Source organism: Leuciscus leuciscus (genome assembly GCF_965113295.1).
Source record: "Leuciscus leuciscus genome assembly, chromosome: 20".
NCBI lineage: Eukaryota > Metazoa > Chordata > Actinopteri > Cypriniformes > Leuciscidae > Leuciscus > Leuciscus leuciscus.
In genome coordinates this window covers 10,690,195-10,834,373 of record NC_138744.1, presented here as the reverse complement: position 1 = coordinate 10,834,373, position 144,179 = coordinate 10,690,195, and the positions used below count along the sequence as shown (strand labels likewise).

Genomic DNA, 144,179 nt, shown 5'->3' with positions numbered 1-144,179 from the left:
CGATCTGTCCACTTACATGGCCGACACAAATGCACGTAGGCCTATCTGATTTATATCAGCTCTTTTTCTACATATGAATGAGGCTTTAAAACCAATTTGAGAATATCGGTATCCATATGCTTTTTTTTCCTGCTTATACATGTGTGGGTCATTTCCGGTCTGTTCCACATGGGAGGAAAAAAAAATCACAATTGGGTCACTTGAACCATGTAATGTAAATGCAGCTGTGACAGGCTGAAGAGAGAAAAAGACACGCAAGAAAGGAAACATCAACAATGGTAACAATGAACAATTTCCAGAAAACAGAACAATATGTGAAGTTTGGCGAATAAAGGGGTAAAAAAAAAATTATACTGTAAGTATTATAGAACTAGGGTACTTATTCTACTATTATGATAAAACAATCTAACATTTGGGAGCAATTTAGCGAGAACACACTGCGTTCCTTTTTGTAATAGCTGTGTACCAATACATACTGTATAGGCTTTTTAATGCATTTATACAATTTCTTTTTCTTTTCTTTTTTTTTCATAGCATAAGTGCTGATGTTTAAGTTTGGGCTTACATGTTTCAAGGCAAGTAAAGCTAAAACTATTGCAAATTTTTTTTTAATACTGGGAAATATTGTTCCATGTTGTTACAGGTGCTTGTTACCTTCTTGCTCCATGTAGTTACAGGGTAAGTGTGACATTGTGGGCCTTAAATTAAAGTGGTGCTTGTTACCCTCTTGTTCCATGTAGTTACAGGGTTAAGTACAATAAAAATACATACACAATCTTATATCACTGACTCGGAAACCTTTATTTGAAAAACAACTTATTACAGTTGGTCTGAAGCGATAGTCTACAGTTTAAAAAGTTTAAAACATTGTAACTTTTCTTACAAACACGGTGAAACACCTATCTAGTTTCACTTCAGAAGAAACTGATCCATCCATTGGGGTCGTATGGATTATACAGTTATTGCAGTATGTGCTGTTTGATGCTCCAACTTTTAGGAACACATGAGCTTGCATTATTTGTATTCCCAGAGATGTATTTTTTTTTTTTAATTCTAAAAACCTTAATTTGTGTTAATCTGAAGAAGGAAAGTCCTATACATCTTGGGTGGCATGAGGGTAAAAGATGAGTAAATGGTGAGGACGTATTTCTGGGTGTACTGTATTTTCTTTTCATATAATACAGGATAGCAAGAGACATGATTTGTTCTTCATATTCATCAGTGGAAAGAAAGAAAAAGAAGAAGAGGAACAAAAGGAAGAAGCCAAGCAAGAGAAAAAAGAGGGGACAAAACGTGCTACTTTCTGTCACTTGAAATGAATCGTTGATTAAAAAATGCAGTTTTAAACGTAAAGCACGTAAAATAAATTTTGTAAATCTGTTTTTAATTAAGTTGTTTTTCAAATAAAGGTTTCCGAGTCAGTGATATAAGATTGTGTATGTATTTTACTATACTTACCCTGTAACTACATGGAACAAGAGGGTAACATGCATCACGACATGAAACAAGAGTACATTTCCCCAATATTTAAGCTGCAAAAAAGTTGCAATAGTTTTAGTTTTTAGTGCACTTTTGTTAAAAAGATTATTGTATAAATGCATAGATGTACCCTGTAATTTTTAAAAAGCCTATACAGTATGTATTGGTACAACATTATTACAAAAAGGTACGCAGTCTATGTTCTCGCTATTTTGCTCCAAAATGTAAGATTGTTGTATCAAAATAGTATAATAATAAGTACCCCTTAGTTCTATAATACTTACAGTATATATATATATTTTTTTATTATCCTGGTTGTTACCCCTTTATTCCCCAAACTTTACATATTGTTCCCTTATACTTACATATAAGTACTTTATAGCTACACTATAATTACAGAAAGTTACACTGTAAAATCACTTTATTTACACAGTACTTTCCGGGCTGTAATCTAAAGTGTTACACAAAATTCAATAAAAAATGCTTTTGTAAAGAGATTTGATAAAAAAAATTAAAAAAAATATTTAAATGTTTTAAATGATTATTATTTAAAAAAAGTTATAAAATACTAAAAATAATTAAAATATTAATTTTAAATATTAAAATAATTTAATAAAAAATATTCTTAAAAATATGAATTATTATTATTTTTTAAATTAAAGAATGTAGTTTAAAAAACAAGATTATTCTTATAGAAAGCTTAAATTAAAAACAATTGAAATGATTTAAAAAAAATCAAATTATTTAAAAAATAATCAAATGCAGTGTTTTAATCATTATTCAAAAATAATTTAGTAAAAAATTACTTAAAATATTTCAATTAAAAGAATAAAGACATTCTAATAAAGAATAATCATTTAAAAATGCTTTAATTTTAAAATAAGTTATCAGATTTTAATCTAAATGTATCCTTGTAATATTTATAACTTCAGAAAAAAAATGAAATGTACAATGTTAAATTTAATGTGTACAGCTTAGATTCCTGGACAATTTACAAACAACAAGACAAGAGTTTTGTAAAGTAACTTTGAACAAAATTCCTAATGTGACTGAATGAAAGTAATAAATGAGGGTCAGATCAGCGAGAAAAAGCTAATGGCACATCACTTTTTGCAGTGTACAGGCCATTTTAATATGTACATAGTCCTGGGGAAGTGACTAAGAGACATTATTCAATTACTAAATAGTGGACAACAGAGGTAATCACAGACAGCAGAGGCACAGAGAACAAACAGAATGCAGACAGATGCTAATGTCCAATATTCATCACTGAAATGTGCCCACTCATCCACCTCTCTTACGCAGAGAGAGAACAGATCTGCTCATGAGAGACAAAAGAGAAAGTCCGACACAAAGTGGCAAATAATGAGTGCGGGCATATAAAAAAAGCACTCAGGCTCCATCTCTCTCTTTTTACTCCTTCTCCTCCTCACCAACCATGTTATTGATCACCTTTAACCTCTGCTTTCAGCACTGTCAAAACTACCATTTAGGGCCTCCCCAGGGCCGAGCAGCCATCAATGACACCCCTGCCCCATAAATCATTACCAAGCCTGTGAGGGTCTGCTGCCCAGGGGCCTGACATTCAGGGGCAAAACCCAGCCGATCTTCCCTCAACACGCCCCCAGGGGTCAGAGGTCATCCCGTCAACCCTGTGCCAGGCGCTCCCTCGGCATACTGCTGGCACTCGTTTGATTTTTAAATCAAAACAAAGGTCAGGAAGACTGTCCTCTTGCTCTTTGCACCATGCGTGTGACACTTTCACACCGTTAACACTCCTAATCGGGCTCACAGCCAACAGGAAGCGGTCGTTCGACAGGGGAGACAGGTGGTGTCAGAGGTGACGGCTTCAAATACTTCTGGAATAATCTATAAGTTTGGGTCAAAATAAGGTCTGAACCATGTCGGTTTCAGTGAAATAAAATGATTAGTTAAAAGATACCATAAAATTTAGGACATTAGGTTTTATGTGTTCAGCCTTTCTTTATCACTGAAGTAGAAGTCTGTGTGGGGTAAAAATATTGACTTTCTGATTAATTACAGTGATATCAATACTTTATACTGATATTTTCTATATGCCTACTTTAAGAGGTTTTCTTTTTAGTGAGTCAGAAACATATGGCACAAACAGTGTAGTCTGATTCCTGAAAAAGAACAACTCTTCTTTTAAGATAATGTTATTTTAATAGAAGTTTTAATTGTTCAAAAGATGAGTTAACGATTTGAATCAGTCTAAAACACTGCCCTGTATAATTTATAGCATTAGCATTATAATTTACTAAACATTATAACTGAAATATACCTAAAAGGATTAGAATCAAATAGTTTCGAAATCTAATTTAGATTTTGTGATTAGGAATTGAATCAAGAAATCTATATTGATAAATGAAAATAAAAAAATAAAAATAAAAAAACAGAAAAGTAAGACAACATTTCCTAAACAATGTATTTTTCAAAATAAGAACATTAAAACAATTATTTAAATTTATTTTAAATAAGTATTTTAAAAATATATATAAAAAAGTGATCAGATCTGAACATGAATGTATATTTGTCTACTTTGTGGTTAATTAACTGCTATTAATATTAGTTAATGTGACAAGTAAATTTGTTTACAAAAAAAAAAGAGAAATAATTAAGGGTAATTTCAGGTAGAAATAGCAAATTACATTTTGCAGTGTATGCCAATACAATTTGCATCTGATATGGGTACAGTGCACAGTTGAGTAGAGTTCAATTGTGCACCCACTATTCCAAGATACTTTTGCAAGAAAGGCAAGAAAGAAAATGGCTTATCATTTTCTTTCTCAGTCTGTCACAATCAGATTCAGTCAGATAGATTGAGAAAAATCTCTGTTACTCACAATCCTTCTCCAATCAAACGCTCTCATTTGCAAGTTGCAAGGTTTTGTTTCCCAAAACATGAATGATGAGCTGATATGGTGACAGCTGGATGTGAAGGAGCTCGGCATCCCCTCAGGAGGAAAGCCTCATCCCCCTTGTCTCTCCCCATACTGGAGGTGAAACAGAGAGGATTAATTGGTTTATCGCCTTTTTCGCTATGCTTGGTCCCAGCAATTAAATATTGGCCCTGGGCCCTCTGTGACCATTAGCGTACAATGCAGTGTTAACTGGGGCCGCTCCAGTTTCATGTTTGTGAGCACGCAAGGCCACGACCGCATTAGCGAAGCGTTAAAAAGTTATCCGGAAAAAAAATTAATCTCCACGTTCTGAGGGCCAGCGGTAATTGATTGTTGTGCACCAAGTTGGAGAGTAGTTTCTCAAAAGGACAGGAAAGAGAGTAAATAAGGGATTTCAAAAGCTTATCGGGTTTACTATTTACAGAAAAGAAGAAAGGGACGAAGCACAAGAAGTTGAATGCATGATAGAAGAAAAAGCAAATAAAAAAACAGCTCGCATTTTAAGTCTGTATACGCCAGGAGGAAAAGTTTAGTGGGGTGGGTTTAGCAGCTTTCATATCTTTCTTTCTCCCTCTCTGTCTATGTCGCTTCCACTCCCTCAAGCCGTCAATTAGTGGGCCCGAGCTTCTGAGGGCCAGGCTCTTCCTCACATGTGCCTTTGTTGCAGTGACATTGACTCTCTCTCCCAGCAAGGCGTTTGAAGGTTAGGATAAGACACTGTCCAGGTTATCCATGGGTGCTCTCTGGGGTGCTGGTCTATGCCTCCCAGGATGAATAGTGTGTTGAGGAAGCAGGCTAAAGGCCCTTTCAACTGCACCAGGCTGCTCGCACACAAGAGTGGCTTGGCTTGGGGCCAATATTTGTGCACTCACAGAGTGCTTCAAGTTGTCTTCAAAGAGCTATTGAATGCTGGAGTGTCCAGCTGTGGAAACTGGACTGAAGAGTCAGTGGGAACATGCTTGCCGTCTCCGTAATATTAATCTGAAAAATGGCTAGTTAAGCTCAAGAGTGCATCAACACAGCAATTCGGTCATTGCAGTTAAGGTGATTTGTTGTGGTGTTCAATGTCGGACTATCATCTAGACCTTTTCAAACATCTTTAAGGCCACAGACTGGACTTCATCCATCACGGTGTCTGCTTTACACACCCCCTACACCCTGTTGGGGGACCGGCGCCATAACTCAACCCTGACATGACCGTCGATGTACCCTCTCTAGGACCCACTGCACTCGTTCGGGCAGGTCCAGCTGGCTCCTGTCCTCCACTAGCCCCCCCACCACTTTTCCAGCTCCATCCATCAATCCTGCCACGCTCAACAGATGAGTGGCTTGTGTGCAAAATGCCAGGAAGCCCCAAAAGGGACCAATTGGTGGAGAGTGACAATTGTGATGGCCTTTTGAAAGAGCAGGTTGCCTATCGAGCAAGATGTCCTGTGTTCTTTTCGGTCAAGATTTAGTATTTATCCGACATTAATAATGTAAAAAAGGGAGAATTTGTTGTGAAGTCTCAGCACTGAGTGTATTTATAATCTAGTCTAGTGCTTCAGAATGTGAGAAGGCTCTGACAATGGCACAATTGTATTCATGCCCCGGCGTTATTAATTATGTATGTTTCGATTGCTGGACAACAACAAAACAAGTGCATGGCATTATCGCTAACAATAACATTGACTATCACTCCCACACAGTGTTGGTTTGCAAGTCTGTTTCTCTGGGTTTGGTCCAAACAGACCGGATGCAAAAAGAGCCCACTTTTTAACATAAACTATGAATACCCTGCTGAGAAAAGCGTAAAACAGTCTTAGCTGGTTTGCTGGTCCTAGACTGGTAGGCTATATATACAATCTTTGCCTGACCAAGTTAGTTTTCAGCTGGTCTGTCTGGGCTCCCAATCTGGCCATCTGATAAGGGCAAAAAAATCACCTTTAAACCCACCAATAGACCAGCATGACCAAGCTGGTGGAACAAAACCTTTTTACATATTGCTTGTTGTAAAATATGCTGGGCATTAAGCATTTTCATGACTATTAAAGCAAATGCAATGGTTTACGAGTTACCAAAACCCATTAATACATGTCATGCTATCTGGGTTCAGCAAAAAAATCTAAGCCGAATTGTTTACAACCCATTCAATGGACCTACATAAGCACTTCTCAGGGTTCAAAGGTGGCTGGCCCACCCACGTCACTACACAGTGAGGAGACACCCAGGAATGTTGAAGGTCAGTGCCACGCAAGACCATATCTCCAAACCCCACGGGACGCACGCCCCTGCCCTGTCACACCCCCATCAGTACCATAACCTCTCCTGCCCTGCAATACCCTCAGTCCTGAGCATACACATTCGAGAGCCTGCAAGACCCCCGCGCTTGTCACTAAACTTCTGCGTCATAGCCGGCACACAAAAGCAACCCAGTGTTTGCGTGAGCATGCGAACGCGCGCCTTGGCGCAGATGTCCCGCAGCGGTGCTGTGTCAATGCGTCTGTTGTGAACGCAGCAGGGAAACGCGTCGGAGGCCTGGCCTACACAGTGGCTGCCATCTGAATGGATGGAATTCAAGATGGCAACTCTGACGAGCTGAGCATGCAGACGCAAAACAATACCCCTCTCTTTCTTTCCCCTCGCGCGCTTTCTCGGTCTCTCTCACAGTGGCTTTTCATTATGCTTTCATCACATTCTCTCTGCTCGCCGGAGTCCCATGCGGCACTTTCGCTGTGATGGAGACCTATCCAGAGTTCTTTGGTGCACACGGATACCAGGCTTTACCCCGGCAGACTCGGGTTGATTACCACAGAGAGGCCTTCAGATGTGTGTTAAATCACAGGGCTGGCTTATAGATTTTTTATGATTAAGTGTGTAAGGCTCGGAAGTGAAGAATGGCTGAACATGGTAGTGTACCTCCTCTGATCTTCCTCTGTAGTGTTCCATGCTCTCGTTTTCGACACCCGCGCTCTTCGGCACACTGTCAAACACACTATTCATATCTTAAAGAGAAATGTGGCAGGATAGAAATAAATGTGTCATAACTACGCCCCGTTCAATAGAACGGTACGGAGGGTAGAGCGCTACCCTGAGGCGGCGGATGATTGATTGCAAACGATCATTCTATGATTGATCTATTGATTATGTGTCCGGCAGCCCTCACCCTGTTAACAGGAGACATATGGCATCACTCTAGGGACATTAGGAAGGCATGCGGCAGCCCATAATGCACCTCTTCCCTGTGCCCTATAGTCTCCCAGCAGGTGAAATGAAGTCTTGAGAAGAGAAAGTATAAGTATATTGCATGGAGTTTCACATTATGAAAACTCCCAGCATGATCAGAATGATTCATTTGAATAAATCTCACGTTGCCCTCAGAGCACATGTGTTTACATCAAACCCAACAAGGTTGCGGCTAAAGATTAATATATGATCCAAAGGGCTCGCTGTGGATCACTGACACTATAATGGGGTCTTTCAACACACGTGTCTTTTCCCACAATTAGCAAACAATGTAATTAGCGTAAAGCAAAGTAGTTTAAAACTAAGGGGTCTCTGGAGAACGTAGCCGTAGACTGAGGCTGAAAGCCATCTTGAAACTAATTATTCATATAGCTTCTTTGAAAAGATATTAGAGGAGATCTGTGCAATATAATTTCAATATCTAAAACAGGAACCGGTGGGTTCAGATAACAGAGATTAAGAGGAATGGAAAAAAAATGTATTCTTTTCAAATAGATAAAAATCACAGGGTTGCTGATAAAAGCTGCCGATCTCCAAGGGAGCTCATGACTGCCTAAAGTACATGAGTGCAGAGTTGGGCAAAATTCAGAATTGAAGAATTGGATCCCATTCAATTCATAAGTGTGAATATGTGAATCAATCAATAAATCAATAATTCAGTTGTTTAAGATTTTATCAATTTCCTTTTCCCAACTTTTCCACATCTAAAATTCACACTTTTAAAATTCCCTCGTATATCCAGGTTTTCCAAGACCGTGAGAACCCTGGTTCTTAAAGAAAATAAGACAAATATTAAAATAAATATGATATCAGCTTAATTCTTCATTTTTTGCTTTTTTTAAAGCTTGTTTTATCTTATTTTAAATCATCATAAGCCATATTGTAGCCCCCTCGGAACAGTGCTGAGACCCGGACCCCTGCTATAAACCTTCAAACTTTTTTAAACTCTCAAACAAGACTCTGTCAAGCCAACATTTTAAGTTTCTCTTGACAAACATTAATTTAATAATTAAAATGACAATTATGTGAATTTCATTTTCATAGTACTTCCATACATTCGAATTCGAATTGCAATTCTTCATATCCTGTTTGCTGCCTCAATTCAGTTTAAGTTATAATTGAGGAACGAAAATGGAATTTAAAAAGCATTCTCGTTTCATGTTGTAACTGTGTATTCTCTGTATAATTGTAAACAAATAATTTAGTAAGAATGCATGTGAAGAGAAGGAGGAAGAGAGATAGCAAAATAGTAAGAGCCAGAGAGTGAGAGAATAAAAGAGAGCAACCAGCTCTTTGCAAAGCAGTCTCTTTGTTCCCAGGGATCCCAGGGAGCGGTGGGCGGATAGCCCCAGATGAGAGAGAAACATTATCTCTCCGAATAGAGCCAGTGCACTGGTTCCAGAAGCCGCACTGGCGCGATTCGCCCTGTCCTCTAGGTAATTAATTCTCTGAGTGGCCCTTGTCTCATGGGAACAAAGTGGCTGCTTGTTAGAGCAAAGTGTTCGAAGATCAACCGACAGACATGCTGTAGGACTACCACTGTTCAAGAGTTGGCCACGTGTTGGCTATTCCACGCCCACAAAGGGCCTCTTCATCTCAAAATTTAGAGTCTCATAAAAACATTATTGTGCAGCTTCGGGGATCATTTGTCCACTCCACAAAAGAATCAAAAACCAAAACATTGACCCCTCTGGTCTTTCGGGGTGCATTTTTTAAATTCTGCCCCCCTCCCTGCCACTCTTATGCCCACACTGACGTCCCAGCAGTGCTCCTACGCAGCCAAAGTCACCATGGAGGTATTTCAAAGGTTGCGTGGTCAAAGCCGCCACCATAGAGGCCATTATGTTTTGGCCCTTGTCTTGACGCCAAACAGAGGAGCCTCTGTTGGACGATTGCGTCCATCTTCTGCGTTTTAAATGTTTTTTGCTCACTCCGATGGTTCCTAAATGCATGTTTTTGTCCCTTGTTGGTTCACCTCTTCTCCTTTCTAACATAGCTATGAATCAACGGGCCGACTCTCCATCAATAATATTCTAAATATGGCTGCTCCACATGGCTTCGCTCTTGCGCACCATGTACCTGCCAAGCGCTTGGGCAAGGTCATGTCAGCCTATTAAGCATATTAAAACATTGCAATTATGGTAATTGGCAACTACTAATGCAACTTTAGGTAGCTTAGCTCCAGGCAATTAATCATAATGGATAAGCCACTAACATGTAAGGGGAGGGAGTCGAGAGGTACAGGGTCACATGCTTTAGGCCCATCCGACTGGTCAGAGCTTGACCCTGACTTCACTGAGCTCATTCAACTTCATTGTGCTCATCTAATTTGCAAACATCATAGAGGAAAAAGGCTTCATGCAAAATCTGTCTTCTGGAAATTTTGGTCATTGCTTTAATATCACTAAGTGGCTAATCTATGTATATCTCAACACATGGATTCTGTAGAAATATCTGTCTTTATAGAGTGACCTATGGATTGTTGCAATGAGCATTCAAAATATTTACCTTTAACTTGAAACTAAATATTTACCTTTACTCCCTAAAATGTGCACAAACCCTACCATTGTCATTGTCATGGTTATGTTTAGTTTAATTGTGTTTTAGTTTGGTTTTCCCTGTTTCCTGATTTCCTGTGGTTTTATTTCTTGTTAATTTCCTTGTTTTTTGATTAATTATTTCTGTGTATCATTTAGCTCCTTTGTTTGCTTCTCCTGTATATACTCCCAGTTTTGTTCATTGTCTGGTATCGTCAATGTTAACATGGTTGTGTTTCAGTGATCCTCCTGTTATCTCCAGCGTGTGGTTTGATTTATAATGAAAGAATTTATTAGAATCCTGAACAAATTTATCACAGTTTGCACAAAATTAATAATCATTATGAATAACTGTTTTCAACATTAATAATAACAAGAAGAAATGTTATACTTTGGCATCAAATCAGCATATTACAATGAAAACGAGTTACTGTATATTGTATAGTTCTGATGTACAGCAAAAGATTGTTGAGCTTCACGAAATAGAAAGTGGCTGTAAGAAAATAGCTAAATTAATCAACTGATCAACATCTACATGAGGACGTGTGTCTATATTGTCTTAATGCACGGTGAGGAGGATAGATTGAGTGGCCAAAGACTCTCCATAGATCACAGTCTTAGGGTCAGAAAGCCTAAAAAAATATATATATATATCAAACAGCACCTACATCACAACAAGTTTCAAGAAAAAATCCTCTGCTCTCATCCAAAAACAAACCCCAGCATATTCAGTTGTTAGACACGGCTGGAACTTCAAACGGAACGGGTTCTATGGTCAGAAAAAAAAAAAGGAAAAAAAAGGCTTTTTGGCAGCAGACCCACAAATTTCAGTCCCCTGTCCCGAATCCTTTAAAAAACTGAAGAGGAGAGTGTATCAATATGGACTTGGGAATTTGAAGGATCTTAAGAGATTCCGTATGGAGGAATGGCCTCTGATCTCTTGTCAAGTGCATTCTAGGAGAAGACTCAGAGCTGTTATCTTGGCAAAATGAGGTTGTAAAAAGTATTGAATTAAAGAGTCCCATTAATTGTGGCCATTGTGTATTAGAGAAACACACACACACACACACACACACACACACACACACACACACACACACACACACACACACACACACACACACACACACATATGTATATATATGTAGATATGTATATATATATACAGTATATACTGACAACTGTGGTGAGGAAATGTAGATTATGTAACACATTGTTGAATGAATGAAAGTGTCTTGCTAAGCAGTTTGACCAACAAATTGCAGAGTTTGATTGGGAGGAAAGGAAGTGTCATCTCTTTTTCGGTACAACCTCTCCCTATCGTTAAACTGTGCATACCCCCTCCACCCCTCCTCTCCAAGCGGCCCTGACTGTGTCTCTCCGGGAGGAGAGCGCATTCTCCTTTCATCCCCTTTAGAGGACAAACATCAGCCCCATCTTGCCACCATCCATATTCATGAGCCTCTTATAAATATCTGATAGCGGCCGCTCTACAGCTGTTTAGCTCTGAAAGCAACGCTTAGCCCATACACGCACATACACACACACACACACACACACACACACACACAGGCTTTAACGTAGCACTTACTGGTCCGATCTCGGGCCCTCATCACCTAGTGTGCCCTGGCGGCCCCATGATAGCATCAGCTCATTGCCGGGGTATCACTCTCAACTTAATTAAAGACTAAATGTGACCGCTAAATGAGAAGAGAATCCAAAAGAGCTGTGCTTACCTTCCTCATGACAGCACAGTGCTTATCTAAAGAGAGAAAGAGAGAGGGAATAAGATGGTAAGGATATACAGCTTACTGTTAATTGTCACTTCCTCATCTGATCAAAGCCTAATACAAGGTTACCGACTGCGATACCCATCATGCTTATATATATATATATGTGTGTGTGTGTGTGTGTGTGTGTGTGTGTGTGTGTGTGTGTGTGTGTGTGTGTGTGTGTGTGTGTGTGTGTGTGTGTGTGTGTGTGTGTGTGTGTGTGTGTGTGTGTGTGTTTAATATATCGTTTAATTATACAAATTGAATTATTCCAATATGATTTAAATGAATAACTAGACTACATATATATATATATATATATATATATATATATATTGATTAGAGAAAATTCTTATATAGTGTTAATGTAGCCTCTCATATTTTGGATCCCTGGCTGCCTGTGAGTCTCAATGAGGGATGTCTTGGTCTGTAAAGGTTGAAAAGCCTCCTATTAGCTGAATTTCACTATAGAGTCACGCAAATCACATACACAGAGAATTCTGTCGTCACTTTATTTAACCAAAAGACACGGGATGCATTGGACTCAATAAATGCAAACTATGACTCGTTTATGGGGTGGGCACTGTGTGTTCTCAACACGAGGCAGAAAAGAACATTTGTGCCTTCCTGAGAAACTGTTCTTTTTTCCCTCAGATAACGCTTCCAGTCTTCCACCAACTCATTAGAAACGTTAGAATTGCTGATCCAGGCAAGAAAAAATGCGCTTTGCTTCGTTTTTCAGAATATCCTTGTTCTGTTTCCAAAACAAATAGCAAGAAATTTAAATATTGCTCTTGTGGTGTGTGTGTGTGTGTGTGTGTGTGTGTGTGTGTGTGTGTGTGTGTGAGGGGGAGGGTTAGAGAGTGAGAGAGAAAGAAAGACAGATTGTGAGGTTTAAGATAAGTATCACAGTACCCTGTGGACTGGATGGGTTTAAAGTATTAACATTAGAGAATACAGGACGAGCACAAGTAAAGGAGAAGCAGAACAAATCACGGGGAGGAAATGATAAGAAAGAATAGACACTAAGAGAAAATAAACCACAAAGACTGAGGAAAGTCAAGCAAAAACATATGGGAACATACACATATAATAAACGTAAATGAGGTGGGAGGTACATGTGAGTGAAAACAGCACATTGAAACAGGATTGATTTGAAGAGACAATAGGCAAAAAATGAAAGGGGCCTATGAGACATGAAAAAGACTTTTACGGAGTCTGAGGGGAGAGAAAAGGAGAGATGGGGGATTTCTTTACCGCTCATTAGCCATGCACAGTGATCTGGCTTTTCTCCCACACCTCGCGGCTTATTACAGCCCGAGCCCTGCCTGCCAGCGCAGCCCCCCTCGCCACCCTCCTCCCCCGGCCCACACAATCACGCCTGCAATCACAGCCTCTAATTAGGTTAATTAATTTGTATCAGCCCTTGTAGGGACTTGGCTGATGAGGCAGCCATAAGAGTATCACTGCTTGGACCTCATTAAAATACAAGAAAGACGACGAGATACAGAGAATGTTGTTGTTTGTGTACGACAGGGCAGGACAGGGTCGAAAAGCGTTTCAGATCGGACCCCTATCCCGCTGCACACCCCCACCTGCTCTCTCTTTCCCACCTTGCATTATAGGTGACGAGGCTGTCCTGTTCAGCCATAGACAGGGAGAATATACTGTTAGTGCTCAGGAAGGAGGGGCCCTTTTGAAACAGAAGCATCACATTACAATCAGCGAGGGCCGCTCATCAGGACACTGACGAACACACTCTGATTAACAGCGCAATCTGATTACAGCAATCACACAGCCCGTAGGACCAGTCCCACGAGAGAGAGAGAGAGAGAGAGAGAGAGAGAGAGAGAGAGAGCACGAGGTTTGCTGGGAATGTGTGATACGTATATTGGAATGCTCATTCACACTGTTCCTTCAGTAATAGAATAATGCAACATGGAGAGATAAGAAATGTCATGATATAAAAGTATTATTAGAATAGTGAAGCAAATGTTAAAGATTTTACCTTCACATTCTGCTGGGGGTTCTGAGAGACCCCAAGGGCCTCAAAAACATACTTAACATTGAAGTATCAGGTTGATAATTATTCATTTAAAATTTCAAAGTAACATTGATCACTTGCCCTCTGTGAAAAATGTACATATGTTTGGAGTCTCAAAACCCCCAGATTTAAAGCATGAATTAATGTAATGAATTTATATGCAAACATTCTCGAACTGGTATATGGCCCCGGCCCTTTTCAGAGCTGCGCTCTTTGTGTTCTGTCTTCCGGTTTATATTTTCACAGCATGAAGGTAAAATCTCAAAGATTTTTGAATGAACCGCTCGTTTGAAAATCTTCACGGTCTACTGACATTTGATTTGTTATGCATGACATCCGCTTCAAACATTACAATCCTCATGATTAGTTAACTCCACAATAAGTAAATCCACCTCACCAGCGAATTACTCTTTGACAGCGATGCCATAAAAATATACAGAGCTACTGCAAAAAGAAGAATTCTGAATTGAAAGAATGAATTCTTTTTTAGAAACATTTAAAACAAAAACACTTGAATAATAGCTGATAACCAATATGGTACAGATATTTTGTGCATCCCTACTAGTCACATTTCTGAAACAAGAATGCCTACTTTGTGGTGAAACAGAGTGTTTAAGTTTCATATAAACTTATTAAAAGATTTCGAAAGGGAAAACGACTCTCATTATTTGTACACATCAATGGGGTCAAACATGAAAGTCAACCTCAATAGATCAGGAGAGTTTAAGGGATAGTTCACTCAGAAAAAATGAATAAAAAATCATGTCATTCCAAACCTGTATGAATTTCTTTCTTCAGCAGAATGCAAACGAATATATTTTAAAGAACATTGGAGTTCAAACAACATTGGAAAATGTTGAACAAAAAAAAAAAAATAATAATAATAATTCAGACAGTCATACAGATTTAAAACTGTGTTATAGTGAGTAAATGGTGGTGATGACACTTCGTTTTTGGGTGAACTACACCATTATGGTCTCGAAGTATTGCAGGAGAGCAGTTCACAAAAACATACAGGGAGACAAACAAAGTAGCAAACAGACACAACAAAAATGTGCATCCGTTAACAGACCATAATAGACCATAAAGCCAGACTATTGTTCTATAAGGCTGAGTGAAGCAGAGTGTAGAGGGATACGTAGAGATAGACAGACAATGACACCCGGCTGCCTGCAGACAAGGACAGATCCAGTAGTTAAAGTGTAATGAACACATCCCCCAGGCACACGGCTGCCAGTGGGAGAGTGATGGACTAACGGTAATACCCAGGCAGATGGGTGCGCGCCACGCCTTGTCCTGTCCTCTCACCCGCAGCGGGTCCCCCCCAATGGGCCCGCCACGTCTGGGGAGCAGAGGGGGAAGCGAGCTTCACCGGGGAGGAGGCCTTAGTGTGATTTAGACTCCCATGCAAATTTAATCAATTCGAGTGCCTCTTCCAAACAGGCTCATGGCTAATTAGTGACAATTTAAAGGGGTCTCTGTGATCCCACCTCACACACGCACACACTCGCACGCAGTGAGGGTTATAAAGATTTTCCTTCAATCGCTTTCCCTCTGGCACATAGACAAACCCCCACCCCTCGAGCTCTCGCTACAATCCGCTACTTCAAAAGCCGTGTGACAAACTGCGGTGCAACTCAAAGGAGGCATAAGAACCTCAGCCATTTTTTCTCCACACGACCCACCGATTCTACTGTTCACCCACCCGGTTGCCCTGCACCATAATTGGCAAATTGATTAGTACTGTTCTTAACCTCACTCATGAAAGAAGTCTTTGAGGCACGGCAGAAGAGAGGCAGCCAAGGGCTTGACATCCAGCAGGCTCAGGTGTTTTAATAACAGCCAAGGCCATCGTTCTCCGGTCAAAACTCCTCCGAGTCACCAACGCTGTTATGTATGGAAAGTGATTAAGGAACGTCCTTACTTCCAGAGTGTTTCACGAAGCTCAATTCACTATACATATGTGAAAAGCTCTTGCAATAATGCTTTCAAATTATTCATCACATACTATTTGTGTCTGTAATTACAGATTAATACATGGAAATTTGTTACAATGTGATGTATTACATGAAAAAACTCTCTATATAGAGAGATACAAATCTGCAATAAGCAAATTGCTCTACTATGAAAAGGTTCTTCCCACTCACTTACATACTGAGGGGCCTCAACGTCATTTGCAGCTCATTTTATTAGCGCCATTCAGAATCACTTCATATTAATTACTCAGGGGTCAGGTTAAAGACATTATCCCAATTAATTACTCATCATAATGATTACACTACGGTATCAGTCTTTTTAGATATGGTTTTTCAAGATGTGAGAAACACTTGACAATTATAATTGAAAATGAAAAACTATATAACCACTATATCCAGGTTCTTGACATACGTGAACCCCAAATATGGATTAGTAGTGTTTATGGTTAAGGAGTTTAAAATGGTCTTATTTGAAACACTTCTTCAGTGTTGGTTATTTAAAAGAAAAGAAAAAATGTCTTTGTAATATTTAGAGTAGGCATGAAATTCCACCGTAAAGGCATCTTAATGATATTGTTGTGTACAATTTATTCATGCTATTTCATAAAAATAAAAAATAAAAAACAATAAAGATCAAAATCTTCTGGTGAAATGACAGACTTCTCTGATGTATGTCACCATTCATTTGGACTGCTTCAATCCTGCTTCTACCTTACAATCACCTGCAAGCTCACATTCAGCCAATCTGCCAATCAACAACAGATCGATAGAACCTAGTTCACACCTTGAATTCAATGATCATCCTCACTTGGATGTATGTCACAATATGGAAGAAAGGATTCATTGCTATTCCGTTAGATTGTGACTTTATTGGAAAAACTTGCTCTTCCTCCAAAACTTCTTGTTTGTTGTTTTAACTCACATCTGATTATTTGCTATAGTGTGCAATGCTCACATTTCACAATTCAATCAGCTCTAGCTAAATAAATGTAAGTGTCGCCCTGCATAATATCCTGTTTAAATATATCACATTACATAAGTAAAACATGTTGCTAACAGCAACTAACACAGAATTTAAAGGTCCCGTTCTTCGTGATCCCATGTTTCAAACTTTAGTTAGTGTGTAATGTTGTTGTTAGAGTATAGGCTAAATAATATCTGTAAAATTATAAAGCTCAAAGTTCAATGCCAAGCGAGATATTTTATTTAACAGAAGTCGCCTACATCGAACGGCCCGTTTGGACTACATCCCTCTACTTCCTTCTTTAATGACGTCACTAGAACCGTTTTTTGACTAACCTCCGCCCACAGAAATGCTCCCTCAACTCTACAGGCCCTGTCCCAAATGGCGCACTTCATGCGGACTTTCGGTCTCGTGGACTTGAATTGCGCGTGCTCGCTGAGTCTACGAGTCCGTAGGCCGTCCCATTCAGCATTTTACCGCTCTGAAGTGTGCTCAGCAGCGCCCCCTTTGTACCCTTGAAGCGGTCTTCCACGAAGCCCGCATAGATGCAGGCTCCACGCACTTTAACTACCCAGGAATCCTTGCGAAAGGCCAATCAGACAACAGATGGGAGGAGATTTCACTCACGGATAATTGTTGACATGGCTGTGAAGAAAATATGACTGTTTTTATGACCTAAATGTACATTTTACCAGTTGTTACCTACAGTTTATACAAACATTATGGTCATCGACCAGTGGTTGATGTCTCAAACATAATAATAGCGTGTTTAATAATACGATCGCATTATGATTCATTAAATAAATAGAACCGAATGGCAGGGCTTTACTGAGTCATATGTAAACATAGTATGAATATTGAAACCTGTAAATTGAAAAAAATATGTTTAAATTATGTTTTAAAATTGTAATCTTAGTTCAAATGGAACATTATGTATTATTATGTACAACTGTATACATCATTTAAATAAGCATGATTTATCTATTGTCTAATGCCCAGGTGATATGCATAATATCAAAATATAGAACTGTAAAATTAGGCTGTGTAGTGGACATGGAGATAAGACGTCGGAGCGCAAAAATGTGATTTCTCCTGTCCAACAACAACCAGACCGTTATTTCCGGCATGCCGATCGAGTCTGTCCCAAAAATACCTCTCAATGCGCCCTCGTGGACTCGCGCCAAGGGCCCTATAGGTCTGCACTACATGACGTCACCAAAGTGTGGACTCTGAGGAAGTCCACAAGTCCGGAGTGTGCCATTTGGGACAGGGCCACAGAGATTCGTTTATGTACTTGCGCACTTCTTATAACTTACTGTGTTTACTCAGCTCTTACGGTGATTTTCTGAAGTAAAACTGACGCTTCATCTTTTGTGTGATGTACAATAAACTTTATTAAACTCATCAGTATAATGATCATCATTCGGACCTGGTCCGAAACTGCAGACTTGTAGGCTATTAATAAATAATGGATACATACAAGCAGATGACAAATACGTTATAATAACTGTAATTAAACTACTAAACTATACCTGTTCCATCTCTATACAGCACTCTGACTCTGTAGGCATTATTGTCCGACTCGAAATGAACACCGTTACTGAGAGTTTCTGATATTATCATCATTCCGTGAGATGAAATTGTCCTGAGACTGAGCGCGAGCTCATGAAGCTCCGCCCCCTGTGTCGTCCAGCAGCAGCTTATTTGCATTTAAAGGGCACACACTAAAACAGCGCGTTTTTCTTAGCCCCAAAAAATGACAATTTAAACATGCTGTAAAAAATGATCTGTTGGGTATTTTGAGCTGAAACTTCACATACACACTCTGGGGACATCAGAGACTTATTTTACATCTTGTGAAAAGGGGCATAATACGGGACCTTTAAGGATTTTAAAAGTGCATTCAGTAACTGTTTATGTTTTGCTGGCTCAGCTGGTCATGTGATCTCAAAATGTCTGCCTCCATGAGGTGACCAGCTTCATGTAAAATAAAATTTGTTGGCAACTTCATGTTATGTGAGTGTACAAGAGTTTACAATTTCCAAAATAATTATTTATGCCTTTGTGTTTATGTGTATCTCATTTTAAAGGAAAAATAACTGAGTGCACCTTTAGCCGCTTTGAGGCATTGACAGGTATACGTAGCCTAGATGCCACATTCAACCGCTGCAGACACATCGGGATCGGCGAGCCCTCCATCTTGGAATGGTCAGCGTGTCGTCACTCACAGTAAGAATCAATGATGCCACAACATTGCGCAGCTTCTGGTTGTGATACCACAGAGATTTATATTCCTGAAGAAATGGGATAACCTTTCACAGGTGAGAAGGTATTGGTTTGTGTTTTTATATGAATAAACTCAATATTACAGGTTTTTACTGTGGTAACTTTTTAATGTCGTCTTAGCTGAAGCCTTCGTCTTGTATTGTGTTAGTCTAGCAAAATCCTCTGCTGAAGTCTAGTGCAGATATAGATATTCATACATGCATTAACTACGAATGCAGACGCTCAATCAACTTGCTCCCGAATGTTCAGACCGGCTTTAACCGTTCCAATATGGAGGACAGCTCACGTAGGGAGGCCCATAGAAACAGCCGGTAATTACGCATCTATGTACATGTATATGTGTGGTTTTGAGGTACAAAACAGTGGCAGAATGACTTTCAACTAACACTAGCCAATTCTTTCTTTATAGGTGTTATAAATCATTAAAAAAAAGATCTATACTTATCCAAAATAACATGATTACCTGCAGTCCCTCGATCATTACACTTAACACATCAGTACAGTTCCACTGAACAAACCAACAAAAGCACTGAGGGTCAGCATAGACTGAGGGTCAGCGTCCCATCAAATGAGCCTTTTCAAAGCTATTGTCAACTCCATGAGGGCAACAGGAGGCCTCTTTTACATCTTCTAATGTGAATAACATAATGGGACAATGTGGTGGATTTTGACCAATATCTTTCAAATCTAGGGGTCACTACCAACACTGCACTGGCAGACCTGCAGCCATGACCCCTGTGCAAAAGCTGATCTGAATGAAAGACAGGCTTCAGTAAGAACAGTGGCCTTCTGTGTAACGGCAGACGGAAGCAGAGCGGAACTGTGCACACGGCTGCGTGACCCTCCACTCCAAACCGAGGCGGTCGCAGTGACGAATACTCAACCACATGACGCACAAATGCACGCACACTCCGCCTGTCACTTCTTTTGGCTGAGAATTCTGCAAATACAGAAGGTCAATATTGATAGGTCACACAGAGCTGCTTTGTAAATATCACGAGGCTTAAACGTGCATGTTCATGTCATTGTGAACACGCACTTGTAATTCCTTAAAAAAAAAAAAAAAACATGTATAGAATTTAAAATGCTTAGTGCCAGCATTACAGTACAGCAGCAGTATCCACACCGCATTCATTACAAACAGCTTTTCCTGTGGTCAGTGTTGGCACAGATAGACTCCTGGCTCGCTCCTCCTGAACACAGTGACATTTCCCTGTTCCTGATTCACCCCTCCTCTCTTTCCCAGGAGAGAGTAATGGATGGGGCCTGTTTATGAAGCCGCTGCCACCTGCATGATCAATCAAGCCACGCAGAGACGACACAAAAAGCTCAGTCTGCGCATACAGCACACAACCTTTCACATGAACAATTATACAAGCAGGAACAAGATTGGTACAAGAGTGTTTAAAAGTGGGCCATTTAAAGTTCGGAGAAATGTAATTTCTGTTTAACTCTTTAAACATTATGTATCCAAGTGAAAATGCAAAGGATAAAAACAACACTATTGTATGTGTGTGTGTGTGTGTGTGTGTGTGTGTGTGTGTGTGTGTGTGTGTGTGTGTGTGTGTGTGTGTGTGTGTCAAGTCAAGTCAAGTCAAGTTTATTTGTATAGCGCTTTTCACAATACAGATTGTATCAAAGCAGCTTCACAGTATTAAATTTAAATAATACAACAAAGTTTATTTCAAGAGGAATTTATTGATTGATAAAATTAAATTAAATATCCCCAAAATATCCCCAACTGAGCAAGCCAAAGGCAACAGTGGCAAGGAACCGAAAAACTCCATCAAGTGACCTAATGGTGTCCTAAAACTCCATCAGGTGACCTAATGGAGAAAAAAAACCTTGGGAGAACCCAGGCTCAGTCGGGGGCCAGTTCTCCTCTGGCATTTATGAGCTAGAGGCCGGATTGTAGTTTGAACTGTGGGATTATATGAATGCCTGGCTGAAGAGATGCGACTTTAATCTAGTTTTAAACTGGGAGAGCGAGTCTGAGCAACGAACAGTATCAGGAAGACTATTCCAGAGTTTTGGAGCCAAATGTGAAAATGCTCTCCCCCCTTTGGTGGTTCTGAATATCCTAGGTATGACCAAAAGCCTTGAATTTAGTGATCTTAAAGAGCGCGATGGATTATAGGGCGATAGAAGATCCGTTAAATAGACTGGAGCTAAGCCGTTTAGGGCTTTATAAGTCAGTAGCAATACCTTGTAATTAATACGGAACTTTATAGGTAACCAATGCAGTGATGATAAAATCGGTGTTATATGATCATATTTTCTTGATCTCGTAAGAACTCTAGCGGCGGCATTTTGGACTAACTGTAGCTTGTTTGTGTGTGTGTATATATATACATTAGGGGCAGTCATGGCCTAGTGGTTAGGGAGTTGATCTGGTGACCCAAAGGTTGCTGGTTCGATTCCAGAACCGGTGGGAAATGACTGAGGTGCCCATGAGCAAGGCACCTAACCCCTAATCGCTCCCCGGGCGCCACACAAAGGCTGCCCGCTGCTCTGGGTGTGTGTATCCACGTTTGCAGTGTGTGTGTGTTAACTACTCACTACTCTGCTCCTAATGTGTGTGCATTAACTTGGATGGGTTAAATGCAGGGGTTAAATGCAGAGGTCAAATTCCAAGTATGGGTTACCATACTTGGCCGTCACGTGTCACTTTCACTTTCACTTTCACTTCACATACAGTCATGCTCAGAATTAATCATACCCCTGGTAAATATGATAAAAAATGGCTGTAAAAAATAAATCTGCATCGTTTATCCTTTTGATCTTTCATTCAAAAAATGAGTCAAAGAATTGAAAGTGGGGGGGAAATCACATTATGAAATAAATGTTTTTCTCCAAAACCCATTGGCCACAATTATTGATACTCCTAGAATTTTTTATGAATAAAATATCTCTGAAGTATATTCTCATTAATTTTTACCTTTTTTTTTAGCACACCAGGGTGACTAGGAACATGAAATTGTCTAGCTATGACTTTCTTGTTTAAATATGAGGAAACACGAAGGCTAAATTCCCTTAATCATCCATCACAATGAGTAAAACCAAAGAATATAGTTCTGATGCGCAGCAAAAGATTGTTGAGCATCACAAAATAGAAAGTGGCTGTAAGAAAATAGCTAAAGAATTGAAAATCCCCATTTTGACCATCAGGGCAATAATTAAGAAGTTATAATCAACTAAAGATGTTACGAATCTGCCAGGAAGAGGACGTGTGTCTATATTGTCTTAATGGACGGTGCGGATGAAAGTTTGAGTGGCCAAACACTCTTCAGTAATCACAGATGGAGAATTGCAGAGATTAGTTGAGTCTTGGGGTCAGAAAGCCTATAAAAAATAAAAAAAATAAAACAACCCCTACATCCCCACATGTTGTTTGGGAGGTTTTCAAGAAAAATGCTCCTCGCTCATCCAAAAACAAACTCCAGCATATTCAGTTGTCAGACACGACTGGAACTTCAAACGGCACAGAGTTCTGGTCAGATGAAACTAAAAAAATAGCTTTTTGGCAGCAAACACGCTAGATGGGTTTGGTGCACACAAGGATAAAAAGTACCCCATGTGTACAATTTAATATACCATTGGATCTTTAATGTTGTGGGCATATTTTTCTGCTGGAGGTCCTGAACTAGTTATTCAGATACATGGCATCGTGGATTCTATCAAATATCAACAGATAAAAAATCTAAACCTGACGCCTTCTGCTAGAAATCTTATAATGGGCCGTGGTTGGATCTTCCATCAGGACAACGATCCAAAACAAACATCAAAATCAACACAAAAATGTGTTAGGGAGCACAAAATGAAGCTTCTGCCATGACCGTCCCAGTTCCCTGACCTGATGAGTGGAGTGAACTGAAGAGAAGAAGCACCAACATGGATCTGGGAATCTGAGAATCTGAAGGATCTGGAGAGATTCTGTATGGAGGAATGGTCTCTGATCTCTCCTCAGGTGTTCTCCAAACTCATCAGGCATTATAGGAGAAGACTGTTAAAGCTGTTATCTTGGCAAAAGGAGATGGCAAAAAGGTATTTGATAAAAGGGTATCAATAATTGTGGCCATCGTGTTTTGGAGAAAAACATTTATTTCATAATGTGATTTCCCCCCCCACTTTCAATTCTTTTACTTAAATGAAAGGTTAGATTTTTGCCAATTTTTTTAATGAAAGATCAAAAGGATAAATTATGCAGATTTATTTTTTACAGCCATTTTTGATCATATTTACCAGGGGTATGATTAATACAGAGCACTACTGTATATATATACACACACACACACACACACCTACAATAGTGTTGTTTTATATATATATATATATATATAAACACACACACACAATGTTTTAAAAGAACAGTTCACTTCCAAATGAAAAGCTGTCATAATTTACTCACCCTCAAGTTGTTTCAAACCTGTATGAATTTCTTTCTTCTGCTGAACACAAGGGAAGATATTTTGAAGAATGTCGATGACCAGACAGTTGATGGACCCCATTGACTTCTATAGTAGGGAAAAAAAATACTATGAAAGTCAATGGGGTATATCAACTGTTTGGTTACCGACATTCTTCAAAATATCTTCTTTTGTGTTCAGCAGTAGAAAGAAATTCATACTGGTTTTTTCACATTCATACTTGAGGGTGAGTAAATGATGACAGAATTTTAATTTCATTTGAATTTTCATTTGCTAGAAATATTATAATGGGCTGTGGTTGAATCTTACATCAGGACAATGATCCAAAACAAACATCTAAAACACAAAAATGGGTCGCTCGTCTCAAAATGAAGGTTCTGCCATGAGTGGGGTGAACTCACGAACATGGACCTCAGAATTTAAGGGATCTGGAGAGATTCTGTATGGAGGAATGGTCTCTGATCTCTTGCCAGGTGTTCTCCAACCACATAAGGAATTATAGGAGAGGACTCAGGTGGCAAATGGAAGTTGCAAAAAGTATTGAATAAAAGAGGGCCAATGCTTGTGGCCAAAATGTATTGGAGAATAACGTCATAATGAGATTTCCCCCCCATTTTCAATTGTTTTACTTCAATGAAAGTTTAGGGTTTTTTGGTGCACTTTTAAAATAAATAATAGTAGTATACTTTCAAAAAGTAATGCCAACTCCAAGTGGCAGGAAAGTTGCTCATTTTGTATCAGGTTGTACATTTGATGAGATCAGATGAGATGTGCTAGTGCCATCTACTGAGAAAACGAAAGAACTACAAAACATTAAAGACAAAACTTTATTTCAAAGCAAAAAATGTATTGCCATAAATATGTACAATCTCCTTGCCTTATAGTGTGCAAGATGCATGTTTTCTCTTGGTACGTTACAGAGGGGAAAGACAAATCCACAGATTGAGTCCACTTCATAGATATTACAGCTGATTGACAACCACAAGACAGAGATTGTTTCCTCGGTGTGATGATCCAAGACATCATCTTTTCCTCTTGGTCTCAAATCTATAGATGGCAGGAGCAGTGCTGGTCTCCTTACGCACTTTCACTTTCTTAACCTTATCCTGTCAGAGACAAAAGCACAACCCAGATGTCACACAATAATGCAAACAAACAAACTCTTGAAGAATGTCCAACAACTATTAAGAAATATATCTCAAAAATACAAGATCATTGTTTAATCCATGCCTTAGTAAACATAAATGAGACAGGAATTTTCCTAATCAATACTGAAGTGCTCATGTTGAAAAGGTTAGGGTGTAGGTGAATTCACTCACTTGTAGATCTTTTCTCGTCTGGATTTTTTGACTAATGACAAACATCTCCTGTTCTCTGTCTATACGTTCTGAAAGCCTCAGATACTGCTGTTTCCTCTGTTTGGCAAGTTTCTGAGAAAAGGGGAATAAACATGTTAGAAAAAGACAAATATGAGAAAGAGGACACTAAATGCAGAGAGGAAAATTAGAAAAAATATTATTTCTTATCATTTATATTATTGATAAATGATCAATCATTGATATAATGTACTATTTACATAATTATTTATATTAATTGATATTTACAGTTATATATTATCATGGTGACACTTTACAATAAGGTCTCATTCATTAACATTAGTTAATGTATTAACTAAAATGAACAATACATTTGTTACAAAACGTATTAATCTTTGTTAATATTCGTTAATAAAAATAAAGCTGTTCATTGTTTAACAGTGCATTGTACACAGTAAAAATACTTATGTATACAGTATGCTATAGAGAGAGAATGTGTTACTTTTATTGACTTGGACTCCACTGCTCCCAGAATGCTCTTGTGTGTCAGGGTCTCTATTGTTGGTCTGTTATACACTCTGTCCACCAATGCAGGAACCGTGTTGAGGTGTGTGGCCAGGTCAAAATCCTCCACTGGCATGAAAAAAAAAACCCCAGATTTGGGAATTTAATACTAAAAGAAAATGTCTCTTTTTCAACATGGCGATCCACCGATTCTTCTTTGATGTCAAACTTTATCTTATGAAAATACGCATTCAACAAACACACAATAATACAATATTAACTTCAACTGAAGCTAAAGTTAAAGTTAAGTCAAATTAAAACGTACATTACATTAATAATTATTATCTTTTCTGGCTTTGCAATGTAATCATCATAATGCGTGTATATGGTACTATAAACTTGTTATTATATAGAGCACTGAGCACATTTAAAATACAACATTACATTTCATACACTATGTAACAGGTGGATCCCTGCTCCATCTCTGTTTCCTCAAAAGGTGCAGTTATACAAGATTACCTTCTTTTTTTGAGTTCACATAAAAGACATGTTTATTTTTCTTTTCCTCGTTGACATCAAGAAAATGGAGCTCTGACTTCATCCTTTCGATTTTCTGACAAATAAAAACACTTATTCCATTAATCTCAACTGTAAGGGGATGGCACCGCAAATACTCAAGATACATAAGAAGAATCAGCCATACCTTCATCTCCGACACCCGCTTCATTTCCACATATCTGATGTCCTGGGTCCTCATCATCTTCTTCTGCTCATCCGTCATCACTGATTCTTCTGGTTTGATCATGTGAACTCCATCCTAACCGGAATAAACAGAAGCACAATAAGCAGAGTTATATTACAGTAGTCAACATTTGAAGTGGATCCAAACCTTTCATCAAAGTTATACATGAATTTTGAACAATACCCGTTCTTGTCTTAGGATAACTTTTTTGATCCACTTCAAATGTTGACTACTGTAGTTGGAAACTGCAAAAAGAGTAGCCACTGAAGACTTGAGGCAACAAACCTTTAATTGGTTGTGTATCATCTTAAAGTTAAATTCATCAGGGTTCTTATCCATGGCCTTCTTGCGCAAGGCCAGGATGGTCTTCTGTTTCCGGTGGTAGTCACTGTATTACAAATAACAGGTTTGTAAACTGTACTGAAATGATAATGTGCAGCATTAACTATATTCTAATAACAAACAAACCTAAGGTAAAAGTATATCATAGGTAATTAGGTAATATAATATATGTAATGTGTTCTTATCACCATCTAAAGATGTCATATTATACAGAACTCAGTGCTATTATACTGTACCAAGTACCTTATATTTACTACTATGAACTATAACTATAATTCATTTTAAAGAATGACAAATTACTACTTGTGTAACATTGTGTCACAAAACATTTCAGAGTTCGAACATTTCTGTTTGCAGAGACTCAATCAACAAACATAAAACTCAATGTGTAAAACGTGCAACATCCAACAATAAAATGACAAATCTTGTTATTTCTTACTCTGCACGAAGTTTGTAGTCCTTTTTCTTCTCTAACAGACCCAAATGTTTCCTGAACCCGAGCTGTGATAGGAAAAATTCACGTTAATAAACAAATATAAGAGATGTGGAGGGCTAAATCTTCTCATTCGCTGCTAGGGAATGACAAAAACTAAAGCGGCCATCAGATTTCAGAAAACCCCTACTTTACCCACAACTATATCATTTCAAAAATTAATTCGTCAGATGAAATATAATACATTCATCATGATACAACAATTTGAGGCATTTTACAACACAACAATTAACGTTAGCAAGGCAGCACGCGAGTTACCAGTATGTTTAAACTTACCTGTGATCGCTCTTTATGGTCTCGTTGTTTAGTTTTCAAGGCTTTTCGAAAAGAAGACATGGCTGTAAAAATCTGAAAACAAATCCGGCTCTGTTTAATGGGAAAAAACGTAAACAGGAATTTGTATACACCGCACAATCTCGAATGGTTCTGCGCTGTGCGCTCACGTGGATACGATGGATCACAGCTAGCGTGGTGTTTATCGGAAGCAGATTCGCAGCAAAACAATTGTATCGTTCCTAATCAAGTATATGAATATTTTTTATATTTTGACATTTCTTAAAAAACTACAACAATTATATTAAATAAAAGTGGTAGAATATATAGAATATGAACGATGTATAAAATACGAAATCGTAAAATTGTTAATAATTCGTATTTTTGATTATATAAAAAAATCTAGTAGGCTATTCCTCGGTATTATTTAACCATGTAAAAGCTTCAACTGAACCAAAAATATAGATATTTAAGTGTATACCTTAATTTAAAAAGTAGTGTAATGGCGCGTTTCCACCGAGCGGTACAGTACGGTACGGTACGGGTCGGTACCCTTTTATTTGCGTTTCCACTGCCAAAAGTTGAGAATGGTACCAAAAAGCCGAACCGTACCGTACCACTTTTTGGGTACCCTTCCGTTGGGGTACCTAGCACAGTGGTACGGTACTAAAAGGTGGAGCTAGACTCACTGCAGGACGTTGATTGGTTGACAGAGAATCGTCACTTGCGCGTGCTACGAGGGGAATGACAACATAAGAAGCGCCATTTTTTAATATACAGTTTAATATAATACTACTGTTACTGTGTCACGAAATGTAATTTTAAGAGTTTTTCAGGCGAGAATGTAGTTGTTTAAAGCTCAAATCTGTGGTTTATTTATAAAGATTATTTGTTTTTCCCCGGTTGTGAGATCCATGCGATCAGCGGGCGCTCGGCGCTCATGTTTCCCGGCTGGATGAGCCTTTCCTCGGCTAAGTTCTTCTGACGTTCGCCGATGACTCCGACGGTAGTGGTTAAACATGAGATATAATAATTCGTCTTGTGCAGACCTAACGGGCGATCTTTGGTCTCGTGAATATATAATTCGTTCCCTGTCAATCGTTTTGGCCGAGGGCTAAGTTTAGTTTCATATTATAGGCTATTTGTATTTAACTTTACTGTTGTAATGTTAGATTAGAGCGCAGCATTTGGACATTTGACTGAATTGTTTGCTTTATTTCTTATTGTATAGCTTCTTGTACCTTTTACTTAAACTTTTATATTGGCTATTATTGATAAAACTGAAATTTTACAAAAAGAAATATGGTTTCTTGTCATTTTCTTATTACAAGATTATCACTGATGTTTATTGCAACATTTGTACAAATGCATATATTGCCTGTAATATGTGTAATTTTTTTTATTATTTAAACGAAAAGAGGTAACGTTAGGGTTGTGTTTTAAATTTCGTTTTGTTATAACGTTAAATAGAATAACGTATAACGTGCAGTGAATAATCAATATGCGTTGTGCATGAACCACATTTGTGTCCCTATAATGTTTAATTTATTTAAATGAAAACGAAAAGAGGCAGAGTAGTGTTTTATAACATAATATTTCGTTTTATTGTTGCTTAAAATGTACATACAGAGTAACAGAGATAACCGGAGTAGCAGAGCGAGCTGAGTGACCTTTTAAGAACGCGCTGTACCATTTGCATGTAGGAGTCGCACATGGCAAGTACAAACTTTGCGTACTTAATATTGAGAAAAGCCTAATGTCGGCGCTTGTCTTCTTGTGACAAACATGTCGAGGAGCAAGAACAAGATCTGCTGTATATGTCATCCATTGTAGTTTACTATGTTCTTCTTCGCGCGAAAATGACGTCGATCGAAACACCACGCCCATCAAGTAAGGGTACTGTTGGCAGTGGAAACGCTAGCCAGATCATGGTTAACAGACCCGAACCGTACCGTACTGTACCGTACCGTACTGTACTGCTCAGTGGAAACGCGCCATAAAAGAAATGTTGCTTAAAGTCGCTTTGGATAAAAGCGTCTGCCAAATGCATAAATGTAAATGTAAATGTAAATGTAAAGTGTCGACGGCAGATGGCAGTGTAATCCAGGCATTGCATACACGCCATGCTCAGATTCATCCAAAAACTACCTTTAAAAATGGGAAATTCCATAGTCAAAAGTGTTTTGACTCCAGTAAATGTTATGTTTTGAAATCAAATCACTCACTCTTTCTCCAAAAGCTGCACATAGAGTCACAAGCTGTATCTTTGACACTGAGCTTACACCACAACATTAGCTTTATATGGCCATCTAATCACTGATATCCATCACTGGAGTTGTATACTGTTCTGTATGAGGAAGATATCCAGGCTCACAGCATGGAAGAACTCAATAACAAACCTTGGGTGCTGAGACACTTAGTTTATATATCCTGGCCAGTGTGTTGACACTTTAAATCGCTTAGGTCATGATAATGACAGCCTCTATCTGCCAAAGAGATTGGTTAACACTAACAAATAATACTTGGTTACTGTTTTCAATCAGGGTTTTTAAAGAGTGCCCTAGTACAGGCACCTACAGTATAATTGAATCTCAGCCAGAAAGACAGCTTTCGGCTATTAGTGTGACAAATGTCAGAGCAGAAGTCTGATGACGACACCTGTGCGCCTCCTAAGGTCCAGTTTATCGTTGGCTCGTCTTCTGAGAATGAAGGGGAATGCAGAAAATTGCCATTTGGTGTGTCAAAATGCGGGGCATGGGACATAAGCAAGGGCCGAATTGAAATAACAACCAGCTTTTCCTCTGGCCCAAAAACACATGCACATTACTCAGAAATACAGAACATCATGGCCTGGTGCTGTGATTCCTTTCCCACTGGTTTATTTTTTTAATTTTTTTTAGTAGTAGTAGTAGTAGTAATAGCTTAACTCAAAAGGCACTGCACAGGTACAGAGGAACTTACAAAATGAAATGCACAAGTTTCATAATGAAGAACCTCATGGAACACTGAAGTCATCTAATTTTTACTGTGGAATAACTACAAACACATTCTATGTATTACCTCATATGACATTTTGTCCTTTATTTCCTCTTTCATGATTGAAAACAAATCGAATGTGTGAGATGCACATAACATGCAGATTTTTTCGTTGAGAATGAAACCCTTCATGGGGTCACTTTTTCCATATGATGTCATAGCCTTGATTGACCCATGGTTTGCGGGCTTTCAACTTCTTTATGCAAGACATATAAAACCAAGTGACCCAACAGACTTTTCCTACAGAAACTGAACCACAGTATAGCATGTAAAACTAAAACATGAGATTTAAAGCATTTCCCCATGCATTTTAATTGGATTATAGGCCTATATGTTTCTCAACAAAAACAACAATCTTTAGGGAACAACTAGTATTCAAACCTGTGTTTAAGAGAGGGCAGAATGTCAAATGGGCAGGACGAGGGGTTATAGGTTTATGATAGCTCTGAGTTTCTGGAATGTCCTTGCTTGACAGATATATTACTGTTTGGTTTTTAATATAGGCCTTTAAAAATCACACAAATGACATAAGGTTACTGGCCAGTAGCTGAGCTCAAGACCTTGGAATGTCTCTCCTAACCAATGTAAGGTTTCTATACACAGATGGTGATATTACGCTAATATAAATTAAGAGGAGCTCTCATGTGATATAACTCAGATTTCATCTGCATTTTCAGGTCATGTTCAATTAATAGAAGTTGTTTGCTTGATTCCATTTGTATATGGTGGGTAGTCTGGATTGTGGGAAATCTTATTTATGTTTTACTCCATGTTCTGTGACAGCGGGAAATGTTTTGGAGGAGTATTCCTTGAAACATAGGAAACCATTTAAGAGATTTAAAACTTATAATTTCAGGTTTTACCAAGGATGTTACAACTCGTCTGAATACTAGATCCTTCCAGGAAAAGGGTGCTCTTGAATGTTTGGTTCTCACTCTCAAAATTCGACCACAAAACCCTGTAAAGTGTGGATATGGGACAATTAACATCCCACTATTTACAATATCCAGTTTGAGCTGGCAGTACAAAATGTCAATATAAAAGATTTGAAGGTCTTAAACACATGAGAGAAATCTAAAGACAATGACACAATTGTCTCCTTTTTCCAGGGATAAGAGGACTTTTTATCATAAGTGGTTATAATGGAGGCATTTCACAATTTACACTTGATTTAATTTGACATAATTTGATCAACTTTTCTTTTAAACCATTAAAGAGTGGCAATAAAACCTTAATGGCATTATAGTTCTGAAGCAGAGGATCAGACATTGTAATGTGTTTAAGAGAAAAACTTTCTTGCCACTGGTGTAATTTAATCAATTTCAATTGCACATGAACTCTTTGGTAAGATTATACAAGAGGGTAACTAAACACCTTTCTGAGGCAATCGCTGAGTCTATTTATTGTTAGCAAATAAGTCAACTCAAGATAACTAATTTAGGGTTTCAGTAATATAATCTCTGATATGGCTAAACACAAATTTCATAATTTCATTTACAACAATTGCTCAGTGTTTTCTGCGGTTGCCTGAATTATTACAAGGACAAAGGCACTTTCTTTAAGAGGTTCTTTATTTTCTTCATCCAAGTATTACATTACAAATATGACTACATAGTGAAAACGGATATCAAAGCAACATTTACCTCTTTGTTATGCAATAACATTTAAGTGCCTGACCTTTTTCCATAGCAAACTTGTAAATATCATGTAGCAATAATTTGTTCATCCATTGCCGGGGAGTGTGACAAAAGTGTTTTCAATTATTTTGCACAAGAGGTAGCCCACTCCAGTTTTTTTTATGGTCATTATTTCTGAAAATCATTAACATTTCCTCCACTTTTCTTATTTCCATCACAACTGACTTTATTATTAAACACAGTAATGTTCTCAACAGCATTCTGTGAAAGTGATTTCTATAGCTAGTTTCATATTTTTTCCACCATTCTATAAATCATTTTCACATAATAAATATCTTATAGGTTATGATAAATAATTACTCTTTTAAATATGTCATAATTCTCTTTTTATCAAGGAATTTCATAATGGTGAAAACCCATTTGAAAAGTAGCAAATAAATGATGAACTTCCCAAAACAGTTGAGAAGTTTCCATTGATGAAAGTTTCCAAGACAGTTTCAATGTGACCATTATACAAAAATAAGTTAAAAATCAACTCATTGACGTAAAGTTAAACGTTGAAGAATTGCCCATATGTTTGAATCTATTATTTTACAGTCTATGGTTTGAATATGAAAACTATAGCACTGAATCTACCCAGGAAGAGATCCGTTGAACGAGACTTTTTTTTTTTTTTTTTTACCTATTGAAAAACATAGGCTACCTGTTCTCTATTCTAATGGTTAGTCTGGTTTTGACTAAACAAATAATTTCAGCTCTGTTTAATTAACCTGGTCTAAAATATGCTCTATCCCCCATACGGCTATGGAGAGAAAAAAGTTGTTCATTGTCATGACGATTCATCCTCCTCAGATGTGGGTGTTAGTAACAGGTAAGTATTGTGCTACTTCCATTATTACAGACAGACGCTCTCTTGCGTCCTAAGCTACCGGCAAACAACAAGCCAGACAGACAGATAACAATGCAAACTGCCTCAATTTAAAGAACATTTAATGGAACTTCCTTCAGGAAAGAAGGAAGACCGTTTTCATCCACTGGGGCGGGAGCTTGTGACTCACTCAACTTCCTCTATAGTAGCGCATGGAAGAGTTGAGCGCGAGCATTCTCTCATTCGGTGCTTTGAGAGAGAGCGGAACACTTCTTCACACCCGTGAGGAGCAACAGGACTACAGATCTATTAAACAGGCCAACCAAACTGACCCCAGCGCACTCAACACGGACAGACAGAGTACTGAAAGAGTTTTGACAGGGTAAGCTCACTTTTTCTTTTCTTTCTTTACTGTCATGTGAAATTAGAAACTCACGTGACACAGAGCTAATGATTATCAACCAGTTTTTCATTCAAACCCAGCGGGTAAAAATCGATGAATTGTTCGCCTATGAATGTTTTCATTCATTCAGGTTATGGTAGAGTATCCTGAAGAAGTGTTAGAAAGTGTATTGTTCTACCTCAGTAAATTAAAATCTTTTTTTTTACTAACTTTTAACACCTATAATCACCTGTTGAAACGTTACTTATTTTGAGATTTAGTGTAAAATACAATAACTGCTGAACCAGCAGTACCAAAAAGACCATTCATTCTTGAGTGCGTGAGAGAAAATAGACTAATTTATTAAATGCAAGCCCTTTCAATGTCATCTTTAACTCTCCCTAAAGTTAGAATTTAATGACATGCCTGTGGTGAACTTTTTGTACTCTAGTCTACACACTTGCAATTCTCAGAGGAATCTGGGACACGTGTCACAACATGACAGTTATTTGTTAAGTTTTCTGACAGCCAAACCTCATGTCTTCATTGGCATTAAATGTATGCATGTGGATAACCATTAGAAAAACAGGCATGCATGCCGTGGGGAGCTTGACATATTCCTGAGTTTTGTCAAAAGCAGATCCAGGTTGGAACTTGATCGCTCATCTTTGAACACACCTCATCCCAGAACATGTTGCATTCCAAGGCGTAGTGAACAGTCCGCTCATAAGGTCCCTGTTGCAAGTTACAGCTCACTTTTTTTGCCCTGTTCGGTGAGGTAATAATATATACACCCATTGAGATTGATAATATGTATACTATTTCATAATCTGTGCAGTGTTTATAGAAAGTACCCTTGAGTTAAACATAAAACAGGAAATGGGTTATACATATCAGTAAATGATGTGATTCATAAAGACACACCTTGAGTAATTGAAAAAAGGTGAGTGGAAATATTTTATTTATCAATGGGTGGGTCCTCTCTTGATATATCAGATCTGCTGATGACTAAACTCCTTTGGCAGAGATTTTTCGTTTAAGCAATGCTTTCTGACTCTGGAAAGGTCATGACAAGACAGACAACAGGGCAAAAACTGCACTGAATACGTCAGGAAAATTTGCAGGAAGAACAAATCTGGGTTCTTTATTCATTTCCTCTTTCTTTTCTATTTTCAAGCCCTGCTGCTGTGACTGGCATCCTGTTGTAGACCTTGCAGGTCATTGAGTTTTTAACTTTTAAAGTGTTTCTTAAAGAGCTGGACACACTTTAAGTGCGGCATGGCATGTGCTGACATGCACGTTTGTGTGTGCGTGAGAAAAAAGCAGAGTAGAGATCTTTGAGGTGCATCACTGTGCCTTTTGGTGCATTAAGAAGCCTTTGAAAATGCTTACCTCAGAGCCAGATTCCCATAGTGTCTGCCGCCAGCCCTCCGCCATTCCATTCCCATTCATTATTCCAAGAGGGGGAGCTCAGAGGCGCTTGTGGAGGAACAAAATCATCCCTTTGAAACTTAAGTTCCATCCCTTTCATTAACATGCCACAAGCTTATTATGTAATCAATTCAATTATAATTTTTTTAATATTTTAATATCTTTTAAAAGTTTCAGAAAGAGTACGATTTAATTTTAGAAATTTTTTTGTTAATGTTTTTATTTAATTAATACTTTTATTCAGCAAGGACTCATTAATTGATCAAAACTGACACTAAAGATGTTTGTGTTGTTACAAAAAAAGAATCAATTTGAAATAAATGCTGTTCTTTTGACCTTTTTATTCATCAAAGAATCCTGAAAAAAGTGTATCATGGTTTACACAAAAATACTAAACTTCACGACTGTTTTCAACATTCAAATCAGCATATTAGAGTGATATCTGAAGAATGGAGTAATGGGTGCTTAAAATTCAGCTGTACCATTACAGGAATAAATTACATAAAAAAAAAAAAATTAAAACTGTTGTTTTAAATTACAATAACAGATTGTATCGATTTTACCAACATTGGGGCCTGTTACTGTATTTTTAATCAAATTGGTGAGTGTTATGTCTTTATACACACACGTGTATGTGTGTGTGTGTGTGTGTGTGTGTGTGTGTGTGTGTGTGTGTGTGTGTGTGTTTGTGTATTCTTACATATTTTAAAGTTTATTTACTGCAACTTCTCCCTGTTCACCATATTCTATACATGGAAAAATTGCTTCATCAAAAGTGGCTTGTGAAGAACTCATCATGTCCATCAAAGAAATCAAAATTCTTAAATTGGGCCGTATTTCATTTGTGCTAACCACAACAGGGCTTCCTCTTATAAGAACCGTGGTTTCTGAAGTGTCCTGCTGTGCCAACAAACTTCAGTCTTGTTATTTTTATGATGAGTTTTTTTTTTTTTTTTTTTTTTTTTTTGTGGTTCCGAAATCCCTGCACCCTTTGGTAGTATGTAAGGTCCATAAAGTCCAAAAAGTCCATAAAATGGGATGTTCACTCTCAGAAGTGAATTTCTTGGTGTCTGGAATATTCAGACCGGTCAGAAACTGAAGGAGATTGAAAATGCATTTGTTGTTTTTTTCACTGATGTGACTGCAGTCTTGATCATGGCCACATTGTTTGGAGACACTGCCTTATGCATGGGCTGTTGTTCATCAGGGATAGGACTGAGTGCAATGCATTTTGGGATGCAGTATTCCATATAGTAAGCTCCATTGAAAACCGCTTACTTGGCAATTGTTGTATACAAGAAATGTCACACTGCTTACTATACATAGGCTACTATATACAGCAGCCTTAGAAAGAGTAGTGTGGTATACTATGCTATTTGCTTGGTCACTACAAACACTGAATGTAGTTGTCCATTCACAAGAGTTAACAGCATACAAAAGAGTGAACAAGTGTGTCCAAGCCATAAACATTTATCAGACCATCCACATGCAAATCCATTGGACTTGAACATCTGTTTGTCAATAGAGCAGCTCTGTAACCAAATGTACAAGATAACTCAAAGCAAGAGACAATGAACCCTTTAATTAATCTCTAATAAGAGTGCCAGAGGAAACAATGTGAATTTAAATGTCTTGAAAGAAGAACACATGCCAGTACACTGCATTTACTGTCTTCTTTACATCATCATGAGTTAGTGTGTTGACTCTGGGACCATCCCATATATATCACAAACTCGCTGTGTGAAAATCTCAATTATTATCTCAGGATTCAGACTTTTTGTGTTCTATTGCCACATGTGCCGCATTTCAGTTCAAACAGCTCATGGGGGACATATGACTGGTTGTTTGGGGGGCGGGGGGGGGGGGGTAACTTTGAATCAAAGGAAGTCACTGCTGGTTTCCTGCGGGGGACTCCAGGTGCATCTGTGATCCAGTGAGATGGTGGTTTCCTCCCAGACTGGGGAGAATGAATGGATGAAATCAGATCCTCACAGCCTGGGCCCCAAGAGATGCGACCCGCTGCTGTGTGCGGTGTGCTATCGGCTCGCTTGTACTGTTTATTTACCTTTCCCCTCTCTTCCTCTCGCAAGCCTTATTGTCCTTCATAGACGCTTAGTGTCTTGCTCTGAGCCACTTGTTTTAAACCCTTTTGTCTGTCTTTCTTCCGGTCATTTCTCTACAACACTAATAGTTTGCTCCAATATGCTGCTCAGTGTCACTATAAGCACCAAGAGGTCAAGATTTGACCAGTTGAACCCATTCCGATAATGGTTCTCGCTTATGCATTCTTCCGCCAATACGGATGGAACACTTTTCTTGCACTATTCAGTGGTGCAGCAATACCATTTATAAATCAATAGTGCAGAACATACAGTGCCCTCCACAATTATTGAACCCCCTGGTAAATATGATCAAAATTGGCTGTAAAAAATAAATCTGCATCGATTATCCTTGTGATCTTTCATTCAAAAAATGTGCAAAATTCTAACCTTTCATTGAAGTAAAAGAATTGAAAGTGGGGGGAAATCACATTATGAAATAAATGTTTTTCTCCAAAACATGTTGGCCACAATTATTGAAACCCCTAGAATTTTTTACGAGTAAAATATCTCTGAAGTATATTCCCATTAATATTTACCTTTTTTAGTACACCAGGGTGACTAGGAACATGAAACTGTCCAGCTATGACTTCGTGTTTCACAGAAGTTTAAATATGAGGAAACACAAAGGCCAAATCCCCTTAATCATCCATCACAATGAGTAAAACCACAGAATACAGTTCTGATGCGTAACAAAAGATTGTTGAGCATCACAAACTAGAAAGTGGCTGTAAGACAATAGCTAAAGAATTGAAAATCCCCATTTTGACCATCAGGGCAATAATTAAGAAGTTATAACCAACTAAAGATGTTATGAATCTGACAGGAAAAGGACGTGTGTCTATACTGTCTTAATGCACGGCGAGTATGAAAGTTTGACTGGCCAAAGACTCTCCAAGGATCACAGATGGAGAATTGCAGAGATTAGTTGAGTCTTAGGGTCAGAAAGCCTAAAAAAAAAAATTATCAAACAACCCCTACATCCCCACATGTTGTTTGGGAGGGTTTAAAAAAAACCCTCCTCGCTCATCCAAAAACAAATTCCAGCAAATTTAATTGTCAGACACGACTGGATCTTCAAACAACACAGGGTTCTGTGGTCAGATGAGACTAAAACAGAGCTTTTTGGCAGCAAACACACTAGATGGGTTTGGTGAACACAAGGATAAAAAGTACCCCATGTGTACAATTTAATATACCATTGGATCTTTAATGTTGTGGGCATATTTTTCTGCTGGAGGTCCTGGACTTCTTGTTCAGATACATGGCATTGTGGATTCTATCAAATATCAACAGATAAAAAATCTAAACCTGACGCCTTCTGCTAGAAATCTTATAATATGCCGTGGTTGGATCTTCCATCAGGACAACGATCCAAAACAAACATCAAAATCAAAACAAAAATTTGTTGTGGAGCACAAAATGAAGCTTCTGCCATGACCGTCTCAGTCCCCTGACCTGATGAGTGGGCTGAACTGAAGAGGAGAAGCACCAACATGGATCTGGGAATCTGAAGGATCTGGAGAGATTCTGTATGGAGGAATGGTCTCTGATCTCTTGTCAGTTATTCTCCAAACTCATCAGGCATTATAGAAGAAGACTCAGAGCTGTTATCTTGGCAAAAGGAGATTGCAAAAAGTATTTAATAAAAGGGTTTCAATAATTGTGGCCAACGTGTTTTGGAGAAAAACATTTATTTCATAATGTGATTTCCCCCCACTTTCAATTCTTTTACTTCAATGAAAGGTTAGAATTTTTCACATTTTTTGAATGAAAGATCACAAGGATAATCGATGCAGATTTATTTTTTACAGCCAATTTTGATCATATTTACCAGGGGGTTCAATAATTGTGGAGGGCACTGTATGTGTCATTTGTACGGAAATCAGACAACACTGATTGTGCTGAGCATCTTTGTTTTAGTGAATCAAAATCATATTTATGCAACTAGTCTAGTCCGATTCCCGAACGAATGGCAATTTTCCAAAAAAAAAATGTTTAGCAAATTAAATACAAACAGTTTACCTACTGTGTTTTGTTATACTTAAAGGAATAGTTTGGCAAAGAATGAAAATGTGTTTTTAATTTACTCGCATTTTCGTTTAGAAACGGAGAATTAAAACGAATACGATCTCCGTCCACACCAGCGTTTTAGCTGCGTATTCGAATTTATCTCCGTCCACATTAAAACGACTGAAAACGCGGATCACGTGACCATTCACCAACACTGGGCATGCGCGTGCCGGTGTAAACACAACTTCATTGATAAAATTATCCCACCATGCGCTGGTTCTTCCCGGGTTAACCCAAAACCGACGCTCCATGTACGGTCGATACCGCCGCTGCATACGGGAATTGTCACAGATCGCTCGAATAATAGCTTGCCTCCGGCGCATGTAGGCAGTTATAGCATTGTAAAATGCAGAATTTACTTGCACAACAGCTGCTAGCAAAGATATACGCCATGACTGATGACACCCAATCATAGAGCTGAGCGTGAGCCTCTACTACGTCATCGTTTCTAAAGTCCTCCGTTTTGACCCGTCCAGACTAAAACGCCCTCCGGAGATTCAAAACGAAAAACGGGTCGGCAGCGTTTCTAAACTTCTCCGTTTTGGGTCTCCGTTTTTGCCGTTTTAGTGTGGACGGGAGGTGCAAACGTAGCAAAAGGTCTCCGTTTTTAAACGAAAACGCAGTAGTGTGGACGGGGCCTCAGGCTAAAATGTAGGTGACTTTCTTTCTTCAGTAGAACACTGATGGACAGACATCATCATGCGATAGAAAGCTTGAGTTCCAGACTCTTGTTTGCCTGGTAATAAAAATGTAAATAATGTTCAGTATATCTTGCAAAGACTGATCGTTCCGCTTCATAGGACCTTGAATAGGTCAGGAGCCACGGGTACTCTTTTTGTGTTACCTGTTTTTTGACTCTCAAAGTGATGGCAACCATTGACTTGAATTTTTTGAATCACCGAGGACTATAGGTTCATCTAAAATCATATTTAGTGTTCTGTTGAAGAAAGAAAGTCACCTACATCTTGGATGGCCCGAGGAAGAGTAAAATAACAGCACTGTAAAAAAATTCTAACCCTCCCAAATCAAAAAATTTCAAGTGACCGATAACATCTAAATTTTGCAATTGGCCCAAGTGAAATTCTTGTTGCAATAGTCTGTTAACATTGGCTCAATGAGAAATAATACGTCAGACTAATTGAAAAATTTAGATGTTATCGGTCACTTGAAATTTTTGACTTGGGGATGTAATTTTTTTTTACAGTGAGCAAATTTTCTTTTTTGGGTGAACTATTCCTTTAAGGCTTGAGCGACTTAAATCAGTGCAGTAACCAACAATGTGAAGTGTTTCATAAAAGAAATGTAATGACTGAAGTATGTCGCCACATTTTTATCTTAGTATTGCTATTTAATATAGTTAATTCCAATTGTTCAATTCTATTATAATTCACTTCTACGCTTCTAAAAAAAGACTGCACAAAGTCTTTGTATACATCATTTTTACTAATTGTTTTACATTTATTACCTAAATTATTTCATCATTTGAAAATTATGTTTTTCCACCAAATATATCTTAGTCAAAGATGCTAAAAGAATCATTGATGCAACCAGTACTGGAATCTGGAAGTCCTTATAATTCTCACCCATACCGGTCATTCAAAACTTGCTGAATCAGATCTTAGGAGTGTGATTAGGCAATGCCACATGGCATGTGTCTGGATTCATGGCTTGCGTCAGTAAACATCTGTTGGTTACATGGATTAAGCAATTGCAGTTTTTCTAATGGTATAATGGTAACAAGTATTATGTCTGTTAAACCAACTGTATCACAACTAGCAGATGTTACTGTGCAATCTATCCATCCACACTCTTTTGTCACCCAGACACAGTCCCTGAGTCACCTTTGACGCACCTAATCTCCGTACAGATCCAGTCAACTTAGAGGTGTGGGCTGTGAGAGGCACTATACGCTATCCCGTCACAGGGTTGGGTTTTTACGCCTCTTCTCGTACACATATCACCAACTCCCAAGTGGAAATGTTCCCAAATCTGTCAGAGAGATGCATTCAACCTGACAATGAATACCCGCACTGGAATGTAAACACTGGTCTGTACTTGTAACAGTCACATAAAACGTGTCTGGTTGGCATTCTCCAAGCTATAACTGGCAAACCTACTGTGACATACTATCAGAATGATAGTGAAATATGTGTTACTGCAGAGATTTTCTTGTAAAATCAGTATCCAGTGCAAATAAAACCTGTAGTTGAGGGATGGTGGAAAACCAAAGCCATGGTGCACTGCTATAGAAATCACAATGTATTCATAAATCATTCATAAAGTTTTTATTTTTTATAAACACAAAAATAAAAAATAAATAATTAACCATAATTTCATCAAAAAATGTAAATAAAACACAGGATATCTTTAAAAATGTATAACATTGTTTACAGATTATGATATATTGCCGATGCAACACTAATAAAAAGCATATCTTGAGCAATAATGGCACATTATAAATAGTGAGATACATGGTTTGATACAATTCATCATCTTCATGGCTGGGAGTTTTTGCTACATTGGTTGGTGACTCACCACATGCTGGAAACTTACGGTTCAAACATCTGTCCTGCAGGCTGATTATTTTGACTTGATTCATTCTTTCTGGTAAATGAAACTTTTTTTTTTTTTTTATGTTCCGTTCGTTGTGCCACCTTTCCATCTTGATGAAATTAGTAAGGTCTTTGCACTCTGCACGGAGAACCATTATCAGTGACATCAGTTTGATATATATATATATAAAAACAATTCTAGAAGAAGAAAACAACAAGAAAATTCAGAGGTCACAGAGAGAGCTGCAGTAAAAAAGTGTACAACACAAACACTTTTTATTAAAAAGTTAAAGAAGTTATTTATTTAGTGTTATGTATTTAGATTTCGACTTCAAGCTTAAAAAGTATAAATTGCTTTTTCAATTTGACATGATGTATACTACTGTATGTTCCATTAAACAAGGAAAATAATTTCTCCAAATAGCACTGTAAAATGCTTTCACTGTCACAATGTCTCTCACACATGCTCAGTTACAAACAGCACTTGAGCTATAATTTGTCAAGTAGGGTCAATGTGATCCAGTAAAATATATGTTAGATCTTCAGTGCTAACAGCATGGAAGCATGAAGAGAATAGTATGCTAGTGTAGGAAAAAATTAAAACAAATATTTAGATTTGAAACCACTGGTTGCTAATCAGAGTCAGCAGCCCAGCTGTTTAGCTTTTCACTGGGCCTGGAATCATCAAGAGGAGCCTTTCATTATCCAAGAAGTCATTTAAAAGGATCAATATGCTAAATTAATCATTACATCTTACATGTGCAATATCCCACCGCAGTTCCTGTTTTTGTACAGGGCTAATCTTAATAAAGCTCGGAATCTCCCCATGCGAACACATGCTCAAATCCACATGTGTAAGCAGACACATTTAAGCACATTATAGGGTGCCAAGTCAGGATTGTAAGTGCTGATCACTTCCCAATGCTTAATTAGCCTCCACATCTGTAAGAGATGAGAGCAAATGGCTGTGACATCATTTCTGATGAGAGGAAATCTGACTCAAGTGTTTCCATTTGGTGTTTGTGCATCTGTTTTGTGTTTGTATGTGGGGATGAATGACTAATTTCGGTTGCTTTTGGGCTTCTAAACAAACCTTGACTTCGACAGCATACAAGTTGTCATAATCTTTTATGGAACACCATGAACCGGCTCACCCTTGCTGACCTACAGAGCACACTGCAGTGGAATGCATAAAAAAAAATTGCTCACTGGGATCGCTTCTGAAATTTTTAGTCTCCTTACACTCCGATTTATACAGATGTTTATGTGGTGCACAGCTGTGCAAGAGTGTTTCCGTCTAAAGTAAACAGCTGCAAGATACTTGCATCATGAAGAAATCTGGTAGTGCAATGCAGATGCATGTGTGAATGGTCAAATGCACTTCTAGGTATGAATGTAAACACATTCAGTTTGTCTTGAAGGTGAACAAAGTAACTTTTTTACCTTAACCGAAACAGCTTCGGAGTCATTGGAATAGTTATATGACTTTTTTCGGGTTGAATGGTGGTCGTCTCGCACCCCCCAAGCACCTGTGAGCCGAAAAACCACCCTTGCAACTTTGAGCCGGCGAGGCGCCGGCCGCAGCGTCAGGAAGTATCGCGTGATATCAGGTCTCGCGATGTAATGAATTGCTTTACGGCAAAAAAATCTGCTAAAATTCTGTCATTATTGCGCTCCCTCTCGCTGTTCGAACTCGAATGAAGAAGACGTTTTAAAGAATGTCCCATCTGCTTTGATGTCGTTGATCTACTAGCCTCTGGTATCTGAGAGTCGCCAACGAGTTTTTCGACAGTGTTGTCAAATATCTATTCCGAAGCTGTAGGGGGAGCTCTATAGAGAAACCTGCGAGCAAAAAGCGAGAATACAGCGAAGAAATTCCCGAAACTGCAAAGCCCTGCTTTAAGAGAACATGCTGGACAAAGACTACATTCACACTGTCAGTCCAAATCCAACTATTTGTGTATCCGATTGGAATCTAATCTAAATGATTGACTCATTACTGTTCAGATCTGATTTGTGTGTCCCAAGGCTTTCTTTCATTTTCCAAAATATCTACATTGGCAACGACGTTGCGTTGGTAGGACTACTCCAAAAAAATATTTGCACATATAAACGTTCGTCAACCAGTCAGAATCAAGTATTCAACAGCCTTGCACATGTATTTCTGCTGTAGTATCGAAATTGGTATAGAGAATTATGAAATTGGTATTGGTAGCCATCAGTTTTGGTAGCGTGACAACCCTTGAGGTTTTGAGGAGATTTATTTTTTTGCAATGTTCCATGGAGCAGTAGGGAGAGCGGAGGTAGCTGTCGCCTTCTTTGAGGGAACACCTCAAAAGTCTTTCGCTGACCATGGCTCAGCACTTCACAGAAGCCCTTAAATGGGAGAAAGTGTCCGTGTTGTGTCTATAAAAGGATGTCGGCTATAGTGGATAGAAAGATGAAGATGATTTAGTGCAGAGGGCCTGGATAAGAGCAGAGGAGTGGGAAAGCAAAGACACTTGTTGACAAGGCTGCCTTGAGCAAAACCTTGAGGACACAAACACAGAGTTGAATGCTTCGATGACTTGTTTTCTGTTGACGTTTAGCACATGAAGTCTACCAAACCATGAATTACATTTTAAACAAACTTCTTAACTATTGTCATATTTTGACAGAGGTTCCAATGGTGTCAAAATGTGATCGCTACCATTATAATCTAGCGCTGTCTACACTGCATGTGTGCAACGTTTTGACTCTTGTGGTGCTGACAGCTAGGTTGATTATAATGGGAACAATCTAGTTTTATTGCATTATGTCACATCCTGTCATACTGATTGCATTAAAGACGTTCCCTTATAGCTTCGGAAAAATGTTAAGAGAATGTAGGAACATATTTAAATAGTTCTGCATCTCTTGTCTAGAGACGATTGGCATTTTTCCAAAACATTCAAGTCATACAGTAAACCACATAAACTTTATGACATGACTAATAATTTCTCTCAAGAAAAGAAGTTAAAGCTGTCCTGTATTCTGAATTTTCCCACATAGTAGGTCTTAGGAGGAGTTAGAGAGGAATTAAATTGACTGAATTGGAATGAGGGGTTCTTCAATGGAAACAATAACATTGTGTTTCTCCCCATGGCATGAAGTTGCCGTTCTTTTATATACAAGAGACAGAAGGATAGCGAACCAGTGCAGGAAAATGGATGAAATGCATAATTACACAAAACAAGAGCCAGATTGCCTAAACTCAAGTGCAGGAGTGCTGACACTAAAAGCCATTGCCTCACACTGAAAATATCCAACTGCTGAATGTTAATCTTAAAAGCCTTTTTTCATAATCGTATACTGTTTATGATTATGAAAAGAAAAAAAGAAAAAAAAAACTGAGAAGATTGGGAATGTGCACTGATATTTAACAATGTACATTATGCTATATGTGAAGGAATAAATCAATCCTATTAAAACAAGATGCCTTGACTTTGAACTAGGCTGCTAGCTCAGCCCAAAAAACTGCAGTCTTTCCTATTAATATGCAGCTGTCATGACAAAATCTATATATTTGGATGATCTATGATGAGATTTTCAGAAAGCCATGTGCAGAACCTGGCGCCACTCGCCACCTAAGACCGATGTCTTTACGTCTGGCTTTGGGTCTGTTTGGCTGTCTGCATATTCATTTATCTGTGGTGAGTTGCTCCACTTTGCCTAAAAAATGCACAACTGCACAGTGGAACTCACTTTGTCAAGTAAATCAACCAGGTTTGTTTTAGTAAGTGGGACAGATGGAGATTATAAAGGGTTGTGGGGTTTAATGAGGTTGGAAACATCATGGCAGAAAGCGGCGTATAGTAAGAGAGGTTTTAGAGGGAGGTGCCCAAGTTTGATAGATACTTAGATGAGGCCTTCTGATTTGATATCTGCATAATTATACCGTCTTATCTGCATTCACCATACTATCCATGCATACGTTTTTTTTTTTCACTCAAGAAACAACACACATTTTATCACTTGCAGCGAACAAGGCACTGAAGACAAATGGTGTTTTTGCATGGATGCATGATAAAGACAGTCCCACGTGACACAGTGAGATAAGACCATGATGAATTGCCCTTCTTATCCTCTGCAAAGTCAAAGAAATTTATTTTTTTCAACTTGCCCCATCAGACTTAAAATCGCATAAGCAATCAAGGTAGAGTATTACAGTACTTACTTCATGGCCTAAAACATCCTTATGACATGACAACTCAGCGGAAAATGATGCCACACTATAGAATATTTGTGTGGTTATCGCTGAATTGGCATTTTAAAGTATGCTATGCTAATTATCGTGCTAATTTTAGCCCTAGTTAATCTAAAGTTAAGGAATAGTTAATGAAAATCAATACTATAGTGTGACTATTTAACGTTTGCCAAGTTAGCGTTGATCCAACTACTAACCAGAGGCACCATGGGCACTGCAGAAGAGAGCGACAGGAGGTTACCCACAAATGCCTTACCCACCTTGGGACTCGGCGACATTATTTTGTCCCTTGACCTGATTTCGGTACATCTGAGATTCAGACCAAGGATGCCTATGAACGAACACAGCCACATATATCACATTTTAGCATTAGTTTTTATTGTAACTGAATTGAGTAGTTTGATAATCGAGGAACCAACAAATTAAACGACGGTCACGGCCCTTACAGGCAGCCAATGAGTGCAGAAGCCTGAACCCAGAGTCTATGAGGTAATGCCTCTCTACCAGCCCCCTCGTTTTGAGAATGACAGAAGGGATTTTGGGGGATGGTGGAGCGGATGGCGGGGGCACAACTGTTTGATTTATAGTCACCTTTGAAGTGAGATCATTCCTGCAGCGTGGCCAGTGCTCTGCTTTCTGGTGCCTGGAGCCTAGTCCCCTGTGAATGGAAATGGGGAAAAAAAGACCCCTGGAGGTCGCCAACACCCACAGCCGTTTGCATGCAAAGTATATGCTTCCCCATTTTATGGCAATTTATAGGCATACGTCTAGCCATGTGCTAAAGTTTTTTTTCTGGGTTTGCTTTTCTGCATGTGACATTTATCTTGAAGGTTACAGAAAAACGTGGCAGGAAAGAAAGAGAGGATGGGGAAAAGAAGGGAGGTGGTCTAGATGAGTCCTTGGAGAGTCATAAAAGAGAACCAAGGGAGACATGTTTAAGCCCAATCCAGCCACCAGTGGCGGTTGTTTTTCTTAGATCCTTCCACAGGAAAAAAAAGTGTGTGTCTGCAGATGCACATGCAAGTCTATATTTAGGAGCATTCTTTTTCTGCAGTGAGTTAAAACAATCTGACTAATTCTTTGCTTGTATGTAAGCCAAATATATGTGTGATACTTTCATTTTTATGTGAGCACAGTTTAACATCATGCAGAATAAATAATTAGTGATTAGCATTTTAATATTTTGCAATATTGACTCACTGGCTACATGTTACCACTGAATATGGTAGGGATAAAGTCTGTAAAGTCTGGCTGATATATCATGTTATGACCAATAACCAAAAATGGCTTATATTAAAATTCTATAATATTTTGTCTAAAAACAGAAAAGCCTAAAAATGAATATCATTCATCTTAAATTCCACAAGTGAATTTAGGTGTCACACAATTATGTACAGTAAAGTATGAGATTGGCTATACATTTAACTGTTTAATTAGTGTTTTTAAAGACCCCTGTGTTGAAAATCAAGTTTCTAATATTGTTTCTATGTCTATGTATGTTTTTAATATGCTTTAAGACAAACCATGTGCAAATACTTCAATCAACACCATTGCTGAGTATTTTCTCCTTAAAAACTTCAGTGTACTAAAGACAGTCTCAAAAATGCGGTTTGAAACTGACCCCTCTTTCCTATCATCACAAACTTGGCTTTTCCTATCATTTCTAAGGATGCTGATGTCTGACTCTGAGATGGCGAATGGCAACATGGTTTGTGAAACATTAGCAACACATTATTAGCTGTTTGAAAACGTAGTCAAGCCAACCCTATTGAAAAAAAAGTATACTTTACTGTACTTTAAATATATTCGCTTTTTCAATAGTACATTGCAAATATACTAACAAAAAATGTACTATCTTTAAATTAAAAGTATATTAGCATCATGCTTTTACCTATTTTCACAATACAACTTTTAACACACTTTAAAATAATTGTACTTTAGTATATTTTCTAAAAATATATTTTAGAAAAATATACTTGAAGTGAAAATTCAGGTTATTTTTTAAAAGTGTATTTATTTGCACTTTATTAAAAAATATTTTAGGTAATGATTCTTGTAACAATGCATTGAAAGTATACTTTCAAAATACATTATAGTATACAATAGGATTTTGTACAAAGTATAGCTAAGTTTTATTTGTCAAATAATGTATATTTGTTATGGAAGACAAAGTATGCAATTTGTAGTATTTTGAATAAGCCAAAGGTATTAATGAGCCTATACTTTTTGCTCAAATATATCACACCACGATAGCCTCGTGGGCAAGTGCGCCGACATGTGCTTCGGGAGACCTGAGTTTGAGTCCCGGCTAGAGGACCTTTCCTGATCCCGGATGTATTATAGATAGCCTAGACAGTGTGCAAAGACAGCCACAAAGCTACAAAGAGTGATACAAGAATTAAGAAGTATGAAAAATATGAATAGTTATGATAAATAATAGTAAATCAGGGATAATGGTTAGTTTAGAAGTCATAAAATAAACTGCAGAATTCCACTACTGAGAATCAGAATCAAGTATTCCAGAGCGCAAATGAATAGTTTTTCTCTTATCCACCGTTGGGAATTAGACCTGACAGTCTTGTGTAGCTCATTTCCAAACTTTATAGCATTATATAATCTTATCTAGTCTGTTGGATTAGGAGCGGGCCAGTGTGGGGTTGTGGTTATACGCTGTGGAAAGCAACCACCAACTGAGTAAGAGAAAAGATGTGTGTATGCAGCTGCTCGTAGTGTCGGCCCCCCCTGAACAACTACCCCATTGTTTCTAGATATTCTGCTGCGTTTATTTTAGTTTTGGTGTGCGCACATCGCCATTATCATTCTCCCTTGTCTCTGTCTTGCCTTCTGTTTTTGTTACTGACAATTTGTGTTTGTTTGTCTAGCTGTCAGATGCTGTGGGCAGATCTCTGAATGAAGGGCTATAGGAAGACGCCCCCTGAGAAAACTGAGTCTTTCAGTTGATTTACAATGGAAAAAAGAGCTGCATTACAGTGTTACAAGCACAGTTTTACTGGGACTTATAGAAGTTCAGATGTCTTATAGATTGATTTTGGGATCAGCTGACATAAAGGAAGACCCCCACAATGCAGCTGAGAGTGCATAGGTCACTTAACAACAGGAAGCCACTCTAGTTTATGTTGTATTGCCAACTGCAGGACAAAAGACAATGGACATCAGGCCTTTATGGCAAAAAATAAATAAATATATATATATATATATATATATATATATAATTACAATATTTTCTTATTTGGAGGGGAAAAAAAGGTGTAACACTGTGTACTTAATGTCTTTGCTGAGGGAATGATCTACAGTCCCATGATGCATTGCGAGCGACAACCAAAAACAATGGAAAAATAACTGATTTAAAGTTTTTGATCATAAGTATAGAAACAATATTAGACATGCACCAATGTTTAAAAGTTTGGAGTCAGTAATAAAAAAAATAAAAATAAAAATAAACTTTTTCAGCAAGGATGAGTTAAATTGATAAAAAGTGACCAACCATATATAAAGACTTTTACATAGTTACAAAATATTTCTATTTCAAATAAATGCTGTTCTTTTGAACTTTCTATTCATTAAACAATCACAAAAATGTTAAGCAGCACAACCCTTTTTCACATAAATAATAATCAGCATATTAGACTGATTTGATTTCTGAAGGATAATGTGACACTGAAGTCTTAAGTAATGGCTGCTGAAAATTCAGCTTTGCGTCACAGGAATGAAATTAAATTTGCAGTCAGTCTTCTTTAAAAAAATATTTGTAAAATCTTACAGACCCCAAAACTTTTGAACAGTATGTGGATACAAATATAGAAGTAGTTTGATGCAAATGAAGCGAGACCACATAGAATCAAGTTATGGTTGGTACAGTAAATAAGGGCTGATGGCTTCAACAGAACCATATACCATTGATTAAACACCTCTGAGCTCAAGGTAGCTCTGTCTTTAAATGTTTATGAGTTACTGATAAAAAGCTATTTCCCTATGGATAAAATGAATGGTATTTTTACTTCTGGAACCAAACTGTTACAATACGTTTAACCAAACATCCTGTTTCAATAGTAAATATGCCAACACAGGAAAGAAAACCCATGTGCCCATACTATTCGCATGATGAAGCTAGATATCACTGAAAACTGATTTTATTGCTCTGTGTAGCCAGGGCACTGTTTACATGTTGCCAAGGAGAAAAACCATAAACAATATGGTAGAAAAATAAAAGGATAGTATCCTGGACTGACTTCTGATGCTAAATCATCCTGGACGCTTCCTTCTGTACTTAGCTGGATCCCTTCACATGTTATGGCATTATTAGTTGTTTTTTTTTCCTTTCTATCAGCTTACCTTCACCAGGGACAAAGATAATCTGTCTTTTTCCTTCTGCACTGCCAGTCTTTATTTTATACAAGGCTAAATAAAAATTTCAAAAGCATTGCCTTCCATAAACAAGAGTAGTAATTCTGTCATAATTTACTCACCCTCATGTTGTTCCAAACTGTATGGCTTACTTTCTTCTGTAGCACAAAAAGTAAAAAAAAATATTTATAGAAAAATAAATATTTAAGGAAAAATATTTCCTTTACAGAAAGGAATTAAAATAATCACAAAATAAAAGCAAGGAAAATTAAAATAGTTATAAAAGAAATTAAAAGAGATCTATGATACAGTTATAAAATGAATTAAGAGTAAAAAGATGATGCATAGATAAACTTCTCATCTGACAAAACACTGGTGTATCATATTTTTCACAACTCCCAGTTTTACTCTGAGATTTTCCCATGCTGATTACACTGTGTCTGTGGTGTTCTTTTGGCACGCCTAAGAAATCTATTGGACATCTCCGATGGACCCGATTTTCCCCTAAAATCGGACAGGAGGAGCTCTAGGACTGACTCACGGGGTAACCTCGGTTCACTGCCCCATCAATCCGCACCCCAAAAACCCATTTGTTCAGAAGCTCTAGGAATGGAATCAATCCAGTCCACACCCCACAGAACCTCGAGTTTAATTACACATCAAACTCACTACTCCAACACAGACCCAGGCCATCAGCATGGTTTCATCTCTCAAGTTCCCCAATTAAGTACAAGAACCACAAGAACCAATTCAGTGAGTGATGAATTATGAATTAACCCATTTGGGTCGGTTCTTTACATGCATCTTTTAATCCGGTTCACAAATTAATTGACAAATTGGACGGATCTTCTTGAGTTCAGCTCAACAATCTAAAAAAAAATATAAGTGAATTATGGCTTAAATTTTAGTCTGTTTCTCGCACAAATCTATTGTATGGCTTCAGAAGCTTTTATAGTGCATAAGTCATGTGTACTACTTGTATAGTGTGTTTTTTTTTTAGCTTTACAGACATCACTATGAACTGTTGTTGGATAAAAAAAGACATGAAGATTCTTTGAAATATCTAATATTTTGATCAAAAGTTTAGAACAACATTAGGGTGAATAAATATTGACAATTAAAACATTTTGGTGAAATACTCCTATAAAATACTAGTGAAGAGTGAAGACACTGCATTATTTTCATTGGACGGTCATAGCGGCACCAAATTAGTGTTTTTGAGGGTTAATTGCTTGCAGATGCCTGGACTGACCTGGAAACCACTGCTGCTCTCATTCTGGTAAGACTGACCTCGCTGAATTAGTAACTTTTCATTAAAGAACAAAGTGAGACAAAGACCACCTAGCTACCATTTTTGACCCAAATTACCCTTATGCTCATGCGGTGCCGTGGTTATGGCGTAAGCCAGGTTTAAACCCACCCTTTCATGTGTTACGTGAATGCATTCTTATAATCTGCTGTGATGTGCAAAACAAGCACTATAAGAAAGATGTTCCTTCCATATGTGCTTGCCACTAATGGAAACATTGTTAAGCAAATCTAGTATTAATAGTATGTACAGAAATCTAGAAATAAAGATCAGAGTGGAAAACCATTCAACAAAAGGAGAGCTTTAACGACTCCATGACCTAATTTAATTTCTGAGAACTTCACATTATGTCAAATGTCATTTTTTGGAGTCACAATAGGCATACTTCAGTGGCCAAATTAGGGCTGTGCAAAATTCCCATTTTGGACCAAAGATAAAAGGCACTTCCTACTAATATGGTACACTATGGTGATAAAAGATTTAACATAATTAACCTATAATGAAAAAAAAGTCCCGTTAAAATACTTTTTCTTTTCTTAATATTATGTTTACTGCATGTTTTACCCTTTCGCGTGGAAAGTATAAAAAACAAACTACAACACTTTCAGCTTGAGAAAGAATGTAGGAGATAGCACCAAAAACCTTGGAGACTAGACCTAACAGGCCACATTGTGATGCCAACGAATATCAGTTGTGACTAGCAGAAAGAAGTACAAACAAAGAAAGCAAATAGGAAAGGCCTTGAACCCCCTCACGACCTGCTATGTTATTGCACATGAAGGAAAATCACAACTTGACTCAACTTATCGCAACTATGTTCCCACTGTTCTCATTGTTTTCATAACATTAAACAGGTCAGAGCACATCAACTTGACTTGGGTTCTCAGATATTTCTGTCCAAAGTTTGGGGTGGAAAAGAGGCACAAAAGAGTGAAAACGACATAAAGATTTACTTTAAAGTTTTGGTAACTGAGCGGATGAGTTCAGGCTCTTCAGTTTTACTGTTGTCTCAATGAGCAACGTCTCAGTCAGTGCTGTCATTGGGCATTCCTATGAAGTGGGTTTGGAAAGGCAAATTTGAATGTTACGCTCAATCTACCTCACCAGCGATTATTCTAACCATTGTAAATAATTTGTCATGTTGAGGATGGAGCAGTGTGCTCAAGAGCAGTTTCCATCAACAACATCAAAAGACATCTGATCAAGACAAGTGTTCCAGAGGTCAAAAAGCTCTCTGCTACAGCCTGTTGAAAAACCACCAGTGAAATTCAGGAGCTCACCCTTATCCTAAGGAAATGCTTTACAAATGCCCCTTGTGTTTGCCAGACCACCTTTCTGTGTCTTTATTTTCTACCCGGCATGGGGAAGAACGAGTCCAGACATCTGACGTGTAGCATTGCCAAGCCGCTGCAGCACTCTGCTCTAATCGTAGGGTTGTTCTAGAATATACAGAGCGGGACGGGCAGTACTCAGGCATCCAGTGTCCACACTTCACATCTGATGAGTGATCAGCTCAGCGTTGGTCCTACTCAATTCAAGTGTATTAGAGCTTCAATGAGAAAGAGTTACTTATATTGCTATTTGAGTTTTGTCAGTCAATCCATTCATCACCAATTATCCTTTTACTTCCCCCTTTACTTATCTTTTCCTCTTTCCTTTCCCCTTTATTTTCCTCTTTCCTTCCAGTTTACTTTCCTGTTTTATTTTCCCTTTACTTTCCCTTTTCCATTTGCTTTGCAATTTGCTTTCCTTTTCCTTTCCTATTTCCTTTCCCCCCCTTTGCTTTCTTCTTTCCTTTCTGTTTTACATTTTCCTTTTTCTTTCCAATTTGCTTTACTTTTACTTTCCTGTTTGCTTTTCCCTTTACTTTCCACTTTCCTTTTTCATTTGCTTTGCAATTTGCTTCCCCTTTCCTTTTCCATTTGCTTTGGAATTTGCTTTGCTTTCCTTTTCCTTTCCTATTTCCTTTTCCCCTTTCCCATTTGCTTTCTTTTTTCCTTTGTTTTATATTCCCCTTTTCTTCTTTCTTTCCAATTTGCTTTACTTTCCTGTTTGCTTTTCCCTTTACTTTACACATTTTCCTTTTCTTTTCCCATTTCCTTTTCCCTTTGCGTTCTTGTTTCCTTGACTTTTCCATTTCCTTTCCTCTTATTTTCCCCTCTGCTTTCCTCTTTCCAATTACATTTACTTTTCTTTTTCCATTTCATTTTCCATTTGCATTCATTTTATTTTCCTTTCCATTCCCTTTTGTTTCCCTTTGCTTTTCATTTCCTCTTTTCTTTCCCTATTCTGCCTCTCCTCTCTTGCATCATCCCTTAAAAAGAGCATGTGTTGATATTCACCTGACAGTATGTCACTTTAGGTTACAGTTCTCAGACATAAAAGCAAAGAAGCATTCAGTTACAGACGTTTGATGACACATGGAGGACAGTGACGCCAATGACCATGTTTGGTCAAAAATTCTACTCCGCGAAGTCACTGGGAAACAGAAAAGCGAGCGGGCTCATGGGATTACAATTGTTTTTGTTTGTTCTTGGAGCAATAATATACTCACTGCCTCTTTCTTACTGTCTTACATTATCCTCTGAACACCCTCCCCCAACAATGACCCAACCTCAGTCGTCTTTACCCCGGTTAAAAGAATAATTCTTGTTCTGACTCTCCACCGCTCTCATTTTGCATTATCCTCACCTTTTTTTTAATGCAGCAAAGCTGTGAACATTTCATTCACCAAGTCTTTCTCTGGTTTGTCTTGATTTACATGACCTGATACAACTCAAACCATACAAAGCTCCTTTTTCTCTTCATCCCAGTCCACCCTTCATACTGTCAGTTTCTATCTTTGTATTCTTCTTGCCTCTGAAGCACTTACCGGCAAATACCACAAAAAGTGAAGAAAAGACAGCCCTTCCTGCATTCTTCGGGCAATGACTCTCCAAACCTACTTTGGCACTCTGGAGTCAACTGCATACTTCTGTCAATAGAAAGCAGATGTTAAACTATAATGTATGGCAGTTTTTTTTTTTTTTTCTCTGTCTCTCTCTACACAGGAAGAAATATGTAGGCGAGACCTTTTTTAACCATCTACATGGATATAAATAAAGATGATGAATAAATCCACCTCTATTTTCACCTTTTCTTGGCGCAGTAGCTTGAGGAGAAGCACACCTGAAATGCAGATGCAATATGAATGCAAACGCTATAAGAAAGAAGTGTCACCATGTTTTTTGTTTGTTTGTTGACCATAATTTCATAGCATTCTGTGAAGTAATATATTTCATGGTATATAAATATGATTCTGTCAATGTGCTATGCTACCACTTAACACTCATCGTTTATTTGATTAAATACGGTAAAAACAGAAAAATTCGGAAATATTATTACGATTTAAAATAACTGGTTTCTATTTTAATACATTTTTAAATGCTGATTTGGTGCCTAGGAAACATGTGCTGCTTAATTTTTTGTGGAAACCGTTATACTTTTATTAGGATTCTTTGATAAATAGAAAGAACAGCTTTTTTTAAATAGATTTTTTGTAACATTATAAGTGTCTTAACAGTCACTTTTGATCAAGTATTAATTTCTTACAAAAACAAATCTTACTGACTTTTGAACGGTAGTTTATGTATTTTGCACGACGGATGATAAACCAAGCAAAAAATAAATAAATCTCAAATTCGACCACTATAAGCAAATACAAACAATCAAACCACCTAGCAATGCGCAAAAAAATAAAAACACCCAGAAGACCTTAGCAACTGCATAGCAAAACCACGTAAACCACCACAGAAACCTAGCATTGTGGCAGTGACTTTTGTATGGGCATTGGTCAAGCACAAGTTAGCTTAGTAGCTATAGCTGCAGATTGAATGTAAAGTTAGCATCATCATATTTGTTTTATTGTGCCTCTTCTTTTTATTTGAATTTTTTTCCACTTTGGCTTATTTTCTCTTTCATACAGAGCTGCAATTTAGAGTAAAGTTTCTGTGAAATAGAAGATTTCTTCCTCCTCAGTGCCTTTGCTAAAGCACAGTGACTTTAGCTAGCACTGCTGACAATGGCTTTAGGGCTTGCTAATTGACTGTGTAGCTCTGCGTGTCCTCTTTAATGACTGCTGCGCTAGCCTTTAGCTAAACTGTCTTGGCACAGATCAAGTGTAAAAGGTCAAACAACTATAGTGAAAATGCCAAAAAGGTTCATTTAAGGTCACTACTGTTGTGAAGGGAGCTAGAGTTAGCCTTGGATGATGGCTTACAGACACATCCATATACCTCTGGAAGGGCTTGTGGTTTGTGAGGGTGATTTTCAGAGTATATATATTCACACCCCTCGTCTACTTAAAAGCTTGGAAAATGACATCCATGTTAATGTTAGCTCCCTAAGCAGGTGCTCATTAATGTTCATTGATGTTTACGAGGTGAACCTGACTGTGCCATCCTCGTGCGGAATAAGGCTGTGTTTAAAAGGCTCATTGGAAATGACATGTTATGCATGGTCTGTGTCTGTTCTTCTGGCTTGTTCCTGTCTCACATCTAACATGTACTAAAATAGAAGAGGCTTCAAAATGAGCAAACAGACCCAGTACTGATCAGTCAGCCAAGAGTATCTGACTCCTTGCGTCAATGATCCAAGTAGTGATTTAATCTTTTGCAGGGGTAAATAGTACATTTGGTCGATAAAAAGGGTTAGAAAGAAAGAGAACTTGTTTATGCTGGTCATTGTCTGGTTTACGTCAAACCTTGTTGTTTTGCAAAGCTGTCTCGGTTTGGATTATTTGCTGATGATGGTCATTCTGAAGGATAACTGTGGTCAGTGACGTCTGTTCCACATGGCTGGGCCTGTAACAGAAGATGGATTCACGGTGTAAGCGAGATCGAGTCCTTTGACAGCGAGATCGAGTCCTTTGCGGTTGCGATGTCGAGTGTCTGGCCAGTATGTATGCTAACTGTTATCACGGTCACACTAGAGAAAATGGGTAGGATTTAAACTCTGTGGCGGCAGTCGAACAGATCATTTACTAACACTGTCAAATCATCCGCACCAGAGTAAACAACAAAGGCCCAATTTCACAAGCACAGCCATTACCAAAAGGCATATTCTAGAGCAGGGAATCTCAAACATTGGTCTGCAGATTACAATACATAATTGTTATAATTTGTGTGTATATATATATATATATATATATATATATATATATATATATATGTATGTATGTATGTATGTATGTATGTATGTATATATATGTATATATGCTTTTCATAAATATTTATTTTTTCATAAATATTTTATATTTAATAAATAAATAATTTATTTCATAAATAAAATAAACTACTAGATATAAATATTCTTTACTCGCATCTATTTTTTTTATTGTTATTATTATATTAATTTATATAATTATTTTTGTAATATTCTTGAGCATTTTTTTTCCCCCCATTGGATAACAATAAACAGTTGAGTAGAGATAGAGACAACCTACACACTTTTTAACTAGTGAACATTTGGCTCATTTGGGTTCATTACCTAAAAGTAGCTAGTAAATCTAATTCATTTCAATTCATCAAAAACAAAACCACAGTCTGGCAAACCTTTAGGTCAGCAGTTTATGTATCTAGACATTTTGCATGTTGGATGGATGATAAGCAACCACAAACAATAAGCAGCTAGCAATGCGCAAAAAGGACTCCTTAGCAACTAACGCCTTAGCAACTGCATAGCAAAACCATTGACTTTTGATTGGGCAAGCACCAGTTAGCTATAGTTAGTATCTAGTCACTAAATGTATTATTTCAAGTTGGTATGTAATATAAGTTAGTGTAAATAGGTATGTAATGTAAGCTTAAAACGGTAAGTAATAATTTTATGGAATTGGGTAGTTTCCTTCAGAGTTTTGGGATGTTTGAAAACCACTGTTCTAGAACATCAGCACATGACAGCAGATGTGTGAAGACAGCTACTATATGTTTAAAAATACCTAATGTAAGTAGACAGAGAAATTCGTATATCTCATCTGTCTGTCGTGCACCAAGTACTTTAATGGAGATAATGTGTCAATGAGCGAGCATAAACATTTGGATTTGTTTTTGAATGTTATCTCATCTCCATCGCCAATTGCCTCCCTGCTTCCTCCGATAAGGCTCTCTCTCCCTCTCTTCCCTTACTCTCTCTGCTGTTTTTTGCCTTATCTGATGTGACTGGAGCCAATCCTAAAAGGCAATATAAGTGCACATTTACATCTTCACCGCAGCTTTTTCATGTTGATACTGTGGCTTTACAACAGAACCATAAATGTTTTGTTTGTCAGACAGCATCCCATCTTGTCCCTGGAACCTGTCAGCTATTCATTTCAGCATGGATGTCTGATCTCTGAAATCCAGTATGGAGTCAGTGTAAAAGTGTGCACTTGTCATTTTACTGTAGCATTATCCTACCTGTACTTAAAAACTAACGTCGTGTATTTGTAATGGTAAAAAATATTGTGAATATAAAAACACTTATTTTTTGGGACAAAATATGTTTGGTCTAAGAAACTTAAGAATACCTGCTAAGATGAGTATTTTGGTTTATGCAACACATTTCACCAATATAAAAAAATTACAGTAATTACTACTGTAATTATATTACAATATAAAATAAATTAAAATTACATAATATTTCATTGTCATATTAATTGACATTTAGTCTAGCATAATCTAGTCAATGAAATTAAGATTATAGTTGACGAATTGATGAAAACTACCAAAAGTGTGAAATTGTAACAAACTGAACCTTAACTAAATAATCTAGCATCCTGAATACTGTATAATATATAACAGGTGTGTATGTACAGTATATATAATACATGATATATATATATATATATATATATATATATATATATATATATATATATATATATATATATATATATAGGCCTCCTTTGCCTCAGATAATATACAGTATTATCTGCTGGTGTTGTGTTTTCTGCTGACTGTAAATCAAATCTAGAGCTATCACTGTTCCTGGAGCTGCTCCAACGGCAGCCTGATCTCAGTGTGCTGCTGTCTGTAAATCCATATGCTACATTTTCACTCGCCAGTTTAATTTATAAACCTTTGCAATCCTACTCACCCTTCCTTACTCTGTTTTTCCCTTAAAGGTGAAGTATGTAAGATGTTAATGTTATGTTAATATACATTCTCTTAACCCAGTTTATTGTTACTATTAGTATGCCATTCATGGGTTTATCTTGAACCCATTGAACTCCCCCAGGCACCATCTAAACATTGAGAGCGGTCCGCTCAGATCTGTCAGTCTCTTTTCAGCTCAACCTATAGCAAGAGTTTGGGGCGTGGCTACCGTAGCAGGCAGAGCCAAAGGGTGTTTAGGCGCTGTGGGACCATGACCCATTACATGGGAATAGAAATTCAGCTTTGGTTACAGAAGTGTAAGCAAAATTTCGCTGCATTTAGACCTTCAAAGATAAAAGAGGTCAAAGTGAACCATACTAGAGCCCTGCGTGGGACTGTTTTCTTAATCCTGCTCCCGCAGAATGTCTGAGCAGTTTCCGCAACGTGTGTGTTCCACTCCCGCCCATACCCGCAATGTTTGTGTCCACTCCCGCCGGCACCCGCAAACGTTCTACTTGTAGAAACCGACCATAAGATTAAGTAATGCTAGCAGCACACATGACAAACATTATTAGACTTATAAAATTCTATCAATTGTTAAAACAAAACATCTAGTGGAGCCTAAAAACATATTTAAACATATGCATAACTTAACACATACATGCCTAAAACATAACGTCCTGAGCAAATGGGTGTTTGGTGTTTTATGCCCCCAATGGTGCCTTCCAGGCTGCGAGGGGATGGGTAGGTTTAAGGTTGAGGGTAGGGTTAGCTGCCTCTAAGGAGCCATTGGGGGCTTAAAACACCATCGAGCAAAAAAATGTCCTGCTCACGCAGTTAATAGTAACCATCATCAAGCTTTTTTAAAAAGACACAAAGATCCCATGCAACGTGCTGTATATTTGAAGTGTTCTTGAGGTATACGATATCAAATTTAATGTATTATTACGAAAATCCTGACCTTGGCCAATGGACTGTGCTCGACTGCGCATTCATGAGACAGCACCACAGTTCACTAATACGACTCGCCCAGAAAACACAGACAATTTGCGAGAAATCAAGATGAATAAAACTCTACACAAAATACAATCCATTTATCTTCTCTGAGGTGAATATATCTGTTGTGTTTGTCCGTCGTAACAACAAGTTATCACGCTCACATCAGTCAACTGTCATTGTGACTGTCATCTGACAAACAGAGTTCCGGTCCAAAGATATTCAACTCAATGAAGAAAGTGTACTGATACTTTTTTGGGGGGGATTTCTAGGCATTGTATTTTATGATGCGTATTTACCTAAAGAATGAATGAAATAATTAATGACTTGGCCTAGCCTTCTACAGATTGCTATGGAGGAAAATAATGTTACTGATCGACTTGATTGACTTTGTGAACTTAATTAGTTGACTCCTTTCTTGTTACGCAGTAAATAGCAGGTCCGCGGGACTGGGGGACCCGGCTGTATGTTTATGACCACCCAATCCCACCTACATTACCATAAAGCATTATCATGCACCAGTTCAGAAAGACAAATGTTCCAGTTTATATTGTTTACTTTGATGTATCCAGTGTAGACTGTCTCAGTCGTGGTGTGTCATGTCAAGAAATGTGCCCTGTGCAAATACGTTGGATGGGTTTATTATAAGTGAGACGCTCATGCTAGCCTACTCAATTACTTTCTCATGATACATAACACAGCTAAAAGTATTCCTAATTGGTTGGTTTTTTTATTAAAAGAAGCCTACTCTTACCTTTTGAGATGTACTTTCAAAAGCATCCTTAAGATCTGTATTTGTGATGTTTGAGCTGGAGGAGGTGCGACGTGCAAAAGTAATTATTTTTGTAATCACTAGGTGCAACTAGTGTCGCAGAAACCACATACTTTACCTTTAAATATTAGAAAAGCTACATATTACATAAACAGTACATTTTTCTCTTTTCTCATATCAAACAGAATATTACATTCATTACAAGCCCAAGATGATGTGGTCAATCAAGGCAGCCTCTGTATTAAACTGACAGAATCCATTTGTGCAATGGAATGCATGATATGTTATCTATATCTGACGACGATATAAAAGTCAGCGAGTTATTGAATTTAGGGCGTTGTATAATAGTTACGGTGAGGTGGCAAGTAGCCATTGCCTCCTGTTGCCCAGGCAGACGTTTGACAGGCCGAGCTCTGGCTGGACCCCAGGAACAGGAAGGGCCCGGGTCAGTTTCCCAGCGGGAGGCACTGCCGGCCTGTTTAATGTGAAGTGGAGCGTGATGGGAGTTTGGTCAGAGGATTAGTGTTGTTGTCTCTGAAACTGCAGTGGGACAGGGGGTCTGCGTGAACACGCCACCCATGCCCCTGCAGCCTTGCTCCCTTTCAGTCTGGCCTCTCTGAAGTTAGACAAACATGCCTTTGTGGCCTTGTCATTCCCCAAGAATCTCACAGACTGTTCTGAGAAGGACCGCCGTATCCTTCAGATACAGATAGGACCAGAAGGCGAAAAGATAGCTGCTTTGAAATATTTAAGGGCTGGCCTATGGTCACTAAAACAGTTATTTCCCTCATAGTATTGCAGGCCTGACAGTATGTCTGTACTACTGGAAGTGACCGACAGTGCAAAACGCTACAACCGAGTGAGGTTATCAACGCTGCTGGAGACAAAGCTGCATGTCATCTCAGAGTATTCACTATCACTGTGCAATCAGCAACATGGAAAAGGGCTGTTAGTATGTTAGTATTGCTACAATAACATGGCTAGAAGCAAAGATTATTAATATTATAAGGCCAGAGACCAGAAACATCAGGAGTTGGCTCTGATCATGTAAGACAGATGTTATTTAAATAACTCTCTCTCTCTCTCTCTCTCTCTCTAAATATATATATATATATATATATATACATATATACATACAGTACTGTGCAAAAGTCTTAGGCATGTTAATATTCTGTTTAGTCTAAATATCTGTTTCTTCATGTAATCACAGACGGACTCGATGATGGTGAGATCAGATCATACTGGCTGTTGTCAGACATACACAAATCTGATATTAACATGCCTAAGACTTTTGCACAGTACTGTGTATATATATATATATAAGTACTGTGCAAAAGTACATAATATAATATATATGTACATACACAAAATGACAGAATATCTGTACTACTATCTTCAACTTCAAGGACTGTTTTGCTCACAGTTTTGGTATTTAACCACAGGCCACTTCATCAGTAACAAAACACTTTGCACAAATTAAATTCCTGCTTAGACTTTCAACTGCAACGTGTCAGAGGATTCCTTATGGTTCTGTACAAAATACCACATTAGATTTCAACCAAAGCCAGCTCTGACTTTGTAAGTAGAGGGAGAGGTCTTACTTCATTTTCCCAGCTTCTGGATTGAATCACTTCTGGACGTTTAGCCCTGGGGTCACTGATGACATCATGCCCTCCACCTTAGTCCAAACTGCCCATTTACTCTCGTGTTGCTTGTTGCTCCCATGATGTTTTAGAAACTGAGCACAGAAAGGAAGTAATAACAACCCCCGCCCTAGACAACATTAGTATTTATATATCATCTGAGTTGGAACAATATTTCCCTCTGTACAGTGAAGGACTCAGTCCTACCTCATCTTTAATGCTTACCAGAAGGCGAGTTATTCTAACTAAAGCTCACGTCTCCCCAGAGACAGTAAACACACTTGTAGTCAGGCTGCAGAACCGCTATTGTTGACGTTACTTGGGTGAACGATGAGGCCTTCGAAACACTGTTGGTGATCCTTCCTGGCGTGTGCAAACAGCCGTCCTGTATTTAGATGAAATTTAATGTGAAATTTAGCATATGCTTGCCAAATCAAAGAAAAAAGATGCATAGATCTGTCAACTTTCATTATAAGCAACATAGTTTCTCCACGTACATTTAAAAGATGTTTATCAGACATCCATAACTTCTTTTTATAACATGCTACATTTATTGTAGCATTAAGCCTGGTTTCATTTCTCCTCCTTTCAGTCTATCAAGTTGCCAGGAAGTGAGAGCCATTTGCTCTGGAGATCTGAGGCAAGATCAAGGAAGTAGATGGTGATTGTGGGATGGATTCCAGGTGTTCACACACCTGCACAAAAGCTGTCTTTACTCACTTTTACATGTTTTCCTGTGACTTGTCTGCAAAGTTTTTCCTGTTATGGCCAGTTCAGATTACACGTTTTTTTTATCTTATGCGATAGTCACTGTGTCAGATTACACGATTTTGACTCCTAAAATCGTGTCGTGTCGTGGACAAGAACCATGTCAGACTACACGTTTCTTCCAGACCAGTCATCGCGTGTCGTCTTTGAAGACGCGCGTGAAGGCGAAACTAGTAGCGCCTGACTTCCGGAAACGAACGTAAACAAACAATGGATGAAGCGGCGATTTTCCTATTGGCTGTCTTGTGTTCAGAAAAAGATAAAAAAAAGAAAGAAAACCCGACAATGGACACGTTCTTGGATTGCACGAAGAGGACAGTATGGACTGTCAATCCTTCAAAGAGAACTTGAGGTAAAATATGTTTTTTTATATAACGTTAGGCCTATATTTGTACTTTTAGCCAGTAGTAAAAGTAATATAAATGTTGCTAGCTTGCCACAACGATAAGATATTTCAAAAACAGACTGTTAAAACAATAATTTTTTCACCAATTTAATTAAATACTTCTAATGCTCATTCACACACACTCTCGCTCGCTCACTCATTCACACACACACTCACGCATTCTCACTCGTAACACACATACATAATCACACTCACACAAACAAGTTTCTCTATAGCGAAGTACAATTTAATGAATGATTAGTTAGCTTAATGCTAATTCCAGTCAGTTAACGCTACTCACCGGGTTGCTGAAGTACTTCTGCTATTTTTCGCCAGCATTTTTCTTTTTTAATTCTGTCATGGTACTCTCTCGATGAAACATCATACAGGCAGGAGTACTGTTGCCACAGCTCCACGAACCTTTCCTCCATTTCATAATTCCACTTAGCAACACCATCGTCTCTATTTCGTCTCGGCATTTTTGAAAGCTGTGTATGGAAATGCGTCTGTGCTGCTATTGGTCAATGTCACACGTGATAGAACCCGTCGTGGAGGACCGAAAAAAAAAATTAAACATGCTAGTCTTTTTGTCGTGGTGTCGTGAAGCATCGCAGACGCAACGTAGGCTGTCGCCCGCTATGACACACTATACGAGATGAAACGATCGAATCTTGCGTCCCGACGCCCGTTGTCGTATACGAATTCCCACGACACTCTAAGTCAAACGGATCGTGGCAAAATCGGGCTAAAAACGTGTAATCTGAACCGGCCATTACTGTCAAATGTCATTTTGTTATCATCGACTAAAACAACAAACATTTTTGTTAATTGAAATAAAGCTGAAATAAAAATGAAATATAAATATTAGATGAAAAACTTAAACTAAACATTTTGAAATTACCTTGGCTTGCAACTAACTGAAATAAGTTCAAGTTGAAATAAAAAACTAAAAATAATAAAAATATCAAAAGCACATAAAGTATAAAAATTTTTTGTAAAATTAAAATATAAAAATAAAAGCCATTATATAACTATAATAGTATATAAATAATGCCAAAATAGCACTGATGGGTGTTTAATGGTATAATGACAATAAAGAGTAAATAAAAGGAAAAATCTACTTAAAATGTGTGCCAATTTCTTATAAATGTTTGTTTAATTTAATCTTGAAAACATATTAAGACAATTTTCAATTTAACAACTCTAAAATTGTCATGTGGTGTAACCATCAAGTATATTTTTCTCTTCAGCATCAACCTCTTTTTAAAAAAATGTCAAGGTCAAAAGTAATTTTTATACACTTGAATTATTAATTCATAAATATCATTACATTTCTGGGGAGTCACACTGAACAAGTCTTTTCCCCACCTCTACAAAGCCAAATTATATGTTAAAAGAGAATATGCATTTTCAATGTACTTTTGAATAAATTAATGACTAGGGGAAAAAAAGGGTGTCATGTCATTGACCCATCTACGAGAAACACAGAACCATGATACCCTTGATGGGAACGGAGAAGGTTCATATTCCCTCAAACGCAGGTCTGTAATGATGTAAACCAGGGGCAGCCTCAGGCCACGGGAGCCTTAAACATGAACGTTCCCTAATTTACGAGCAGATTCAGGGCAAAGAAGCTTTTAAAGCAGCTCTCAGCTGAGGGTAAGTGGTATCATCGTAGTAAAAGAGTGTCAGCTGATTATTTATGAAGCTTCAGGAGGTGCGGCGCCCTTTTTTATCTTAGCTTTTCACACCCACGATCATTTGAGCCTTTTGTCATGCCAGGGGAAAGAGGAAAGATGAAACACGGTGGTTGATATCTTTCATCTCGCATCCCGTGATTACACCCTCCCTGTGGGCGTGTGTAAGACGGGCAGCGTAAATAGATTCATTATTTCAGTGGTGGCTGATTATTATTATTAGCTGGGTGGAAACTGATACACTGTGCTTGTCTCTGCCAGGGAGGCCTATCACTATCATAAGGCTTTCCTCCAATGTCTCAGTAATGTTTTGGCAACCTGATAGCGTTGCCGCAACGCTGTAACAATATTATTCCGTGACGGGCACTCGCAGGGCCGTACGCTCACGTTAAGGTCAACCTGGTGTTTTTATTACACTTTTGGTTTATGTGTGTACTGTAAATGGTTTTAACACCTCGCATTGTGAACATGGGGTATGTTATTGTACTGAATGTGAACAAATCTGATCCTTACTCCCCTATGAAGATTGTGTGATGTAAGACAGGCATTACAAAATAAATAAAAAACATAAGTGTTGTTTTGGATCAGTGTTTGTTCTTTCAAAAAATGTAAGAGTTCTTGTCACTTTTGCTGTTCTCTAAACACTCTCCCTAGGTGGTCTGCGCATCCAAGGCAGAAGTGTTTATTCACAAATATTTGCTGGTGAAGCATGCAAATGTGCAGACCTCCAACAGAATGAGGTCTTTTTCCAAACAAGAATATAGTCTTACCTTTGTGATCTTGAAGGCCTTTCATGCAGTGATGTTTTTTTTTTTTTTTTTTTTTTTTTTTGCACATAAATGCCAAAGCGAGAAAGCTTGGGTTAGTGCAAACTCCAGGAATTTGATAAAACCCATAACAAAGAGGAAATCAATGGGAAATCAATGCCCAAAACTAAAGCTTTTGCTGCCTATTTGGCCATATGTGCAAGCAAGAACTTATAAAACGTATACCTTTAATTCAGTGTAGCCTACTGTAAGTAGTTTTGGACAAAAGCCTCTGCCAAACACATAAATGTAAAATGTATATATAAATTAGGTGATGTGCACTACCGTTCAAATGTGTGGGTAATAGTTGATCTCAGAAGTGTTGATATCAAAAGTACAGTAAAAACAGTAAAATTGTGAAATATTATTCCAAATGATCTATATTACCATATTTAAAAAAAGTAATTTATTCCTGTAATTGCAAAGCTGAGTTTTCAGCAGCCATTACTCCAGTCTCCAGTGTCACATGATCCTTCAGAAAACATTAATGCTGATTTGGTGCTTAAGAATCATTTCTTATTATTGTCACAGTTGAAAACAGTTGTGCTGCTTAATTATTATTTTATTGTTTTGAAAACCATGACACATTTTTTCCAAAATAAATTTAATTAATAGAAAGTTCAAAAGAACAGCCTTTATTTGAAATAGAAATTTGTAACATTTATAAATGTCTTAACTGTTATTTTTGATCAATTAAATGCGTCCTTGCTAAATCAAAGTATGAATTTATTTTTTTATGTTTTTATTGAATGGTAGTGTAAGGTGACTAATCAATATTAATAGATCTATCAGTCTGATTTGTGAACATTAAATTATGATTTAATGTTTACCTAATTAAGTAGTCCTATATAATTTGCTGAAAGGTGCCAAAAGGCTTGCCATATTAGGGGCCGTTCACACAGGACGTGATCTTGCTTTCAAAAAAAGCAAGATGCAGACAAAACAGATTGGGAAAAAAGGCCTTGAGATGCATTTTCTAAAGTTAAAAGTACTTTAAAAAAAACAGCCTCTGTGTTTGTGACACACTGTGTCTTAAAAAAACAGACATCACAGTGCGAGATGGTGATCAAAAATGTTGAAAAGCATCGCTCAAAGCCATCTTTGCTCATTGGCCAAGCAAAACAAAGCTCTTAAAACAATGGTTATTTCTCTAAAAGTGGGCTCCTATTGAAGCTCTACTGCAGCTGCCACGTCACACGCAGCACAGAGTCGTGCGCTTGCTAAAATTCCAGCTTCCTCCCTCTCATTTCCCAGCTATCATCACAGAGCTATAAAACTTAATAGACGTTTTGCACAGTGCCTCATGACGGATCAGCATGTATGTGTTTGTTATTGTCTCTCTCTCGCTCTCTCTCTCATGGCGATGTAGCTGACAACCAGCTGTACCTTCTGTGTGTGTTACAGTTACAGGGACTGACTCGGATCAGGATCAACATGAGCGAGCGCTTTGACTGTGACAACTGCAAGGAGTCCCTATACGGCAGGAAGTACATCCAGGCGGAGGACAACCCTTACTGCATCCCTTGCTACGACAGCCTGTTCGCCAACACCTGTGATGAGTGCAAAGAGCTGATTGGCCATGATTCAAGAGTGAGTTGCACACTTAATGGGATAGTTCTCCTAATTTACACACCTTTGTGTCATTCCAAACCTGTATGACTTTATATCTCCTGTGGAACACAAAAGAAGTTATTTTGCAGAAGGTTTAAGCTGCTCTTTTAAATACAATGAAAATTATTTTCATAATAATTATGGGGGGGAATTAGACTCAATTACACTGTGAAAGCTTTTTTTATGTGGTTTCAGGCTGAAACTGTCCGTTTAGCAGTTCTTTTGAGAAAGGCATTTATTGTCCAATTAGAAATGTCATTCAACTTCAGTCATGGCAACAATGTTGAAAACCTCAGGCAAAACATTAGCAACCAATTGAGACTTTAATCCTTCCCGTTTTGAGGGTAACTAATCCCTTCTAAATTAAATAAAAACCAAACAATGCAGTTAATATAGCACTGTAGTAAACTCCCCACAGGAAATCAGGAATTTGTGCACAAACAGACAAAGCTTCTGATGACAATGAGGGACAGCAGATGCTAAATAGAGTCGCTGTTTGTCTTGGCCATTTGCAGCACAGGTCATAAATTTCACCCTCCCTGTCTTATTACTATGTGTTTACATATTTTACATGAGGAGTCGACCCAGACGCCATGCACTCCACACACACACAAATAACTAGATGCACATGTGCTAGCGTTTGATATTCTGTTTCATTGCCATTACTTGAGATCTTAATCAGAAATGTACTTGGGATTGTGGAAAAGCTGTTTAATTTGTGGCCTCTTTTTACTTTTTTTCCCCTATAAACAAGGCTAATCTGTGGGTTTGTCATCTTGTCTTTTACAATAACGCCACATTTTTTATATTCTAATATGGAGACACCAGTGCACCCTCTGCTGCTAGCTCACGTTTGTACATTTACAGTACATAACATTTATGCATTTGGAAGATGCTTTTATCCAAAGCGACTTGCATTGCATTTGCACAGTTACACATTTACATCTTTATCGCAGGGAATCAAACCCATGATCTTGGCGTTGTTAGAACCATGCACTACTGTTTGAGCTACAAGAAAGCTAGTGAAAACCTGTTGGTTTAAAGGGAGAGTTTATCTTAAAGGAGTAGTTCACGTTAAAATGAAAATTACCCCATGATTTACTCACCCTCAAGCCATCCTAGGTGTATATGACTTTCTTCTTTCAGACGAATACAATCGGAGTTACAGTATATTAAAAAATATCCTTGGCTCTTCCCAGCTTAAAAAAGTGAATCCATCCATCATAAACGAACTCCACGCGTCTCAGGGGGGTTAATAAAGGCCTTCTGAGGCAAAATATTCATCTTTAAAACTTTATAAAGTAAAATAACTAGCTTCCGGCCAAACATACGGATTCGACTTTGAAGTCTAAAGCGCACCTTATTCGAGTAATGCTATGTACTGCTAATATTTACGCTATGCCATACGTTACTTCTGACGTCATAAGTTGTGTAAGTTGTGCTTTAGGCGCAAGTAGACTGCGTATGTTCGGCCCCAAGCTAGTTATTTTACTTTGTAACATGTTAAAAATTAAAACATTTCTTACACAAACTCATCGCTTTGCTTCAGAAGGCCTTTATTAACCCCCCGGAGACGCGTGGAGTTCGTTTATGATGGATGGATTAACTTTTTTAAGCTTCAAACTGTTGGTTGCAATTCACTGCCATTATCAAGCTTGGAAGAGCCAAGGATATTTTTTTATATAACTCCAATTGTATTCGTCTGAAAGAAGAAAGTCATATACACCTAGAATGGCTTGAGGGTGAGCAAATCATGGTCTAATTTTCATTTTAAAATGAACTACTCCTTTAAAAATTAAAAATACATTACAAACCCGTATGACTTCTTATGTGGATCACAAATGTTTGTTCTTCAACATTTCTCTTTTTGTTTTCCAAGGAAGAAAGAACGTCATATGACATGATATTTGTGTGAACTATCTCTTAAAATGTTTGGTAACATGCCTGTGTTGTGTGATTCAGGAGCTGTTTTACGAGGACCGTCACTACCACGAACACTGCTTCCGCTGTTTCCGCTGCGACCGTTCGTTGGCCGACGAGCCCTTCACCAGCCAGGACGATGCTCTTCTGTGCAACGACTGCTACTGCAACGAGTTCTCATCCAAATGTGTGGCCTGCGATAAAACCGTCATGCCTGGTACAAATGACATCAGCACACCACAGACCCCACTGGTTATAACTCATGTCATTATCTGATATATCCTGTTCAGACTGGTCTCAAGTCCAGTTCCTTTTTCGCCGCTCCTTTAGTTTGTTCTCAATCCTGTTGTGTAAGACTGCAAGTCTTCACACTTTTGAAACAGACAGCTTGCCATGACCACAGGTATGCAGGTAACATTAGATTCACAAACATTAAGGAGCCAAAACAGAGAAAGGGGGGAGGTTGCGAAGTTCTGCCAAAGCAAATCCAAAGTACTAGCTGCATGACTAAAGTAGAGAGAAGTGAGAGAGCGGTGAGGACCAGGTTAGATGTGACAAAATAATTGCCAGTCTGCCTGGCTTGCTGTCTCTCAGCTAAATCATTGCGCATGGCTGCCGTCCAAGCCTCTAAAGATAGGAGGAGATAAGCCAGTAAAATATTTCAGCAAGGCTGCATCCATCTGAAAAGTAGGTAACAATTCCAGGAGGTTACGTATGTTCTTTTACAACGCTTGCAAGGTGAGGCCTATATTGAAAGACCTTTACGTATTTTTAGAATGCCTGCAAGGCCCAAGTGTGAAACTTCTGCAACTAATTCCTGAACCACTTACACTACTGTTCAAAAGTTTGGGCTCAATAAGATTAGTATTTATTTTTTTAAGAAATTAATGCTTTTATTCAGCAATGACATAGTAAATGAATCAAAATTGACAGATGAATATTCTATTCATCAAAAAATCCTAAAATAAATGTATCACAGTTTCCACAAAACTATTAAGCAATCACAATTGTTTTAAGCATTGATAATAATAAGAAATGATTCTTGAGCACCAAATCAGCATAATTTCTGAAGGATCATGTGACACTGAAGACTTGAGTAATAGCTAAAAATTAAGCTTTGCCATCACAGAAATAAATCGCATTGTAAAATATATTACTCTAGAAAATTTCATAATATATTTGAACTGTTGAGTAATTCCATTCAAATTTAGTTTTGTAGGTAATTTTAGTCTTATATGTGTTAGTCTTTTTGCTTTTTGTAATTTTATACTTTGAAAATTTCCAATTGACTTTGAATGTTTGAATGTTAGAATGTTCAGCACTGAAAATATAACCAAAGGTGATGTCGTCATATTATTTGAATACTGAATTGTGAGTGATCTTCTTCCTGACATTTATTTGCATATTGAATTGCAGTTGTTGTTTTTCTTTCTTGCACCTTTTTAACCTTATAAAGTTGCCTTTAGACTAAAAGACGTGTACTGAGTATCATGACAATGGGAAAGCGGATCTGATGTGGTGTGTAATTTAAACAAAATTTGTAATTTTAACACTTATTTTGCTGCCTTGCAAACACTGCTATAGAGTTGTGCAGGGATGACATCCGAATCCCGGAAGTCTTATTCTCCACTGGTTCCTTCGAGATTTTCCTATGGGGTTTTATAATGGGATTTTTCAATTTATGAGTGAAATAAAGCCTGTGGTGAACATAACTTGACAATACTTTGACGTTTTGTTCTACAACATACACCGCACACACTCACATCCCAAACTGCCTTATCTAGTTACTTAACAGAAACATACGTTTTAAAAAAAATAAACATAGCTGCTTTAAAATTCACGTTTTCGGTATGGCTGTGTAATTTACGTTGTAGAACAAAATGCCATCATATGTATCATAAGTATCTTAAAGTTATGTTTACCACACACAAATAGAAAAACCCCATAAGAAAATCTCGAAGGAACCACTGGCGAATTAGTCTTCCGGGTTCTGACGTCATCCCTGCACCACTCTATTTCCTCCTTGAAATGTAAATCAAGTTGCTATAGACATTAAAACCTGTGGCTGTTATTTTTGAGGTAAATCCAGTGAACAAATCAAACTGTATTACAACCTCCAAAAGTTGCCAAACCAAAAACAAGAAGATAAAAAAATATTCCGCCACAATTTTGAATCCAGATTCATGCATGTAATCTGAGGGCTACATTATAGGAAGAGGAACACATTGTTAGTGGTTTGTGATGTACAGATGACAAGGGAAGAAGTAAAGGATGGAGGGCTCTGTTTCACAGATTATACTTTACTTTGATGAATGTGGTGACATATTTTGAGTTGAGTTTTGAACTTGAGCGAGCCAGCCTTGATGTAACTTGATATTTCTTCTAAATGTCTTTCATTATCCAGGGGATTACGACCTTTATCTTTTGCTCTCTGTGTAAAGCTTTGGTGATTTTGACAGTGGGGCCTCTTGAGTAGGTTCTCAGCAGGGCTTTTGATCTGGTTAACGTGTGAAACGCTTAGTGGATTATGAAGGTCGATCTTTAACCTTCTAATCAGTTGATGAGCCTCGACTGTCAGATCATCATTTTGTCACTTAGAAAGCTCAAATTCGTCTTTTGTAGGGAAATCCCAGCGATAAGTAGTCTCAGTTGAGATCTCTTAGGAAACATGCAGTTGTCTTTCAAATTGGGTGAAATGGCTGTTAGTGGCATGCTCCCACAATGGGATGCTGCAAAGAATAGGTGATTATGATGAGCCTCCACTTCTGTTAAGCTCATTTGGTGGTCCTAGAAATGGAAAGGTTTTTTAATAGAATGAGAAGTACTTTTCCACCAAAATGGCACCATTGTTTAATGCCCGGGACACACTTAACGACTAGCTGAAACATTCTAAGACTGAACTGAACACACTTACAGTCTGTTTCCAGCAGATTTTAAACACCGACTGAACGCGACTCTGTGCTTTTGGGCATAATCAGCCTTACAGTCGTTGAGTGTGTCCTAGCTTAACTGGGAGATCTGACATGTATCAGAACACAGGCGTTTCCCCTGACTTAAGGACAAAACATGGCGTAACGGACCATGTTACTTAGTGGACACAAATAAACAAAGTGCATCATGGTCTTTGTCTTACTTGCAGTGGTGTTCAGTAACAATTTTTTTTTACTTTGTTACTGTACTGAAGTACATTTTTCAAGTATCAGATTATTTCTATTTTGGGAAACTTGCATAATATTGTACTTTTTACTCCACTATATTTTATAAAAACATGTCGTTCCAAAAAAAAATCGGCACAACCTCAGAGACAGTGTCCGATTCGTGAACGAACTGTTTCTTTTCAATCAACTTGTTAAATCGGTACACAGATCTCACTGAATGATTAATTCGTGAATGAACTGATCCGATTGATGCGATTGCATCTGTTGAGTCAACAACTCACTGATTCAAATGATCCGGTCAGAGCGAGTCTCCAGTTAGTACTGAATTCAAGTCTGATATGTTTATGAAACTTATTTCAAATAAATTAAATTGGCATATAATTTTATTAATCGATTCACAGCCCTAATTATTACATGTTTAAAGTTACTTTACCAGCAAAAGTTATAGATCTTGTGGCACCGTGGTTTGAGCAGGAAATTGTTTATTTTAAAGGCTTCCTTTCTTTTTCTCTCACAGGAACTAGGAAGCTTGAGTATGCTGGCTCCACATGGCATGAGAGCTGTTTCATTTGCAACAGCTGTCAACAGCCAATAGGCTCCAAGTCCTTTATCCCAGATAAAGATGACCACTATTGCGTACCCTGCTATGAGAACAAGTTTGCACCACGCTGTACTCGATGTAAACAGGTCAGTGGTGGGATTTCACTAGCCTCTCTGCCTGAAAAACATAACCATGTGTTCCTCATCAGTCCACACACATTCCTCCACAAAAAGTCAGAATTCTGACCTCATTTCTCCTTCATGTTGCATATCAGAACACTAGTCACTGATTAACTCTGGCTGTCAATTTCACATCCTGTCTTGACAGGCAACCATCTGTTTGGAGTCTTGGCTCTATATTTCACATTTATTAATGCAAAACTATGTATTTTCAAAAATCTGTATAATTAGGCTGGTTTTCAGTTCACCTCACCCTGATTTGATAAGTTAATAACAGCTAGATGGTATGCAAAGGAATAAAACTGTAGGCTATGTGGAAGTCTCAAAAAATTTGACTAACTTAACAAACTCTCAAAAATGTATTCTGAACATGTAAGGCTGTCACGGTGGTGCTTTAATCTTGCTTCAGATCTAGATAAAACTACTCAATTGTTGGACAACTAGTAAACTTCTCAACTATAGTGAACCATCCCTAGCATATGAATGAACACTCACAAGACTGACAAGATGTTTTATGTCTAACAAACAATGGTTATAAAGAAGTTGTAACTATTGTTTGATGTTTATGTCTCTGTTGAACTCAGGCCTTGGCTAAAGGTGGTGTGACCTATAGAGATGAGCCGTGGCATAAGGAGTGCTTTGTGTGCACAAGCTGTAAAGTCCAACTAGCTGGCCAGCACTTCACCTCCCGTGAGGATAGCCCATACTGCCTCAAATGTTTTGGAAACCTGTACGCTAAGAAGTGTGAAGCCTGCAGCAAACCCATTACAGGTAAAATAGGCATGGATGTCACTTTGTTTTAAAAACCGATTGGGAGAGTCATTTAGACATCGTGAAATGATTGCGTCATGAACTCGTTTAATAAACAAAGTTACAAATATCTTACGTGATTTTTATTTCCTTATAGGTTTTGGTGGAGGAAAGTACATCTCGTTTGAGGAACGGCAATGGCACCAGCCCTGCTTCACCTGCTCTCGATGCTCCGTGTCCCTGGTGGGTGCCGGCTTCTTTCCAGAGCAAGACGAGATCCTCTGTCGCAACTGCAACAGCAACCTATAGAACCCCCATCCATTCACCTTACCTTCCCATATACATACATTCGTCTTTATTTTACACTGCTGTGCCCTCACCTGAGAACTTCCCATCTCAATTGACGCCCATGCTGATACTGCTGTGAGATTACAGCAAACTACCCCCTCACACAATGGTCTCAGCTTCACCAAAATACTACCACCGGAAAAAATACCGGATGAACAAGACTTTTAAAAGATGCACCAAAGATTGCTGTTGAGACTTGAAAGCCATGCAACGTTGAGTCCCTACTATAGTCTATCCATTGCACAATCCAGATCTGATGTGCCTACTAGTTATTCCCATCTTTATTTTTCCTGGCCAACCAGAGCTGTCATTTGGCTGGTAATGGTCATTAATGGGTGGATGTAGCCTTGTGTTTGCAGCCTGTGAAAGAACTCAAACAGATTCCTTCATAAACACCCAAAGGTTAAAGGTTTGGTGTTCTGTTAAAGTGACTGAACGGCCATTTAGAATTGTTCCAAATACTCTGCGCCAAGTAAAGTGAAAGAACAGGAATGAATGCACAACTTATTTTGCGTTTTGGGTACAATAAAAGTTACAATTTGAGAAGCAAACACACAAAGCTAAACGTCTAGCTTTTACACACCATGTATGACACATAAATATGTATGTGACTGTTGAATGCTGTAGTTAGTTAGTGAGCACTTTTTCTAAAACTTCACTAAAACCTTTTGTTTCTAAGCAGAATTTGTCCTCTTGATGCATTGCACAAGCATTCAAAAAAGTGGCGAGTCTTCCAAAATGCATAGAAATATCAGAAAAAATAACAGCTGAAATGTTTCTGCGGTCTGTAGATGAGTGGAAAAATGAAGTTCGAAATGCATTTTGTATACAGGTGGAAGACGGACTTGCATTTGCACTACTATAGCTTGAATTATCTATAGAAGCACAGAAACTAAGATACAGTACATGTTACACTGTATATACACAAACTACATACTATTTCCTGTTCACTTTTTGTTTTTTTAATTGTTTGATAATTAATTTGTCTACATTATGACCTCTTCAGTCAGAATTTTCTTAAATCTTTATAAACATGTCTCTGAGTGAATGCAATTAAACAATATTTGTGTCAGTTTGTCACAAATGATAGTATGCATGTTGTCAAATTGAGTCAGTAAGTATTATTATTTTTTAATGCCAATTTTACTAGTTTCACTCTCTGGATATTTCTAAATGTATAAATATATATTCACTTTGAGCTTAAATGCAGGAGAGAAAGAGTCGGCTAATGTGCATTTAATGAAAATGATTCGAGTGATACAAGCTTTGTAAGTTTGGGGTGTGGTAAAAAAAAAAACATTTCATTTTTTAAAAATTAAAAACAATTGTTATTGATTGTTAATAAATTTTTTATAAATTAAACAAATTGTAATGTCTTTTTTTCCAGACTAGACTATGCAAAAACACCAAAAACAAGTATTTTTGGTACAATTTGACTTAATTTAGGCCAAAGAATTGCATGAATTGAACTGAATTGCATACCCAGGAGCCTACTATCTTCACCTTCCTAAAATAATTGCTTAAGTCCTTTTTTGATTATTGGTTCAGTTTTTTTGTGTTTTCTGAGAAACCTGAAAAAATGACTTGGCCAATTATTTTAGGAAGGTGACACTATCCAATACAGTTTTCAATCTCATTCGGGGTTACCTCTAGATGGGTGTGTTTATGTGCAAACGTGCTGAGTGTGCTATTTCTTCGCCTTGATGAGGCATAAGAACTTAAAACAAACACGTGGCCAAATCCGTTCTCTCTCAACACTGGTGAAGGTCTTCCTCCCCTTCTCTTTTTCAGCATTTTCACCAAAGAAGGAAATGGAAAAGCAGAACGGGTGATGCTGGTGGGGGAGGGAGGCCTTCTGGTGGACGTTGGGATAGCACGTGGGAGAGAACAGCCAAAAACGAAAATGAGAGGACGACAGAGGAGAGAGGGAGGGAAGATTGACGTTTTTGGAGCTGGTCCATGACACTTCCACTGGGGTTCAGTTACATACACACACTCAAGAGGTTTATGGGAAAAAAGAGAGGGTCAGTGAGGCAATAGAGGATGGTTAGGAGTATCACATGAGTGGTGGGTGAATCATTACCAAGGAAGGCTTGTGGGAAAACCGGACACTCTGAAGTTGAAGTGATTCAAAACTACACCGACTGAAGTGGCTCCTGTATTTAATTCATCATAAAGTAAGGAATCCACCAAAACTGATACAGTCACTCAGATGAATGATAAAGCCCAACAACTGCACAATTGTGAAACCTTGTCTGTTATCCAGTTGTGAATGGATTAACTTTACCTGACAGTCTAATGTCTGCGCTGTGTGTATTAAAATATGAACAATGTAGCTGATACACATGGTACATTAGTGCAGCAGATCAGCAAAGTATTGTGGGGCAAAACCAAGGGGTTAAATATTTGTTGGTTAGCATGACGCTGTTAGCCCCTACTGGTAGTTCTCGGTAATACTAACTGATTTTCCATTAACAAACATCCAAAAGTAGCCATGTAATGTGACAAAATACATGTAATTGCAAACAATACTGTATATATTTACCAGTTTACAAAAAGAAGAGGACCAAGAACTGATCCCTGGGGTACACTTCTTGTGAAAAAGGGATTGTGTTTATGAAAAAACAAAAAGGTACTACTTTCATCAAGGTAAGAAGTGAACCAGAAGCGACCTGTGTCAGCGATGCCAATTGCTGAAGTATATTATTTCAGAGAGTATTAAATTTCATGGTTAAAGGTTCAAATTGAGAAGATTGAGACAACAGAAAGGAGGAGGTCATTAACAACCTGTAGAGACTCTGGAGAGCTGTCGGATGAAATCCAAACTGGAAAGGCTTATACAGATTATTTGAAACTTGGTGCAAATGGAGCTGACAGGAATAAAATTCTCTTCAAAACATTTTCTTTAAGAGGTAGATTTAAGATACATCAAGTGTAATTATTTAAATCTGCAGGATCTAGACAACATTCCTTGAGGATTGGTGTGACAACATCAGAATTGTTGTCTCACAAAAAAGGGAGGATAGATAGGGGATGAGTGTGGGATGCTGTTCTCTAGATAATATACTAGATTAAAGAAGGATTACCAATAAAGGAGAGACTGATAAGAGTGAAACTGTAAGTGCAGAAACTTCAGAAGAAAGTCCAAAGAGGGAATAGTCTTGATCACAACCGATGGAGAAATGCATTTCTTGCAAAACATTTCAAAACAAACTTATTGTGGACTCAAGATGCATACAGAAAGTTTTTTTCTGAACTTTTTTTCTGAATTGAACTAAGGCTAATCCTGGCTTAATCTAAGCCTTGTCTGTGAAACCAGGCCCTTTCAACGACTTCTGTCCCAATTTCCTCAAGAGGAGAGTCTATGGGCGGGTAAATGTATGTTTTTTTTCCAAATCTTTCGATCTAATGGACAAAATAAGCTTGCACAATTTACATATGAACGCGCCTGGAGACAATGGAAAAGCATGAGAGCATCAGCTTTCGTTTCTGCTCTGATAGCCGCAAGACCACGCTTAATGTGGTGTGTGCGTGTTAAAAATCAGGAATGGTGAGAGAACATCGGGCTTGGTACGCCAAACTTGGGTCTTCAGCCGACAAAGTTTAAATCCCGTCTGGCTAGCACACTTCCCATAATGTTTACACATTAAGTTTGTAGGTGGACAGTAGGCGGTCTTTTGTGGGTATTCGAACACATTCTACCACATGAGTGTTTACGCTACGAAAGCAATCCGGGAGAATGTGTTTTCGACTGCCTCTGGAAGTGGTTGAAAGTGGACAAGCTCAAAATGTTTCAGTCCCCGTTTACGCATGTATTTAGCGTCGTTCACTTGTGATCCGATCGACCAAAACGCATCTTAATGCCAGGTGTAAACAGGAAGTTAGTTAGGTTTAAGGCTTTTCAAATGTAATTATTATTATGACCGCCGCTAGCGTAGCTAGCGAAAGCGGTCATATAGGGATTGTCAAAGTTTTTTTTTTTTTTTTTTTTCGCTGGGCCCCCCCAAACCCCAAAAAATGCAGTTTTTCCTAAATAACTACCTGAACCGTGGCACCGAGGATGAAGACATTTTTGTGGTATGTTGGTCTACTAGACTTTTACGGAAAAATTTTGTTTGGTCCGCGGGGGCCACTTCCCCCCCCGCGCTGGGGCCCCCGTAAATTTTTCGTCAACGATACCAGGGACACCGAAACACCGGGGAACATGAAATTTGGTGGGCATGTAGCCCCACTAGACTTCTAAGGAAAAATTTCGTTTGGTCCCCGGGGGCCACTCCCCCCCCGCGCTGGGCCCCCCCAAACCCCAAAAAATTCAGTTTTTCCTAAATAACTACCTGAACCGTGGCACCGAGGATGAAGAAATTTTTGTGGTATGTTGGTCTACTAGACTTTTACGGAAAAATTTCATTTGGTCCCCGGGGGCCACTTCCCCCCCCCCGCGCTGGGGCCCCCGTAAATTTTTCGTCAACCATACCAGGGACACCGAAACACCGGGGAACATGAAATTTGGTGGGCATGTAGCCCCACTAGACTTCTAAGGAAAAATTTCGTTTGGTCCCCGGGGGCCACTTCCCCCCCCGCGCTGGGGCCCCCTTAAATTTTTCGTCAACGATACCAGGGACACCGAAATACCGGGGAACATGAAATTTGGTGGGCATGTAGCCCCACTAGACTTCTAAGGAAAAATTTCGTTTGGTCCCCGGGGGCCACTCCCCCCCCGCGCTGGGCCCCCCCAAACCCAAAAAAATGCAGTTTTTCCTAAATAACTACCTGAACCGTGGCACCGAGGATGAAGACATTTTTATGGTATGTTGGTCTACTAGACTTTTACGGAAAAATTTCGTTTGGTCCGCGGGGGCCACTCCCCCCCCCCCGCGCTGGGGCCCCCGTAAATTTTTCGTCAACGATACCAGGGACACCGAAACACCGGGGAACATGAAATTTGGTGGGCATGTAGCCCCACTAGACTTCTAAGGAAAAATTTCATTTGGTCCCCGGGGGCCACTCCCCCCCCGCGCTGGGCCCCCCCAAACCCCAAAAAATGCAGTTTTTCCTAAATAACTACCTGAACCGTGGCACCGAGGATGAAGACATTTTTGTGGTATGTTGGTCTACTAGACTTTTACGGAAAAATTTCATTTGGTCCCCGGGGGCCACTTCCACCCCCCCGCGCTGGGGCCCCCGTACATTTTTCGGCAACCATACCAGGGACACCGAAACACCGGGGAACATGAAATTTGGTGGGCATGTAGCCCCACTAGACTTCTTAAGGAAAAATTTCGTTTGGTCCCCGGGGGCCACTCCCCCCCCGCGCTGGGCCCCCCCAAACCCAAAAAAATTCATTTTTTTCTAAATAACTACCTGAACCGTGGCACCGAGGATGAAGAAATTTTTATGGTATGTTGGTATTCTAGACTTTTACGGAAAAATTTCGTTTGGTCCCCGGAGGCCACTTCCCCCCCCGCGCTGGGGCCCCCGTAAATTTTTCGTCAACGATACCAGGGACACCGAAGCACCGGGGAACATGAAATTTGGTGGGCATGTAGCCCCACTAGACTTCTACGGAAAAATTTCGTTTGGTCCCCGGGGGCCACTCCCCCCCCCCGCGCTGGGCCCCCCCAAAACCAAAAAAATGCAGTTTTTCCTAAATAACTACCTGAACCGTGGCACCGAGGATGAAGACATTTTTATGGTATGTTGGTCTACTAGACTTTTACGGAAAAATTTCATTTGGTCCCCGGGGGCCACTTCCCCCCCCGCGCTGGGGCCCCCGTAAATTTTTCGTCAACGATACCAGGGACACCGAAGCACCGGGGAACATGAAATTTGGTGGGCATGTAGCCCCACTACACTTCTACGGAAAAATTTCGTTTGGTCCCTGGGGGCCACTCCCCCCCCCGCGCTGGGCCCCCCCAAACCCCAAAAAATGCAGTTTTTCCTAAATAACTACCTGAACCGTGGCACCGAGGATGAAGACATTTTTATGGTATGTTGGTCTACTAGACTTTTACGGAAAAATTTCGTTTGGTCCCCGGGGGCCACTTCCCCCCCCTGCGCTGGGGCCCCCGTAAATTTTTCGTCAACGATACCAGGGACACCGAAACACCGGGGAACATGAAATTTGGTGGGCATGTAGCCCCACTAGACTTCTACGGAAAAATTTCGTTTGGTCCCCGGGGGCCATTCCAAGCCCTCCCCCTCCCCGCGCTGGGCCCCCCCAAACCCCCAAAAATGCAGTTTTTCCTAAATAACTACCTGAACCGTGGCACCGAGGATGAAGAAATTTTTATGGTATGTTGCTCTTAAGGGCCCACATCAACCTAGCCCATAATCACTCATTTGTGATTTGCGCCCCTCCCATAAAAAATGAAAATGCAATATTATTCTGCTTTAATCGCCCCTATCTGCAGTGGAGATGTTCAGAACTGCACCATATTTAATGTGTATGATTAACTTGACATCCTCTGGGGGTATCCTCTGCTAAGTTTTGTAGAATTTCATCCATGGGGGGGTATAAAATAAATTCATTTATGTGCACATTTAGTGACTGTACACTCATCGGCCTGTAGATGGTGCTGTTGAGCGAAAGGTTGCTGGTTTAGGATGATACTGTCACACACACACATGCAGGAATACAAACAAACGCAAGCATGCACACACACTGACATCCACACGCACAGACACACACCCATACACACACATACAAATCCACATGCACAGACACACACACACAAACACACACGCGCACACATGTACGCACACATACATACACGCACAGACACACACACACACACACACACACACACACACACACACAGACACACACATACACAAACACACACACATACACACACACACACACACACACACACACACACACACACACACACAGACAGACATGCACATACTATTACTTTTTTTTAGGTATATACATAAACACGCAATACAGCCAAATTACTCCACGTCATTTATTTTTGTGGAAAGCCAGTGCAGGCCTGAGCGGCGGTCATATTTTGTACCGCGATGCGGTACATCTAGTTTTTTTTTTTTTTTTTTATGCCTATGGAAAACATTTATTGAAAATAATACTTCTGGAACTTAAACCGCCACAAACATTGAAGGTCATTGATGTGCTCTATTGCTAGCTGCTATTGACAGCGAGTTGAACTCTACAAATATGTAGAGTTTAGAGCAGTTCTATAGTACAGAATTTGTTGGAAATTACTCTTAGGAACTGGTTCTTTTTAATAATTCGGTAAAATCTATTCACTAAACATTCTCAAACTCACTTGATAGTTACAGTATCAGACTCAGTGAATCATTCAGAGCAGCTTGTCATTTAAAATACATATTTACCGAACAGAACTTGTAATAAATGGTATTCTTAAAAAAGAATACAAAACCAGAGTGGCAATAAAATTATAAATTGCAGAAATAAGAACATCTGATGTTCTTGTAGGTAAATTTTCTTCAAGACATCACTGCTGATGCAAAAGCTGTAATCTTTCATTTTAAACCAAAATATCTCTGATGTAATTTGTGCAAACAGAATTAAGCTCCATTCCTTGGATTCTACTTACAATTATCCAAATCATGCCCAGAGAATCAGCAGAGAAGTCTGGCATGAGAAAGTGTGTGATGTCATCTCACTTTATTCTCAAGTGACATCTAAAAGCTTTGTATATTAAGTGCTGAAATGTCCATAACATTTAGCCTGTCTGGTGAAGCCAAATGCTCTCTGAAAATACCAGATTATTTATTGTACACACTGCTAGTTCCCATGATGACACTAAGTGGTGAGTAATGAAGCACTGTGGGAAACAATAGCTTATAGCATGTTTTGTGTTCACTTTCATTAATCTTTATGTCTTGATAACCCCAATTGTGATTGTGGTTCTCCTCTTTACAAGTCTTATTAAATGTTTCACATACAGTATAAGCTAAGAAACGTAATACTGGTTTATGTGTCCAATACTTGTTATTATCAAGACGCATTTTCTAACACATGCCAGACAGTGATTATTTAACCAGTAAAGACATCACACTAAATTTGGCAGTAAAATTAGTGGGAGGCTAATGGAACTTAAATGCTCATTAAAACCAGGACTCCATCTCAACAGGAAGTGGCTCTATAAAGCACAGATCAGTCCATTTGGCAAACAGCATCCACGTTACGAACTAGCACATAGGTCACACCATTTGACAAACACCTGATCACAATTTAAACATTATTGTGAAATGTTTTGAAAGCTTGTGCTTCAGATATGGTCAAATTGAACAAAATTGTAGTTTTAAGTCAGCCTGTTGGTAAAATGAATTTCCCAGAAATGGATTTAATCTTGTTTACCTAAATGTCCTTTATGAAATTATGGTTGAGATGAGAGATCAAGGACCCATTTGCAGGAAAAGTAGTCTGTTTGTTCTTTTTGCTGCATACTGGCGCACACAACAGAAACCTAAAAATAGCGTATATAATGGCTAAACAAGGTCAACGTCCTAAGCAATTTGGGAGCAGAGGAGATTCGCAGCCGTTGAGAGTCCTTATGAATCACATCGATTACGCATTTCAGCTTAAGTTCTTCCATGTGTCCTAACAATGAGGGAGAGAAACGTAACTATTACACAGTCATAAATTATGTCAGCGTTGATATCTTATCACTCACAAAACAGCTGCAGTTTACAGGGTGACAAAGTCCCATAGGTCTAGACATGCATTCACAATGATTAGTCAGCTTGGTTGGGGTTAAATTGTCTCAGATTTCTTAAGTAAATCTTTTTAAAAGTCAATTATTGGGCAGTTTTCTGATATCATTTTAGGTCAAGATGACAATAACTGCAGAATATTGACGTACAAAATTCAGTATGGAGTGGAACGGTAAGTATTTGGATAAATATTGTTAAACTTTTATTTCTTGCTTCGAAATCAAGCATAACAAACATCATATCTGGATATTTGAGATCTCTAGAAAACCGGCTACATCATAATTTAGAGGTTGGTGTGTTTAAACTAGCAAGAGAAATGGAGCGAGAAGAGGAGGAGGAGGAAAAAGAATTGTGAAAGGGAAAAAAGGGATGACCTTTCACTGTTGCCGCTGTGAAACGTGGCACTAGGCATGTGCAGCGAAGGAGCCGTGTAAAACCAGGCAGTGCATTCCAAGGGTTTACTCACAATCCCAGAGAAGCTCTCGACCGGTCTCCGTTAGCGTTTGGTTTAGAGCGAGCGTCCACATGACGCGGTGCTCGGTCGCTGCTTTGGCCACAGACATGTCTGTGCAGTCAACACTTGGAGACACAAATGCTTGAATATGCAAATTTAACTGAATCTCACAACATAAAATAACAGACAAATATTACAGTTGCATAAAGACAGCTGATTTTGGTCAAAATCTATTCCTTGAGGGGAATTAAAAATGGGAACATGGGATGTCTCTCCATCTATATTAATCCAGTTCAAAAGTACAGTCAATGTATTTGATATTTCTGTCAGGGACAACATCATTGAGGTCTGTTTCAGCAAATTGAGCCAGATGTATTTTTGCTGTAGACATTTTTTTTAAAAACCTCATCACTCTCGATTCCTGTCAACACAACAGGCCGAAATGAGAGATGAGAGAATTTGTAGCTCAATGGTAAAACACAAAGTCATCAGTCTAAGTCTTTAAGTGACACCCTCAGGCTCGATGTTTAATGGTAAAGGTCTGGAAGCTGCGCCTGCGGTTTGGCTTTCCCCAAAATATATTCTTCCTCCCTTCTCTCAGTCTTTATCTTTCTCTCTCGCTCTGAGGTCAAGACGTTTCTTTCCTGTGGATGGACTACGATGGTTTGACTGGTTATCCGACACTCCATTCTTCAAGCAGCCATTTCTGCGGGTGAAAAAGGGCTGCGTTGCCTAAATATAACAATGTGTCAGGCTTACAGTAAGACAACTGAACACCATCTGTTACATTTGTGTTGGTATATCCCCAAAACTCCATTTGGCAATACAACGTGTACTTGGACGTAGGAGCTGCATGTTGTCAAACTGCGGTGACTGAAACAAAACATTTATTTGCATTATCAGCTATTGTTATAATCAAGATTTTTATTTTATGACATTTAAATAGTGATGCACAGATATAAAAATTCTGGGTGATGCCAATAAACCTATGTTAAGAACTTACAACCTAATAAACAAAAGCAAATGTGAAGCAGTTTAGGCGAAGGAGACAATTACAAACACCCTACAATTGATGCTCTCAAATTCTTTCTAGACTAAGGAATTCAGTCAGAGATTAAAACCAATGAAGGGTCTGTAATACCTATCTGTTAGCCTTCCTATGGGACTGTGCATTAAATTAAGCAATTAAAAGTACAAACACAGACGCTAAAATTGACTCATGACAACCTGTCATGTGGCCCTGGGACATTTCACAAGGGTGACATTGATGTCTAAAAGATCTCAGCTCTAACACAAGTAGGGCAGTTTTCACACATGATGATCAAAGTGAATTATGTCCTAAATTGCCTTAACATTACTCACTTAATCGAGTCTCATGAGTCTATTTGGCAGGCTTTCTGTTTTTAGACAGGACACGATCGAAAGCAGCAATATAAAAAAATTAAATATTTTCATCCCTAATGTATGCTATGATGACTATCAATACAGCATAAGCAGGTACATAAATTTGAACAAAACAATATAATTTTATGATGCACCGTCCTCTAGTGGGCAAACAATGAATCACAATCAACATACCTACTTTTTTTTTTAATGGTTATCTCATCGTGTCCTATTTTTTTATTTATTTAATATTTATTTATTGTTTATTCTATTAACATTTTTTGTATTTTAACCTATATAATTGCAGAAATATGGTATAGTACAATATGCAGTACTCTGTCATACTGCTCTACATACATCTGGCTCTTCTAACAGTCAGTCAAAGGAGAGTCTGCAACGTCATGATACAACACTTGCACAAACAGGACTTAAAACTGAATTAAGAATTACAACACAATCCAGAGAAATAAGATACTAGATACATAAAAAAGAACATTATGACAGGCATATTGATAACACTTTATAATAACTAATCATTAAAGGGGTCATATAATGGTACATGCACTTTTACAAGTTGATTGTACTGAAATGTGTGTTGGCAGTGCCTGTACACAACCATCATAAAATGATAAAAATCCATCCAGTGTTTTTTTTATTATCTTCTTATATGTTTTCCCCCATCTCAAATCAAGCCGTTCGATTTTGTGACGTCACAAAATCGACGCTCCTCCCACGATTGTTGATTGACAGCAGCGTTTCAACACAGACCTGCCCTCTCTCGTGAGCGAGCTGTCAATCATAGTCGTAGGACCGTAGGACCGGTGTTGTGCCGAATTTCGACCCCCGCCAAATTATTACCCCCCTAGTATTGGTAGGTTTAGGAATAGTTGTGGGGGAGGGGTTAGGATTAGGGGTGGGGTTAGGATTAGGCAATCAGGTACTGACTTCAACGAGTCAACGGGTAATAATTTGGCAGGGGGTCGAAATTCGGCACAACACCGGCGCGGTCATTGTTGATACGCTGGAGCACTGTCTATGAGCAGAATGGCATCTAAGCGATTGTGGTTTTCTGTTCTTGGGTGTAATAAGGAACACAGCAGTCATTTTGATGTTCCTAAATCCGAACCGCTGAAGACGCAGTGGCTGAGTTTGTTTTCGAAGGGAATATTCCCCACGATCAACGTCAATGCTTTCATGTTTGCGCGAATCATTTCACACACCAGACTGCTTTATAAACGAGGTCAATATAAAGCTGGTTTTGCTAAAAAGCTGCTCCTGAAAAAAGGATCAGTACCAATCGTGTTCCTGCTGCACCTCCAGAAGAACTGAAGTGAGTGTAATTAACCTTTATATTAATATTTATATTAATCTTTGTAAATCACTTGCTGCACGCTTCACGATGAATGCGGCTGTTTACACTCAGGGTACATTACGGCATGTTTTCTATATACGACGTTCTCAATATAATTCATAATCCCACGTTTATAATGAACAACGCGTTATGGTTATTGTGTTATTGTGTTACAAACAGTGTACGCACAGAACAGAGGGGCGGGGTGAGCAAAGCTCATTATCATTTAAAGACACATGCACTTAAACGGCGTGCTGAAAACAGAGTTGTTTTTGACCAGGTAAAATGAGTGTTTTCTTACAATACTAATGAGAATTTTTAATTAAAGTATATTACAAACTTTTAATTTAGACCCAAAAGAATCATATTAGCTTGTACAAAAATGGCATTATATGACCCCTTTAACAAAAATTACAAATTTTAACAGAACAGTCGTTTTTGAAAATTCAAATGTGGACTTGATTCAAAAAAAAGTTTTTTTTTAGTTTTTTTTATCTATTAAGCTTTAAAGTTACAATAAAGTGTCCCCAATATAGCGTGGACATAAACTTGTTTGTGCTCTGTGTGTATTGTATAGGCTAAGTCCTATTATTATTAATATTAATTAGGCTACATGATGTTTGTCCAATAGGCTCTATTGGCTGAAGAATGTTCAATAAGCTGGTTAAATAAGGAACCATTATTAGGGCATGATTCATGAATCAACATTTATGAATAAATTAAGAGAACACAACACAAGAGAAAGTTGACTTGACGTTTGACATTTGGCAGAAATTGAGCCTATAGGAAATCTTCAATAGATCGGTAACGATTAGCATAATGACAAGAAACATGCTGTGCTCGATTATTGTTTAAATGTAATTAAAACACACTGTTTTTGTGTTTTCATCTGCCTCGATGTCTATTGCAACTGCTAGACTTTATAATGCAATGATGTAGGATAGGGGCCGTCTACAAAGTACAGAACAAAGAGCATAAACGAACAATTATCCTATACAAATACTTCACTTTACCGAAAAAAAAAGATATATATACTGTATAGCAATTAGCAAATGCACACAGAGGATTGAAACACAAACACACACACACACACAAAACACAACTGTTAGCAGCTAAAAAACGTAAATATTACATGGAATAAGGATTTACAGCAATGACAATAGTAATATTATTATGACCGCCGCTAGCGTAGCTAGCCGGTCATATAGGGATTGTCAAAGTTTTTTTTCTTTTTTTTTTTCGTCACCTTACTGAATTTTTCGTCAACGATACCAGGGACACCGAAGCACCGGGGAACATGAAATTTGGTGGGCATGTAGCCCCACTAGACTTCTAAGGAAAAATTTCGTTTGGTCCCCGGGGGCCACTCCCCCCCCCGCGCTGGGCCCCCCCAAACCCCCAAAAATGCAGTTTTTCCTAAATAACTACCTGAACCGTGGCACCGAGGATGAAGACATTTTTATGGTATGTTGTTCTACTAGACTTTTACGGAAAAATTTCGTTTGGTCCCTGGGGGCCACTTCCCCCCCCGCGCTGGGGCCCCCTTACATTTTTCGTCAACGATACCAGGGACACCGAAACACCGGGGAACATGAAATTTGGTGGGCATGTAGCCCCACTAGACTTCTAAGGAAAAATTTCATTTGGTCTCCGGGGGCCACTCCCCCCCCCGCGCTGGGCCCCCCCAAACCCAAAAAAATGCAGTTTTTCCTAAATAACTACCTGAACCGTGGCACCGAGGATGAAGAAATTTTTATGGTATGTTGGTCTACTAGACTTTTACGGAAAAATTTCGTTTGGTCCGCGGGGGCCACTTCCCCCCCGCGCTGGGGCCCCCGTAAATTTTTCGTCAACGATACCAGGGACACAGAAACACCGGGGAACATGAAATTTGGTGGGCATGTAGCCCCACTAGACTTCTAAGGAAAAATTTCGTTTGGTCCCCGGGGGCCACTCCCCCCCCCCGCGCTGGGCCCCCCCAAACCCAAAAAAATGCCGTTTTTCCTAAATAACTACCTGAACCGTGGCACCGAGGATGAAGACATTTTTATGGTATGTTGGTCTACTAGACTTTTACGGAAAAATTTCGTTTGGTCCCCGGGGCCACTTCCCCCCCCGCGCTGGGGCCCCCGTAAATTTTTCGTCAACGATACCAGGGACACCGAAGCACCGGGGAACATGAAATTTGGTGGGCATGTAGCCCCACTAGACTTCTACGGAAAAATTTCGTTTGGTCCCCGGGGGCCACTCCCCCCCCCGCGCTGGGCCCCCCCAAACCCAAAAAAATGCAGTTTTTCCTAAATAACTACCTGAACCGTGGCACCGAGGATGAAGAAATTTTTATGGTATGTTGGTCTACTAGACTTTTACGGAAAAATTTCGTTTGGTCCCCGGGGGCCGTTGAGCGAAGGGTTGCTGGTTTAGAATGATACTGTCACACACACACATGCAGGAATACAAACAAACGCAAGCATGCACACACACTGACATCCACACGCACAGACACACACCCATACACACACATACAAATCCACATGCACAGACACACACACACACAAACACACACGCGCACACATGTACGCACACATACATACACGCACAGACACACACACACACACACACAGACACACACATACACAAATACACACACATACACACACACACACACACACACACACACACACACACAGACAGACATGCACATACTATTACTTTTTTTAGGTATATACATAAACACGCAATACAGCCAAATTACTCCACGTCATTTATTTTTGTGGAAAGCCAGTGCAGGCCTGAGCGGCGGTCATATTTTGTACCGCGATGCGGTACATCTAGTTAATGGTGTTAAGTGTTATTAATACTAACTTACATTTAGAGTTAAAACTGTAATATAAAATATATGTACAATTGAATCCAAAAGCCAAAGGGTGTGTCCTAATACTTGGTAGACTAGTCTACTAAAAGTACTACTTTCAGTTGGAATGACTATAGCTGTAATGCAGAAGAAATGCTATTGATATTTAAATGTTCTATTCAAATAAATTTCAAGACATCTCAAATCTAATGCGAGTGTTTTATTACTGGTTCTTAAAACAACATTTCCATGCATATTTTACTCTCATATGGAATTCAGAATACACACCATTGAATTAAATTCAAACCTGTTAATAAAGTATTTAAAACATACGCATTCTATCTCAACATTAAAGGGTGTGTGTTGTTACTGGTTCGTAGAAGAACAATAAGGTTGGTTTTATTCAGAGAACTAGGCCTACAAGGCGTGCTATTGATATTAAAATAAATACATCAATTAATTGAAAATAAAGGGTTCTGACTCAATTTCAAAGGGTGTGCTGTTACTGGTTCCTATTTTAAAGTTGGCTTCATTCACATAACTAAAGCATAACACATAATTGAAACACAACAATTGCGAAAAAGCTAGTAAAGCCATCCAAAGTGTGTCCAGTCCCTGGCCTAGGAATATATTGCACTTGTTTGACTGCATTTTAAATTAAAATGCATTGTCTCTGGACACGTGCTTTGCAGTATTTTTCAAAATACGACTCATGGCGCTAAACACACACACACACACACACACACACACACACACACACACACACACACACACACACACACACACACACAAAACGGGACAGAAAGAGAAAATGCGGAATTGATGCACTTTTCTCTCTGATTATTTGGATGGAAAACAACAACAACAACAACAACAAAAAAGTGGTGTCTTGTATGTAATGCATTAGGGAGTTACTTACTTTGAAGATGACAATGATGACAAAGATAAATAAAAGAAAACGCAATTTAGAAAATTAAATAAAAAAATTAAATAAAAAAAAAGAAATAAAAGAAAACGCGTTGTGAAGCTTTGACCAACAGCTGCTCGCTTTAGAAGTTCTAAAGCGAGCAGCGCCCTCTGTTGGTCAAATAATGTTTCTGTGTGTTCAGAGTAGATTTAGGCTATTTGTGGTGCTGGTGCGTGTCTTACTCTCGGGACACGGTTAAATCTAAATGAATAAATAAAACAATTATAGCCTACCCTCAAAATAATTATCGGAATTTTTAATTGTTAGCATGACTGTTGCTCCAAATTTCTTTGCCCTAAATTGTACAGTTGTTCCAACGTGAGAACCTACAGTAAAAAAAGGCTAAATACATTTGGAAAATACCTTGGGGAAAAAACGATGGTTCCATGACGGTTTAAATTTCATTTTAGTCTAGCCTACATTTGAATTTGATTCCCGTAAAGTTCACATAAATAATCACATTGACATGTTCTAATAGGTTTGACTGAAACTGTCAAAATAATTTTAATGTTTTGTAGCCTATTATTTCTGAATAGCCTATGTCTATTTATTTAGAATATTTAAAAAAAACTTGCAATCTTCTTCTTTTTGTGTTTTGCTTGAAAAGTGTGCTTGTGCTGTCTTTCTTTTAAGTAAATGCTGGAGCCACTGTATTATAGGCTACACAGTCTAAATGTTAATCTTGTTGCTATTTGTAAGGCATTATTTTTATTATGTATTGTTTAGAATGTAGATTCAATCTCATAACCTTAGAAAATTATATAGCCAACAAAATTACCCAAGTAATTATATAACAAACCATATTAAATGTCTTGTACTCAAAGACCCTCAGATGAGGAGTGCTGGAGCACAACAACCACTAAGTGGCAGCACTTTCCTGTTATTGTCAAAACTCAAGACACTTTTACATTCATAAACTACAAAAGATTGTAAGTCTCTTGGGCCTTTTTAAATGAAATCGCAAGGTAAACTAGACATTGTTAGAATAATTATTATTCTTTTGTAAATTTTTTTACTAAGCAATGAAAAAGTTAGGATGCAAAAGAACAGATTCTTTGATGACCTGAATGATGTAATGATGTAATGTAAATGATAATCTATTAAAGTTAACATGAAATATTTTTTTAAGGAATATTGCAGTAGGCTATTTATTTTAAATGATTTATCCGTGTACATTATTGTTTTGTTTTTTATTCTTGTGCCCTCATAATCTTTCATCAAAATAAATTCCCCTCACTTCTAGGGACATCTCTTCTCTTTGATGACGTGTTCACTGGCGCGAGGGCAGGAAAACCTGTCACTCACATGAAATCAAAGCAATAGCAAACCTGTCAGGGATCAGCCAGGCTCCACCACCACACAATCACAGAGATCGCTGTCACCTGAGTACTAATCACCCGCACATGCACGTCATCTGATCATCAGCACAGTCAACACAAAAGCACTCACCTCGTCACATTGTCTGGTCTTGTTTGAATAAGGACTCACTTTCCTGTTACTCTTACCTTCCTACGATTGATGTTTAGTGTGATCGTCTACCGTCCTGTTTCTCCAAAGTCTCCATTGTCTTCCTGGTTCCTGTCATCACTCAGCTACTTGCCTCTCTCCGTTCCACTGTGTGTACTCCAGCGATCTCTCACCACAGCATCCACGACCTCCTTCATCATCTGCAAAAGAACCACAGACTGTCAGTATATCTCACCATCATTATTCAAAGACATTCTCCATTATCGTCACCCACTGGTGCTCACCACTACTTGTTTCAGTAAACCTGTTTCTTACCAGTATCATTTTGACTTGAGTCTCTGTTCCAAAACAGAAGACCAGACCAACACAGCGTGAGAATGAGTTCCCCGGATCCTTTCCAGGGGGTTGTGGATGCCCTCAAGCGTGCACTTTCCTCTACCACTTCCTTATCACCCGTCACCACTTCTCCTTCACCACCAGTGGCCTCCAGTCCCGTGGCCAATCCAGCACCCTACTCTGGCTTGGCGGAGGATTACGACGGATTTCTGCTACAGTGTTCGTTGGCCCTGGAGATGCAGTCGCCTCGTTTCCCCACCGAACGAGCGAAGGTAGCCTTCATCATTTCCCTGCTGACGGGGCGAGCGCTCTACTGGGCCCAAACCACCTTCTCCGCCTTGCCAGCCAGAGTTTACCAGCTCTCCAGAACCAGTCCCCATGCAACTGGAGAACACTCATCTTTCTTATACTGAGCGGGAGAGGAGGCTGACCCATGGAGGATGGATGAGGATAATGTCTGTACTGTGGCGATGGTGGCCACATCATTTCTGCCTGTCCCATCCGTCCACCACGACCAATGGTGAGTGTCATCCATTCCTCATCAGTAAATATGAAACCGCTTAGTGCGCTTACTACTGAAGTCATCCTTACTGCCTCACATGTCTCTTTTCCAGTACACGCCCTCCTCGACTCTGGGTCAGCCGGGAACTTCATCTCTGATTCCCTCCGCCGCCAGCTCAACCTCCAGAAGAGGTCCAACAATGTCCATTATCAAGTCCACTCGATAATTGGCAAACATCTCAACAAGAGCAATGTGCGTTTCACCGTGGGACCTATCCAGTTGCAAGTGGGACAGTTACACACTGAATCCATCTCCTTCCTGGTTCTGGAGAATTCCACCACTGGTATAATTCTAGGGCACCCGTGGCTAGTGCAACACGATCCGGATCTCTCCTGGACCACCGGAGAAGTCCTGAAGTGGGACGATAGCTGTTTTCCACATCTGCCTCAACCTGTAATTCCTCTACCAGTCCATTCAACCTCGATCGAGAGCCCTGTGGAACAACAGTCCATCAAGATTCCAGCCTGCTACGCCCCTTTCTGTGACGTTTTTTGCCCAAACAGGCATCGTCATTGCCACCACACCGGCCATGGGACTGCGCCATCGATCTCCTTCCGGATGAGCCAGTGCCCCACGGTAAGATCTATCCCTAATCACTCCCAGAACAGAAGGTCATGGAGGAGTACGTTGAAGAGGCTCTCCAACAGGGTTACATCCGCCCTTCCACTTCCCCTGCTGCTTCGAGTTTTTTCTTCATGGCAAAGAAGGGCAGGGGCTTGCAGCCCTGCATAGACAATCGAGCACTCAACAACATCACCGTAAAGTTCCGGTATTCACTTCCTCTCATCCCAGCAGCCCTGGAACAACTTTGTGGAGCAGCCGTGTTCACTAAGTTGGACCTCCACAGCGTGTATAACCTCGTCCGGATACGTGAGGGGGGCGAATGGAAGACGGCCTTTGTGACCGCCACTGGACACAACGAGTACCTGGTCATGCCGTATGGTCTGGTAAATTCCCCCTCCGTATTCCAAGACTTTATGAATGAGGTGCTCCGGGAATTCCTTCATCATACCGTGATCGTCTACATCGATGATATCCTGATCTATTCCCGGAGCCTGGCCGAACATCGCCATCACGTTGCGGAAGTCCTCCAACGCCTCAGAGAACATCACCTCTTCCTCAAGGCCGAGAAATGCTCCTTCCATCAACCAACCGTCCAGTTTCTCGGCGATAACATCAGTGAACACGGCATCTAGATGGACGAAGGGAAGGTGAATGCGGTACAGAACTGGCCCACACCTACCACCATCAAAGAGCTCCAGCGTTTCCTCTGATTTTCTAATTTCTATCGCCGGTTCATCCATTACTACAGTTCCATCACCTCCCCGTTGACCAATCTCCTTCAGAAAAAGCCCAAGTCTCTGTCCTGGACACCAGATGCCAACCAGGCTTTCCAGAGCCTTAAAGACTCGTTCACAAGTGTACCGCTCCTAATCCACCCAGACCCCAACAAGCCGTTTGTCGTCGTGGTCGATGCCTCCACTACAGGGGTAGGAGCGGTGCTATCGCAGCAGCAGGGGAATCCAGCACGTCTCCATCCATGCGCCTTCTTCTCTAAGAAGCTATCCCCGGCGGAGATTAATTACAACATTTGTAACCGAGAACTACTGGCCATCAAGCTCGCCTTGGAGGAGTGGAGACACTGGCTGAAGGGTGCTAAGGAGAGATAAACAGTTCTCACCGATCACATAAATCTTCAAAATCTCCGAGATGCTAAACGCCTCAACCCCAGACAGGCAAGATGGGCTTTGTTTTTCACCCGCTTCCATTTCACCATCTCCTATTGTCCCGGTACAAAGAATCTCAAGGCTGATGCTCTATCCCATCTCCATAACTCTGAAGAGAAAACCGAAGACCAGGAGCCCATCTTGCCTCAAAAGATCATCCTGTGCCCCATCCAGTGGTCCATCAGCAGCTTTCCTCCTCCAGTGTCTCCGAGCCATCTCCGCCGTGGTGTCCACCCGGTCGTACCTATGTTCCCTGGTCACAATGCAACAATCTCACGCACTCGGCACATTCTTCCGTGGGCACTGGCCATCCAGGGGCCAACTGCACCCTCTCACTGCTACAAGATCACTTCTGATGATCACCAGGGATGTGAGAAGGTTTGTCCAGGGATGCCCAGACTGCGCCATCTCCAAGAGCCCACGCCATCTTCCATCTGGCAAGCTCCTTCCGTTGCCCGTTCCCCGACACCCCTGGTCACACCTAGGAGTATACTTCACCACCGACCTACCTTCCCTCCGAAGGTAATACATGTATCCTAGTCATTGTTGACTGATTCTCCAAATCCTGCCGTCTGATTCCTTTGAAAGGTCTACCTACTGCCATTAGCACTGCAGAGCTACTCTTCAACCACGTTTTCCAACACTATGGGATTCCTGAGGACATCGTGTCGGATCGAGGCCCACGGTTCATCTCCCAGATTTGGAGGGCTGTCTTCAGACTCCTAGGTGTCACCGCCAGTCTCTCATCCGGATACCATCCTCAGATGAACGGGCAAACGGAGGGGAAGATCCAGGAGATTGGGCGCTTTCTGAGAACCTTCTGTCATGGCCACCAGAACTCTTGGAACCAATTCCTTGGCTGGGCCGAGTACGCGCGGAACTCCCTCCGTCAGCCAGCCACTGGACTCACTCCCTTCCAGTGCGTGCTTGGCCTTCCAGCCTCCACTGTTCCCGTGGTCCGGGGAACCCTCCGACGTCCCCTCCGTTGACTATTGGTTCCGAGAGAATGAGAGGGTCTGGGATGACGCACATCATCACCTTCAAGGGGCAGAGTGCAGACAAAAGACCCAGGCAGACACTCGGAGAGCGGAACCACCTACCTTCCAGCCAGGACAGAAGAGTCCCAGATTCGTTGGCCCCTTCACCATCACCCGACAGATCAACCCAGTCACCTACCAGCTGCAGTTACCTTCACACTACAGGATTCCCTCTACCTTTCATGTCACTCCTCAAGCCCTATCACTCACCTGTTTCTGTTCCCTCCACAGAGCCTGGCCCGACAGAGGAACCCCCACCCCCTTCCATTAATACTGGAGGATGGAACAGTCTACACCAGGGGTTTTCAAAGTCTAAGACGGTGGGATTATAATGATTATGACAATGGGGTTAAAACAAAACACACACACATAGTAATGTCAGACTCTTAACTCCTCACTTTTATCATTGTTTGTGTTAACATGAAAAGTGCTGAAAAGTGAAGTTAGGCCTCGTTTACACTCTCAGTGAAATGTGACCCAATTGTTTGCTTATATGTGACACAGATCGGATGTGTTCTATGACAGTGTAAACAGGAAAAAAACGCGTGCATTCAGATATTTCGAGATTGGTTTAAGGCCTCATTCATATATGGAAATAAATCAGATATGTCCCAATGCGACTGTCATGTAAACAGGCAGATCGGATTTTCTGAGGCATTAGGCAACGTCTCCGCGGTTTAATGACGAGAGAAACCCCATTAAACGCGTGAATCGGGAATCTGCAAAGGGACAGATGGCCCGACGAAACGCAGTGTCGTCGTAGGAGAGGAATGTGAAAACACGTTGACACAACATATCAAAGGTTGGCTTGCTCATCCTAAAATTTCGGACCCACTGCTCCTCATTAAAGCCAATATTTAAACACAATATGCTCCAACCAGTCCTGAGATCTCCCTCGCACACAGTAACTGAAGCGTATGCGCAGACTGCAATGATGGCACTTTTCGTCCTCTGCCTCAAAATCATGGTGATGTTTGGGTGTGGTACTGTCAGGGATAAGCCAGGCTCCACCACCACACAATCACAGAGATCGCTGTCACCTGAGTACTAATCACCCGCACGTCATCTGATCATCAGCACAGTCAGCACAAAAGCACTCCCCTCACACAGTCACATTGTCTGGTCTCGTTTGAATAAGGACTCAATTCCCTGTTACTCTTACCTTCCTACGATTGATGTTTAGTGTGATCGTCTACCGTCCTGTTTCTCCAAAGTCTCCATCGTCTTCCTGGTTCCTGTCATCACTTAGCTACTTGCCTCTCTCCGTTCCACTGTGTGTACTCCAGCTATCTCTCACCACAGCATCCATGACCTCCATCATCTGCAAATGAACCACAGACTGTCAGTTTATCACCGCTACTTGTTTCAATAAACCTGTTTCTTACCAGTATCGTTTTGTCTTGAGTCTCAGTTTCATAACAGAACCACAATGATCCAATCAATTCCAAATGGACAAAATCAAGTCCCGCCTTACTTTTTTTTTTCTTGATGAGAAGCCATTTCACTCAGATATAGGCCTACGTCACAATAGGGAAGAAAAGAATATTGAAGTTTCAATTTTAATGCCGGCTTTAATGAAAAAAACAAATGTACCTTGGCCATTATTTGTGCCCGTGTCATTTCAATGTAATAGAAGCAGAGTATAATCATTTTACAACCAAAAAAGCTGACCATGCAGCCTAGGCTGTATCAGACAAAAAAAAAAACTTGATTTAGAAAACCTGACAAGAACAATTCTTCAACTAATATGAGCAAATAAGAAAGTGCCTAAACTGTGAATCAAACGCTGCTCTCCGATGGGTGAAAGCAGATGTTTGTGGAGTTCCCAGGCAAGTCAAGCACAGTTCTTGGCTCCAGCGGTCTCATCCTGACACGCACAGGAGTTTTATACCCTGTCTGCACCTGCTGAGGAGGGCTGTTTCTGGTAGCGTGGATGCCCGTCATCTCACAAGCTCGCATGAATCGCCAGCCAGTGATTGTAAAAAAAGGTTCCGTAGTTGTTTTCATGCTTCCCTTTGAAATAATGCTGTGCAGTTATGTTTAGCCTGCATGTTTGCATCTCTTAAAAACCTCTGGAGTTCCAGTGGGTGAGAGATACCTCCTGCACTGGCATGACGCCTTACTGGTAGACACCACACAAACGGTGCCAGCGAATAAATCACACCACCCACACACTCCATCACGCTCTGCTCCAGAGGCACCCCTTTAGAAACATCCCTTTTTGGCCCCCATTTTCCTTCTCCTCAGATCTCGATCCATACGAGAGAGGCTGTTGTGTTTCAGAGCAGGAGAGATGAAAACCGTGGAGCAGTTTTCTCTCTGGGGAAGCCCTGAGTTCATGTGAGGAGAGCTGGATTCGGTTATGATTTGAAAGAAAGACAGAAATTGGGTAATTGGTAATAACAGTGGGAAAGGCTTATATGCGAAGAGTATATGACATGCAGGAGACTTGTGGCCTCATTTGCCCTGGTGGAGTCCATGACCTGAGAAGGAGAACGGGGGACATTTTGAGTTCTGTGACTAAGCAAAAATTCTTGGCCCTCATGAGGTGAAATATTCAGATGAGGGCATATTTGTGATGTTTTTCAAATATTAAATTTTTTCATTCTACTTTCACTCTATATAGAACCTTAAAGGGTTCTGTCAGGCACTTCATAATTGGAACCTTTTAGGGGTTCCAATCATCTGATCATTTTATGGATTTAGTTTGAATTAATTAATTATTTTAGTTTCCATTCAGTTTTAATTCTAATTAAATTGTATTAATTAAACAGCTTGTAAACATACTTTACCACTATAGAAAAAGGTAAATAACCTGTTGAACTTGAAAGTATTATTCAATCATTTAAGATATTTTAAGAACTCTTTAAAACTGAGACAAGACGCCAATGGGCTTTATGCACAGCTACACTACTTCCTGAACTTCAGCCAGCTCTTTGTTTCCTGTCTGTCATTATTGGACAAACTGATTAATCCAGGTGTGTCTGATTATTGTTACTGAGGTCAGGCACACCTGGATTAATCAGTTTGTCCAATAATGACAGACAGGAAACAAAGAGCTGGCTGAAGATCAGGAAGTAGTGCAGCTGTGCATAAAGCCCATTGAACCTTTTTCCTAAGAGTATACAGGTTTGTCAATATTTGAAGCCCCTAAAAGTTGAGGAAAAATAAGAAAAATAAAAAAATACATAAAAATTATATTTTATTTATTTGTGTTCTGCCAAAAGACGTAAAACTTTTGTGATAGAAATAATTTGAGGAAGGAAGGAAAACAATATTAATCACAGGCCTGGCGCTATGAAAGGGTGAAAAGATTTGATTTGTGCCCCCGTCAATTATACCACCCCCCCCAACTCCATAAATTTTAACTGAGGGTGAACACCCCTAATCTCAGCCTCAGACGTCATTGGCTGAACATCTGATGCATATGGCACACAAAATTGGAAACTTCATTTTCGAAGTCGTCATCTGAATGGTTGAATTCTACATGATGTCCGGGAGACTTGTGTCAGATGGCCTCGGCGGTCCTTGGCCAATGAAAGCTGCTATGGGGTCCAGACCTTCTGTTGTCAGTCTACAGGAGAATAGGGATCCCCGGACAATTTAGTATCTTAAAACCCACCAGCCACCACTGAGTTGTGATAGTCTTTTCTTCCCTGTGATGTATATCAGAGTGTAACAGCTTCTTGAAGAGGAAAAAAATGCAAAACAGGACTTGATTTTGTTCATCAGAAATTTATTGGAAAATTAGATTGTTGTCATGTGCTTTTGCTGTGATCTCATGTGAATTACAGGTTGCCCTTCCCTCACGTCAGTAAACACGTCATCAGAGCAGAGATGCGCAGATCTGTGCATGACATCAAAGTACCGCGAGAGCGATTAGAGAGCAGACAGTTCCGTATGCTTTCGAATAGCTCTCACGGTACTTTGATGTCATACACCGGTCGGTCTGCACAGCACCACATCAAATCGAACACACTTGTTGCTGCAAGTGGGAGGGGAAGTTATTTTGATGAAAGATTATGAGGGTACATGATGAATTAAAAACGATGTGCACAGATAAATCATTTGTAGTAAATGCTGCAATATTCCACACAAAAAAACAACAAGAATTGCCTATTTTGATTTAATGATGACTTTAATCATAATGTTAAACATGGATGGGCAGAGAGGGGAACCGAAGGTTAGGCCGCGGGAGGGGTAGGCTACGAGAGATGAAACGAGGGAGAGGGATGAGAGAGGGTGAACAAGAGGGAGAGCTCCGTCCCATGGAGCCGGCGCAAGAATTTATGGTCAGGAAGGGGGATGAAAGTGTAATTTACGGTCCACTCTTTACCGTTCTTCTGCCCTCCCCTCTGTAATGAGAAACGGCTGTTGCAGTTGGAGGGTGCGATCCTGTTTAAGCTCCGCCCCCTGGCGATGACACATCATTAGTTTTTATTTCTGTCTCAAGTTTTACTGCCCATGCCTGGGCACCAACTACCGCCACACATTCTGCACCACAATTGCTATGCTGTTCTAACACGAATCATGCACGTACAAACACCTTCCTGCCCAAACGGGGATTACCATATACTGATCGAAGACTTATTTTCCCTCTCAATATTTAAATAATCACTTCATGTTTGTTGACCATTTAGAATCAGAATTAGTGATGCCAGATTCGCTAATGAATAGCTTTTGATCCAGTTGGCCAAACGGGTTTGCAAAAAGGTCTTAAATTGATTCAGTTTGAATCATTGTACCGCAGGTAAAGACAATTCATGTCCATACCTATAATATTTAAAAAGTAATGATAATAAAATAAAATATTTAAAAGTCTCTAAAAATTGCATTTCTGTGAGATGGGTGCTATTCATACTTTTTACTTCAGTGAATATTTCTAGGTTCATCTTTGTATTAACACCTTAAATGCATGGCCACTAAAATCTATCTATATGTTTTCAATATTACGAGCTAGGAAACAAGAAAAACATCCAGTTGATTGAACCCACCTTTTACATTATGTGTTGACACACAGCCTAATAGAGGCTTTCAGCTAAATGTAACCATTAAAACAATTATGAAATGAAAAATGATTCATAAAACAGCGAAAAAGGTCATGTACAAAAATCTCAAAACTTTGTTTAGGCTGATTAATTGATACTTGTGGTAAAATGATACTTTGTGTAAGTTCATAACATATATAAGACACATGGCAACTTGCTCCCAACTTGACATTAATTAAAAAAAAATATTGTCTTAGAAACAGTTACACTTTATTTTAAGGTGTCCTTGTTACAGTGTAATTATACATTTAAGTACTGAGTAATAATAATTAACAACATGTACTTACTATAGGGTTAGGATTAAGATTAGTATTTAGATTATGGTTAGTTGCTTGTAATTATGCATAATTTACAGTTGTTATTATTATAGCAAGTACATGTAATATGTAACAAGGACACTGTAAAATAGTGTAACCACACAAACTAACCTTTCAGTTAAATAATATTGATATTATAATGTGGAGGAGGATATTCACACACACACACAAAAAAAGCTGTAATTTAAGAGGGTTTTGAAACCCACATACAAAATCATGGTTACACTTTATTTTAAGGTGTCATTGTTACAGTGTAATTATATATTTAAGTACTGAGTAATATTAATCAACTACATGAACTATAGGGATAGGATAGGATTAGGATTTGGTTGAGGGTTAGTTGCATGTAATTATGCATAATTTACTGTTATTACTATGGTAAATATGTAACATATGTAACATATGTAACAAGGACACTGTAAAATAAAGTGTTACCAAAATCACTGATAGAGAAAACATTTGTGACAATTGCATTGTTAAGAGAAATCGCCCTTATAATTTCCCCATGTGACAACTAGCTCCAACCCCCCTGCACAAATACATAAATACACATAAGACAAAAAAAGATTTAATACATTTCTTCATACAAATAACTGCATCCAAACATTTATTTAAGTGTTTATTTGCCTTGTAGATTTTTACAGAAATAGATATATAATAACAATATGTATATTGCATCAAGATAAACAGAAGCTGACATTTTCAGTGTTATAATTCTCATTAGGGGTGTATATTGTAAATACCCACTGCATTTCCCAAAAGCATAATAAGCCTATAGTATATGGTAGAAACCATTAGCACCACAGGTCTCAACAATCTACTTATGCTTACAATGTTTTTGGGAAAATGCAGCCCAGGTCAAGATGCTGTGGAAAGCAAACAGACTAAGTGAGACTGGATGCTACATTTAAATAACTGTATGATGTACAGCATTCCTTCCTCTGATACTGATACTAAATGTTGCAAAGCATTATGAATGATGTGATATATTTAACCTGTTGCAAATATGATAACTGAGCAATGAAAAACCTATAAAGCATATAATCAATGCTGCTTAAGCATTGTGCTGGTTTAGTTCCAAACTGGTTTGGTCACAAGAAATGTACTGTTGACCTCTCTCTTCTCCTCGCTTTACAACATAAAGGTGCACACAAGAACACAGATTCAAAAACACAATCTGACACACGCACACAATCTTTCATCTTTCATACACATACTTAAACACTGTACATTCCTCATATGTGACCCTGGACCACAAAACATGGGTCACATGGGTCAATTTTATGACATTGAGATTTATACATCACCTGAAAGCTGAATAAATAAGCTTTCCATTGATGTATGGTTTGTGAGGATAAAACAATATTTGGCCGAGATACTTCTATTTGAAAATCTGGAATCTGAGGGTGCAAAACAATCGAAACATTGAGAATATTGTCCATTTATGTTTGCGATTGTGCTGCATTCACTCACAAAAATAAATGTTTTATATATTTACGGTAGGAAATTTACAAAATATCTTCATGGAACATGATCTTTACTTAATATCCTAATGATTTTTGGCAAAAAAGAAAAATCTATCATTTTGACCCATACAATGTATTTTTGGCTATTGTCACAAATATACCCGTGCTACTTGTGACTGGTTTTGTGATCCAGGGTCACATATTATTGCTGCCTTCTTCTGTGCAGAAAATATTGTATTTATTTTCCCCTAAACTAAAGACTTTTATTTTACATAGACCACTAAAACAAGTAAAACCGCTCTACCGGTTGTAAGTTATAAGTGCGTTTCTTCATGTTTGGATAGTTTCATCATCATTAAAGTTCTTCTTTCTCCACATTCTCTCTGTAAACCACAATATCAGTTCCAGTGCCTTCTTTTGTTATAAACAACAGAAAGAAAAAAAAACATAAAAAAAACAAACAAAGCACTTAAAAAAAATACTTTTCACTCTGAGACAGACTCGCAGACAGACTCAAGACTATTTGCTACCTGTCACGAACATAAGGAGATCCAACTCTGGATAAAAATAATGTGATTACAGCTGGATTAGGTGAATCACAAGAGATTCTAATGTATTTTAGATGTTCTTTTTGGACGGCGGGCCTCATTTGCAGTGTCTTCTATAGTTCAGAAACCTTTCTGATAGGTCTAAAGAGAAACATATGGAACATTTTGCCAACCACAAACAATGTTGTTTCCTGTGGGATGGCTTACAAAAAGACGACCCTGCACACGCACAGTCTTTCTGGGTGCTTCCAAATAGCATGAGACTAACCAACCCAGCTCCTTGGTTCCCTCAAGCTTTACTCAGTTTACACAGTTCATTATTTAATACAGCAATCCTCCAGTTCTCATTGAGCATGTTTTACGTGTAGCAGCGTTATTCCTTTTTTTTTTTTTTTTTTTTTTTTTTTTGCATAATTTTGATGTCACAATCAAATACTGTTTGTCTTCAGCCAACAAAGGTGGGCCAGGCCTTCTCTTTTCTCAGGCTCACCTGACACTATGATAAGGTTAGGTCACCATGCTCGTTGTAATGGTGGGGACAGTGGTGGACCGGTTCGGGGTCTTTTTTTTCTTTTTGCCACTTTCCTTGGAGTCTCGTCCACGGTTCTTGCCATTTTTCTCTCCACGGTTCTGTGGGTTCTTCTTATTTTCCCCTAGATAAAAGAAAGTTTCGATCAGTGTTGGGGAAAGTTACTTTTAAAAGTAATGTCACAAAACAATATTGTGTTACTTCCTAAAAAAGTAACTAATTGTGTTAATTAGTTACTTTTTATGGAAAGTAATGCATTGCATTACTTTTGCGTTACTTTTTCTCACCTGGGCTCGGTTTAGTTTTTTTGTTCGTTTTTATGCTTTCAGAATAAACCTCACTAAATCTTTTTCAATTTATAATTAAAAAAAGAAAAAAATATCCAAGACATACAATTAAGATAATAAATATGTAATTTTGCATTTTAAGCTAATTAAAAATGAAATTCAAACACACAAAATTGTAATTAATATTATTGCCAATTTACATTTATGTTTTTTATATATTGTTGAGAAGTGTGGTTGGCTTTAGGGAAATAAAAAGTATATAAAATATCTAGTAAAATGTATACAATATATATATATACACAATTGATTCATAAAAAAAACATTTCTAAAGCTGTGCATATGGAAGCGTATATCCAAATGTGTATAGTACTGTCCTAAAACCGTACTGAAAAACAGGCTGGTTTGTTTCCCATCAGCCTCACTTGCACTACTATAAGAGGGGAGTCAGGGCCTCCGGACTGACTGATATTTGTTATGAAGTTAGTGTTGTGAGTCTCAGTGTTCCCTGGAAACCAAAGTCAACACTCATTTGGTGCTGGAGAGCATTCACTCTGCACTTGATAACATGAGCCACACACACAGCCACTCTGCGGCTCCTGAAATTGGCTCTCTGCTCATCTCAATGCCCTGATGTTCTTCCACAAACTGTTGCATTTGCTCCTATATAAAATGCATGATTAAAAATAGAATGGAAAGGGCGCAAACAAACATTTGTTTAATTAAACCTTTGGTTGTTAATAAGAGTTATATAAAAAGCAGTTTCACTTTTACAGATTCTTGACTTGAAATGGCATCATCGTAAACACACAAAAAACAACTTTCTTTGGCAAACATTTAAGAGTTTAATGAACTTAGAAAGCAATAATTAGAATTCCCTCAGTTTATTTAACAAACCTGCCAAATGTCTATAAAGGACTACAAATGTCTATAAAGGACAAACAGCAGTTATTTCAGCTATGTCAGAGATATAATGTTATATAATTGGAGCATCAACAACTAAACATTTTCTTAATATCATATGGTATTCGGCTGCAGGTAATCACAAGTACTATTCAGAACAGCTCTATTTGTATATGACACAATATGGCAATGTACTTCATTTGTTTTGCTCTACTAGCGAAGATAGCTCCAAATGAAGCCACAGGAGAGCAACTTTAATTTGCACGTCTCGGAGAAACACACAGTAGTGGTGTTTCATTTCTGAATGAATGTTTTTAAGCAAATCGTTGGATTGAATGACTCAATTAAGACACTCACTTGTTTTGTTCCTGAACAAATTAGTAGTGTGTTTTGAACAAATCAATTGAATGAATGATTCAATGAATCTGGAATTGCATGTGTCACTCCCTAATATATAGTAGGTGAAAAAAAGGAATGTGAACAGAGAATTGTCTGAATTCACAGCATTCATAAAACAATATGCGAAAAGTACCACGGTACCACCTTCAACACACATTCGTACTACATACAATGTACTTTTTAGCAGTCAAAGTAATTAATTATCTGAAAGAAGTACCTATGCGATTTCGGACGCAGCCAGTCACTTGTTTGGTTCCTAAATTGAAGGAATAGTTCACTTAAAAATGATAAATAAAAAAAAAAAGAATTTCTTTCTTCTGCTGAACACAAAATACGATTTTTTAGAAGAATGTCGGTAACCAGAGAGTTGATGGGCCCTATTGACTTCAATTGTAGGAAAAGAAAATACAATGGAAGTCAATGAGGTCCATCAACTGTTTGGTTACCGACATTCTTTTAAAATATCATTTTTTGTGTTCAGCAGAAGAAAGAAGTGAATTATTCCTTTAATCAGTGTGGTTTGAACAATTCATTTAAATGAATGATTCAATGACTCACTCATCACTCATAAAGTCACTTGCTGCCACCTACTGGCTTAACAATGTAACCTACTGAAAGATTCACAAGTGGTGAAAAGACAAGTGGTGAAACCTCCCAGGACTGAAGATAAATATATTGTACACAGGGCCTAAAAAAACTTTTTGGCCAAGCCTGCCAATGGCCGGTGACTTAAGAAAATATTCTGGCCATAAATATTTTTTACCAGCCATAAACATAGATTAATCCTTATTAAAGTTACAAAAGTTCTTTAGTCAAGAGCAGTGAGTGATTTTTATTTGTCTTTTGTTGTTTGAATCAAATTAAAAACAGACAGCAGCAATAATATTAGGCTGCTGTCACTTTAAGAGCTAATGCACGGATCCAATATACTGAATATATTTTCTTTCTCAACTGTTTACGTTCAGTTAAGACATAACTGGCCTGTCATCTGTCCTGAGCGTCGTTCACGTTTATTCACATTCTCACAATATTGCAACATTGTTAGAATTCTTAAAATGAACGGCCAACTTGCGATTGACGCCGTTTCATATACTCGCCAACGCCAATTTTTTCTCGCATTTGGCACTTGGTGAGTGTTCATTTTAGGCCTTGGTTGTATGTATTGTATAAAAACAATTAATCATTTTATAGTTTTATCAGGTGACAAGATTCCGGAAGATTTACAAAAACAAAACAAAAGAAGTGTAATTGAATTAAATCGTTTAGTATTCACTGCTTTGAGAAGAGCAATCTTGTTCATGTGAGGAATTCAAAGGCATTAAGTTCACAAAATGTGAAAAAAAGCTCAACTCAAGTGTCAGTTAATCACGATTTAAAAACCGAGGTGAAACGAAAAAAAACAAAACATGGAAGGAAATGGAGCCTTTGGATCCACATGGAGGAGACTTGTTAGCTTTGATAAAGCGGTAAGAGCGCTTGGGGAGGATCCATTCATTTATGACAGCAATAATTACAGCGCTGCTCAATCCAACCTAAACACCATCGCCTGACAAAGGCAATCACGCATTTAGTGTATTCGGTTTTCGTGCAAAGACATTTATTAAGCTACAGGAAGGGGAAGAGAAAGGGGGGAGCTTGGCATAATCAACACAAAGCGTGAGATCTGCAGACCAGTAAATCACCGGTGTTATACAAGCACTGCCCCCTGTGATTTTTACAGCAGCCTTGTCAGCCAATTCCTGCAGATGTATTCACAGCCTTGCTAATTTAGCACGAGGTGAACATTTACGCACTTAGAAAAAAAGAGGGCGTTTGGGTCATGCAACCCCATAACCTATGCTTTCTTTGACACCTGAGTTGCATTAATTCTTTTCGTCTGGGTGGTGCCGGTTTGCTTTTGTGGCGAAAACATGTTTTGACTCCAGCCGGCAGAATACTTCTCTTACTGATCATATCTTAACATAGTTAGGACAAGCATGATATTATGAGATTGAACTACAAACAAATGACTTTACATGTGTCCAGATCTATTAGTTCACCATAGCTCTCTCTCTCTCTCTCTCTCTCTCTCTCTCTGCGAAAGCTTTTACGACAAGTGGACTCTCTAAGTTTAGAAATTTGGCAGGGGATATAGCACTTTTATGGGGCAGTTTATAATATTTCACTGTTAATTATTCTTATGGACCCCTGGTGAAAATTCTTTCCACAATACGGGCGTCATGCAGAGTAAATTTGCCTCTCATTTCTCAAATGGCGCTGTCACACCTAGTCCAGCAAAGCATGGAGCCCACTTCTCCCGACAGAAGAACAGCGAGCACTTGATCTTGTGAGGCTGTTCGCATGAATAAGATGTAATTTCCAGGAACACACCGTTTCTCAACAATTTGATGAAAACTAAGAGCTCTAGAAGGTGTATTCTGGTGTTTATTTTAGGAACCACTCAATGGGTGGCATTACAATTAGCTTCGCATTTAGACTGAGTCATGAGTCATGCATTTTCCTAAACTGATAAGAATCACTTGAATATGGTATCTAGGTATGCTTGCACCTTAATGTTAACAACATGTGATTCAATTTAAGAGACCTCAGTTTTTGAGAGATATCTATTGGTAGACAAAAGAGAAAACAAAAACAGCCTACGAGTGAAAGCAGTCACAATCACATCAACATTAGCCTAGCTTGATTTTTTTGTATTGTCGATGACATGTTGCAAGATCGAGTCTATTGCAAATTTTAGCATTCATTAAAAATTTGATCATATGTTCTTGAATGCATGCTAGATTCGAATTAAGGGAGCAGAAGATTTTGAGTAGCAACTTAAACTGCAGTCTTCACACAAAGTAAATGATTACCTGATTGTACAAATTGTATTGACTAGCCTACTTTTATTGTACTTGTATGTGCTTTTTAAGCTTGACGGTTGCAATAACCATCTTCCCATCCTTTTTTTTCACAGATGAAAATGTAATTCGGGTTTAAAGCAGAACAACGGTTCTTTATTTTGGGCAAACCATTCCTTTAAAAAAACACATTATTTTGCAGAAAGTATACTGAAAATAAAACAAAGTTAATTCAGCTTAACATGAATAATGAAAAGTTCAACTTTTTTTAATCATCTTAAAATAATAACGCAAAAAAAATGCAGAACGGTAATGTTTTTTTCAATGCAATTTTGCTGTAGTTGGTAATCATTTTTCATTGTTTTTGAAAAAAGTCTCATGCTCACCAAGGCTAAATTTATTTGATGAAAATGCAGTAAAAACAGTAATATTGTGAAATATTATTACAATTTAAAATAACTATTTTCTATTTTCAATATTCTATAATTTATTCCTGTGATGACAAAACTACACAAGCCATCCAGGCGAGTGCAACTGCAGGAAGAAACAACATGTTCAGACTTTTTCTTTAAAAAGTTTACATCCAACAGGTCCACTACAGGTCCACTAACGTTCCTTTTCCGCTCGAGAGCCAGAGAAGCATTTTAACCCCACTTTCCAGTAAGTTAAAGCAACTAACAAAAGGCCGCCTTCAGATCCGCAGCCAGCAACGAAAAGATTACAAACCAGCTGGGCTTCTGTTTATTTACTGGGAACACTCAAGGATTTATTTACACCGTATTATGTCAAAACCCGTAAATAAATGAAATCAAATTAGTTTCAGGAGACCGTTTACATGTTTTTCTGAGTGGCCAAAAAAGATAAATGATCGATAAATCAACAAATCTGTAATTTGCAAACATGCGTATTGAAGTTGGATAGCAGATTTCACGCATTCCTTTTGGCGCAAGTATTTCCTATCCACCCTCTTTCCAACATTTTTCTGTTAATCTTTCTCTGATTTACCTTTGCAAGGGATCTTTTTCTGCACGGTACAACTCTGGGTCTGTGTCTCTGGGACGCAGCCCGAGGGCGGCGCGGCCCCTGTGGAAGTGGCAGGACTTGGAATCTGTACGGGCTCCCTGGTACGGGTCTGGTTACCCTTTTTAAAGCCACATGTTTTGTTCTTCTTCATGCAAGCGCCCCATGGACTCCACTCGCTTAGATCACACTGGACTGCAACAGAGAACAAAAAAAAACTTTTTTAGAATGAATCTAGTATGTACCAATTACACATTTAATATTTTCAGACAATAGGGAAAAGACAGAAATTGTTTGGGGTTTGAACATTTTGTTCCTCTGGATGGGGTTACTCTAGACAAAAGTTGAAGAAACTAGATTAGGAAAACCCAAAGAATCCACAGTGGACTCAGACTGCTAAAACCCAGCATCACTCACTATTTCCAATGACTTTTTTCTAAAAAGCAGAGCATGTGTTATGATTGTATGAGGTAGGCTCCATTTTTATTCAACGTAATGACAAGCTGTCAAGCTCCAGACTTTCAATTGGATTGAGCTGTTTTCAGGCACAAGGTCTTTTCTGAGCATCCAATTTTTTGGTCTAATGTGTATGGGGGCAGGAAGGTCAAAGGAAACTCATCCATGCCAAAAACAATCCACATTACAATCCACATTACAAAGTGGTGGACTGACTCATTGACGCAGGTGAAGCATCTTAAGCTTTGGCGCAATGTCACACTGGAAGTCGAGTCTCTGCATTTAAAGGCCAAGCAGCCTGGAGGAGCCAGCACCACCATTGAGAGTAATGCTATCAGTGCTGTGTTTGCTTGCTTCTGACAGAAACATTTTCAAAAGAAATCAATAAACCCTTATCATCCAACAGGCCTTTTGCCAACGTTCCTCTCAACAGCGATTGAGAAACCACAGAAAAAGAGAATTTGAAGAAATACAAAAAACATCAGCTATCCAAGAACTTTCCAGTTTCATCATTCCAGCAGCATAACTGATTTGCAAAGACAGAAGTACAGTACCATGTGCCCATAAAAACTGATGACATGCACAAAACAAAAAATAGCTTAAATACGCAGGCTGCATATCAAATTAAAAACTTTTTGAAAAAGATTTTTGTACATTACTGTTATTCTGAAATATTATATTAATTAAATATCATTGTGTGTATCTTTACACAATAACATTTTAAATACTAAATGTTTCTTAAAAACTGCATTAACCACAAAACTTGGCCGTGTGAACTGTAACTGTAAATGACACAGTGATTGTTTTTACGTTTGAAATAAGTTGTATTTTCATTTAACACTCACAATTAGTTTTTCATGTTTGACAAAGTTCATCAAGCATAGCAGGTGTAAAAATGCTGTTCATTAGCACTTGTAGACATATTTTTTCTGGTAAAATGTATAAAATCGAACAGAAATATATGTTACATATCAGGCACTCATTTATCATAGAAATAATCGTATGAAAGACACGTAAGCAAAATATAAGAAACAATGCTGCTCACTCACCTACACACTCCATTGTGCCATTGACGGCGAATCCTTCAGGACAGCTAGAGAAACACTTCCCTCTGTGTGAGTACAGGCCCTCCTTACATTTTGTGCAAAAGTTGCGGCTAAAACATGCCTCACAGTTTTCTATTTTACATTCTAAAATGAAGAAAGACATAAAAAGTTAAATCATCATTTTATCAAGATCAATTGTAAACTATGAACAAATGGTCCACCATCTGGTTGTTGTGGCTCTTACAGTTTCTTATCCAAAAAGTAGTCCATTCAAGAATGTCAAGACTCTTAAATGGCTTCATCACACCTCTGTCTCATTACAAGCCTGCCGTCTTTGATCAAACATACAAACTGCCTCAAATTGGAGGGAAACTGTGGATTTTGGCAGAGTGAAAACCATGAAACAGAATCTATTTCCCCCCTCATAATCCCATTACTATTATCCTCATTATCTCATTATGATAAATAGGGGATCCAGTTCTTAAATATCATTCTCAATCTTTTCCTTTGATGCTGTAAAAACTGCTCTAAAACTCATGTTGAGAATGATTTCAAAGTACTTCAATGGTAGCAGAAGTCCAACTATTAAACGCTCCTCATTTTAGGGAAGTTCCCCATGTTTTAAAGTAATACAAAATGTAAAATCCTAAAACCGATTATTTTCTGCTTTAAATCTGATTATAAATCCCCTTTTTTCCCCCAACAGTCTTCTGACTGACACAGACTTTTTGAATTTTGAATCAAGAAGGACTGCTAATAATTTAGCAAATCAGATTTAATCGTTAAACTACCGTGACATATGCGAAAATGTGCAAAATTAAGGTTCTTAAATTTCCGTCCGAATACCTGGGACTTTCTCAGAGCAGCAGCACACGGATATCTCGGATATCTCTGAGTCCCGGCCAAAAGCAGAAGAGGGCCCAACAACATACTTGAGCCGTGTTTTTTGTTATTACCTCTGCTCTCAATTACTACTTAAAATGCCTGACAACTAAATTAGTAATGTTTGGAGCAAATTCTTTTCCACTCAAGCATTTACAAATGCACCCTTAATGCAAGACAAATGTTGTTAACAAGACATCATGGGGATTTGGAGACAAATCAAATGCACACAGCTGATTGAATAATTGCAGCGGGGAAGCCACTCAGAGGCCTGCATGAAGGAGGGGTTCGCATGCACAGCCGTCTTTCAAAACACGACAAAAACACTCCAAGTGAGAAAAAAACAAATACGTCGAGGGGAAATGTTGACAATAAGAGGTCTGGTGACGTTCTGAGTGATTTGGAGTCGACACCTGTGGATACAACACATTTCGGTCTCAATGTGTTGGTCATAAAAATACTTAGGCTAACTAGCGGACAGCTGCATGTGGTATTTCAAAGCAAGTGTAAAGTATACAGTCAAGAAATGATGAATTAAAGGCTCCAGAGGGTTGTGAAATAAAAACAGTGCTCTGCTAATTTCTCACTTCCCTTGATGCTAACATTTAAATTTAAGGTTATCTAGAATGAAAGTTTAAATCAGAACCATCTGAGAGGTATTAGGCGGAGTGATGCAAGAGTGTATCTTGGTAACAAAAGTATTTTCTTCCTATAACAAAATATAATGACTCCAAGCTGTGGTTCACACTAATTGGCTATCAAAACACGCTTGAAAAGGGAGCAAGACGTTCAATTTACAACTGGAAAATCTTTGGTAGGTTGAAGTTAGAAAGGGCCCAAAATAAAGCTATTAATTTCCTCCCACAACAGGAGTAAAGAGGTACCACCAATCAATTTACGAGAGGTATTTCCTTGTTTATCACCCCTGCTTTGCCTTTATCACAGTAAAAATGCTCACGCACATGATGGGAACAGGCCGCCGAGTCTCCGGCTGAAACCTAGAGAGCGCACTGTTAAAACAAAGAGGCTGCTTAAAGGTAAGTCCTCATTATGCTTTTTGCGTAGGGTTTGCATAGGAAGAATGAAAAAAATATGGCCAGAGTTGAACTATCATGACCTCTGCATTTACAGCCTACAATAATAACACAGACTTCCTAGGAGAAACAGACAAACAGCAGCGTATTATCAATGTTTTGCTTTGTATTTCATCCCCCAACCCTGTTTTTCACCCGCAGAGTAAGAGAAAACAGATCGCTGCCTCAACATTTGGCATTCACGGGTCAGATGCGCAAGCTTAATGTCTTTGGTGGGTTACAGTACTAATGAATGTGGTGAACAATGTGATTGTTTTGTAATTGCATCATTTGTGCCATCTTCTTCCTAATAATGTTAAACACTCTATAACTGACGTTAAAGCTTGTGCAAACAGGAAAGAAAGGGTCATTTTATGACGCTGTGTTGATCACACAATTCATCTTCATTTTTCAAGAGGGGAGAGTGGGCAAGCTGTGTTACTCCTCAACCTAGCAAATTGCAGTTTTTGTAATTTGATATTATATAAGCTTTATCTGCCTATGACTGACAGATGGACAATAGCAATGAATTTCATTTATGCTACTTTATGAAAATACATCTAAAGTGTATATATATTACAGATTTAGCGAAATATTTTTGTCCCTTATGTTCACCAAGACTGCAAAAATTCAGTATAATATTGTGAAATGAATGTTTGTTATTATATACATACAGTAGTCAACATTTGAAAAAGTCAAAAAAGTTCATCAAAGTTGTCCTAAGACAAGAACGGGTATTGTTCAAAATTCATGTATAACTTTGATGAAACTAATGTTTTGATCCACTTCAAATGCTGACTACTGTATATATACATATATATTAAAATGTCATTTATTCCTGTGACCAGTCTTCAGCCGCATGTCACATGATCCTTCAGAAATCATTCTGATATGCCGATATCACAGCTTACCTCATTCTCCCCGTATACTTATTTACAGTTTTGACATTATAAAATATTCCAGAAGAGCTTGTAGACTCACGTGTGCATTTGTTCATATCCCGATTTCGAATGCCATAATATCCAACAGGACAGGCAGCGAGGCAAACGCCAATCTGACGGATGTCATTCCGCTCCAGTAGGATGAAGAGTCGGGGTCGACATTTAAGACAGCCGTTGTACTCTGAGCAGTGTTCGCAGCCATTTGAGCATGATGGTGGTACTTCAGTGCTTACTGATGAAAGAAAGACAGAAAAATAGGAGTGTGTGTGATATTTGGCAGTGTTTTCTTACAGTGTAGAACACCCTTTGTAATCCAAAGTGCTTACTATGATTAGTTCCCAAGTAGTTAAGTGCCTTGCACTGGAGTAGACAGCTGGATTACAATCTCAGATACACTCTTCAGCCACCCCTACCTGGATTTAAACATGCAGCCTTTGAATGAACAACCAAGGTCCTTTACTATGAGTTTACCATCACCCCTAAATATCAAGATGAATAAACGTATTATATTATACTGTATATAGAAGGATTGACAGATGGACAGATGGACGGATAGATATCAGACAGACAGACGGATAGATCCAAAATACAACATGTGACAAGCTATGCTAGTCATTTGAGCAAAACTGTGTATGATAATACAAACTCGGTAGGTGTAATATAATTCATTTGAGAGAGCACTGTGAGAACAGGCGATTCATTACGACACATCAGCATGAGGATTTCTAAACAGCACTTCAGACTGCAGGGCTGTAAACATGGCACTGGTTTATCTTATTACACACAGTGTTCTGTGTTTACAGCTCATTTATGCCAAGTACCCTTGTTCGTTTCACGCTGTTCATTTGCAACATTCATGTGGAAATCTTTCATTGGATGATGTTGCAGTATTTTTGAATTATACGAAATTTGGGGACATCACGCACAGATTTATGATGGGTCAACTAGGGACAAAGGGGCCTGAAACTTCAATCTTTTCTCGTTCTGTTCAGGTGCCCCAAAGTGCTGACACATGATGAAATAAAATCAGCTACAGATATCTAAGAAAGCTCACTCATCCCTTGTGACTTTCATGCCTTGCTTTTAACGTCCAAAAATTTCTGTGTTTGAGGCCAAGAAGAAATAAACGATTACACTGAAAGCATGTCAGAGTGCACATCCTGTTCCCGGTAGTCAAAACCGCGGTCATCTGCTTTAATTTATGGGTCTATGTGTGTAGCATCAGCTTTAAATATACATACTCAAAAGGCAATCAATCTCTATGCTGTTAAAATAACCGTCTAGCTGTAAATATGCTGCACGTACAGTAAGTGATGCAACCTAATGGATGAATAAATCCCATAAATTGATCTTATTTTAAGGATGTTTACATATGTTTTTACTGGAAAACATGACAAAAATACTTAGATCATATAATCTCATCCATCAACCAAAAAAAAAAAAAAAACACAAAAAAAACATTAATATTAAAATTATTTACTATTCAGTAATTCAGGACAGGCTATTCAGTAGCAAGGACTCCCTGGTGGGTTCAGCTGAACAAGGACCACCAACCACCCAAAAAAGTCCATAAAAAGTTGCTTAGAAGTGAATCATTTTCAGGCATATGGGTGTCCTTTATCCGATCGCTGCATTCCTCTCCACAGCTGAAATAAATGAAAAGGCCTCTCAGCAGGAACAACAAATATGAAACTAGCATTATAAATGATGAACGTGAAAAATTGTTTTGCACGGGTCTATTGAGCGGCAGTTAGCCCGGACAAATATGCAGGAAGGTTGGTTAGGTTGCATGTACTACACACAAACCTTGCACACACTAAAAAAAGACAGCCTTGATGACTAGAAGGTCTCCTTTGGATTCAAGCGAAAGATTACAAAAAGTGCAAGGTATAAATAAGACCTTTTTATGACCAAACTCACAATGAGATCATCATTCAACCTAAAATACCCTGAAATATCTCATTTCCGAACTCTAAAGGCAATTTAGCAGAGAATCTAAAATTTCCTTGAAATTGCCGAACATCACTAAACAAGCATTTTTTTTCATACATAATGGACTAATCCATGTGAAGTCACACACTTACTATGAAAAATAATTGAAAACTTCTGCCTGCATTCTTATCAATGGTCATTCACAACTACTTTAGCTGAACTTGACAATAAACAACAACACAGTAAGTGAATAAAAGTAAGTGAGTTCTGCACCTTTCAGTTGACTCTCGGACAACTGAATGTAGCCAGTTCAAGTCATAGATATTGCTTTATTTATTGTTTATGCATTGGTATCATGTTAATCTCTGGTTTGTATCTTAAAACGAATGCACCTCCGTTTCCAGACACAGTGACATTTTCATCTTTTTTTAGATTCTGGGCTAGAATGATTCCTTCATTTTAACCGTTTAAAATATGTCTTAAAACATACATGGAAATATATCAAACAGTAAGAAATTGTATGAAAGTAATCCAAATATTATTTTGCACAATCTTTACCCAGAATACATAGCCGTCTTCATTTCTTTAATCACAAAATGGTCAGACTGTGCTGCTCACATTCACATGTATCCCCCTTGAAACCATAAAATGAGTGATTTTATCCAGCTGAATAACATTTTTCCCCTTTCATTATCCCTGAAATATCATTAGGTGGACTGTTTATATAAGCTGTTGGTGATGAGCTGTACTGTATTAAAGTTTTCCACTTTGAACATGTTCATGTGAAAAAGGCTTTAACCCTACAAGATGTGGCAGAACATTGGTTCACAATGAACTAAAATTCAGAGAGGGGCCAAACAGAAACCGACAAGTAGAATATTTCTTGGAAAGCAGAAATCACTAATCATCATCAGTGTATTGAGGAACTACAATTCAATAAACAAGATATCATACACATAAATTGATTTCAAATTTAGCTAACAAGCTGTTTAAAAATATTGAAATATTTTCAATAAAATTAATTGCGTCAGACTTCCTTTCTTTAAGAGAATATTTCCTGATTTCAATTTATTTTGCTTATTCCACTGGAAAATATATTTTCTCTTGTTTAAAGCATTAGTCTAGCTAAATTTAGTGAGGTTAATGCTTTAAGCAAGAAAAAAAAAATGCTAATATAGAGTAAGAAAAAAAACTTAAGTCAATATATATTCCCTGAAAACAAATCTTATTGCTAATACACTTTTAAAAGTGTTTTAAAATGAATGATTATTAATGAATGTTTAGACATTTTTCACTGGAAAACCGGGCAGAAATACTGAGAAAAATTACAGAGTAGGCAGAATAGCTGGATTAATGTACAGAGCGATATCATAAATTAAAATAGTTTATAACGAACAAAAATAAACTCTTAGACGAAATGAAATATTAGTTGTTTTGCTAGTATGGTTTGGATATATTTAGAGCAAGAGGGAAAAAAAGCTGGAAAGTACCAACAGGCACTAAAGTGTGACTGCTGATCAATCACTTATAATAACAGCTGTCAGAGGTGTTTGCTTTCATTTTGTTGATAGAACGCTAAAAAACTCCACTATCAAGAAGCACTGGTCAGATTAGCTTACAGTGAGGTCAAGAAGTCTTAACAGATAGTGAAGCATCCGCTGATTTATTCGACCAAGTTACACACTGTTTATTTCTACACAGATAGCTCTACATTCTCATCGGTGCTGTTTTGATTAGCACTTATAGTCTTAGTGCAACGCAGAGGGGGGTAGTACATTTACTTCGTTACATTTAATTGAGTATTGGGGGGGTGGGTGTTAAGAGTAGCCTAGATTTAAATGTAGGTAACCTACTTTTACTTGAACTCGAGTAGCCTACATTTCTAATGAAAAAAACTTTACTTTTACTTCGTTACGTTGGGCGACGTTCCTCTCGTTACTTTATTTTAATACGTTGTTAAATGCGTCGTTTTTTTTTTTTTTCAAGCGCGCTGTATCTTTTTCTGGGGCATAAGCGATGCTCAATTCACAAATGAATCACTCTTTTGAGTCGATTCTATTCAAAGACTTAATCAAACAAGTTGGCTGATCTGATCATTTTTAATGATTTGTTCAGTTTCCTTCACGCACTGAATTGTCTGAAGCGGTTTCACACTCGGTGTCTAACAGGAAGGTTTAAGAACATCAAGATCGTTGGATGAAGTGGCCGTGGACCTAGGCTACAGTCAAGTGAAAGCAAATCTGCAAATGCATCATATTGTTTGCCATCGATGAAGATCTTTATTAGTTTAACATCTTCGATGTCTGTGAATGATTCAGGACGATACATTCGATTTCATTTCATTAAGGTAATACTTTTTACGACCAAACAGATTATTACGCCACGATAGCACTACCACAAAGTATGACATTACCCTTTTTTTTTTTTGGACATATAGGCTGCCCTACCTTTAATTTATACATTAAGCTACCATTTTTCATAGTATGAAATGAACACCCGCCATCCCGCGGTAATTTGTGCGTAGGCTATTGCGCGCGCAGTGGCGTGCAAAATCGTCTTGAAAACGAATGCCTTTACCTGCCTTAGACAGAGTTAACCAGTTTAAACATGCTTGCAGAAATATACATTTGATTATATTTTGGAGAACAGACGGAAGAAGATCCGTCGATTGCATTTGATCGTTGTTTGTGTTCAGAGGTTCAGCAGCGGTCATGATCGCGAGCACATGTGAAGAGTTTTAACTCTTTCTTCTCGAGAAGAGTTCAAACTCTTGGTTCCCTGCCTTTAAATGCCTTTGAATGCAAAACTCTGCAGATTCACTTTATTTCGACATTGTCTAATAATACAAATGTAGTTGTATAAGTTACTATTTTACAAACCAAAGGACAGGCAATGATTTTCGGGCTATGGCAGAAATAATGCTTGTCTCTTCTGTTTTTGTTGCAAAGATAGCCTATCTAATTATTATAATAATAGTTATTTAAATTAAAAATATCTAAATAATATCATGTTATATAATATACACATAGGCCTATATGATCCGAAGTAACTAACTAGCTTGAGTAGTTTTTTCATTGGATACTTTTTACTCTTACTTAAGTACCTATTAAGATTATTACTTTTACTTTTTACTTTGAGTAAATATTTCTATAAGTAGGCTACTTTTACTTGAGTACAGTTTTTGGATACTCTACCCACCTCTACGTGATAGTCATAGTGATAGTTGTTTTGTTGCTAATAGTGAATGGCAGGTGAATAAATGCAAATGTTTTAAAACTATTGTCTCTTACTGACAAAGTTAAATAAGAGCAGTCTAACCATTAGCAAATGCTATGCAGCTTTGTGTACAGCCACTGTGAATGTCTCTGCATTACCTACAACTCCCTCTAGAGGAGGCTGTACACTCCTCAACACTGAGAGCAGTCGTCAATGTACATGTCCCACTGAATAATCTCACCCCTTCATTTAAAAGTCACATTATGATAAGAAACTGATCTGATTGTCAGGTTGATTTTTTTACATTATACCAAAGCTCAAAAGAACTTATTTGTTAGCAATATACTACACAAAAAGATAGGCCACTACTTTTTATAAACATGAATGTTCATTAAAATATGAAACACTAATCCTACATCAGTGCTCTTAGGAGACATGCACACACGTGAGAAAAATTATGTAATATTTCAAAGTGAGTTCCGCTGCAATGTGCTGGTTGATTTTTTATTATTCTAAAGCCCCAAATCATTTACTAATTGAGTATTCGACAGCATTATACTACACACAAAAAAAAGATACGCCACTTAAATGTCACTTTCCGTAAACATAAAGTGTTCATTAAAATATGAAACAAAACATGTTGCAATATTAGAAGTGAGTTCTGCGGCAATGTGTGGGTTTCAAAACTGACTTTTCCATAAAAGAAATAAATCATGAAAAAAGTCATAAAAAGGTTAGAGTTGCTCTGCTCTTGAATCCAGGCAAAAACCTCTAATCGGTCAAATTTGACCACGCTTTGGAACATGACATGCTCATTTACAATTTGCCTTTAAAAGAAAAGTAGCTATTAAAAGCAGCAGAGCAGGTCCTAAACAAGTAATACCCCACAAAAACTGGCTCGAAAAAATGACAAAAACATTCCAAGGAAGTCAGAAACACTCTAATGAGCCACAAATATTAGGGACTGACAAAGAAATGAAATGTGAAACGCTGCACTGTGTCATAAGAGAAAGTTAACCTGAGCTACCTAATGATGAGAGAAAAAGACAGACATCAACACTCACTCCGTCTCTGTCTTCTTGCTTTGGAGGCCTTGAGGTTATCGCCGTGACCCATGGAACTGAGGAAGACCACTGCCAGCACCACCAGTCCCAAATGCATAGTCCCTGCTGCCCAGTCACGCTGGGTCCCGCCTGCAGGCAGACAGATCACAGCTGAGGGCGCCCCTTTTGCGCTGTGGCAGGTGGAACAGAGTCGACTACAGCCGGTCGCGGAGCCCTTGGCTGGAGGCCTCTGCAAGTCCGAACATGTTTGGAGAACAAACCATAGCACTCAACACGATGAAGATGAGAATGATGAAGTCTGGGTGCGGAGAGCCGGGGTGAGATTAGATCTTGTGGACAACGCAAACTGCCCTTCAACCCATGAAGCCTGGGGCGAAACCGAGAAAAGAGAGAGAAGCTTGTGGCGGGAGCTTGCCAGGAGATCCTAACGTGAGTGAGCAACACAGCCCAGGAGCATGTGTCTTATTAGGGATGCTGGGAGGAGGAGGGTGAGTGCCGAAAAAAAAAAAAACAGAGATGGAGAAAGGTTCTGGACTCCTACGCGTGACAACGCATCCGTCAGTGCCAAGATCTGCTGCGGAGAGACAGAGAAAAGGGGGCGAGCGAGGGAAGGAGGGAGTTGGATGTGGAGAGGAGTGGGTGAATGGGGGGAGAAAAAGCACAATGAGACATGTATATAAAACCGTACTTTAAGTCAGCGTGTCAAAAGAAAGTCCAAATATTTTGCCACGGGGAAGAGATGCAAGTTTTTTAAAACTTCAAAAAACTACTTTTGCATTTTTCTGTAAACTGTCATGAAATATTTGTTGGAATCGAGGAAAAAGCTACGGAAAGAAAATAGCTTTACGGAGGGCTTACATAACTGCACTCTTTCATCTCTATCACTGCTCTTTCTCAACGAAGTTCAGCATTTCTGCGCTCTAAATTTGTTAAATTGATTCATGGATGTCTGGTCTGGAACTACAAATGCGGACACAATAGTTTGTGAAACATAAGCTGAAACTGGTATTTTGTCCGTTTTAACCACACATTCCAGCCATGCTTATTTTTTCCTTTGCCAGATAGATTCATGAGCCGGGAAAGCAAACAAAATGCTTCATTTTAACTGTAATTTCCCATTAAGACTGAAAAGAGCTGTAGAGTCCGGCCACTGGAGCTAAAACTGATTTGATCAGAAATAGGTCACCGTGAAACAAATACCACAATAACTTATAGTCGATGCACTTCCAAAAGTGAGGAATGGAGGGGGGAAAAAAAAACATGTTTACCCCATCTGTCAGAAAACAATAGGCAGATTTTTTTTTATCTCAAGCTAAGAAAGCGGTCACATTACGCCTCTCACTATGACAGATAGTTATGTTTATAGAATGATTCTTAATCACATTCCAGCAGAAATGGATGAGCGTTCTGGATTTACGCAAGAGAGACATCATGCCTAGAAGTTTCAGGAAAGCAGGGCCATATTTGGCCACAGGTCCTCTGGATCTTGTATCATGTTATTTGTTAATTCTTAGCATACCAAAAAGTGCTTTTAAATGCCAACAAAAACTCGACAGATATCTATATTTCATTTGAGCTCCTGAAATATGAAAAGCTGCTGAGTCTATAAATTGAAATTTATGAACTAACATGCAAGACAAACATGATTTGACTTCCAAAAGCAACGGTGAAAAGGCAGCGGGTGGAAAAGCCACTTTGTGCAAATATGTCATGCAAATATAAAACATTATTAATAAGAAGTTATAGCATGATATACATCATAAATAACAAGAAACATTTCTTTCTCTTTGTTGAAGGGTTGTTAACAGGATCCTTTGGTTACAGCGATGTGGTAAAACTAAGCAACAGCAAAAATGTATAAACCACATATACAGATGTGTTTAGTGGACATGATTTAAATAAGGGGGAAAAAAGGAAACAATATTTATCTTGCACATCAAGCATTAAACGATGATCTCAAGTCTGAAGGAATAAGAAGAAATCTTCTTACAACCTCCTCTCTCTCTACCAAAATTTTGAGGACATCTTCTTTTCCCAAAGTTTGTTTATCTTAGGCAATGAATAATATTGCAATGTCTTTGACACTTTCTCCGTATTTATAACCCAGAGCCAAAACCTCCTTTTGCCTGCTGTTCGTAGCGCTCGTCAGCAGTATTCATTTGGAGAGATATGTCAAGTCTGACGCACATAGATTTTGGTTTAGATTTTGTCCATCTAAATCAAAAAGAGAAATCTAATCAAAAACTGTGTGTAAATCCTTCCTCTTCTCAACCAATAATGTTTATCTACATTTAAGTCGAATCCTAGCAAATCTACTGTCATTTCCCAAATAAGCTTCTGAGTGCAGCATGAGGGGCATCCCCACCATCTGATCAATTATGCCTTTGAGCTTTTCTTAGGACACTGTGACAGCTTTTCATGTCTTTGCTCTCTCATTCACAAACAACAGATCCTGTTCTTCTGTTGTGCTCATTCAGCTAAATAACAAACCAAAACTCTGTCTCATTTAAGAAGATTCAGTTGTCTGTGTAATTTCTCCTGATGTATGTATCAACTGCAAAGTGCAGCAATTAACTCTACAGTATATAGAATATATTGAATCCCAAACTTTTTCAGGTGGCAAAACAATTTTGAATTTCATTCGAGGTCGGTCACTGATCCATAATTTTGCTAGACTGCAATTTTGCTTTTATTTCAATGAAATTACTCATCTAGACTCCTAAATTATCTGAGAAGTTGGACTGAACTTTTATGGACACTTTCTGTCCATAAAATGAATCATTTAAAAGTAATGAATCAACTAATTCATTGAGTATAAATTAGTCACTTAATTCAAAGTTAGTGTAATATATACAGAACTGGCCAAAAGTTAGGAAACATTATTTTAACATTACAGCATATTAGAAGACTGAAGGATCATGTGACACTGAAGACTGGAGTAATGATGCTGAAAATTCAGCTTTGCATCACAGAAACAAATTATATTTCAAAGTATATTCAAATAAAACAAAACGTTATTTTAAATTGTAATAATATTTCACAATATTACTGTTATTTTCTGCATTTTTGATGTATAAATCTTATATCAATTTAATATATAAAATATTTTTCTATCAGCCAATCAACTAGCGGGCCACCTAGAATCCCTCAAGGACCACCGGTGGTCTCAGCTCTAGTCCATTTCAGTATATCAACAACTGTTTTTCTTTGTTTCTTTAAACTGCCTTTTTCTATCTTGTATGACGAAGGCCAACAGCCCAGTCTGTTCCACAGAACATGTGTTCACGCAGTTGTATTCAGCAAGTTCAGGCAGAACCATGAAAAAGGTCAGAGCAGTAAACAGGCCATAAACAGAGTCTGTAATAAAGCAGAGTAAAAACAGAGTGGATGTCTGTCTGGCCTGTTCTGGAACCATGGCCCAGACCCCTTGGAAATCCTCTGCTCAAGAAACCCCACAAAAGTGAGGAAAGAAAATTAAACGTTCAACATCCATCCCCAATGGCTAACAATAAAAGCCTATGGACTAGACTCAAAACCAGAAACGGTGATGACCTGACAAAGAATTAGTGCTGTGTTTAAAATGGTTGATCGGAGTGTGTATTTGGCACATAAAGTACTTTTTGGAACATTGTTTCAGTAAATACGGCAGCCAAACATAAAACCACAAAACGAACCAATGATCATGCAATAACTATGAGTAAAGTATACAATAAATCTGATGTATTCAGTCAGCACAACAATCCATGTGATTCAGCACACTAATGGGTGACCCTCTCTTAGCCCTCAACATCACACTCTCTCTTCATCCGAAGTGGATCTACGCCAGCACCCATGAGTCAGGACCACAGCAGCTTCATTGAAATATCTGTCTAAGGCAGTAAATGACGCTGTTAAATCTGTTTACTGGCACCAAGCGTGCAGCTGTCAGACTGCACCTGTCTTTATCTCTATACCTTCATCTCTCCCTCTGGACTGGTCCTCTCAACAACACTTAATGGTTTTACTGCAGAATGCTGGTGCCAGATTACCTAACACTGGGCAAGAGACAGAACAAGGGATGTTTAAAAATCATAAGATCTGGATTTTAGTAACTGGCAGGTCAAAACTTGGATATCCCTGATGAACTGTGTCTCGATCCTCAACCTTATTTGGCCCTCAATAATAAATCAAAGACCAGAGCATTGATTAGGTAACTCAAAATTCTTATTGTAGGCATTTGTTTTCCGGTCTAGAAACCTGTAATAATAATATAATAATAAAAATAATCCTTTTATTAATTATAACATTTTAACTTTTTCAATATTTGATTGTATGTTATTTAATAATAATACGAAGACATTTCAATATTTATAATTCGTTATTATTATTGTTAATAATAGAATAAGAAATAAAAGTTTATAAAATTCGTCACACAAAATCGTAATAATTAACTGATCAAATAAAATGATAATGATTAAAAACTTGAGTGTCAATACATCATATAATCAAAGTAGGCTACACATGTCGACAGATAATCTAAAAAATAAAAATATTAGGTTAGTTAATAAAAATGTCAATTTCAAGCTCTGCGTGGTATAGCCTATGAAACTGGATTTTATTCCGTGGCGATCTCTCAGACGTAAATGAATGTTTTGATACACTAGAAATAATGAAGTAAGCCGATCGTATAACCTACCTACTATGTATCGCGCGTCATATTGATCCACTGAGCGCGAGGCTCTTATGTGTCTGTAATATGGGCTTCTCCTCGCGCTGCTAGCAGACACCAGCGGCTGTGCAACAGATTGTCAACTATGATTATTATGGGACATGCGCTTCTTGACTTGCTTTTACATCGATTAAAATGTCATGACAGTTTACATCAGTGTCCCCGTGCGTAATCGGAGCAATACTGGGCATGGGAGAATGGAAAAGAAACAAAAATAACTTTAAATAGAAAATCCCAAAGATAAATCTCCTAATTCCACTGAACTGCGCTTTTAATGGAGCCCATAGAGGCCTGGTTTATTTTGCGGTTCTCTGCCGTAATTCTGAAACAAGTCCCACATAAATCCACTTTTAAACTCCGGACAGCATCCAAGTCATTGCGGAGAGCCTCTACCTCACGAAGTTTGCATCCAACTCCATCTAGAGCAGTTTCGGCGTGCTGAAGGTTCATCTGGCCCCACCCCTCAAAAACACACATTGAGAGACAAAAAACCTGTGATGGAATTGGGTTGGAATGTTGTTTATTTAGATGTTCACCTTATTGACAAACATCCCTCCCTCCATCCATCCATCTATCTATCTGTAACTACAAAATAAAAAAAATAAAAACACTTTACAAAACAAAGACCACTTTTATTCTATGACTGTTTGTTAATTATGCTATTATTCATATTTAAAAGATAGATAAAATTGCAACAAGGAATGCTCCCAAACTTTTATTTAAAACTAGTTCATTCTTGGGTAATATGAATAATCATGTTTTTTATTTGTAACTTAAACTTAAACCTTTCCATTGATGATAATGTTTTCATGAGAATCTATAAACCACAGACACTGAGCTAAATCTTTTCCAGTGTTTTGCTGTATTAACACATTTTCTACCTCAAGCGGCAGCAAAAATGTGCCTTCTATGGTGCAGCCTCGCACCACCCATGTTTATGAACAGGCTGTGTTCATTCATGAAAAATGATGGTCAGGATGAAACTAATCCTGAGGGTGGATCTAGATTGCAGTCCATTAATTGGTGACCTCTATCTTCAAAGCAGGTAACAGGCAAGAAAAACAAGTACAAATGTAGCACATGTGTCCCTTGGTTTAACTCGTTAGAAAAAGTTAAGAAAAGACTTGTTTCTTAAAGTTGATACGAAACGTTGTGATAGACTTTTCTTCCCCATTGTGACAGATATCCGAGTGAAAACAGCTTCTCAAATAGAAAAAATGTGTAGGGTGGGTCTTGATTTTGTCCATTGGGAATTAATTGGATCATTGTCTCGTTTTGGTTTGCTGTTGCTGTGAGTGAAAGGTTGTCATGTCATCAGAGAAGAGATGTCACTGCAAGTACGTGGAAGATGAAGTTAATTTGATTAAAGATTACGAGGACACATGAATAAAAAAATGAAAAAAAGATGTGCACAGATAAATAATTTTAATAATGTTCCAAACTGTATGTTAGATGGATACTGGACTTTGGCACAAGAGGCTGTTTTCTTTTACTTTGTAGCCTATGATTTATCCTCCTTCACAGATACATTTTGCATCTGAATGTTAAAGGGATAGTTCACCCAAAAATGAAAAATATATAATTAATTACTCACCCTTATGTTGTTCCAAACCCTTTATTATTTTTCAGCGTTATATGATGAACAGGTTTAATTTAGGCTTTTATTCACATATAAACATTCATCAACTCACACATCAATTATGGTAAATGGAAGCTCAAGCATGTTCGCTTGACGTGCGAAAACCAATGAGGTTCATTCTCCTGTGTTACGCAGCACGTTTGAGCTTCCGCAAGAGGATTGTTCTTGTGCGTTAAGCAGATTCGGTTGAGCTACTGTTTATGTTCGCTGATACATTTTTAAATGTAAACAAAAGCCAAAATTGAATCTGTTCATATAAAGCGATCGGGTCTCTTCAGAAAATGTGGACTAAACCGCTAGATTCATGGTATGATATGGATTCGTTTTACGATCTCTTTATGAACTTTTTGAAGAGTCAAAGTGGTAGTTGCGTAGCTGTCTATCCCTTTTATGTTTATGTCTATGTTTTGGAAGAACTATCCCTTTAAAGCATTAAATAACTTAAATTCTAGCCAAAGTTATTATATTTTACACTTTAGAAACATACAAATTTAATTTTGATCCCCATGGCACTCTGTTTATAATGTAAACAAATAGCGCTGATGTTACCAACACAGTCACATTCTAGCTTCTAGTATGAGTAGCTGCGTGGCACCTGAGGATGGTTCTATGCCAGGACACATGGACAGCATCCAGAGCAACACATTAAACAGCTACTCAGAATGTTACAAGGCTGACATTATAAACTCTGTCAAATCATTTAGCAAATAAAGGAACTTTATACCTGCCAGTGAGCTATTAGCCTGCATATGCTTACCACTGCGAAGTCACGCTAACATAAACAAAGTTTCTTTTTGTTTCTTTTTGAAAGAAGATTCTTTACAATAGAATAGATTCAATACAATTGCTTTTAAGAACCACATCATAATAACTATAAAATGTTTAAATGGCCTACTAAAATTTAACGAAATTATATTAAATACAATAAAGCACTTAAATTTACATAAAGTCGCAAAAAGTCAGAAACCATCATGATTTAATCTGTTAATTTACGTGAACCGTCCGAACGAACCGATTCACTAGAATGAATCGGCCTTTCCAAAGCTAGAGAGGGCCATTTAGGATGAACCGATTGAATAGAATTAATCTAACTTTCCAAAAAGAGAGTTGACCATTTTTTTTATTGATTGATTGATTTAATAATTTATTCTAGAATTTATGACGATTTATGATAAATCGGCCAACACTACATAACAGAGAGAAGAACCGTTTCGGAGGGCGCATTTGATCATGAGACATGTAGCATTTGGTTGCTGTTTGTTGGTAGATGTAGCTTGTTACTGAACTTTGAAAACAGCTGAACTTCTAATTGCACCCCTGAACAATTTATTTATGTAAGGTGAAATAAATTAGTTACTCACCAGCACTGGCGTCTGACAAAATGCATGGAGGAGCTTCTTAAAGCCCCAGATAGTTTAGTAAAACCGGGCAGATCAGGATCGTTTTGCTAATCTACATAGTGCCAACTGTGGCTAGAAAAAACTAGCAGATGCAGATGCAAGACTGTCTTCTGTAAGTGGCCACCACTGTACTCGTAGGCCTATGGTTATTCCAGTCATAATGAATGATCGATTGTACAGTATAAATATAGTGCATCACCAGCTTTTCATACTCACCAGCTTTTCATACAAATGAACATCCCGATCTCATGAGAAAATTTAACTTTTGGATTTCGAATGAATTTGTACAATTTAGGCCCGGTTCCACGGACAGGGCTTAGACTAAACTATAGGATTAGGCCAGAGTTCAATTAGGGCATTTAAGTAGCTTACATACGACGTGCCCTAGAGAAAAAAACATTACTGGTATGCATCTTGAGACAAAACAATGGCACTGACATATTTTAAGATATGTCAGTGCAAGTTACAGTACTTTCAGTTAAAACAGCTCAAAGATGCATTTTAGTCTAAGACTTAAGCCTTGTCTGTGAAACCAGGGGGTAATTTGTACAAAAATAAGATTTTCAGGGAAAAAAAAGAAAGGTCCAGCCCTAATCAACTCCTAAACCTAACCCTAAATAGGGCATAAGCAGATCATATGAAACTGTATAAATGAGATTGTACAAATTGACAACCAATTTGCCAATACGTAACATAGTTACGAATTGCCATGAGTGTTCCTGGCCCACCCCAGCTTGAGGCTGAGCCTGCAATTTTTGTGCCAGCAAGCTATGATTTAATTTTTTTCCACCAACCCATATCATGATGATCTCTAAGTCATCTAGATTTCCTCCATTGTTTTAGCTTGTTTACTCCTTGACCAATCCTTGGATTGCTTGTCTGTTGTTAGGACAAAGTTGAGAGTGCGTGCCTTAGTCTAATAAAGAGCAGGAGAGTTTTCTTATGAGTTTTGGCTGAGCTACCAATATAAAAGAAAATATGTATTGTTTACACCAGGTCTGGCCTCATATAAACCAATCTTGCATGACATGGAATCATACTTAAAGTTTTTCCTAGTTCAAGGATAAAAGATTTATCAAAAGTTTCCACTGAAAAACAACAGTTAGCCCACAGTGCAGCTTCTCTCTTTTCTCTCCTTCTGTGAGTTTAAATGAGGGTTAGGTGTTGCCATTTTAATTTAGATAATTGGGAGTCATTTCCTGTCTTTTTATTGTTACTGAGAGGGATCAGTATATAAAGGAAAGAATTTAAAATTAGCTTCTCTGGATATTTAACCGTCTGCACCGGTAATCATGAGGTTCATAATAGTTATTTGTATGAGGTAATTTTGTCCGACATATTAAATTGAATGATTTCCCTTTTTTATTTTATTTTTAATCTTTTAATGTAATGTTCATTGATAGAAATAAGTCTGAGAAAGTGTGTGCTGTACAATTCTGAGATCAGCATTCAGTATGGTCCATTTACAGCAGCTAAGTGTTGACCTGACCTGACTGCATATGAAGCTGACATCAATCATAAGGCATTTTCCATTTCCTCACAATCCAATAGGGGGCCATAAACATCAGTTCCTGGAGATTCCTCTAAACAGATACCATGAAAACGTTGAACCATCTACAGATGACATTTACAGTAGTCCAAAATCTGCTTACAAGTAAGTTTAACGTCAAGTATTTTGGATTGCCTTGATCTGTTGCAACCTTGCAATTTCCTTAAAATGTGGAGTGAGAAGGAAAAGTGCTGTTTTTGTGTTTCCTATGTATCACAGTGAAATCCATGAAGATGGTGAATGCAATTAATTCATCTGAAGTTTATTAATCCTATTAAAGTGCAAACAGATTTCTACAAATTTGTCAATATTTATTCCAAGGCCTGCTGGAGAGAAGCATCCCAACAGCATGGTGCTCCCAGGACCATGACAACCTCCCATGAAGCTGAAAACAGTAAAGCATTCAGGCAGCAGTTGTTGTATGCACATCTCTCTAATCTCAGCCAATCTTCAGAGTTGTCATTTTCTTTGTGATAATACTGCATGCAAACCACATAAAAAGAGAGTTTGTATAAGATGTCCATATTACTGATGTGAGAAAGTGTGTGGTTATGAAAGTGAGAGAGTTCATTTTATCTATCAGCAAGCTAAAGCTAAAGCTTTCAAAACCTGTCAATCGACTACTTTGATGATTTAGATCATTTTAAACGGACTTAAAAGAGTCATTCATTTCAGAATTCCAGCTTGTTATTGCTAAAATATTGTCAAGAAACAAAACATTTACATTACCGTTCAAAGGTTTGGATTAAGATTTGATCAAAAATACAAAAAATATTGTGAAATATTATTACAATTTGAAATAACCTCTTTTCTATTTTAATATATATTCAAATGTAATTTATTCCTGTGAGAGCAAAGCTGAATTTTCAGCATCATTATTCCAGTCTTCAGTGTCACATGATCCTTCTAATATGCTTTGGTACTGAAGAAACATTATTTTCAAAGTTGAAAACTGTTGTGTTGGTTAATATTTGTTGTGGAAACCATGGATTCAGGATTCTTTGATGAATAGAAAGTAAAAAAAAAAAAAAGTATTTATTTAAAATATACATCTTTTGTCACGTTTGATAATATTAAGGCATCCATGCTGAATAAAAATAGTATGTTATTGAAAAAATGACAAACCCCAAACTTTTGAATAGTAATGTAAAACATATATAAAAGCAACGCTACTACCTCGATGTGAATACCAATAAATATTTGCTTCTTTTAGCTATGTTGATTGCTTGGTTGTCTAGGGGATTTTTTTGCTCATTTTATCATCTTCCAGGCCAGTCCAGTCCAGTCGCTTAGAAAAGTACACTCAGAAACTCGCATTGTTTGAGGTATCATTAATATTTTTAAAGGGGTGGTATAATGCCCTTTTCACAAGATGTAAAATAAGTCTTTGATGTCCCCAGAGTGTGTATGTGAAGTTTTAGCTCAAAATACCCCAGAGATATTTTTATATAGCATGTTAAAATTGTCAGTTTTTGAGGGTGAGCAAAAACGCACCGTTTTGTGTCTGTTCCTTTAAATGCAAATGAGCTGCTGCTCCCGGCACAGAAGGCGGAGCTTCAACAGCTTGTGTCCTTAGCAAGTTTTTTATTACCTCAAACAAACATGTACTGAAAATGTAAAAATCGTTTCGCCTTTTATGTTCAAACCAGAGTCAGACAATGATGGAGAGACTCAAGAAGAAGTGATGCAACAGGACATCTCTGAATGGTTAGTTGATGAATTTATGTAGCTTATGTGTAGTTACCTTCTAGTCATTGATTAGCATATTCTGTCATGATAATCTATAAATCGCGTTCCCGGGGGAGGGGGTTATGTACATTTTAGGGTATGTGATGTCACTACTGTAACCCGGGAGGAAGCTTGTGTAGTCCCTACCAGCCGTTTGTTGTAGTCATTAAAAAGCGATTTCTTTAAAAGAAAATATCTCCCTTTGCATTAAACTTTGAGCGTTGTAACTTTGCAGATGTTGTTTATGCTCAAACAGCAACATTACACACTAACTAAAGTTAGAAAAGTGAAATCATAATCAACCACCCCTTTAATACTTATGTTTAGGGATTTTGAAAAGCTTTGATAGACTGCAGCTTTGTTTCTGATGAAATATGTTTGCAGTGGAGTTATGGACTTCTCAATATACAGGCCTCCAACATTGTACTAGCTTCTCATCCTTAAGTATACATGCTTTATGATATTACCTGGCTGACATACAGTATGTTAACATTGGCAATAGGTTGTATTACTGTAAATAATTTCACTTTCAATATATAGCACTCCTTATTTTTTTGTGTTAACGTTTTGTCCAGATATGGGCAGAATCGCTGCTTGATTAATCTACAAGTTTGTAATTCCTCTGCTCTGAATTGCTTATGAAGAATTATCTTTAAACCGGATCTTTAAGCCTTTGTTCTCAGGGGAACTTGAAAAGCTTTAAGTAAAGGTATTATTGATCATCTTAAAAATGTATACTCAGATGTAGCGATGATTTACACTGTTTTTAAAAGTATCAGATATACACAACATCTGTTTCTTTTCACTGGCGCTTTGTAAAGTAACACACGGCAATGAATTTTGCAGACACCAGGAGATGAAGGAGTTCTATTGTCCTGCTCTTTTTCTCACAGATCATACTGTACCTTTGAGGTCTGTAGAAATTAATAAACGGTTATTGCCATAATCCACCCCCCAGGATTTTAATCCAGCGCTCCCCATGAAGACAGAGGCGAAAGAAAAGCAGTGGTGGTCTCGCCTATATAGAAGAGTATAATACGTGTCTTCAAGAAGGGTGAAGAATTCACAGTGGTTGCAAGACATAAAAGAAAGCATCGGGTTTTAAGAAATGGTGGGAAAAGGATTTTCTGGAGTGGGGTCTCATTCAAGGGAATAAATCCTGTCTGAGAGCTACTTTATAGAAGATACAATACCACATGGGGAAGATGTCACAAGAGATATACCTAAGTACTTTAAGGTTTGGTCAGTAATTTTTACAGTAAAACCATACATTTACGTGCCACCTACAGTATATGATGAAGGTAAATGATCAAATATATTTTAAATGTTATACAATTTGTTCATAAAAATAAAAGTTGCATTATTATTTTTTTAAATAGGTGAGTACATCCAAATATTAGGCTCACATGCCATATATAGTTATCATTTGATGAACTGTTCTGTTTTTCATAATTGTTTTACTCTTAATTTTTGAAGGAAAATGTGACAACATGCCCTGGTTATCGTGTATTTAATAAACTGTATCTTTTTACCTGAGCAATGTCCATGTACATTTTCTGTGACTTTAAATTTTTAATGACTAGAGAAATTGACTTTCAAAAATAAACCAACACTAAGAAATATTCACTGGACTACAAACTGACAACTATAGCCTCGTTCTCCCCTAACAATTACGGACCATTTCTGGATGTCAGTTCAATCTTGTAATATTTTGATGAGTGATTTTAAAACAGCACATATGGCCATTACTTAGATGAGATTTATGACCTTTGGTTTTCATTTGGGAAGGACTTGTGAAGTTTATGGCCAAGCATCTGCTTGCTATCCCTTCAGACACCCCTCTTTCTTAGTAGGGAACAGAAAGCAAGTCTCTAAAATGGTCAAAGCAACTATCATGTGTCTTATACAATTTGTCATTCTCGCATGGAATAATTTAGTATTGACTACCAAATTTGTCACAGAGTTCTATTATTGGATCCTTTTTGGCATTTACCATTTCTTCTTATTTAAATTTTTAACAGTGGTTCAATATAAAGAGTCCACTGTATCATTAATGTCATATATTATTTCCTTTAAAAATGTTATTCACTTTAAATCTCAACTAAATCAACTGTTGCAAAAGCAATCTCACAGTTTTTTTTCAGTTTTTTTTTTCATTTCTTTTTTTTGCTGTGAACTGAAATTGTGTTGTTAACCTGTGGTGCAAGTATCAGCAGGATTCTTTACACTTTCCATGCCAAATCAAAAGTCATTCCCAGCTCCCACCACCATTGCTATTAAAAGTTAAATACCCATAAACAGTGTTCTTGGACATTGAATTTTACTAGCTTTGCTGTGATCGTTAATTAAATTTACAACACGGTTCTTAAATTTGGTGATTGCAGACGCCTCCAGCTGTATTTGGTCTCTGGAGGTCTCCAGCATGAGGTGACGTTGTAGTATTATTTTCATATTTCCAGCTAAAAGGGTAGAGAGAGTGTGGTGGAGAAGGCAAGGATATAGAAGGCAATGACATGGACTTTAACCTAAAATGCAATGAAATGACTTGGAACAGAGTTAAAAGCCCATATTTACTCAAACGGCATCACTGCGGTCCCTCTCCAAATGGGAGTGCCACACATCACTTATCCTGCCAAGAAACTTCCCCGAGGGAGCACTTAAAATGAGACAGACAGCCTTTGCAGTGTCAGATATAAGATACTTGTGCATGCAAATATTATAAAATAGACTTTATTAAGGTAATAATTTTTGCTGAAGTCTATCAGCCAATGGTAGTTAAGATTGCTGTAATACCTCCAGGGTAGACTGCAGAATGGCCGGTTTAAGGAGGGACCTGGGGATTAATTATGTTTAATGATTAGTTTATGACTCCAGCATCAGGATGTAAATGTCAAAATAAAACATGGATACATCACAGCAAAAAAAAAAAAAAAAAAAAAACAGGGGAAAAAAATATCATCATAATCATTTGGTTAGATCATGAGATAGAAATGAATAATAGGCTGGAGTAAGAAATGAAATAAAGTACAATGCCATGTTGTCATGGGTTAATAATGGTTTAAACATTTCAAGTTTGTCCAGGGAGTAAAAGAACCATGTGAAATGTTGTGATAATGTCTGTAGAGACAGACCATCAGTCTGTCATGAATCTGTGATTCTGTACTCATAATCATACATGAGATGTGCAGATTTACTTCTTGCTTCTTAAAATAACGGTAGTGCATATAGATCATTTTTGTTTTTTCTTTCACATTAGGTAATTGATTTCAAATAATGCCAGGAACACACAGCAGAAGGATTCAGTGTCACATGATCCTTCAGAAATCATTCATGCTGATTTGGTGCTAACCTTTCTTATTATTAACAATTGACAACTGCCGCTTTTAATATTTTTAGAAAACCATGATCTTTTTTATTTTTTTATTTTTTTTTCAGGATACTTTGATGAATATAAAGTTCAAAAGAGCAGCATTTATATAGCATTTTTCTATAATACAGCTTTTTGGGTGAAGTGATAAATCTTCTTCTGTCTTCATTAATGCCAAAATGGTAACATCATTTCTGTCTTTTCGTGAGGATATTCAGTGCATGATTGCTTTCTGTCCACACCACTATACTTTTCTTTTGTTCTTATAAAGCTTATGTCATCCATCTATTATGTTTCACTGCACAACTCGAACAAATTGTGAAGTGACACTTCAGTTCCTCGGTGCATGTGCGATGTGCTTTCTGAAGTTGTGCCTGTATGGTTTTCTTCATATGGTAGTCATTGACACGAACTCTTTGTACATGTGTTACTGATGAAAGACAGAATCATTTATATTATAAGCAGGCATTAATTTGTTTGGTTTTCTTTTTCTCGTCATCTCCATATGAGATCTTTTCATCACTGCAATACATCAGAGCAAACAAACCACTATGATGAAAAAAGAAATGCAATAAACTTAGGAATTCCTGAACTCAGTTTTCATACATTTATCCATTTACATTTACCAATAAATCTGGTTTATATGTGTTGATCGACTTTCTTACTGTGTTAAAATAGTATCATTGACATATATAATAGAAATAAAAGCCCATCCATCCATCCTCCTCTCCTTTCAGACCAAGAAACCAATAATGGTAACAGCGTGAAGTGTATATGAGAGTCTGAAAGTCAAATCAAATCAGCTTTGAAATCAAACCAAAGTGGCCTTTTAAGGCTGCACAATGTGATACAGCCTGGCAACAGGAGTTTGACCTGATCCTACAGCTCTCTTATGGCTGGGCAGCATTCCATTTTGACTGATTTGACATTGCTGCAAACTTAGTGTGAAAGGCAGGGTGGTATAAACAGGGTGTGATGCAGACACCCTAATCCCTCCACAGCTCATACATTGTCTGCCATCGGGTTAGTCGCTCACTAGGGGTCTGCAGCATTTGCAGAAATGTTAATCCCCTCCCAAAAAGAACATGGCCATCATCTAATGCTGAAGTGTGGGAATCCACGGGAAAATCACTTTTTCTCTGTTTAATAGCAGCCACTTTGACATGTCTTTGGTTTTCGTGTTATAGTTTAGGCAAGCAATACTATTTAAATTTACTAAGTATGTTTAATATAGTGCTGTCAAATCGATTAATCGCATCTAACAAAAGTTTGTGTTTATTTAATATAAGTGTGTATATATATTATCACATTTATATATATATACTGTATATATATATACATATTGTTAGGGGATTTACAGTTAAAGACCCAAGGACCAGATATGATTACTTAGAGAGTTGAAAGTGCAGTCAGTTCAGGACAAGAGTCAGAATTATAATAAATTAAAGAAAATTTTTTTTTTCATCAGGCAGAGGTCCGTTTCAAGACTCACAAGGAGTTTGTAGGCCGTCTCGCTTACAGTTACAAAGATCACAGCAATTATACCCTTCACCAAGGTCTAAGCTACGTCGTTGCTTCAGGTTGAATGATTCTGATTGGCTAAGACTGTCCCATCATGTCGAAGAAAACAAGAAAGTCAATCTCCAATGATGCCACTTGTTCCTTAACCTGTAACGAATACTAACACACACACCGACACACAGCTTCTTCAAGGTCGGATTTGGTCGGGCTCTAGCGATAAACAGGAGACTCTTCTCAAAACATCAAGATAACATGTTCTTCTTCTTAATGAGAGGACACTTTAATCTAACAATCAAGTAAAGACTTTAACTATGAAATGGTCACTCAAACTATTGGTTCCAATGACCCTTGTGACCTATAGTCGTCAGGGTAACCTAGAAAAGCAGATGTATGTATTGACACATTTAAACAAGTTCACATTTCATTTCTGGAAGCCGGGCTAAATGAGCAAGCATTGTTACTGAATTCCTGGCCTGGGCCAGACCCTTCAGTCAACTCTCAGATATTTCATACAGATGTTTGAAGAATACATGAAAATAACTTTTTCGATAATCACACTGGTAACTTCTATGACAAAATAAAATCTCACAAGCTTAGAGAAGTCATTCAACTCATTTGATACTTAGAAGGAAAAATATTGATTAATACCTTGATTATAATCAACACCATTACATAGGCTATACATTGAAGCAGCAGTGGATTTCATAATCCACCCCTTCAATATATATATATATGTGTGTGTGTGTGTGTGTGTGTGTGTGTGTGTGTGTGTGTGTGTGTGTGTGTGTGTGTGTGTGTGTGTGTGTGTGTGTGTGTGTGTGTGTGTGTGTGTGTGTGTGTGTGTGTGTGTGTGTGTGTGTGTGTGTGTGTGTGTGTGTGTGTGTGTGTGTGTGTGTGTGTGTGTGTGTGTGTGTGTGTGTGTGTGTGTGTGTGTGTGTGTGTGTGTGTGTGTGTGTGTGTGTACATTCCAGACAGACTGCCAATATGTACATTTTTTCTTTCTGCATGTTACATCATTACACCAGTAGGTGGTGACTAGAGACTGTCTTTATGAGTGAGTCATTGAACCACTCATTCCACCAATTCTGTCAAAATACTGATTTAGTGCGGAATGAATGAGTCGATGAATCATTTATTCAAACAAATCTTTAAAAAATAGTGATGCATTTAGAAAACCCACCACTGTGTGTTGTTTGGAGACAAGATAATTCATAATTGCACTCAAGTCCAGTAAGTATGGAAGACAATGACTGTTTTATTGCAAATGATCCTTTTGCTACAATTCATCTTACTGTTCAAAAGTCATCCAAAATCTGTACTGAGAACATTCAAACAAAATCTTGCCTTGCCATGCAAGTAAATGTGGAACTCAAGAATGTTATGGTAAGTATTTGCTTTGAATCCTTTCCCACTGCTTCAAGATGAGAATTGATCATGCTGGAAACAATGTGCCCAGAACTGCCAACATGTGCTGGCCATATTATGACTCATGAACGGTCAAGAATAGCACTGGCTACAAGTAGCACTTACACACGTCTCAGCAGGTGGTATCACCTTTAGCCAACAACCAAATGAAACAATTTGTTTAACAAATATTTGTAAATCTTTATATTTTTCTATAATTATACTCTCAAAACAATGCATTATATTGTGATATGTAAAGCATTATTTCAATATTCATTATTGCATGCATACTGAAAATTGTGATCTTCGGCTATTTTAGCCATTTGCACAGCCACAGTCATTTGTCTTGGCTTTCTGTTAAGAATAATGTGGCCTATCTTTTAGCATACCTTTATGTGACAGAAATCTATTGAATTAGTCAAGTAAAAGACATTAATATCCAATGAATTTTCACAAGTTTCTGAAAATAGCATTGATAGACCTACTGACCTTTATTTTGCTGGATCCTGATCCTCTAAGTTTTACCACTTTCAACATAAAATATTCCACCCCACAATTTTGGGGGGAAATCAAATAAAAGTGTTTGTTTTGGTTAAGATAAATGTCATCAGCTGATCTGGTGCTGTTCTGTAAAGGCGTGCTCATGGTGATTGGTTCGTTTTGATCATGCAAAAACATTTCATTTAGGGATACAAAGCAAAGAATAATTTAAGATTCCTTTAGAAACATGTACCAGGAACACGTTCCTGTGTGATGTCTAATAAAGAACATAAGGGCCTTTCTCTAATCGTGCTGACCTTGTGATGATCCATTCCACAAAAGATTCGGCACTGTCTCTCAAAAGACACTAGAAACTTTTCATGTGCTACTCTCAAGGCGATTTGAAACAGGTGCGAGTGATGTGCTCTTAAGTTTCAAAAGAACAACATGAAACATTCTCAAGTTTAATCTTGCAACAGTGCAGATGCATCTTTCAGATGGTGATCTAAAAGATTCAAATTGAATTATGGAACATTTTATTTTGCTGGTTCTTGGGCCAAATAATAGTAACCTAAGAAATTATGTAGCAAAGGTATTCCAGCATGAAAAGCAAGTTTGCACATGTTTGGATCCTGAGACTTTAGTTAAGCCTATAGCACCATCATCTTCTGCATTTTTAATCAAATGTATTACTATGACCAAAGTCATAACTTGATTTTCTGGTGGAAAGACAGACTTCTCTCTGCATGGAGACATTTGTGGGTCTTTTCCAATCATTTATTCTGCTTAAACCCGCCCCTTTCTTACAATCAACTGCTAGCTCAACAACTAATGATAGAACCAAGGCCCTGAAAAGTTTAGTGTTAGTAAGATTTTTATATAATTTTAGAAATGTATACAGCTAGGACATATTAAATTGATCAGTAAATACCTTTGTTACAAATGCTGTTCTTTTGATCTTTCTATTCATCAAAGAATCCTGATAAAAAATATATCATGGTTTCCACAAAAATATTAAGCAGCACAACTGTTTTCAACATTGAAAATGATAAGAGCTGTTTCTTGAGTACCAAATCAGCATTTTAAAATGATATCTGATCATGGAATCAACTGGAGTAATGATGCAGAAAATCAGCTTTGTATTCACAGGAATACATTACATTTAATAAAAATATTAAAATAGAAAACAATTATTTAAATGGTAATAATATTTCACAATATTACTGTTTTTGCCGTATTTTGATTAAACAAATGCATGGGGAGCATAAGAGACTTCTTTCTTTAACAAGATTAAAAAAAAATTACTGACCCCATGTCACAATATGAAAGAAAAGTCTATTACTGTTTTTGTGTGTGTCCCTTTAAATGCAAATGAGCTGCTCCCCGCCTCCGTTCAATAGACAGACGATCCTTTACACGAGCTTCGGATACTCCGGCAATAACAAAACGCCAGAATAATGTCACTCATCCAAAATCTCAAAAATAACCAGTAGCGGAGTGCAGCCTTACGGAGAGACTCAGGAAGAGGTTGCAACTTTTAGACTGCACCTTGACGTTTCTGAATGGTTAGTGGATACGTTAATGTAGTTGTTGTGGAGTTACATTGATTCATCTCATCGACTTGCATGTACCGTCAAGTTTAACTTTTACAAAAGTTGACAAAGTTCCCTGAGGTCTTTATAAACCAGCTGTGACATTTTTTTGGTCAAATAGTGTTCTGTGCTCGTCTGTGCAGCCAACAGCAGAACAGTTTGCATGCTTTGCTCAAACTTTTGCCATTGCATTAGAAATGGTTACACTGTTGTCGCTTGAGAAAACCAAATGGTGGTGCCATGGGTGGAAACCAGGGGGGCAGTGTTTCATAAAATATTGAAGCTTCCCCGGGCGCCGCCATTGATTAGCGGACCATCACCTGCTGTTAGCATTCCATTGACTCCCATTCATTTTGGCGTCACTTTGACAGCGAATAACTTCACATCTGAGGCGTTAAATAACTCCATTTGTCCATTATTTATTTCTAAAGAAACACGAAAATGTATAAAAGGCTCCATTACCTTGTATCTTACGTTATGGCCCCGTAGAAGCAGTTTTTGTAAAAATAGGCTAACGATTGCGTCATAACCACGCGACTCTCTGTCGCACAGAAATTACCGTATGGACAGGAGGAGAAGCTTGCGGGCAATCGGGGGGACGTGGAGGCAAAATGACAAAGTAATTAATCAGAATACTTAGCAAAAGTTTCTCCTGCTCCTAGCTCATGAACACCTCCTACTCCCGATCTCCGTCTCTGCAAGTTTCGGAAGGGAATGATTCAGATTTCTCTTAGCACAGCTACTAGAAGACAGACGGGTTGCTCACGTCACATCTACGTCGTCAAGCTCAGTTTGAGTCTGCGCAGTACGCTCGACCATCAGGAAGTGAGTGCTTCTAATTGACTTCACTTGTCTCCTTTGAATCCAATGGGGTCGCTGTGTCCAGTTTATATACTGTCTCTGGTGGAAACGTGCAGATTAAGTGGCAGTAATATTATAATAAGATCCCCTTCCTACGTCAGAAGGGGAGCTAAATCAGATCGGCTTATTTTTTCACATGCTTGCAGAGAAAGGCTTACCAAAACGAAGTTACTGGGTTGTCACTTTTCACGTTTTCTGGGTTGGTAGATGCACTGGGGACCCGATTATAGCACTTAAACATGGAAAAAGTCAGATTTTCATGATATGTCCCCTTTAAAGCACAAATATACAACATCTTTTACTAGAGGGACTGAACAACTGGATCGTATTTAGCACAGAAAACTTGAGAAAACTCCAGGTCATCTTCATCTCTCTCAGAGACTGATGGTAGTTCAGTCATTAGCTTTTGCTCTCTCTGTTCTTGTCTTCAGTCAGATACACAGACATTTTCTACAGAGCCCTAACAAGCAGAGCAATTTATGTCCTGTGGTATGAGCTCTTTGGGCTTGAACTCAAAGGCTGTGCCCTTATTTGACCGGCACTACTCATCTCCGGGAGGCAAAGGCAGCCTGAGGTGAAGGTAAGGCCCTGAATATCGAAGCCATAAAGCTGAGGAATTGCCTGGCTTTTGTGCAAAAGGATGATCTATACTGGCTAGTGGAGCATAAAACAATAGCTAAGGTTACTGTTTGCCAACCTGATGTAGGCGTAGACAACAATCCAGTTTCAGCGAGACTCCATTGATCATAAACAGAGACATGCAAAGGGGTGGTGAACTAACAATTTGGACAACACAGAAATTCTTCTAAAGATTCTTTGTTTCTCCAGCAGGTCAAAAAAATCTTTTTTCAAACTTTTTTCAACTTACCTGAAGGAGGAGGAAAAGACTGTTGTCCAATGCCATGTTTTATGGGTTTATTTATCTCACCACATGTTTGACCATGTCATCCTTCCAAGGTAAAAATAAAGTTGTTGAAAACAATCTAATCTCTTCAAAAAGGACATTTCAACCAGGTGTAAGTCTGACCAGGATTTCAATATTGAACTTGTTTGCTTTGTTTATTTGTCTAACCCCTTGCAGAAATACATTACAAATGGTTTTATAATACAATTCCCAGTAAGAGACCTCAGATGGTTTCTTTTCTGGGATGATCAGAGAATCTTTACGCTTGCCAGGTGTATCTGAAGACGACTCTGAGCTGATATTAATAGAGTAAAGCAAATATCATCAAACGCCATAAAGAAAAGCTCCTGTGGTGCAAGCATGAATTTTCAAATTAATTTCTTGACAGCTAGCCCATGTTCAGCCAGAAAGCGGTTCGTTTTTATTATGCACTTTCCTCGAAACCTGGGCACTTAAGAAAGGAAACCTAGCCTTTGACTGGCATAAGTGTATCTGAGAAATTATACTGAAGTGATTCATGGTCATACCTTAATGTTCTTGGCTCTCAAACTCCTGCAAGGTGATGGTTGGCCAAGCTAATGTAGGCAATACGCAGTAGCCTTAAATGGGTTTTACTTGTACCAGACAGATTTAAGACACATCTTTGGTACCCCATGTTCAAATGTTGTAGAGTTTAAGCAACAATATTACTAAATTATCAACACGTTATGAAACCTTACCTAATATATGCATAACCCATATCAAAACAAAATGGTATCCAAATCACACACAGTACATTTCCATTGCAATTGACCGTTCGCAAAGACCCGCCCCCTTTAGTTACTGTTGTTATGTCCGACAAGCCACGCCACACACCATGTTCTCACACAGTGAAATATACATCTCGGAGCAGAGAGGACACTGACAACGTGCTGACAGACAGGACAGACCAGGTTTTCTTTTGATATGTAACAAAGTCTCAACTTTCAAATTTGGTAATTTTTTTAAGAAATTTAACAATAAATACCGTTTTGTGGCTCTTTAATGTGTCTCGTGACAGATCGCTGTAGAGCCTCTTAAAGCTACCGATCATCTCCTCCTTCTAGTTAATTTATAGCATCAAATAAACATGAAAGAATATAAGAAGGAATGTTGTTATAACTGCGGAAAGACATAAGTACACACTCCGTTTTTCAAGTTCAAATTCTCCAATCTACTAACTCCCCTGACAGCTTTGTCGGACAAAAATGGCGGATTCGGCGGATGACGGATTATGATCAAACTCCATGCGCAGGGTCAATTGGGTTGGACTATACGAATAGAGTAATAAGAGTAAAAATGTAGGAAAGCTCTTATTTGTCTTGTAATTTCACTATTATCTTTCGGTTCATCTTTCCTTTTGTTTCTTTTTTATGTGCATTTTATTTTAGTGAAATATAGACAACATCAAAAACAGTATATTACATCAAATAAGCACTTCTCTAATGTTCCCTAATTTTGTTCTTTGTACTGTATATCATGTTTCCACTGCTTTGGACAAAATCAAAGAGAACCAGGCTAATATTTCCTAAATGTGTTTTGCTTGGAACGGACTGCACTGCAATCTTTGAGTTATATTTAATGCTTCCAAATGTGTAGTTATTAACAGAATAAAATCTCCCTTCTCAAGCCCTTTGAAAAGTGGAACAACGTACAAGGCTTTGATCATTTCAAATGATATAAGTGATATTGCAAAGGAAAAACTGGACATCTTTTCTTGCTGGGTAGTACATCAAATGTCCTGGTGTCTGGTGGAGCGATGGAGGAGGATTTTCTGTGAAAGGAAAATAAAATAAAATAAATTTGTGGTCACTTTGAATAGATTTTAGGACGGCATGCTGTGTTAGTCATTTAGCCTTTTTCCTGATCACAAGTGTATATTGAAAACCATAGAGACGTCTTATGTCAGTATGGTCAATTGGTTTTTTTTCTCAACTGATTATTTTGCCACTGTTCTTTTCATACAGAACATTATGCAATACCTGCTCTCCAAAGCATTATTTATTGCTCCAAAGAGATGCATTAAATGTTAAATCTCACAACTACCGCAGTTTCCCTGCCCAGCATCTACAAGCTCCATGTATTACCCAATAAAAATCTGACTAATCATATATTTTTTTAATATTATTATAAATTTATTGTTATTATCTTTACTTTATACCTCTCCACAGATGTCTGGGAACAGTTAAAGGTGTTAATCAATGGAAATGTCCTCTTTTTCACTCTATCCAGTCTACGTCCTGCCAGTATCAACTCTTATGCTTTTTACATTACAAGGGTAATGAGTTCATCGACATCAAATTGAAGTGATTGCGAGAAACGTCCTGCTTTAGCTCTTTGAGCATTTGGTTGCATGCATTTGACTATAGTTTTCCTTCTCAGCTCATTTTTTCTTCATTTTGAGTCAAAAATTCAGTACTGTAAACTCGAATTCAATAGAAAATGTAATAAAGCTGCTCTAAGAATTTCAACACATTTTTTTACCTTACAAATTTCATTAACATCACAACCTTTTACTGGCAACTCTTTCATCTGCTTTTTATTTTTATTTTAGATATTTGGTTGTTTTTGGAGCTCTTTATAAAATATAGGCCTAGATCAAATCAAGTTAGGAGATTTACTTTTATGCATTTGGCAGACGCTTCTATCCAAAGCGACTTACATTGCATGGTACACATTTTACATTCTCAGTTCTTGCTTTTCCTGGGAAACAAACCCATGACCTTGGCGTTGCAAGTGCTAACGCTCTACTATTTGAGCTACAGGAAGATCACACTGCTGATACAGAAAGAATGGTTCAGAAAACGTTTCATTGTGTGCCAGCAATGCTGAACAAATACCAGTAGATACATCATACTGGTTGATGTCTTTATTTGCTTTCATTTCATGCTTTTTGCATTATCTTCTCACAGTGTTGCTTCAGGTTATATGCATTTGTTGTTTTACTAGAAAAATAATATAGCTTTAACACAGAACTCCTGCCTGCTTAACTGAATATTTCTTAGCGATTGAGCATGATAAACCACTATTTCATCGTTTACATCAAGATACATTTTAAAAGTCATTTGTGTAATGATCACAATGGAGATTTTGATGTTCAATATATATATATATAAATGAATAATGAAAAGAAGGCACAAGCTCTCGTTGATCAATGTACTTGATTTGTGCCAGTCAACTGCAAATGAAGTCCTTTGTCCGCACTGAAGATTTCAGCATCTGAAAATACACAAATACATCTGGACATATTTGACAAGTTGTTAGGACTGGAGAGGCTGATGCAAACGTAATCCAAAATAAACATTTTTTTGTATGTTAAGCATTTGTTTTACTGTCTGAAGCAGGAACAGATGTATGATCCAGCTGATGAATTGAAACCATCTGAAACAACTCTTACAATCTTGCTCCATAAATATACCTTTCAACATTTAGTGTGAGATCAAGAAAAAAAACAATAATAAGAAGAAGCAACATGTTTGCCAGCCTTGTCTCATGGTGAGGAAGTGCTGCACCTGACAGTTTTATTATAGCACTTTTGTTTGTTTATTGAACAAATAAATACTTTCTTATGAGCTTTAAAGTATGTATGGACAAAAACATCTGAATGATTGCATGATTTAACTTTAATTTGACAGAATTAAAATGTGTTTTATTCTAAACCCTCTGGGTCATGGAACCAGATTTAACCTCTGTGTTTAAAAACAGACATTTTTAAAGTTAACTAAAAAAAAATGCAGTTTGGGGAAACATTGGCCATTTAGGTCTTACTTTTTATTCAAAGCAATTTAAGATTGGGTGTACTGATACAATCATATATATTGCTTATGACCAAAATACAAGCATAAGATACATACTAAATTACAGATGGAGTCATTACAATAAAAGTGGAAACATTTTATCCAAAATGGATTAATCCATCAAACATGGTCCAGTCGTAAAGACAGTAATCCCCAAAATTCAATAAATGAAATTAACATTGCATTAGCAAAGAGAGAGAACAAATAAAATGCAACCAATAAAACAATTTAGAAATGGAAAGGGCAAGTTCAACACTTTCTCAATGTTCAAATAAACATTTTCAAACTTTCAAATATACACTTTCACACTTTTCAAACAAACACTTTCAACACTTTCAAATAAACACTTCCATGGTTTCATTTGCTTTTGTCAAAAGTGGAAAAAATAGAAGATTCAGGTCACTTAGGTCAAGGCATAAGTCTAACAAAATTCTCCAGAGCT

At 38.2% G+C, this 144,179-nt stretch overlaps 3 protein-coding genes and 1 long non-coding RNA gene across 4 annotated transcripts; 1 reads left to right on the top strand and 3 right to left on the bottom strand.

The window, feature by feature from the left end:
• Positions 1–24,444: 24,444 nt before the first annotated feature.
• On the bottom strand, positions 24,445–27,485 carry utp11 (UTP11 small subunit processome component). The gene is made up of 8 exons (XM_082149416.1): positions 27,305–27,485; positions 26,975–27,036; positions 26,479–26,581; positions 26,155–26,268; positions 25,971–26,064; positions 25,450–25,580; positions 24,951–25,061; positions 24,445–24,737 (listed from the first exon to the last, which is right to left on the bottom strand). The coding sequence occupies exons 1-8, from the start codon at positions 27,362–27,364 to the stop codon at positions 24,654–24,656; spliced, it is 759 nt and encodes a 252-aa protein (XP_082005542.1). The 5' UTR covers positions 27,365–27,485; the 3' UTR covers positions 24,445–24,653.
• A 5,424-nt stretch (positions 27,486–32,909) lies between these two features.
• fhl3a (four and a half LIM domains 3a) lies at positions 32,910–75,330 on the top strand. The gene is made up of 6 exons (XM_082149413.1): positions 32,910–33,224; positions 66,862–67,047; positions 69,031–69,205; positions 72,664–72,833; positions 73,451–73,637; positions 73,774–75,330. Exons 2-6 carry the CDS (start codon positions 66,892–66,894, stop codon positions 73,923–73,925), a joined length of 840 nt encoding a protein of 279 aa, XP_082005539.1. The 5' UTR covers positions 32,910–33,224; positions 66,862–66,891; the 3' UTR covers positions 73,926–75,330.
• On the bottom strand, positions 50,429–139,293 carry LOC309483537. The gene is made up of 2 exons (XR_014200588.1): positions 138,410–139,293; positions 50,429–50,633 (listed from the first exon to the last, which is right to left on the bottom strand). It is a non-coding gene; the product is annotated as an uncharacterized lncRNA (long non-coding RNA).
• Positions 100,769–123,872, bottom strand: rspo1 (R-spondin 1). Its single transcript, XM_082149414.1, has 6 exons — positions 123,445–123,872; positions 118,770–119,343; positions 112,598–112,789; positions 109,665–109,805; positions 108,145–108,354; positions 100,769–102,837 (listed from the first exon to the last, which is right to left on the bottom strand). Exons 2-6 carry the CDS (start codon positions 118,864–118,866, stop codon positions 102,692–102,694), a joined length of 786 nt encoding a protein of 261 aa, XP_082005540.1. The 5' UTR covers positions 118,867–119,343; positions 123,445–123,872; the 3' UTR covers positions 100,769–102,691.
• Positions 139,294–144,179: the final 4,886 nt, after the last annotated feature.

Excerpts from the sequence above, each read along its gene's own strand:
- rspo1 (XM_082149414.1), bottom strand. The coding sequence starts at position 118,866 with ATGCATTTGGGACTGGTGGTGCTGGCAGTGGTCTTCCTCAGTTCCATG. Across the intron at positions 109,806-112,597 it reads GGATATGAACAAATGCACAC|AATGTAAAATAGAAAACTGT; the intron begins GTGAGTCTACAA and ends TCTTCATTTTAG. Across the intron at positions 108,355-109,664 it reads TGGCACAATGGAGTGTGTAG|TCCAGTGTGATCTAAGCGAG; the intron begins GTGAGTGAGCAG and ends TCTCTGTTGCAG.
- fhl3a (XM_082149413.1), top strand. The coding sequence starts at position 66,892 with ATGAGCGAGCGCTTTGACTGTGACAACTGCAAGGAGTCCCTATACGGC. Across the intron at positions 67,048-69,030 it reads TGATTGGCCATGATTCAAGA|GAGCTGTTTTACGAGGACCG; the intron begins GTGAGTTGCACA and ends TGTGTGATTCAG. Across the intron at positions 72,834-73,450 it reads GCTGTACTCGATGTAAACAG|GCCTTGGCTAAAGGTGGTGT; the intron begins GTCAGTGGTGGG and ends TGTTGAACTCAG.
- utp11 (XM_082149416.1), bottom strand. The coding sequence starts at position 27,364 with ATGTCTTCTTTTCGAAAAGCCTTGAAAACTAAACAACGAGACCATAAA. Across the intron at positions 26,065-26,154 it reads AGCGGGTGTCGGAGATGAAG|AAAATCGAAAGGATGAAGTC; the intron begins GTATGGCTGATT and ends TTTATTTGTCAG. Across the intron at positions 25,062-25,449 it reads TGGAGTCCAAGTCAATAAAA|AAACTTGCCAAACAGAGGAA; the intron begins GTAACACATTCT and ends CCCTTTTCTCAG.